Raw genomic sequence first — 144,179 nt, 5'->3', positions numbered from 1 at the left:
AAATTGCTCAATCAAAAGGAAGGTTCAACTTTGTGAGATAAACGCATACATCACAAAGGAGATTCTCAGAACTCTTCTGTCTAGTTTTTATGTGAAGATATTTCCTTTTCCACCATAGGCCTCAAAACGATCCAAATGTCCACTTGCAAGTTCTACAGAAAGAGTGTTTCAAAACTGCTCAGTCAAAAGAAAGGTTGAAATCTGTGAGATGAATGCACACATGCCAAAGAAGTTTCTCAGATTCCTTCTGTCTAGATTTTTTGTGAAGATATTACCTTTTCTACCATAGTCTGCATAGCGCTGCAAATGTCCACTTGCAGAATCTCCAGAAAGAGTGTTTCCAAACTGCTGTATCAAAAGAAAGTTTCAACTCTTTGAGATGAAGGCACACATCACAAAGAAGTTTCTCAGAATTCTTCTGTCTAGTTTTTCTGTGAAGATATTTCCTTTTCCACTGTAGGCCCAAAAGCGCTACAAATGTCCACTTGCGGATTCTACAAAAAGAGAGTTTCAAAACTTCTCAGTCAAAAGAAAGTTTTAACTCTGTGAGATGAATACACACATCACAAAGAAGTTTCTTAGATTGCTTCTGACTGGATTTTATGTGAAGATATTTCCTTTTCTACTATTGGCTGCAAAGCGCTCCAAATGTCCATTTGATGATTCTACAAAAAGAGTGTTTCTAAACTGCTGAAGCAAAAGAAAGGTTCAAATCTGTGAGATAAACACACACATCACGAAGAAGTTTCTCAGAATTCTTGTCTAGTTTTTATGTGGAGTTATTTCCTTTTCCACCATAAGCCTCTAAGCGCTCCAAATTTCCACTACCACATTCTACAAAAAGAGAGTTTGAAAACTGATCAATCAAAAGAAAGGTTTAACTCTGTGAGATGAATGCACAAAACACAAAGAAGTTTCTCAAATTGCTTCTGTCTAGATTTTATGTGAAGATATTTCCTTTTCTACCAAAGGCCGCAAAGTGCTCAAAATGTCCCCTTGCAGATTCTACGAAAAGATTGTTTCCAAACTGCTCAAACAAAACAAAGGTTCAACTCGGTGAGATGAACACGTGCATCACAAAGAAGTTTCTCAGAATTCTTCTGTCTAGTTATTATGTGAACATATTTCCTTTTCCACCATAGGCCACTAAGCACTCCAAACGTCCACTTGCAGATTCTACAAAAAGAGTGTTTCGTAACTGCTCAGTCAAAACAAAGGTTCAACTCTGTGAGATGAACGCACACCTCACAAAGAAGTTTCTCAGAATTCTTCCGTCTACTTTTCATGTGAAGATATTTCCTTTTCCACTGTAGGCCCCAAAGTGCTCCAAAAGTCCACTTGAAGATGCTACAAAAAGAGAGTTTCAAAACTGCTCAATCAAAAGAAAGGTGTCACTCTTTGGGGTGAATGCACACGTCACAAAGAAGTTTCTGAGAATGCTTCTGTCTAGATTTTATGTGAAGATATTTCCTTTCCTGCCATAGGCCACAAAGCACTCCAAATGTCCATTTGCAGATTCTACAAAAAGTGTTTCCATAATGCTCAATCAAAAGATAGTTTCAATTTTGTGAGATGAATGCACACATCAGAAAGAAGTTGCTCAAAATTCTTCTATCTAGTTTTTATGTGAAGTTATTTCATTTTCCAGCATAGGCCTCAAGGCACTCGAAATGTCCACTTCCAGATTCTACAAAAACAGCATTTCAAAACTGGTCCATCAAAAGAAAATTTCAACTTTGTGAGATGAATGCACACATCACAGAGAAGTTTCTCAGAGTGCTTCTATCTAGTTTTTATGTGCAGATATTTCTTTTTCCACCATTGGCCTCAAGGCGCTTGAAATGACCACTTGCAGATTCTACAAAAAGAGTATTTCAAAACTGGTCCATCAAAAGAAAGGCTCAACTCTTGAGATGAATGCACACATCACAAAGAAGTTTCTAAGAATGCTTCTATCTAGTTTTTATGTGAAGATATTTCCTTTTCCACCATAGGCCCCAAAGTGCTCCAAAAGTCCACTTGAAGATGCTACAAAAAGAGAGTTTCAAAACTGCTCAATCAAAAGAAAGGTTCAACACTGCGAGATGAATGCACACATCACAAAGAAGTTTCCTGATTGCTTCTGTCTAGATTTTATGTGAAGGTATTTCCTTTCCTAGCATTGGCAGCAAAGTGATCCAAATGTCCACTTGCAGATTCTACAAAAAGATTGTTTCAAAACTCCTCAATCAAAAGAAAGTTTCAGCTCTGTGAGATGTATGCCTGCATCACAATGAAGTTTCTCAAAATTCTTCTGTCTAGTTTTTATATGAAGATATTTCCTTTTCCACCTTAGGCCTCATGGCACTCGAAATGTACACTTGTAGATTCTACAAAAAGCGTATTTCAAAACTGGTCCTTCAAAAGAAACATTCAACTCTAGGAGATGAATGTGCACATCACACAGAACATTCTGAGATTGTTTCTGTCTAGATTTTATGTGAAGATATTTCCTTTTCTACCGTAGGCTGCAAAGGGCTCCAAATTTCCACTTGCAGATTCTACAAAAAGAGTGGTTCCAAATTGTTCAATCAAAAGAAATATGTAACTCTATGAGATGATCGCATGCATCAAAAAGAAGTTTCTCAGAATTCTTCTGTCTAGTTTTTATGTGAATATATTTCCTTTTCCAACACAGGCCTCAAAGTGCTGCAAATGTCCACTTGCAGATTTTACAAAAAGAGAGTTTCAAAACTTCTCAATCAAAAGAAAGTTTAACTCTGTGAGATGAATGCACATATCACAAAGAAGTTTCACAGATTGCTTCTGTGTAGATTTTATGTGAAGATATTTCCTTTTCTACCATAGGCCGCAAAGCACTCCAAATGTCCACTTGTAGTTTCTACAAACAGAGTGTTTCCAAACTGCTGAATTAAAAGAAAGGTTCAACTCTGTGAGATGAATGCAAGCATCACAAAGAAGTTTCTCAGAATACTTCTGTCTAATTTTTATGTGAAGATATTTCATTTTCCATCATTGGCCTCAAGGAACTTGAAATGTCCACTTGAAGATTCTACGAAAAAAGGATTTCAAAACTGCTCCAACAAAAGAATGGTTTATCTCTGGGAGATGAATGCACACACAACAAAGAAGTTTCTCAGAATGCTTCTATCTAGTTTTTATGTGAAGATATTTCCTTTTCCACCATAGGAGTTAAAGCACTACAAATGTCCACCTGCAGATTATATAAAAAGAGAGTTTCAAAACTGCACAATCAGAAGGAAGGTTTAACTCTGTGAGATGAATACACACATCACAAGGAAGTTTCTCTGATTGCTTCTGTCTAGATTTTATGTGAATATATTTCCTTTTCAACCGTAAGCCGCAAAGCACTATGAATGTCCACTTGCAGATTCTACAAAAACAGTGTTTCCATACTGCTTGATCAAAAGAAAGGTTCAACTCTGTGAGATGAAAGAAGTTTCTCAGAATTCTTCTGTCTAGTTTTCATGTGAAGGTATTTCCTTTTCCACCATAGGCCTCAAGATGCTCCATGTGTCCACTTGCAGATTCTACAAAAGGAGAGTTTCAAAACTGCTCAAACAAAAAAAAGTTCAACTCTGTGAGATGAAAGCACACATCACAAAGAAGTTTGTCAGATTGCTTCTGTCTACATTTTATGTGAAGATATTTCTTTTTCTACAATAGGCTGCAAAGCGCTCAAAATGTCCACCAGCAGATTCTACAAAAAAATTGTTTCCAAACTGCTCAGTCAAAGAAAGTTTCAAATCTGTGAGATGAATGCACACATTACAAAGAAGTTTCTCAGAATTCTTCTGCTTAATTTTTATGTGAAGATATTTCCTTTTCCACCATAGGCCTCAAAGCACTCCAAATGTCCACTTGCACATTTTACAAAAAGAGAGTTTTGAAACTCCTCAATCAAAAGAAAGTTTTAGCACTTTGATGAGAATGCATACATCAAAAAGAAGTTTCTCAGATTGCTTCCATCTAGATTTCATGTGAAGATATTTCCTTTTCTGCCAAAGGCCAGAAAGCGCTCCAAATGTCCACTTGCAGATTCTACAAAAAGAGTGTTTCCATACTGCTCAATCAAAAGAAAGGTTCAACTCTGTGAGATGAATGCACACATCACAAAGAAGTTTCTCAGAATTATTCTCTCTAATTTTTATGTGAAGGTATTTCCTTTTTCAACATAGGCCCCAAACTGCTCCAAATGTCCACTTGCAGATTCTACATAAAGAGAGTTTCAAGACTGCTCAATCAAAAGAAAGATCTAACTCTGGGAGATGAATGCACACATCACAAAGAAGTTTCTCAGAAATCTTCTGTCTAGTTTTTTTTGGGAAGATATTTCCTTTTCTGCTATAGGCAGCAAAGCGCTCCAAATGTCCCCTGTCAGATTCTACAAAAACAGTGTTTCCATATTACTAAATAAAAAGAAAAGTTCAACTCTGTGAGATGAATGCACACATCACAAAGAAGTTTCTCAGAAATCTTCTGTCTAGTTTTTTTGTGAAGATATTTCCTTTTCCACCATAGGCCTCAAAGCACTCCAAAATTCCACTTGCTGATTCTACAAAAAGAGTATTTCAAAACTAGTCCTTCAAAAGAGAGTTTCAACTCTAGGAGATAAATGCACAAATCACAAAGTTGTTTCTCAGAATTCTCCTGTCTAGTTTTAATGTGAAGATATTTCCTTTTCTACCATTGTCCGCAAAGTGCTCCAAATGTCCACTTGCAGATTCTACAAAAAGAGTGTTTCCTAACTGCTCAATCAAAAGAAAGTTTCAACTCTGTGAGATCAATGCTCACATCACAAAGAAGTTTCTCAGAATTCTTCTATCTAGTTTTTAGGTAAAGATATTTCCTTTTCCACCATAGGCCTCAAAGCGCTCCAAATATTCACTTGCAGATTCTAAAAAAAACAGACTTTCAAAACTGCTCAATCAAAAGAAAGGTTTAACTCTGTGAGATGAATGAAGACATCACAAAGAAGTTTCTCAGATTGCTACTGTCTAGATTTTATGTGAAGATATTTCCTTTTCTACCATAGGTCTCAAAGCACTGCAAATGTTCACTTACAGACTCTACAAAGGAGTGTTTCCAAACTGCTCATTCAAAAGAAATTTTCAACTCTGTGAGATGAATGCATACATCACAAAGAAGTTTCTCAGATTATTTCTGCCTTGATTTTATGTGAAGATATTTCCTTTTCTACCATAGGCCACGAAGCACTCCAAATGTCCACTTTCAGATTCTACAAAAGGAGTGTTTCCAAACTGCTCAATCAAAAGAAAGGTTCAACTCTGTGAGATGAATGCACCTATCACAAAGAAGTTTCCCAGAATTCTTCTGTCTAATTTTTGTGTGAAGATATTTCCTTTTCTACTCTAGGCCTCAAAGCGCTCCAAATGTCCACTTGCAGATTCTACAAAAAGAGAGATTCAAAACTGCTCAATCAAAAGAAAAGTTTAAGTGTGTAAGATGAATGCACACATCACAAAGATGTTCCTCAGATTGCTTCTGTCTAGATTTTATGTGAAGATACTTCCTTTTCAACCATCGGCCTCAAAGCGCTCTAAATGTCCACTTGAAGATACTACAAAAAGATAGTTTCAATACTGCTCAATCAAAAGAAAGGCTTAATTCTGTGAGATAAAGTCACACATCTCAAAGAAGTTTCTCAGAATTCTTCTGTCTAGTTTTTATGTGAAGATATTTCATTTTCCACCGTAGGCATCAAGTCTCTTTAGATGTCCAATTGCAGATTCTACAAAACAGAGTATTTCAAAGCTGGTCCATCAAAAGAAAGATTCAACTCTGGGAGATGAATGCACACATCACAAAGAAGTTTTTCGTAATGCTTCTATCCAATTTTTATGTGAAGATATTTCCTTTTCCACCATAGTTCTCAAAGTGCTCCAAATATCCACTTGCAGATTCTACAAAAAGAGAGTTTCAAAACTGCTCTATCAAAAGAAATGTTTAACTCTGTGAGATGAATGCACACATCACAAAGAAGTATCTCAGACTGCTTCTGTCTAGATATTATGTAAAGATGTTTCCTTTTCTACCATAGGACACAAAGCACTCCAAATGTTCCCTTGCAGATTCTGGAAAAAGAGTGTTTCCAAACTGCTCAATCAAAAGAAAGTTTCAACTCTGTGGGATGAATGCACACATCACCAAGAAGTTCCTCAGAAATCTTCTGTCTAGTTTTTATGTGAAGATATTTCCTTTTCCACTATAGGCCTCAAAGCACTTCAAATGTCCACTTGCATATTCTACAAAAACAGTTTCAAAACTGCTCATTCAAAAGAAAGGTTTAACTCTCTGAGATGAATGCAGACATAACAAAGATGTTTCTCAGGCTGATTCTGCCTAGATTTTATGTGAAGGTATTTCCTTTTCTACCATAGGCCGCAAAGCTCTTCGAATGTCCAATTGCAGCTTCTAAAAAAAGGGTGTTTCCAAACTGCTCAGTCAAAAGAAATGTTCAGTTCTGTGAAATGAACGCAGGCATCACAAAGAAGTTTCTCAGATAGCTGCTGTCTAGATTTTATGTGAAGAAACTTCCTTTTCTACCACAGGCAGTGAAGCCTTCCAAATGTCCACTTGAAGATTCTTCAAAAAGAGAGTTTCAAAACTGCTCAATCAAAAGAAATGTTTAACTCTGAGAGATGAACACACACATCACAAAGAAGTTTCTCAGAATGCTTTTGTCCAGTTATTATGTAAAGATATTTCATTAACCACCATATGCCTCAAAGCACTTCAAATGTCCACTTGCAGATTTTACAAAAGAGAGTTTCAAAACTGCTCTATGAAAAGAAAGATTCAACTCTGTGAGATGAATGCACACATCACAAAGAAGTTTGTCAGGTTGCTTCTGTCTAGATTTTATATGAAGATATTTCCTTTTCTACCATAGCCCACAAAGCGCTCCAAATGTCCACTTGCAGAGTCTACAAAAAGAGTGTTCCCAAACAGCTCAATCAAAAGTAAGATTCAACTCTGTGAGAAGAACGCACACATCACAAAGGAGTTTCTCAGAATTCTTCCGTCTAGTTTTTATGTGAAGATATTTCCTTTTCCACCACAGGCCTCAAAGCGCCCCAAATGTCCACTTGCAGTTTGTACAAAAAGAGAGATTCAAAATTGCTCCATTAAAAGGAAGGTTTTACTCTGTGAGATGAATGCACACATCACAAAGATGTTTCTCAGATTGCTTCTGTCTAGATTTTATGTGAAGATATTTTCTTTTCTACCATAGGCTGCAAAGCACTCCAAATGTCCACTTGAAGATTCTACAAAAAGAGTGTTTCCAAACTGCTCAATTAGGAGAAAGGTTCAACTCTGTGAGATGAACACACACATCACAAAGAAGTTTCTCAGAATTCTTCTGTCTGGTTTTTATGTGAAGATATTTCATTTTCCACCATAGGCCTCAAGGCACTCGAAATGTCCACTTGCAGATTCTACAAAAAGAGTATTTCAAAACTTGTCCATCAAAGAAAGTTTCAACTCTGGGACATGAATGCAAGCATCACAAAGAAGTTTCTGAGAATGCTTCTATCTCGTTTTCTTTGTGAAGATATTTCCTTTTCCAACATAGGCCTCAAATTCCTCCAAATGTCCACTTGCAGATTCTACAAAAAGAGAGTTTCAAAATTCCTCAATCAGTAGAAAGGTTTAACTCTGTGAGATGAATGCACACATCAGAAAGAAGTTTCTCAGATTTATTCTGTCTAGATTTTATGTGAAGTTATTTCCTTTTCTACCATAGGCCACGAAGCGCTCCATATGTCCACTTGCAGATTGTACAGAAAGCTTGTTTTGCAAACTGCTCAATCAAAAGAAAGATTCAACTCTGTGAGATGAAACCACACATCACAAAGAAATTTCACGTTATTGTTCTGTCTAGATTTTATGTGAAGTTATTTCCTTTTACACCATAGGCCTCAAGGTGCTCGAAATGTCCACTTGCAGATTATACAAAAAGAGTATTTCAAAACTGGTCCATTAAAAGAAAGGTTTAACTGTGTGAGATGAATGCACGCATCACAAAGAAGTTTCTCAGGTTGCTTCTGTCTATATTTTATATGAAGATATTTCCTTTTCTAACATAGGCTGCAAAGCGCTCCAAATATCCACTTGCAGAATCTACAAAAGAGTGTTTCCAAACTGCTCAATCAAAAGAAATCTTCAACTCCATGAGATGAATGCACGCATCAGAAAGAAGTTTCTCAGAATTCTCTCTAGTTTTTATGTGAAGATATTAAGTTTTCCACCATAGGCCTCAAAGCGATCCAAATGTCCACTTGCAGATACTACAAAAAGAAAGTTTCAAAATTGCTCAATCAAAAGAAAGGGTTAACTCTGTGAGATGAATGCACACATCAGAAAGTAGTTTCTCCGATTGCTTCTGTCTAGATTTTATGTGAAGATATTTTCTTTTCTATCATAGGCTGCAAAGTGCTCCAAGTGTCCACTTGCAGATTCTACAATGAGGGTTTCCAAACTGCTCAATCAAAAGAAAGGTTCAACTCTGTGAGATGAACACACTCATCACAAGGAGTTTCTCAGAAATCTTCTGTCTAGTTTTTATGTGAAGATATTTCCTTTTCCACCATAGGCTTCAAAGTGCTCCAATGTCCACTTGCAGATTCTCCAAAAAGAGTGTTTCTAAACAGCTCAATCAAAAGAAAGGTTCAACACTGTGAAATAAATGGACACATCACAAAGAAGTTTCTCAGAATTCTTCTGTCTAGTTTTTATGTGAAGATATTTCCTTTTCCACCACAGGCCTCAAAGGGCTCCAAATGTCCACTTGCAGATTCTACAAAAGAGAGTCTCAAAAATGCTCAATCAAAAGAAAGTTTTAATACTGTGAGATGAATGCACACATCACAAAGAAGTTTCTCAGATTGCTTTTGTCTAGATTTTATGTGAAGATATTTCCTTTTCTACCATAGGCCGCAAAGCGCTCCAAATGTCCAGTTGCAGATTCTACAAAAATCATGTTTCCAAACTGCTCAATCAAAAGAAAGTTTCAACTCTGTGAGATGAACCCACATATCACAAAGACGTTTCTCAGAATTTTTCTGTCTAGTTTTTATATGAAGATATTTCATTTTCCACCATAGGTCTCAAGGCACTCAAAATCTCCACTTGCAGATTCTACAAAAAGCTTATGTCAAAACTGATCCATGAATAGAAATGTTCAACTCTGGGAGATAAACGTACACATCACAAAGAAGTTTCTCAGATTGCTTCTGTCTAGATTTTATGTGAAGATATTTCATTTTCTACCAAAGGCCACAAAGTGCTCCAAATGTCCACTTGCAGATTCTACAAAAAGGCTGTTTCCAACCTGGTCAAACAAAAGAAAAGTTCAATTCTCTGAGATGAACGCACGCATCACAAAAAAGTTTCTCAGAATTTTTCTGTCTCGTTTTTATGTGAAGATATTTCCTTTTCCACCATAGGCCACAAAGTGCTCAAAATGTCCACTTGCAGATTCTACAAAAATAGAGTTTCCAAACCGCCCCATCAAAAGAAAGCTCTCACTCTGTGAGTTGAATGCATACATCAAAAAGACGTTTCTCAGATTGCTTCTATTAGATTTTATGTGAAGATATTTACTTTTCTACCATAGGCCACAACGTGCTCCAAATGTCAACTTGCAGATTCTACAAAAAGTGTGTTTCCAAACTGCTCTATCAAAATAAAGGTTCAACTCTGGGAGATGAACGCACACATCACAAAGGAGTTTCTCAGAATTCTTCTGTCTAGTTTTTATATGCAGATATTTTCTTTTCCACCATAGGCCTCAAGCGCTCTAGGTGTCCACTTGCAGATTCTTCAAAAAGAGTTTCAAAACGACTCAATCAAAAGAAAGCTTTACCTCTATTAGATGAATGTACACATCACAAAGTAGTCTCTCAGATTGCTTCTGTCTACATTTTATATGAAGATATTTTCTTTTCTACCATCGGCCACAAACTGCTCCAAATATCCACTTGCAGATTCTACTAAAAGAGTGTTTCCAAACTGCTTAATCAAAACAAAGTTCAACTCTGTGAGATGAACGCACACATCACAAAGAAGTTTCTCAGAATTCTTCTGTCTGGTTTTTATATGAAGATATTTCCTTTTCCTCCATAGGCTTCAAAGCATTCCAAATGTCCACTTGCAGATTATACAAAATGAGAATTTCAAAACTGCTCAATCAAAAGAAAGGTTTAACTCTGTGAGACGAATGCACACATCATAAAATAGTCTCTCAGATTCCTTCTGTCCAGATTTCGTATGAAGTTATTTCCTTTCCTACCATAATCTGCAAAGCGTTCCAAATGTCCCCTTGCAGATGATACAAAAAGAGTGTTTCCAAACTGCTCAATCAAAAGAAAGGTTTAACTCTGTGAGATGAACACACGCATCTCGAAGAAGTTTGTCAGAATTCTTCTGTCTAGTCTTAATGTGAAGATATTTCCTTTTCCACCATACGCCTCAAAGCGCTCCAAATGTCCACTTGCAGATTCTACAAAAAGAGAGTTTCAAAACTGCTCAATCAAAAGAAAGGTTTAACTCTCTGAGATGGGTGCAAACATCAGAAAGAAGTTTCTCAGATTGCTTCTGTCTAGATTTTATGAGAGGATAATTCCTTTTCTGCCATAGGCCGCAAAGCGCTCCAAATGTCCACATGTATATTCCACAGAGTGTTTCCAAACTGCTCAAACAAAAGAAAGTTTCCACTCTGTGAGATGAACGCACACATCACAAAGAAGTTTCTCAGAATTACTCTGTCTAGTTTTATGTAAAGATATTTCCTTTTCCACCATAGGTCTCAAAGTGCTCCAAATGTCCACTTGCAGATTCTACAAAAAGAGAGTTTCAAAACTTCTCAATCAAAATAAAAATTTAACTCTGTGAGATGAGTTCACACATCATGAAGAAGTTTCTCAGTTTGCTTCTGTCTAGATTTTATGTGAAGATATTTCATTTTCTACCATAGGCCACAAAGCGCACCAAATGTCCACTAACTGATTCTACAAAAAGAGTGTTTCCAAACTGCTCAATCAAAAGAAAGATTCAACTCTGTGAGAGGAACTCACGCATCTCAAAGAAGTTTCTCAGAATTCTTCTGTTTAGTTTTTATATGAAGATATTTGCTTTTCCACCATAGGTCTCAAAGTGCTCCAAATATCACTTGGAGATTCTACAAAAATAGAGTTTCCAAACCGCCCCATCAAAAGAAAGCTCTCACTCTGAGTTGAATGCACACATCAAAAAGAAGTTTCTCAGATTTCTTCTGTCTAGATTTTATGTGAAGATATTTCATTTTCTACCATAGGACACAAAGCGCACCAAATGTCCATTTGCAGATTCTACAAAAAGGGTGTTTCCAACCTGGTCAACCAAAGTTCAATTCTCTGAGATAAACGCACGCATCACAAAAAAGTTTCTCAGAATTTTTCTGTCTCGTTTTTATGTGAAGATATTTCCTTTTCCACCACAGGCTTCAAAGCACTCCAAAGGTCCACTTGCAGATTCTACAAAAAGAGAGTCTCAAAACTGCTCAATCAAAATAAAGGTTTAACTCTGTGAGATGAATGCACAAATCACAAACAAGTTTCTGAGACTGTTTCTGTCTAGATTTTATGTGAAGATATTTCCTTTTATACTTTAGGCTGCAAAGGACACCAAATATCCACTTGCAGATTCTACAAAAAGAGTGTTTCAAAACTGCTCAATCATAAGAAAAGTTCAACTCTGTGAGCTGAACGCACACATCACAAAACCTTTCTCAGAATTCTTCTGTCTAGTTTTTGTGTGAAGATATTTCCTTTCCACCATAGGCCTCAAAGCGCTCCAAAATTCCACTTGCACATTTTACAAAAAGAGAGTTTCAAAAGTGCTCAATGAAAGGAATGGTTCAACTCTGTGAGATGAATGCGCACATCACAATGAAGTTTCTCAGATTGCTTCTGTTAGATTTTATGTGAAGATATTTCCTTTTCCACCATAGGCCTCAAAGCGCTCCAAATGTCCACTTCCAGATTCTAAAAAAAGAGTGTTTCCAAACTCCTCAATTGAAAGAACGGTTCAACTCTGTCAGATGAACTCATGCATCACAAAGAAGTTTATCGGAATTCTTCTGTCTAGTTTTTATGTGAAGATAGTTTCTTTTCCACCATAGGCCTAAAAGTGCTCCAAATGTCCACTTGCAGATTCTACTAAAAGAGAGTTTCAAAACTCCTCAGTCAAAAGAAATGTTTAACTCTGTTAGATGAAAGCACACATCACAAAGAAGTTTCTCAGATTGCTTCTGTCTAGATTTTATGTGAAGTTATTTCCTTTTCATAGGCTGCAAAGCGCTGCAAATGTCTACTTACAGATTCTACAAAAAGAGTGCTTCCAAACTGCTCAATCAAAAGAAAGGTTCAACTTTGAGAGATGAATGCATGCATCTCAAAGAAGTTTGTCGGAATTCTTCTGTCTACTTTTAATGTGAAGATATTTCCTTTTCCACCATACGCCTCAAGGCTCTCCAAATGTGCACTTGCAGATTCTACAAAAAGATAGTTTCAAAACTTCTTAAGCAAAAGAAAAGTTTAACTTTGTGAGATGAATGCACGCATCAGAAAGAAGTTTCTCAGATTGCGTCTGTCGAGATTTTATGTGAAGATATATCATTTTCTACCACAGGTCACAAAGCGGAACACACGTCCACTTGCCAATTCTACAAAAAAAGTGTTTTCAAACTGCTCAATCAAAAGAAAGGTTCAACTCTGTGAGACGAGTGCACGCATTTCAAAGAAGTTTGTCAGAATTCTTCTGTCTAGTTTTTATGTGAAGATATTTCCTTTTTCACCATAGGCCTCAAAGTGCTCCAAATGTCCACTTGAAGATTCTACAAAAAGAGAGTTTCAAAACGGCTCAATCAAACGAAAGGTTTAACTCTGTGAGATGAATGCACGCATCACAAAGAAGTTTCTCAGATTGCTTCTGTCTAGATATTATGTGAAGATACCTCATTTTCTACCATAGGCCAAAGAGCACACCAAATATTCACTTGCAGACACTACAAAAACAGAGTATCAAAACTGCTCAATCAAAAGAAAGGTTCAAATCTGTAAGATGAACGCATACATCACAAAATAGTTTCTCAGAATTCTTCTGTCTAGTTTTGTGCGAAGGTATTTCCTTTTCCACCATAGGCCACAAAATGCTCCATATGTCCCCTTGCAAATTCCTCAAAAAGAGAGTTTCAAAACTGCTCAATCAAAAGAAAGGTTTAACTCTGTGAGACAAAGGCACACTTCACAAAGAAGTTTCACAGACTGCTTCTGTCTATATTTTATGTGAAGATATTTCCTTTCCTACCATAGGCCGCAAAGCACTCCAAATGTCCACTTGCAGACCCTTCAAAAAGAGTCTTTACAAACTGCTCAAACAAAAGAAAGATTCAACTCTGTGAGATGAAAGCACAAATAACAAAAAGTTTCTCAAAGTTCTTCTGTCTACTTTTTATGTGAAGATATTTCATTTTCCACCATAGACCTTAATGCGCTCGAAATGTCCACTTGCAGATTCCACGAAAAGAGTACTTCAAAAGTAGTCCATCAAAAGAAAGGTTCAAACTTGGGAGATGAATGCACACATCACAAAGAAGTTTCACAGAATGCTTCCATCTATTTTTTATGTGAAGATATTTCCTATTCCACCATAGGCCTCAAAGCGCACCACATGTCCACTTGCAGATATTACAAAAAGAGAGTTTCAAAACTGCTGAATCAAAAGAAAGGTTAAACTCTATGAGATCAATGCACACATCAGAAAGAAGTTTCTCAGATTACTTCTGTCTAGATTTTATATGAAGATATTTCCTTTTCAACCACAGGCTGCAAAGCACACCAAATGTTCACTTGCAGATTCTGCAAAAAGACTGTTTCCAGACTACTCAATCATAAGGAAAGTTCAAATGAGATGAAAACACACTTCAAAAAGAAGTTTCTCAGAATTCTTCGGTCTAGATTTTATATGAAGATTTTCCATTTCCACCATAGGCTTCAAAGCGCTCCAAAAGTCCACTTGCAGATTTTACAAAAAGAGAGTTTCAAAACTGCTCAATGAAAAGGAAAGTTCAATTCTCTGAGATGAATGCACATATCACAATGAAGTTTCTCAGATTGCTTCTGTTAGATTTTATGTGAAGATATTTCCTTTTACACCATAGGCCTCAAAGCACTCCAAATGTCCACTTGCAGATTCTACAAAAAGAGTGTTTCCAAGCTGCTCAATCAAAAGAAAGGTTCAACTCTCTCAGATGAATGCATTCATCAAAAAGAAGTTTCTCAGAATTTTTCTGTCTTTTTTTATGTGAAGATATTTCCTTTTCCACCATAGGCCTAAAAGTGCTCCAAATGTCCACTGGCACATTCTATAAAAAGAGAGTTTCGAAACTGCTCTATCAAAAGAAAGGTTCCACTCTGTGAGATGAACGCAAACATCACAAAGAAGTCTGTCAGAATTCTTCTGTCTAGTTTTTATGTGAAGATATTTCCTTTTCCACCGTACACCTCAAAGCACTCCAAATGTCCACTGGCAGATTCTACAAAAAGAGAGTATCAAAACTGCTCAATCAAAAGAAAGGTTTAACTCTGTGAGATAAATGCATACATCAGAAAGAAGTTTCTCAGATTGCTTCTGTCTAGATTTTATGTGAAGGTATGTCCTTTTCTACCATAGGCCGCATAGTGCTCCAAATGTCCACTTGCAGATTCTACAAAAAGAGTGTTTGCAAACTACTCAATCAAAATAAAGATTCAACTCAGTGAGATGAACACACATATCACAAGGAAGTTTGTCAGAATTCTTCTGTCTAGTTTTTATGTGAAGATATTTCCTTTTCCACCATAGACCTCAAAGCGCTCCAAATGTCCACTTGCAGATTCTACAAAAAGAGAGTTTCAAAACTGCTCAATCAAACTGAAGTTTTAACTGTCTGAGTTGAATGCACACATTACAAAGAAGTTTCTCAGATTGCTACTGTCTAGATTTTATATGAAGATATTTCGTTTTCATCCATAGGCCAAAAAGCACTCCAAATGTCCACTTGCAGATTCTACAAAAAGACTCTTTCCAAGCTGCTCAATCAAAAGAAAGTTTCAACTCTGTGAGATGAATGCACACATCATAAAGAAGTTTGTCAGAATTCTTCTCTCTAGTTTTTATGTGAAGATAAATTCCTTTTCCACCGTAGGCCTCAAAGCACTCCAAATGACAATTTGCAGATTCTACAAAAAGAGGGTTTCAACACTGCTCAATCAAAAGAAAGGCTCAATTCTGTGAGATGAATGCACACATCACAAAGAAGTTTGTCCAAATTCTTCTGTCTAGTTTTTATGTGAAGATATTTCCTTTTCCACCGTAGGCCTGAAAGCACTCCAAATGGCCACTTGCAGATTCTACAAAAAGAGAGTTTCAATACTGCTCTATCAAAAGGAAGGTTTAACTCTGTGAGACGAATGCACACATCCCAAAGAAATTTCTCAGATTGCTTCTGTCTAGATTTAATGTGAAGATATTTCCTTTTCTACCATAGTCCGCAAAGCGCTCCAAATGTCCACTTGCACGTTCTACAAAAAGAGTGATTCCAAACTGCTCAATGAAAAGGAAGGTTCAACTCTGTGAGATGAATGCACACATCACAAAGAAGTTTCTCAGATTGCTTCTGCCTAGGTTTTATGTGAAGATATTTCCTTTTCCACCATAGGCCTCAAAGTGCTCCAAATGTCCACATGCAGATTCTACAAAAAGAGTGTTTCCAAACTGCTCAATAAAAAAAAAAAGTTCAGCTCTGTGGGATGAATGCACACATCACAAAGAAGTTTCTCAGAAATCTTCTGGCTAGTTTTTATGTGACGATACTTCCTTTTCCACCATCGGCCTGAAACAGCTCCAAATGTCTACTTGCAGATTCTAAAAAAAGAGAGTTTCAAAACTGCTCAATTGAAAGAATGGTTTAACTTGGTGAGATGCATGCATACATCACAAAGAAGTTTCTCAGATTGCTTCTGTCTAGATTTTATGTGAAGATATTTCCTTTTCTAGCATAGGCCACAAATTCCTCCAAATATCCACTTGCAGTTTCCACAAAAAGAGGGTTTCCAAACTGCTCAATCAAAAGGAAGGTTCAACTCTGTGAGGTGAATGCACCCATCACAAAGAAGTTTCTCAGAATTCTTCTGTGTAGCTTTTATGTGAAGATACATCCTTTTCCAACATTGGCCTCAAAGCATTCCAAATGTCCACTTGCAGATTCTACAAAAAGGTAGTTTAAAAACTGCTCAATCAAAAGAAAGGCTTAAATCTGTGAGACGAATGCACTCATCACAAAGACGTTTCTCAGATTGCTTCTGTCTACATTTTATGTGAAGAAATTTCCTTTTCTACCATAGGATGCAAAGCACTCCAAATATCCACGTGCAGATTACACAAAAAGAGTGTTTCCGAACTGGTCAATCAAAAGAAAGTTTCAACTCTGTGATATGAACCCAAACATCACAAAGAGGTTTCTCAGAATGCTTCTATCTAGTTTTTATGTGAAGATATTTCCTTTACCACCATAGGCCTCAAAGCGCTCCAAATGTCCACATGCAGATTCTAAAAAAAGAGAGTTTCAAAACTGCTCAATAAAGAGAAAGTTTTAACTCTGTTAGATGAATGCACACATCACAAACAAGTTTCTCAGATTTCTTCTGTCTAGATTTTATGTGAAGATATTTCCTTTTCTATCATAGGCCTCAAAGTGCTCCAAATATCCACTTACACATTCTACAAAAGAATGTTTCCAAACTGCTCAATCAAAAGAAAGCTTCAACTCTGTAACATGAACGCACACATCATGAAGAAGTTTCTCAGAATTCTTCTGTCTAGTTTTTATGTGAAGGTATTTCCTTTTCCACCAGAGGCCGCAAAGCGCTCCAAATGTCCACTTGCAGATTCAATGAAAAGAGAGTTCCAAAACTGCTCAATCAAATAAAATGTTTTACTCTGTGAGATGAATGCACACCTCACAAAGAAATTTCTCAGAATTCTTCTGTCTAGTTTTTATGTGAAGATATTTCCTTTTCAAAGATAGGCCTTAAAACTCTCCAAATGTCTAGTTGCAGATTCTACAAAAACAGTGTTTCCAACCTGCTCAATAAAAAGAAAGGTCCAACTCTGTGATATGAGTGCACACATCACAAAGAAGTTTCTCAGAATTCTTCTGTCTAGTTTTTATGTGAAGATATTTCCTTTTCCAGAATAGGCCTCAAAGCGCTCCGAATGTCTACTTGCAGATTCTATAAAAAGAGAGTTTCAAAACTGCTCAATCAAAAGAAATGTTTAACTCTATGAGATGAATGCAGACAACACAAAGAAGTTTCTCAGATTGCTTCTGTCTAGAATTTATGTGAAGATATTTCCTTGTCTACCATAGGCTTCAAAGTACTCCAAATGGTCCCTTGCAGATTCTACAAAAAGAGTGTTTCCAAACTGCTCAATCAAAAGGATTGATTGTTCACACGCAATACAAAGAAGTTTCTCAGAATTCTTCTGTCTAGTTTTTATGTGAAGATATTTCCTTTTCCAACATAGGCCACAAAGTGATCCAAATGTCCACTTGCACATTCTACAAAAAGAGAGTTTCAAAACTGCTCTATCAAAAGAAAGATTCCACTCTGTGAGATGAATGCAAACATCACAAAGAAGTCTGTCAGAATTCTTCTGTCTAGTTTTTATGTGAAGATATTTCCTTTTCTAGCATAGCCCGCAAAGCTCTCCAAATGTAAACTTGCAGTTTCTACAAAAATTGTGTTTCCAAACTGCTCAATCATAAATAAGGTTTAACTCTGTGAGATGAACACACACATCGGAAAGATGTTTCTCAGAATTCTTCTATCTAGGTTTAATGTGAAGATATTTCCTTTTCCAGCATAGGTTGCAAAGCGCTCCAAATGTCCACTTACAGATTCTATAAAAAGAGAGTTTCAAAACTGCTCAATTAAAATAAAGGTTTAACTCTGTGAGATGAATACACACATCACAAAATGTTTCTCAGATTGCTTCTGTCTAGATTTTATATGAACATATTATCTTATCTACCATAGGCCAAAAAGCGCTCCAAATCTCCACTTGCAGGTTCTACAAAAGAGTGTTTCCAAACTGCTCAATCAAAAGAAAGTTTCAACTCTATGGCATGAATATACACATCACAAAGAAGTTTCTCAGAATTTTTCTGTCTATTTTTTATGTGAAGATGTTTCCTTTTCCAACATAGGACTAAAAGCACTACAAATGTCCAGTTGCAGATTCTACAAAAACAGTGTTTAAACTGCTCAATCAAAAGAAAGTTTCAACTGTGTGATATGAACCCACACATTACAAAGAAGTTTCTCAGAATTCTACTGTCTAGTTTTTATGTGAAGATATTTCCTTTTCCACCATAGGCCTCAAAGCGCTCCAAATGTCCACTTGCAGATCCTACAAAAAGAGAGTTTCAAAACTGATCAATCAAAAGAAAGGCTTAACTCTTTGAAATGAATGCACACATCACAAAAAGTTTCTCATAATGCTTCTGTCTAGATTTTATGTGAAGATATTTCCTTTTCAACCATAAGGCTCAATGCGCTCCAAATGTCCACTTGCAGATTCTACAAAAAGAGTGTTTCCAAACTGCCCAATCAAAAGAAAGTTTCAACTCTGTGAGATAAACGCACATATAATGCAGAAGTTTCCCAGAATTCTTCTGTCTAGTTTTTATGTCAAGATGTTTCCTTTTCCACCATAGGCCTCAAAGCGCTCCAAATGTCCACTTGCAGATTATACATAAAGAGAGTTTCACAACTGCTCAAAGGAAATATTTACCTCTGTGAGATGAATGCACACATCACAAAAAAGTTTCTCTGATTGCTTCTGTCTAGATTTTATGTGAAGGTATTTCCTTTTCTAACATAGGCCACAGAGCGCTCCAAATGTCCACTTGCAGATTCTACAAAAAAAGTGTTTCCAAACTGCTCAATCGAAAGGTTCAACTCTGTGAGATGAATGCACATATCAGAAAGAAGTTTCTCAGAATTCTTCTGTCTAGTTTTTTTTGTGAAGATATTCCTTTTCCATCACAGTTCTCAAAGTGCTATAAATGTCCACTTGCAGATTCTACAAAAACAGAGTTTCGAAACTGCTGAATCAAAAGAAAGGTTTAACTCTGTGAGATGAATGCACACGTCACAAAGAAGTTTCTCAGGTTGCTTCTGTCTAGGTTTTATGTGAAGATATTTCCTTTTCTACCATAGGCCGTAAAGCGCTCTAAATGTCCACTTGCAGATTCTACAAAAAGATTGTTCCAAACTGCTCAATCAAAAGAAAGTTTCAACTTTGTGAGATGAACGCACAGATCACCAAGAAGTTTATCAGAATTCTTCTGTCTAGTTTTTATGGGAAGATATTTCCTTTTCCACCATAGGCCTAAAAGTGCTCCAAATGTCCACTTGCAGATTCTACAAAAAGAGAGTTTCAAAACTGCTCAATCAAAAAAAAGTTTTAACTCTGTGAGATGAATGCACACATCACAAAGAAGTTTCTCAGTATTCTTCTTTCTAGTTTTTATGTGAAGATATTTCCATTTCCACATTGGCCTCAAACCGCTCCAAATGTACACTTCCAGATGCTACAAAACAGAGTTTCAAAAATGCTCAATCAAAAGCAATGTTTAACACTGTGAGAAGAATGCACATATCACAAAGGATTTTCTCATATTGCTTCTGTCTACATTTTATGTGAAGGTATTTCCTTTTCTACCATAGGCCGCAAAGTGCTCTAAATCTCCACTTGCAGATTCTACAAAAAGAGTGTTTCCAAACTACTCAATCAAAATAAAGTTTCAACTCAGTGAGATGAACACACACATCACAAAGAAGTTTGTCAGAAATCTTCTGTCTAGTTTTTATATGAAGATATTTCCTTTTCCACCATAGACCTCAAAGCGCTCCAAATGTCCACTTGCAGATTCTACAAAAAGAGAGTTTCAAAACTGCTCAATCAAATGAAGTTTTAACTCTGTGAGTTGAATGCATACATTACAAAGAAGTTTCTCAGATTGCTACTGTCTAGATTTTATATGAAGATATTTCGTTTTCTTCCGTAGGCCAAAAAGCACTCTGAATGTCCACTTGCAGATTCTACAAAAAGACTGTTTCCAAGCTGCTCAATCAAAAGAAAGCTTCAACTCTGTGAGATGAACGCACACATCACAAAGAAGTTTGTCAGAATTCTTCTCTCTAGTTTTTATGTGAAGATAAGTTCCTTTTCCACCATAGGCCTCAAAGCGCTCCAAATGACAATTTGCAGATTCTACAAAAAGAGGGTTTCAACACTGCTCAATCAAAAGAAAGGCTCAATTCTGTGAGATGAACGCACACATCACAAAGAAGTTTGTCCGAATTCTTCTGTCTAGTTTTTATGGGAAGATATTTCCTTTTCCACCGTAGGCCTGAAAGTACTCCAAATGTCCACTTGCAGATTCTACAAAAAGAGAGTTTCAATACTGCTCTATCAAAAGGAAGGTTTAAATCTGTGAGACGAATGCACACGTCACAAAGAAATTTCTCAGATTGCTTCTGTCTAGATTTAATGTGAAGATATTCCCTTTTCTACCATAGTCTGCAAAGCGCTCCAAATGTCCACTTGCACATTTTACAAAAAGAGTGATTCCAAACTGCTCAATCAAAAGGAAGGTTCAACTCTGTGAGATGAATGCACACGTCACAAGTTTCTCAGATTGCTTCTGTCTGAATTCTATATGAAGATATTTCCTTTTCTACCTTAGGCCCCAAAGCGCTCCAAGTGTCCACTTGTAGATTTTACAAAAAGAGTGTTTCCAAACAGCTCAATCAAAAGAAAGGTTCCACTCTGTGAGATGAACGCACACATCACAAAGAAGTTTCTCAGTATTCTTCAATCTGGTTTTTATGTGAAGATATTTTCTTTTCCACATTGTCCTCAAACCACTCCCAATGTACACTTCCAGATTCTACAAAAACAGAGTTTAAAAAATGCTCCATCAGAAGAAATGTTTAAGTCTCTGAGATGAATGCACACATCACAAAGAATTTTCTCATATTAATTCTGTCTAGATTTTATGTGCAGGTATTTCCTTTTCTACCACTGGCCGCAAAGCGCTCCAAATGTCCACTTGCAGATTCTACAAAAAGAGAGTTTCAAAACTGCTCAACCAAACTAAAGTTTTAACTCTGTGAAATGAATGCACACATCACAAAGTAATTTCTCAGATTGGCTCTGTCTGAATTTTATGTGAAGATATTTCTTTTTCTATCATAGGCCACAAGTGCTCCAAATGTCCACTTGCAGATTCTACAAAAAGAGTGTTTCCAAACAGCTCAATCAAAAGAAAGTTTCACCTCTGTGAGATGAACGCACACATCACAAAGAAGTTTGTCAGAATTCTTCTCTCTAGTTTTTATGTGAAGATAAATTCCTTTTCCACCGTAGGCTTCAAAGTGCTCCAAATGACCATTTGCAGATTCTACAAAAAGAGGGTTTCAACACTGCTCAATCAAAAGAAAGGCTCAATTCTGCGAGATGAATGCACATATCACAAAGAACTTTCTCAGAATTCTTCTGTCTTGTTTTTATGTGAAGATATTTCCTTTTAAACCATAGACCTCAAGGCGCTTGAAATGTCCACTTGAAGATTGTACAGAGTATTTCAAAACTGGTCCTTCAAAAGAAAGATTCAACTCTGGGTGATGAATGCGAACATCACAAAATCTTTCTCAGAATGCTTCTATGTAGTTTTTATGTGAAGATATTTCCTTTTCCACCATAGGCCTCAAAGTGCTCCAAATGTCCACTTGCAGATTCTACAAAAAGACAGTTTCAAAACTGCTCAATCAAAAGAAATGTTTATCTCTGTGAGATGAATGCACACATCACAAAGTTGTTTCTCAGATTACTTCTGTCTAGATTTTATGTGAACATATTTCCTAGTCTACCATAGGCCGCAAAGTGCTCCAAATGTCCACTTGCAGATTCTATAAAAAGAGGGTTTCCAAACTGCTCAATCAAAAGAAAGTTTCAACTCTGTGAGATGAACGTGCCCATCACAAAGTTTTTCAGAATTCTTCTGTCTACTTTTTATGGGAAGATATTTCCTTTTTCACCGTAAGCCTCAAAGCGCTCGAAATGTCCACTTGCAGAGTCTACAAAAAGAGAGGTTCAAAACTGCTCAATCAAAAGAATGGCTTAACTCTGTGAGATGAATGCACATATCACAAAGAAGTTTCGCAGATTGTTTCTGTCTAGATATTATGTGAAGATAATTCCTTTTCTACCATAGGCCGCAAAGCGCTCCAAATATCCACTTGCAGATTCTAAAAAAGAGTGTTTCCAAACTACTCAATCAACAGAAAGGTTCAAATCTGTGACATGAATGCACACATCACAAAGAAGTTTCTCAGAAATCTTCTGTCTATTTTTATGTGGAGTTATTTCTTTTCCACCATAGGCCTCAAAGTGCTCCAATTGTCCACTTGCAGATTCTACAAAAAGAGAGTTTCAAAACTCCTCAATCAAAAGAAAGGTTTAACTCTGTGAGATGAAAGCACCCATCACAAAGAAGTTTCTCAGATTGCTTCTGTGTAGGTTTTATGTGAAGATATTTCCTTTTCTACCATAGACCACAAAGCGCTCCAAATGTCCACTTGCAGATTCTACAAAAAGAGTGTTTCCAAACTGCTCAATCAAAAGAAAGTTTCAACTCTGTGAGATGAACGCACACATCACCAAGAAGTTTCTCAGAATTCTTCTGTCTAGTTTTTATGTGAAGATATTTCTTTTTCTGCCATAGGCCTAAAAGGGCTCCAAATGTCCACTTGCAGATTCTACAAAAAGAGAGTTTCAAAACTGCTCAATCAAAAAAAATTTTAACTCTGTGAGATGAATGCACACATCACAAAGAAGTTTCTCAGATTGCTTTTGTATAGATTTTATGTGAAGATATTTCCTTTTCTACCATAAGCCTCAAAACGCTCCAAATGTCCACTTGCAGATTCTACAAAATAGAGTTTCAAGACAGCTCAATCAAAAGAAATGTTTAACTCTGTGAGATGAATGCACACATCACAAAGAAGTTTCTCAGAATGCTTCTGTCTAGTTCTTAAATGAAGATATTTCCTATTCCACCATAGGACTCAAAGGGCTCCCAATGTCCACTTGCAGATTCTACAAAAAGAGTGTTTAAACCTGCTCAATCAAAAGAAATGTTCAACCCGGTGAGATGAATGCACAGAACACAAAGGATTTTCTATGAATGATTCTGTCTAGTTTTTATGTGGACATATTTCCTTTTAAACCACAGGCCTCAAAGCGCTTCAAATGTACACTTGCAGATTCCACAAAAAGAGTTTTTCAAAACTGCTCAATGAAAAGAAAGGTTCTAATCTGTGTGAAGAATGTACACATAACAAAGGAGTTTGTCAGAATATTTCTGTATAGTTTTTATGTTAAGGTATTTGCTTTTCCACCATAGGCCTAGAAGAGCTCCAAATGTCCACATGCAGATTCTACAAAAAGAGTGTTTCAAAGCTGCTCATTCAAAAGAAATGTTCAACTCTGTGACATGAATGCGCAAGTCACAAAGAAGTTTGTCAGAATGCTTCTGTCTAGTTTTTATGTGAAGATATTTCCTTTTCCACCATGGGCCGCAAAGCGCACCAAATGTCCAAATTCAGATTCTACAAATAGTGTCTTTCAAAACTACTCAATCAAAAGAAAGGTTCAACTCTGTGAGATGAATCCACACATCTCAGTGAAGTTTTTCAGAATGTTTCTATGTAGTTCTTGTGTGAAGATATTTCTTTTTCCACCATTGCCTCAAAGCGTCAAAAATGTCCACTTGCAGATACTACAGAAAGAGTGTTTCAAAGTTGCTCTTGTCCGATTGCTTCTGTCTAGATTTTATGTGAATGTATTTCCTTTTCTACCATAGGCCACTAAGTGCTCCAATTGTCCACCTGAAGATTCTTCAAAAAGTGTGTTTCCAAACTGCTCAATCAAAAGAAAGGTTCAACTCTGTAACATGAAGGCACACATCTCAAAGAAGTTTCTCAGAATTCTTGTCTAGTTTTTATGTGAAGATATTACATTTTCCACCATTGCCTCAAAGCGCCAAAAATGTCCACTTGCAGATACTACAGAAAGAGTGTTTCAAAGTGGCTCAATCAAAAGAAAGTTTCAACTCTATGAGATGAATGCACACATCACATAGAAGTTTCTCAGAATGCTTCTGTCTAGTTATTATGTGAAGATATTTCGTTTTCCACCATAGGCATCAAAGCACTCCAAATGTCCACTTACAGATTCTACAAAAGAAGTGTTTCAAAACTGCTCAATCGAAATTAAGGTTCCACTCTGCAAGATGAACGCACACATCACAAAAACTTTGTCAGATTGCTTCTGTCTAGTTTTGTGTGAAGATATTTCCTTTTCCACCACAGGCCTCAAAGTTCTCCAAATGTCCACTTGCAGATTCTACAAAAAGAGTGTTTCAAAGCTGCTCTATCGAAAGTTAAGTTCAACTCCATGAGATAAATGGCAACTCCGTGAGATAAATGACAAATAAGCTTGTCAGAATGCTTCTGCCTAGTTTTAATGTGAAGATATTTCCTTTTCCACCATAGGCCGCAAAGCGCTCCAAATGTCCACTTGCAGATTCTACAAAATGAGAGTTTTCAAAACTGCTCAATTAAAATACAGTTTCAGCTCTGTGAGAGGAATGTGCACATCACAAAGCAGTTTCGCAGAATGCTTCCATCTAGTTCTTAAATGAAGATATTTCCTTTTCCACCAGAGGCCAAAAAGCGCTCCAAATGTCCACTTGCAGATATTACAAAAAGAGTTTTTCAAAACTGCTCAATCTCTGTTCATGTCCTTCACCCACTTTTTGATGGGGTTGTTTGTTCTTTTCTTGTAAATTTGTTTGAGTTCATTGTAGATTCTGGATATTAGCCCTTTGTCAGATGAGTAGCTTGTGAAACTTTTCTCCCATTTTGTAGGTTGCCTGTTCACTCTGATGATAGTTTCTTTTGCTGTGCAGAAGCTCTTTAGTTTAATTAGATCCCATTTGTCAATGTTGGCTTTTGTTGCCATTGCTTTTGGTGTTTTAGACCTGAAGTCCTTGCCCATGCCTATGTTCTGAATGGTAATGACTAGGTTTTCTTCTAGGGTTTTTATGGTTTTAGGTTGAACGTTTAAGTCTTTAATCCATCTTGAATAGATTTTTGTGTAAGGTGTAAGGAAGGGATCCAGTTGCAGCTTTGTACATATGGCTAGCCAGTTTTCCCAGAACCATTTATTAAATAGGGAATCCTTTCCCCATTGCTTGTTTTTCTCAGGTTTGTCAAAGATCAGATAGTTGTAGACATGTGGCGTTATTTCTGAGGGCTCTGTTCTGTTCCATTGATCTATATCTCTGTTTTGGTACCAGTACCATGCTGTTTTGGTTACTGTAGCCTTCTAGTATAGTTCGAAGTCAGGTAGTGTGATGCCTCCAGCTTTGTTCTTTTGGCATAGGATTGACTTGGTGATGTGGGCTCTTTTTTGGTTCCATATGAACTTTGAAGTAGTTTTTTCCAATTCTGTGAAGAAAGTCATTGGTAGCTTGATGGGGATGGCATTGAATGTGTAAATTACCTTGGGCAGTATGGCCATTTTCACGATATTGATTCTTCCTACCGAAGAGCATGGAATGTTCTTCCATTTGTTTCTATCCTCTTTTATTTCCTTGAGCAGTGGTTTGTAGTTCTCCTTGAAGAGGTCCTTCACATCCCTTGTAAGTTGGATTCCTAGGTATTTTATTCTCTTTGAAGCAATTGTGAATGGGAGTTCACTCATGATTTGGCTCTCTGTTTGTTGTTGGTGTATGAGAATGCTTGTGATGTTTGTACATTGATTTTTAAGGACATGAACAGACATTTCTCAAAAGAAGACATTTATGCAGCCAAAAAACACATGAAAAAATGCTCACCATCACTGGCCATCAGAGAAATGCAAATCAAAACTACAATGAATTACCATCTCACACCAGTCAGAATGGCAATCATTAAAAAGTCAGGAAACAACAGGTGCTGGAGAGGATGTGGAGAAATAGGAACACTTTTACACTGTTGGTGGGACTGTAAACTAGTTCAACCACTGTGGTAGTCAGTGTGGCAATTCCTCAGGGATCTAGAACTAGAAATACTATTTGACCCAGCCATCCCATTACTGGGTATATACCCAAAGGACTATAAATCATGCTGCTATAAAGACACATGCACACGTATGTTTATTGTGGCATTATTCACAATAGCAAAGACTTGGAACCAACACAAATGTCCAACAATGATAGACTGGATTAAGAAAATGTGGCACATATACACCATGGAATACTATGCAGCCATAAAAAATGATGAGTTCATGTCCTTTGTAGGGACATGGATGAAAGTGGAAATCATCATTCTCAGCAAACTATCGCAAGAACAAAAAACCAAACACCACATATTCTCACTCATAGGTGGGAATTGAACAATGAGAACACATGGACACAGGAAGGTGAACATCACACTCTGGGGACTGTTGTGGGTTGGGGGGAGGGGGGAGGGATAGCATTGGGAGATAGACCTAATGCTAGATGACGAGTTAGTGGGTGCAGTCCACCAGCATGGCACATGTATACATATGTAACTAACCTGCACATTGTGCTCATGTACCCTAAAACTTAAAGTGTAATAATAATAAATAAATAAATAAAAACTGCTCAATGAAATAAAGGTTCAACTCTGTGACATGAATGCACACATTAGAAAGAAGTTTCTCAGAATATTTCTGAATCGTTTTTATGGGAAGATATTTCCTTTTCCACCATTAGCCTCAAAGCGCTCCAAATCTCCACATGCAGATTCTAAAAAAAGAGTGTTTCAAAGCTGCTCAATCAAAAGAAAGGTTCAACACTCTGAGATGAATGCACACATCACAAAGAAGTTTCTCAGAATGCTTCTGTCTAGTTTTTATGTGAAGATATTTCCTTTTCCACCACTGGCCTCAAAGCACTCCAAATGTCCTCTTGCATATTCTACAAAAAGAGTGTTTCAAAGCTGCTGAATCAAAAGAAATGTTCAACTCTGTGAGATGAACGCACCCATCACAAAGAAGTTTCTCAGAATACTTCTGTCTAGTTTTTATTTGAAGATATTTCCTTTTACACCATAGGCCTCAAAACGCTCCAAATGTAAACATCCAGATCGTACAAAAAAAGTTTTTCCAAACTGCTCCATCAAAATCATGGTTAAACTCTGTGAGATGAATGCACACATCACAAAGAATTTTCTCTGAATGATTCTGTCTAGTTTTTACGTGAATATATTTCCTTTTCCACCATAGGACTCTAAGCGCTCCAAATGTCCAATTCTAGATGCTACAAAAAGAGTGTTTCAAAGCTGCTGAATCAAAAGAAAGGTGCAAATCTGTGAGATGAATGCATGTACACATCACAAAGAGTTTCTCAAAACACTTCTCTCTAGTTTTTATATGAAGATATTTCCTTTTCCTCCATAGGACTCTAAGCACTCCAAATGTCCAATTCTAGACTCTACAAAAAGAGTGTTTCAAAACTGCTCAATCAAAAGTAAGTTTCAACCCTGTGAGATGAATGCACACATCACAAAGAGGTTTTTCAGAATGTTTCTGTCTAGTTTTTATGTGAATATATTTCCTTTTCCACCATAGGCCTCAAAGGGCTCCAAATGTCCGCTTGCAGATTCTACGAAAAGAGTGTTACCAAACTGCTCAATCAAAACAAAGGTTCAACTCTGTGAGATGAATGCACACATCACAAAGAAGTTTCTGAGAATGCTTCTGTCTAGTTCTTAAGTGAAGATATTTCCTTTTCCACCATTGGTCCCAAAGCACTCCAAATGTCCACTTCCGGATTCCACAAAAAGAGAGTTTCCAAACTACTCAATCAAAAGAAAGGTTCACCTCAGTGAGATGAATGCACACATCACAAAGAAATTTGCCAGAATGCTTCTGTCTAGTCTTTGTATGAAGATATTTCCTTTTCCACCATAGGCCCCAAAGGGCTGCAAATGTCCACTTGCAGATTCTGCAGAAAGAGTGTTTCAAAACTGCTCAATCAAAAGAAAGGTTCAACTCTGTGAGACGAATGCACATTTCACAAAGAAGTTTCTCAGAATTCTTCTGTCAGGTTCTTAAGTGTAGATATTTCCTTTTCCACCACAGGACTCAAAGCTCTCCAAGTGTCCCCTTGCAGATTCTACAAAAAGAGTTTCCAAACCACTCTATCAAAAGAAAATTTCAACACTGTGAGATAAATGCACATATCACAAAGAAGATTCTCAGAATGCATCTATTTATTATGTGAAGATATTACCTTTTCAACAATAGGCCTCAAAACGCTCCAAATTTCCACATGCAGATTCTACAAAAAGAGTGTTTCAAAGCTGCTCAATCAAAAGAAAGCTTCAACTCTGTGAGATGAATGCTCACATCACAAAGAAATTTCTCAGAATGCTTCTGTCCAGTTTTTATGTGAAGATATTTCCTTTTCCAGCATAGGCGTCAAAATGCTCCAAATGTCCACTTACAGATCCCACAAAAATAGTGTTTCAAAACTGCTCAATCAAAAGAAAGGTTCACCTCTGTGAGATGAATGCACACGTCACAAAGAATATTCTCAGAATAATTCTGTCTAGTGTTTATGTGCAGATATTTCCTTTTCCACCATAGTCCTCAAAGCGCTCCAAATGTCCAATTGCAAATCCTACAAAAAGAGTGTTTCAAAACTGCTCAATCGAAGGTAGGGTTCAACTCTGTGAGGTGAATTCTCACATCAAAAAAAGTCTGTCAGAATGCTTCTGTCTAGTTTTCATATGAAGATGTTTCCTTTTCCACCGTAGGCCTCAAAGCTCTCCAAATATCCACATGCGGGTTCTACAAAAAGAGTGTTTCCAAACTGCTCAAGCAAAAGAAATGTTCAACTCTGTGATATGAAAGCACACATCACAAAGAAGTTTGTCAGAATGCTTCTGTCTAGTTTTCATGTATAGATGTTTCCTTTTCCACCATAGGCCGCAAAGCGCTACAAATGTCTACTTGCAGATTCTACAAAAAGATTATTTCAAAACTGCTCAATGAAAAGAAAGTTTCAACTCTGTGAGATGAACGCACACATCACAAAGAAGTTTCTCAGAATGCTTCTGTCTAGTTCTTAAATGAAGATATTTCCTATTCCACCACAGGACTCAAAGGGCTCCTAATGTCCACTTGCAGATTCTACAAAAAGAGTGTTTAAACCTGCTCAATTAAAAGAAATGTTCAACCCGGTGAGATGAATGCACACAACACAAAGGATTTTCTATGAATGATTCTGTCCAGTTTTTATGTGAACATATTTCCTTTTTTTTTTATTATTATACTTTAAGTTTTAGGGTACATATGCACATTGTGCAGGTTAGTTACATATGTATACATGAGCCATGCTGGTGCGCTGCACCCACTAACTTGTCATCTAGCATTAGGTATATCTCCCAATGCTATCCCTCCCCCCTCCCCCCCCTCCCCACCACAGTCCCCAGAATGTGATATTCCCCTTCCTGTGTCCATGTGATCTCATTGTTCAATTCCCACCTATGAGTGAGAATATGCGGTGTTTGGTTTTTTGTTCTTGCGATAGTTTACTGAGAATGATGGTTTCCAATTTCATCCATGTCCCTACAAAGGACATGAACTCATCATTTTTTATGGCTGCATAGTATTCCATGGTGTATATGTGCCACATTTTCTTAATCCAGACTGGATTAAGAAAACATATTTCCTTTTAAGCCATAGGCTTCAAAGCGCTTCAAATGTACAATTGCAGATCCCACAAAAAGAGTTTTTCAAAACTGCTCAATGAAAAGAAAGGTTCAAATCTGTGAGAAGAATGCACACATAAAAAAGAAGTTTATCGGAATGTTTCTGTATAGTTTTTATGTGAAGGTATTTCGTTTTCCACCACAGGCCTCAAAGAGCTCCAAATGTCCACATGCGGATTCTACAAAAAGAGTGTTTCAAAGCCGCTCAATCAAAAGAAAGGTTCAACTCTGTGAGATGAATGCACAAATCACAAAGAAGTTTGTCAGAATGCTTCTGTCTAGTTTTTATGTGAAGATATTTCCTTTTCTACCATAGGCCGCAAAGCGCACCAAATGTCCAAATTCAGATTCTACAAAAAGAGTCTTTCAAAACTGTTCAATCAAAAGAAAGGTTCAACTCTGTGAGATGAATCCACACATCTCAGTGAAGTTTTTCAGAATGTTTCTGTATAATTTTTATGTGAAGATATTTTCTTTTCCACCATTGCTTCAAAGCGCCAAAAATGTCCACTTGCGGATACTACATGTGTATCTGCATGTATCTGATTTTCATGTAATTCATTATTGTTTCATGGTGCAAAATTATCTTCTCTTATCCCTCAAATATACACTGATTGTTCTTTTGAAGTTTTCTTCTGCCAACATAGTCTCTTTTTTGTCCCTGTTTGTTTTGGCCCCTACCTTCCATTATAGAGGCAGTCCTCTGACGGTCTGGGGATCATTGGTCATCTGCTCAGTAAGAGTGAAGTGTTCAAAAGCTGGCAGGAGGCTCTGCACACATTGGTGGGACTCACGGACTTTGGGTAAACCCTTTGTGGGAGGGTCCCTTGATGTGATGAGTATGTTTAGGTTTTTCCTGAGCTGGTAGGATTCCCCAGAGATTTCCATTTGTCTGCACTGAGGGTAGAGGTTGCACTTTATTTATTTTTTCTACTTTTTTTGTTTGTTTGTTTTTGTTTTTTTGAGACTGAGTCTCACTCTGTTGCCCAGGCTGGAGTGCAGTGGTGAGATCTCGGCTCACTGCAACCTCCACCTCTTGGGTTCAAGCAATTCTCCTGCCTCAGCCTCCAGAGTAGCTGGGATTACAGGTGCCTGCCACCACCCCCGGCTAATTTTTCTATTTTTAGTAGAGACTGGGTTTCGCCATGTTGGCCAGGCTGGTCTCAAACTCCTGACCTCAGGTGATCTGCCTGTCTCAGCCTCCCAAAGTGCTGGGATTACAGGCGTGAGCCACCGTGCCCAGCCTGTTTTTTCTACTTTTATTTTAGCTTCAGAGAGTAGGCGCGCAGTTTTGTTACATGAGTTAATTGCATGTCACTGAGTTTTCTAAAGTGAGACCATTTGTACACAAAGGGTCTCATTTTTAGAGAATGTTGAATGCTGAGTTGGGGGCCTTGCATCTAGCACTTACACATTCCCACAACTCCTTGTTTGTCTGTGGGTTTATTTATTGTTTTTTGGTATGATATTTACACCCCCTGCTGGGCCTGGCACTCCCCCAGTTGGGTGACCTGAACCTGTTTTAGTTTCTCTGTAGAAAAAAAAACCTTTAGATTTCCACCAGGTGGAAGCAGGGGCATTTACCCAGAGTCATGAAATGTGGGCAGGCACTAGGTCAACCTTCTCATCAAGGACCTTCTCTTAGCCCACCTTCCCCATCACCCCAGTTCCAGTGGCTCCTTGTGTTGCCTGTAGCACAGTTGTTGGAAGATTCTGAGGTGTAATCTCATCTGGTTCCCAGCTTTCTCAAGTCTGCCACGCCAGCAACGTCACAGCCATCTGCCTGCCAGCTTCCAAAACGTTATTGCTGTTAGCATCTTTATTTTATGTGATGTCTTTAAAAGCAAATTCTGGTGTCGAAGTTTGGTCCAAGTTTCAGTAAGTATAAAATTATTTACAGATTTCAATCCATCATCTTAACTTACAAATTCATTAGCCTCATTCTTTACTCCTTTCTGTGTATGGCAGGATGAAAATGCAGGGTCCACATTTGATTGTGTGTTCAGTTTTCACAGTGTCTTCTAAAACTAAATCACAACCAAGAAAGGCCTCCCTGGGAGTAAGACAGAGTGTGGACAGCCATTCAGAGACTGTTCCTTTCTTTTTAGAGCAGGAGTCTTCCTTCCTGTTCCCTTCCAGATGTTCCTTTGGTAGGAGAATTTGGGCATCTGTTTCAGCCTACAAACCATCTCCCACAGTAACTGGTGACAAAGAGAACAAAGCATTGTTGTGTCTTTCTTCTTCATGTATATATACAATATGTATCAAAAGCAGTAAACTAGCTCACATTTGCTATTGTAAATGCTTTGTCACATTGTATATTGTCAAACTGTAGAGGCCAAAGGAAACCGTCTCCCGCCTTTTTTTTTTTTTTTTTTTTTTTTTTTTTTTTTTTTTTGAGACAGGGTCTTACTCTGTCACCCAGGTTGGAGTGCAGTGGCGCGATTTTGGCTCACTGCAACCTCCATCTCCCAAGTTCAAGCAATTCTTCTGCCTCAGCCTCCTGAGTAGCTGGGATTACAAGTGTGCACCACCACACTCGACTTATTTTTCTTTATAGTAAAGATAGGGTTTCACCATGTTGGCCAGGCTGGTCTTGAACTCCTGACTTCAAGCGATCTGCCTGCCTCAGCTTCCCACAGTGCTGGGATTACAGGCATGAGACACTGCACTTGGCCAACTTCCCCTTTGCTCTCTGAAGTTAAGCTGAAAAATCCACTGACAAAAGGCAGATCGATAGGAGAAATGGCATAGAAATTTACTAGAGTACATAGGGGGAAAATCACAGTGATTACCCTACCACTCAATGGGGTACAGATGGTTATATGTTCGTCTTCTTGGGGGCAAGAGTGATGGAGCCGTGTGGATTATTTTATGGGGACAGTAAAAGATTTGAGAGGGCGGAATTCTACGGGCTTGAAGAATGTACAATGGCCCGGGACAGAGTATGTTGGACACACAGAGCAGACAATGGTTTCTGACAAAAGTCTGTCCAAGTGTGTTGACAGACTTAATGTTTTTTTCTTTTTAAACTTTGTTTTTCTTTTGCTCTTGAGAGACAGTCTTTCTTCATGTGATATGAGTTCAGTTAATGAAAACTCGGGGACAGGATTTGGAGTTAATTGTTTTCTTTGGCAAATCTGGACTCCAGGCAGGTAAGGGAACTTCAGAGAACAACTTTAGCCTGTGCTTTGTGGGAGGTCATACAGAATTGAGAGACAGCACATGGGAAAGGTCACAGAGGCCTTGAGGCTTCTTCCATTCAGCATGTCAAAGGGCCATATTTTGGGGTATTGGTTTCTGAGCCCCAACAGTACCATATTTATACAATAAGATCTTTGATAAAGCTCTTTGGCCAATAGCTCATTGTATTTTTCTCTAAGAACATACATGATTAACTCTGTAGCCAGGTTTATGATTCTTTACAATAATGTAATATACAATCTGTTTGTATTTCAATAAGTAAGACATTTGAATAATGTGTTGGACATTTTTGTCTTTATTTTATTTAGCAATGAAATCAGTTTTGTCCTAGAAGGTAATTCTTTGTTGTTTTTGTTATGGAGAAACTCTACTGGTTTATTAGAATGCTACTGTGTTTGTTTATTTAATCAATCAGAAGTTTCAGTGGTATCGTAGGAACAAAGGGAAAGCTTCTCCTTTACCCTCAGAAGGGTAGTTGAAAACGAATTGTGAAAAAGGCATACAAATTTTTAATCTTCCTTTTTTATTAAAAGACAGAGTCTTGCTATTTTGACCAGGGTGGAGTGAAGTGGCTATTCACAGATGCAGTCATAGCTCATAGTAGCCTCAAACTCCTGGGCTCAGGCAATCCTCCTGCCTCGCCCTACCAAATAGTTGAGACTACAGGCGTGAGCCACTGCAGCTGGCCAAATGTTTAATAATAATTGTTTTTTAGAACATGTTTACTTAGAAAAGTTTTCTCAAACCTTTTTGGTAATAAAAACTCCTAGAGTTTTGCTAAGCTAAATTAAATAATGGATATTCATTAACTATCTAGATGATATCCAAATATGATATAATGCCAAGACATTAATGAATAAATATGAGTTTAATCTCCTATACTTTTGGCTTCCTATTTTAGAGAAATAAAACTTATTTAGATCTGTTAATAAATACGTCCTGTTTCACACTGAAAAACTTTCGTTAGAAAGTCTATGTTTCTAAAAATAATAAAATGTGTATCATAAATTGTTAGTATGTGACTAACAGTTAAAATTGCTTACTTTCTAGGTTTTTCACTGAAAATTAGGGTTTCTAAGAGTTAACGTTGTAATTAATATATGTATAAACTAAAACCACCAAGTATAAGATAAACAATTTTGTATGCAAAGTGTAATAAGAAAAGTAGAATGTGGTTTTGGGAAAAAATTATACAACATCATGAGAATATGGTTTTTGTTACAGGGAATATAATTTTGTCAGTTTAGAGGTTTTGAAAGTTTTTTTTTAATTAAAGGAATAAAAAATAGATAAAGCTAAATGGAAATAAAAAATTGGAGAAAGAAAGAATAAAAAAATTGTAAGAGGTTATAAAAGGTTTATGGAAACCTTATCGTGTGTGGTCAAAACTGATTACAATTGAATGGATCTGTTTATCAGGTTTTATTAAAGTTAGTTTTAGCATTAATAATAAACTGATGCAAAGGTAAAATTCGTTTTCCTCTTTTAAACAAGATTTCCAGGTAGTATTAACAAGAGATAGTAAAAGGTTTTTCTTTAGCTTTTAGGTAAACTACACACACACACACACACACACACACACACACACACACACACGAGAGAGAGAGAGAGAGAGAGAGGAGAGGGGAGAAGAAAGAAGACGAGACAGATTCTTAGATTCTGTTGGTCTCATGCTGTCGTTATTTGGTCTTTTTTGTTTTGTTTTGTTTTGTTTTGAGATGGAGTCTCACTCTGTTGCCCAGGCTGTGGTGCAGTGGCACCACCTTGGCTCACTGCAACCTCTGCCTCCTGGGTTCAAGTGATCCTCCTGCCTTAGCTTTCCAAGTAGCTGGGATTACAAGTGTGTGCCACCACAACCAGCTAATTTTTGTATTTTTGGTAGAGATGGGGTTTCACCATGTTGGCCAGCTGGTCTCAAACTCCTGACCTCAAATGATCTGCCTGCCTCAGCCTCCCACATTGCTGGGATTACAAGCGTGAGCCCCCACACCTGGCCCTTTATTTGGCCTTTTGATTGTTTGGAAAACTGAGTCTCCTCTCCACCAAAAAGTAAAGATTTTTGCTTTTTGAAATCTTTAAATTATCACTTTGGCTAGACAAATGACTTATTTTACAGTGACCTGTTACCCTATTCTGATCAAGTGTTTTAAACCTTTGATATTTGATAAACTTCCCTAAAACAAATTTTAAATTCTAAATTCAATCTTCTTGACCTCAAATGAACTTTTTTACTATTGGGGCCCCTGGAAGTCCAGGATTGATGTATTAGGCTTAATTGTTGTGTTAAAATCATTCAGGAAGCATTATCAAATAAGAAATGGTGTTTAACATTTTTAAGTTATATTTGTATAAATGTGTTGTTACTAGTATTTGTCCCCAAATTGTATGAGATGCCTAAAATTCAGATATGTGTTGGTAAGTACTCTTGAGCACAGGTTCCTGATAACTTTAGAGATCCCACCACTGGATTCAGTAAAACCTTCCAGAATTCTAAATACAAATCTTACAGATTCATGAAGATTGCTAACCCAACATCAAGCAAAATAAAAGTTAATTACCTGGAGCTGAACTGATAGAGAACTGAAATGCTTTTCTATGACTTTTTGTTTGAAACATTGCTGATACTTTTTAGGTTTTGTCTTCCAGAGTTAAGAAAACTTTTTTTTTTAAGCTATTGGGTAAAGTACACTTTTGTGAGAAAAACTGAAACATTTACCTTTCTCTCCACCTGATTTCTTCAAAATTTGGAAACTATTTGTGAGTATTCTTAATTTATGGCATTACAGTTATTTGCAAAAATTCAATAAGAACCCGTTTTCTTTTGTAATGGACATAATTGAATACACTGGTTATTTTACCAAGACTTTGACCGGAATGACATAATTTTGGATATGAGCAGACTGCTTTGAGGAGTCATGGTTGACTTTATGCAGCTGATAAAAAGCCCTTTGGAAAGACTGGCCTGGTATCTTGTCTACAGTTTCTTTAGAAGGTTCCTGAACTTGCAATAAGTAAAGAATGTTACTTTCTGACAGGTCCAAGAAACTCAAGATATTTTAGGGACTTCTAGAAGAGAGGAATTAACCCAAATCATACAGGTATTACAGGCACAGTTTGATGGTGAATCATTGGCTAAGTGTTCCTAGTTTCAAGAGGCTTTTAAAAGCCTAATATGAAATTCTTTATGAAAAAGCCTCAGAAAAGCCAACTTTAAAAGAACCCATATAACCAACAAACCAATCATTATTCTTGCTACACTTTTTTGTTTTTTAAAGACATGGGATCCTGCTCTGTGTCACTCTGCCTGGAGTGCAGTGGCACGATCATGGCTCACTAAAGCCTTAAACTCTTGCGCTCAAGAGATCTTCCCACTTCAGCCTCTCAAGTAATTGGGATTATAGTACCAAGCCACAGTGCCCAGCTCTTGCTTCACTTTATGCAATAAATCAGCAAGTATAATAAGACTACAATTTGGCCGGGCGTGGTGGCTCATGCCTGTAATCCCAGCCCTTTGGGAGGCCAAGGAGGGCAGATCATGAGGTCAGGAGATAAAGACTATCCTGGCTAACATGATGAAACCCTGTCTGTACTAAAAATACAAAAAGTTAGCTGGGCATGGTGGCATGTGTCTGTAGTCCCAGCTACTCGGGAGGCTGAGGCAGGAGAAAGGCATGAACCTGGGAGGCGGAGGTTGCAGTGAGCGGAGATCGTGCCATTGCACTCCAGCCTGGGAGACAGAGCGAGACTCCATTTCAAAAAAAAAAGACTGCAACTTATTTTGCAAATAAATTGGTCCTACTATATTTTAACCTTGGTAGAAATGGGGAACTGCAGAGAGAAAAATTATGTTTCAGAAGAAAACTGTAGTACACTTGTTAGATTCTTACCTTGTCCATTGTTTTTGCGTTTTTATTATTTGCTTCCAGTTTGGACTGAATGCTGAATTCTTTGCTGGCAACAAGTCTCCAAAGTAATATTTTCAGATTTGCATCTCATTTTGCTGACTTGGAATTATTAGAAATTAAAACTCTGCTCTTCTTAGAGCTCTGCAAACTGATGCTAAACAATCTGGTATAAACTTTGAGAAAAATCACCACAGCAACTTATACAAAAACAGTCTTCATGTCTGCTGCTGTGTAAACTTCTCAGAAAGTTTGCTTGAACACCTGATTTGAACTATAAACCAGAAAAATCTGTCAGATTGCTACTGCAATCTGATGATACTTCAGAAACTCTAGAACAGCTAGTTTATAGATAGACCACTTCAGACATTAATCTGTTTTTCTTCTGTTCCATAGAAATGCCTCTTCTTAAAGATCTGTTTACCTGCATTGTATAGAGAGGCCTAGCCCATCTGCAATGCCATCTTCTGGAATGGGAGAAAATGGTTTAACTGAACTGATATATTTTCAGAACTAAGAGACTTGGCCGGGCACAGTGGCTCACACCTGTAATCCCAGCACTTTGGAAGGCCAACATGGGTGGATCATCTGAGGCCAGGAGTTTGAGACCAGCCAGCCAGCCTGGCAAACATGGTGAAACCCCGTCTCTTCCAAAAATACAAAAATTAGCTGGGTGTGGTGAGGCATGCCTGTAGTCCCAGCTACTGAGGAGGCTTAGGTGGGAGAATGGCTTGAACCCAGGAGGTGGAGGTTGCAGTGAGCCAAGATCACACCACTGCACTCCAGCCTGAAAGACAGAGTGAGACACTGTCTCAGAGAAAAAAAAAGAAATGAGACTAATTCAAGAATATATGGACAATATATTTAAATTTGCTCTTTTTTGCTTGTCCCAAATTTTTCCCACTCCTTTGCCTATCTCTATCTAACAACTTCTAACCCAAATCTCTCCAAAGCCATCAACATGGCTTTTAATATGTGAAAGTTTTTTGAAGTTTCAAAGTAGGACTGACAGAAATAAAAATATTTTACCCCCAAAATATCCTTCTTTGATACATTTTGAGGTGTCTGTTCAGAGAGCCAGCAAACAGAAGTAGCCCTGCAAAGTTGTCTTTCGTGGGGAGATTTGCATCATACAGAATCTGCCTTGATGCAGCCTGGCTTCTTCTGAGCCTTCCCTTGTTTGATGTAGGAAAGATTAACTGAGAGTTTGACACCTTTGAAGGTGGGAAACATTTACCATGTATTCTTTCTGAAGGCTGCTACCTGTGAGGTTTCATCTACATAGCAAGACCACCTTTGCTAGCCAGGCCTCCTCTTCTCTCCCCGCCATAACCTGTCATGCACCATAACCTGATTTACCACCATAACTTGTTTTGGGCCATTCTCTGAGCTCCCATTCTCTTGGTAACCTCAAGATGGTATGTAAGCTTCTGTACCCCACTGGGTGTTTGGAGTAATCATTCTGTGGTTCTTTCCTATGTGCACATAAATAAATTCGTACGCCTTTTCTCCAATGAATCTGCCTTTTGTGAGTTATTTTTTTCAGCAAACCTTCAGAGGGCAAAAAGGACATTTTTCCCTTGGCTCCTACAGGAGTGTTGTTTTCTGAGCCATAATAAGCTCATCTGGCCAGGTCTTATATTTTTCTCAGGGGACTTGGGGAAGGAGAACTTTGATTTAATCTAACACGTTTTTCAGATGTTCATTGTGGCCCTTCTTACTCACTTTCACTTTTCAGCTGCCTCTGTAAGATCATCACACCTGCAGCCTTGCTTGACGCAGTGAGTCCTGGTTGCCATTCTACAGCATTCTGGAATCATGAGCACAATGTGCATTCACAGATGATTCTGATGCGTGAAATATCCACTACTGTCTTCTCACTTCTTACTTTCACTCTTCAGCTGCTTATGTAAGATCATCATACCTGCAGATTTGCTTGACCCAGTGAGTCCTGGTTGCCATCCTACATCATTCTGGAATCGTGAGCACTATGTGCGTTCATAGATGATTCTGATGTGTGGAATATCCACTACTGTCTCCATCATTATTTTAGGTTTCAATGAATACCTTTGAGCCACTGATTCAATCTAATATAACCCAATAGCAATGATAAAGATTGCAGACTTACTAAACAGAAATAAGCAAATGTGAAAAATATATTAACCAGAATGAACTGTATCCTGCTAATTGAATGTTATTTAAGAACATTTGATTAATGTCATCTTCGTGGAAAATGCTCAACATTTAAATATGCAGGAGCTATTAGGAACAAAATGAGATTTCTGGGAAATCATTACTATGTTATTTTCAATTTATGAAGTGTGACTACAACTGTTTCATTTGGGAAAGGAAAGTAGCTCAGAGCAGTCGGAAGAATCTGAGGAATGCAAAATTTATCAGAGAGACAGGAGAGTCTCATTAACCCTATGCCCAGGGTTAATTGTTTAAAGGCATTTTGTATTTTTCTTCTATTGCCTGTAGTTTCCAGACCAGCTGATAAATTACCTAAAATGCTATGAGTTGCACAATGTAACCCTCACCCATATCTTCATTTTTCTGGAATTTGTGATACAAAGAACAACGCATAGCCAGTCAATAGCTTATACTATTTTGAGTGAGTCACTGTGGCATGCACCTGTAATCCCAGCTACACGGGAGGCTGAGGTGAGAGATCACTTGAGTACAGGAGTTCAAGACCAGCCTGGGCAACACAGGGGGAAACCTTGTCTCAACAAGAAGAAGAAGAAAAAAGAAGCTTACGGTATTTTAATGAACCAATGTAAATACTTGGTAAACAACTTTAGAACTACCTCTTCTTTTTTCCCTTTAAAAACCCACTTATAATTGCCGATTGGAGCATATATTCTGGGCAACTTGAATCAATGTCCCCAGGGTTGCAGTCCTCAAACTTGGCTCAAATAAGCTCTCTACTTATATTAATTTTGCCTCGGCTTCTTCCTTTAGGCCAACAGACTGCCTTTTCTTCTGAAACCCCAAAGCACCTGTGGCTCACTGCAGCGATTACTGGGTTCCATGCTTTGGGAGTGCTAGTCTAAGTGAGAAGACTCCTTGGGGAGGAGATGAGAGCCCATAGGAACCTGAAGGTTCCCCTGCAGAACAGCAGGCCTTTTAAGCTCCTCCCTCCTGGCTTTCACTTGTAATCAGTTGGAGGCTCCATCAAGCCAAACAAGACAACATCTGCCCCTTTTTCAGTTCTCTCAGCTGTCACTTTTCATCTAGACTTCATTAGCTCCTGCCTGGTCTTTCCCCAAAATGCCTAATGGACTTCCTGGCTGATTTCCTTGATCCCTCACCCTTGAGTCTGGCTGTCTTCCCAGGGGAGCCGCTTGTCTGACATGGCAGCTGGCACAGAGTAGGCACTCAGTAATTTTAGGCCTTCTGCTTTAGTTGTCAGAGGGTGAATTGACAACACGATTGATTGACAGGGAATGCAATTTGCTACTGCTGATATAACAACCAGAACTGAAAATATGACAATCAATCAGACTTAGCTCCTCAAAGAGAGGGGAAAAGTCTGTGGTCTTGGCCAGGAACAGATCAGTTGAGTGGATTTATATACCAACACAATGGATGACAAAGGTGACAGTGTCCTGTCATGATGGCTTCAGGGAATGAGCAGTGTGGGCAGCTCAAACAACCCATCTGGGGCTAACGTGGAGTGGGAGAGAGCTCATCAATCTTGAGCAGATATTAGATGCGGAGGCCAGATTGCTTTCTTGTGTGGGTTTTATAGCTGTGCACATTCAACTATTAAGGACAACCTTTATTACTAAAATTTTTGTAGGATGGGTGCGGTGGCTCACGCCCATAATCCCAGCACTTTGGGATGCCAAGGGGAGCAGATCATGGGGTCAGGAGATCAAGACCATCCTGGCTAACACGGTGAAACCCTGTCTCTACTAACAATACAAAAATTAGCTGGGCATGGTGGTGGGCGCCGGTAGTCCCAGCTACTTGGGAGGCTGAGGCAGGAGAATCACTTGAACCCGGGAGGCGGAGGTTGCAGTGAGCCGAGATCGCGCCATTGCACTCCAGCCTGGGCGACAGAGTGAGACTTTGTCTCAAAAAAAAAAAAAGGAAAAATTAATTTTGTCATAGAGGATGAAACTCTTAATCCTTCCTTTGAAGTAATTACTTTTAGAGAGCTTGTTTGGAGGTTCTAGCAGGGGAGTGCAGCTACTCATATACCCTTGACCAAAGAACGGCCCTCCTCTGTTGGGGTAGGTTGTCGCAGCGTCTGGAAGGACGCATGTGGAGCGATGAGGGAGGAAGGAGACACCCACCTAGCCCGCCAGATCAGACAAATTAACCCTGGCCATCAGTGGGGTGACAGATGTTGCAGCCAGATCACCCTCACATCCGGAAATAATTGCTTTTAAAACGCAATATTCGAAAACCTGAATTTTCTTGGGTAAGCTAACTATTATATTGCTAATTTAACAAAACTTTTTTTTTAAAAAATTAATATACTTAAATTTTAGAGCAATTTTAGAATTGGTTAAAAGGACAATGTTCCCACAACCCCCCTTCCCTGCACCATACACACAGCTTCCCCCTTTTTTTTTTTTACTACTTATGTTTGTGTGGTACGTTTGTTATACTTGATGAGCCGGTATCAATGCACGGTTACTAACTAAAGCCCATACTTCACAGTTTACATTACGGTCCATTCTTGGTGTTGTGCATTCTATGAGATTTCACAATGTGCAATTACATATATCCACTTTGATAGTATCATACAGAGCAGTTTTTTTTTTTTTTTTCTTTGAGATAGGCTCTCATTCTGTCACCCCAGCTGGAGTGCAGTGGCGTGAACACAGGTCACTGCAGCCTCAGCCTCCCAGGCTCAGGTGATCCTCCCATCAGCCTCCCAAGTGGCAGAGGAAAAAGAAAGGACACTGGGTGTGAGGGACAGGTGCAAAGTCAGGACATAGCATCCATGGGAACATGGGGGAGGATGAAGGCACTGAGGCTGGGGAGAGAGGGCAGGGCTATTAGTGTTGAAGGCCAGAAAGGATGAGGGAGTCTGCAGGCTCGGCCTGATCAACTGGTTCCAGCTTCTGTGACCTGCCTGGAGGAAGATGAAACAGGCTCCTCACCCTTATTGGTAAAGATAAACCCAAATCCCATCTCACCTCCCAGCTCTGGTCTTCCCACCCTAGCCACTGCCCACCTCACTACTCCATCTCTCCTTGCCAAGCCTAGACTGGCTTAGTTTTCACTGCTCTGTGGTCTCACAGTGCCCTGTGGCTATGGCTGTAGCTGCACTTACCACTTGTTTTACAGTTGTCTCTTCACGTGGTCATATCTGTCTTGAGTCTCTGCACTCCCAGGGCAGAGGCTGGGTCTCATTCATCCAGCAGACCCAAGGCCCAGCCCCACTCCTAGCATGTGTCATTGCTTAGTGTTAAGTGACTGTCCATTGTGACATGTGGACATCCTCAAGGTCACATAAGCAACTATATGATGCTAAGCGATGGGGAATTATCTTGCTGCTTGGGGTGTGGGAGATGGTGGAGGATGATGGAAAAGCATTTTTAAAGAGTGAACATTGAGTAGCTGAGTAGCTACTTTTTTTTCTGCCTCAGCTTGTGGCTGGGACCCCAGGCGCACGCCACCACGCCTGGCTGATTTATGTATTTTTCTCTAGAGATGGGGTTTCGCCATGTTGCCCAGGCTGGCGTGAATATAATTTATTTATTTATTTATTTTTGAGACGGAGTCTCGCTCTGTCGCCCAGGCTGGAGTGCAGTGGCGCGATCTCAGCTCACTGCAAGCCCCGCCTCCCGGGTTCACGCCATTCTCCTACCTCAGCCTCTTGAGTAGCTGGGACTACAGGTGCCGTGAATGTAATTTCTAATCAGTCAAGTTTTTCCTTCTATAGACATGGGCAAAGTGCAAATAAGAAATTGAGAGAGATAATAGAAGGTACAGCTATGCTCTTTGCACCTGGCCAGATATGGGTAGAAGTGGACCAGGGGCTACCTGGCCGTGCAAATTCTCTCCATGAGCCATGCAGCCGTGCTCCAGACTCCATTCCCCACCCATGGGAGGTCCTTGTGGCAATCACTGAAAATTTTCCTGAAACAGCCATTTCCCCAGAATGCAATCTACTGGGCATTTAAATAGTCTGATTGAGTTAATAACTTGTGAACACCGTGGCAACATATCCATAACATGAAGTTTACTGTGTTAAGCCGTTTTAGGTACACAGTTCTGTGGCATTCAGTACATTCACATTGTTGTGCCACCTGCACTGCCTTCCATCTCCAGAGCTTTTTCATCTTTTCCAACTGAATCTGTGTCCATGAAATAAATTTCTCACCCCCTGTCCCCTGTCAATGGACACCTGGGTTGTTCCTACCTTTTGGCTATTGTGAATAATGCTGTTATGAACATGGATATACAAGAAAGTTAATAATTTTAAGCAGAATTTAATAAATACAGAAGATTCTTCCAATGAGAAAATATTTCAAAAGCCTGCCATTCAAAGGTGTTCTGCAGAGCAACAGCACTGGCTTCACTTGGGCCTTTGCTACTAATGCAGAATCTCAGGCTCTGCCCTGGACCTTTGTTACAGAATCTTTTTTTTTTTTTTTTTTTTTTTGAGACAGAGTTTTGCTCTGTCACCCAGGCTGGAATGCAGTGGTGCCATCTCATGTCACTGCAACCTCCCCACCTCCCAGGTTCAAGTGATTCTCCTGCCTCAGCCTCCTGAGTAGCTGGGACTACAGGCGCCCACCACCATGCCTGGCTAATTTTTGTGTATTTTTAGTAGAGATGGGGTTTCACTATGTTGGCCAGGCTGGTCTCGAACTCCTGACCTCAAGTGATCCACTCGCCTCAGCCTCCCAAAGTGCTGGATTACAGGTGTGAGCTACCTACTGCGCCCGGCCAAGAATCTGCTTTTTAACAAGACCCCCAGGTGACTTATTTGCACCTTAAAGTTTGAAGACTGCTTCAAGACATAGAATCCATGGAGAACAATAAATGAGTACTTTATTTTTTATTCTTTTTTTTTGAGACAGGGTCTTGCTCTGTCATCCAGGCTGGAGTGCAGTGGCGCTATCTCCACTCACTGCAAGCTCTGCCTCCTGGGCTAAAGTGATCCTCTCACCTTGGTCTCCTGAGTAACGGGGACTACAGGCATGTACCACCATGACCAGCTAATTTTTGTATTTTTTGTAGAGACAGCGTTTTGCCACGTTGCCCAGGCTGGTTGAACTCCTGGGCTCAGGTGATCTGCCCACTTTTGCCTCCCAAAGTGCTGGGATTACAGGCTTGAGCCAAGACACCTGGCCCAGTAAATGGGCACTTCATCATGAAAAGTTTTGGAATCACTAGCTAGTAGAAGTAAAAGCAGTAACCCGTCAAGGCCGTCAAAGTAGGCTAGTTTTAAGCTGAGTACCGCTGGTACAGAGCCCTTGCCCCGCTAAAGGTTGGTGTGAAATGAAGCCTTCCCTGAACACTGCACAGCAGCAAGGGAGGATGGGAGTCCACAGTGATGTAACCACCACATGGCTCTGTATTTCAATAGAGGCTGAGGCTAGGGTGCACCTCCCTCTCTCCTCCCTCTCTTGTCTGATGAGACCCACCTGGGACGAGGAGACTGAGTTCCTACTGGGGAATGAGCTTTCAAAACAGCTCCTCAATTAAGGCAGGTTTGTCTATAGTTAATCAGCTACTAAGAGAATGAAATTTCTCTGAATGTTTATATTTGAAATTTATGGTTCTTTTCAAAGAAGTTACTGTGGTCTTTTATTTGAAGGAAATACAGCAAATTTCCCCCAGATTTGAATATGGGACAATAACTCCCTAAATGTGTTGAAACTCTTTCCCTAAGCTCTTGCTTTGATTGATAATCCATTAACATATTATCCCTTTTTGCACAAGAAAATGGCTAAAAGGGACAAGAATTACAACGTATGAAACGTCTACCCTTAGCAGGATGCCATTTATGTGTAGTTAGCTCATCACATCCCCCCAAATTCTGAGACTGTTTTACAGAAGGTTACATGGCTACAAAATGACAGGAACCATGATTCAAATCCAGGCATATCTCACCCCAAACCTACACCTTTCCAGGCCAGCCTCCCAGCCTGCACTGAGCTCAGGTGATCTGTATTTGGGTTTATTCTGGGTCGATGCTGTGTCTGGCCCATGCCACGTCTGCTCTAAGGCTCAAATGAGACACTGATGTTGCTTACAGCTCAGCTTAGCACAGGCTTTTCCATTTCCTGATTTCTCAGGTATCAAAACATGACAAGAAAGGCCATTTTTTTTTGAGGTATTTCCTGCTGAGTGAAACCTAGGAAATACTGGAAATCTTAGGGACATCTGATCTTGTAGGGATTGTTCCCAACCCTTTCCTGTTTGAGAAAAAAAAATCATTCTGGTGGGTCTGGTGACAGAGGGCTGGGAGGCGCCCTGCAACAATGAAGCACAGCAGGCCTCTGTCTTCATGGCCTGATTCATTCAATTTAGCATCCTGATGTGGAAGAGTGGGCTTATAACTGATCATGAAAAGCCTGAGGTCTGCTGCTATGCAACAGATCTGCTGGCCTACACATCACCCAGGGGCACTACCAAATCGCCTAACACAATGACCAGTGTTTGTGAGTAGAATGTGGATGAATGTGGTGCAACAGACAGAACCTTCCTGGTGAGGGCTAAGGCTTGCATGACATGGTGTGACATGGCCGTAGGATGGAGCCATTTTGCAAAAATAATTCTGACCTGCCCGATGCTAAATGAACATTGAAGAAGCAATTGTGTTCCTGTCTCCAAGAACCTTTCAATATTGTACAAGAGACAAGAACCAAAACCAATGAACAGTACAAGTACTGCCTGTACAAATAGAAATGAGTCACAGAACACTGGCTGATGAGGTTGGGCTACGGATAGAGTACCATCCTTTCTGCCTCCTAAGCCTTTCTCTCACGGGTCCCTGCTCAGGTCCTATTATAGCGGGCTTTGCAGTAGCTTCTTCCTGTCCTCATCAGCCAGCCTAGTCCAGGCCATGGAAACACTTCCAAATGCAATTTTCTAATGAGTGCCCCTAAACACTTTCAGTGGCCCCAAGGCCTACAGAACTTGCAGAAAGCCCAAACGCCCCAGGCATCTACCTCGCCCTCCAGCCTTACTGCTCCTCTCCGGGCCTCATTCTCCGGACTGCTTAGCTTCACTCTGTGTTTTTATTATTACTTTTTATTATACTTTAAGTTCTAGGGTACATGTGCACAACGTGCAGGTTTGTTACATATGTATACATGTGCCGTGTTGGTGTGCTGCACCCATTAACTCATCATTTACATTAGGTATATCTCCTAATGCTATCCCTCCCCCAGCTCCCTACCCCACGACAGGCCCTGGTGTGTGATGTTCCCTGCCCTGTGTCCAAGTGTTCTCATTGTTCAATTCCCACCTATGAGTGAGAACACGCCCTCTGTGTTTTTTCAACCCTCTTTAGTACTGTTCACTGTCTTCCCTCTTCCCCAAATCTCTTTCAACTAGGCGCAGGGGTCATAACCTGTAGGCTACCTTTTTAGAAGCGCACTCCGTTGATCAGGACACGCAGTATGGCCTAACAGCTAGGAGCACAGCATCTGGAGCCATAGACACAGGGTACGATTCTGACTCGGCCACCTTAGCTATTTTATTTAAGCTGTGTTTTGGTTTATCTATGAAAAAGACAGTAGTCAGACCTGCATTCTCGATTGCTGAGATGATGTTTATTAGAACACTTCCTGGCATGCAGTGAGCATGCCATCACCACCAGCTGCTCACAACACTTACCATGGTGATCGATGCTCTTCGCTGGTGTCTCATTTGCCGACTTGAAGCTCTCTGAGGTTGGGACTGTCTTTGATGACCTGTGAAAGCTCAGGGCTAGTGGAGAGTCAGTGCTCACTACTGTGCCTGAGTGGACAGCTGAGAACCTTCTTGGAGGAGGTTCACATAAAAGCTCAGATGACAGAGGGAAAAGCACTCCAGGTAGTGATAATGCTCTCGTCCTAAGGACATGAGGAACCTGGCTTGGGGGGTGGATGACCTCATGGGGAACAAGGAGGAAAAAGAGGCTAGCAAAGCCAGGGAGATGAGAGACACCTGAGATGGTCTCTCCAGGGCTGTGTGGAGAATCAGCAGCTAGGACTCTGGACGAAGCAGTGTCAGGTAGGGAGGACGCCTGGTGACAGGCAGCCTAAGCAAAAAAGACAGTCATTTTATTGGCTTTAGCAGCTGCTGTCCCAAACCCTCTCCCCTCAATAATAAAAGGCAATTTTATGATCACAAAGAGGCCACTTTTTTTTAATTGACAACTCAATCTCTACATACATACAGTATTGCACGAATTATAAGTGGATCAACAATTATATTATTGATACAAACTCATGAGCATTTACATAAAACTACCGCTCTAGGTTTTGGTGTGTTTTGTGTCAGCTACTTTAGTGAATAAACAAAACATAAAGGAACTCAGCTACTTGAATTCATGAGCATCAGCTTTCAAAAAAAGCATATATATCATCTCATAGAATACTTATTATGTCAAACCCAGGAAAATCAGTAATTAAGTGACAAAAGGAACACTTTTAAAGAAAAGTTGGTGATAAATATGTTAGGCTAAAATACTAAGAACTTTAGCAACTGGACCGAGGAACCAGAAAATGTATGCACACTGGGAATTTTAACAAAAGATTATACATTCTCCTGTACAGTGAGGACCACATTCCAAAAGCATAATTCTGGGTTGCTACAATGTCGTCTCTGCTACAAACCATTGTTTCAAAGGTGAAAGAAACAAGATGGTAATTCACATAAAAAGGTTTTAAAATTCTTCCCACTCAAAATAAAATAAAAATAATATAATCTCTATCAAATTATAAAGAAATTCTATCAAAATGTTGACCACATAAAGAAGTCAGACCATTTGCCTTCGCTGACTGCCTCAGAGGGCAGAGCATGTGTCACCTACAAGGAAGGGGAGAGGGGGGTAGAGTCCCTACTCTCCCCCAGCCTGTGGTGTCGGGGTGGAGAGGAGCCCTTTGGCTTCCCTGGGGTTTTGCTTCCTCACATAGGGAATTGAGGGAGGTGGGCTAGATGGCTTTAAGAGACTTCTCAACTAAAAGAATCAAAGTCAGCTTGAGAGCCCATCTCTGAACAGACATATAGGGTGGCAAAAGAAATGGATTTAAAAAAAGGCGGATGACGTCTTTCTCACCTTTTGATACCATCACTCAGAACTAATCTGTACTACAGTTGAAGAAAATCTTTGCCTGGTACTATTAAAGGGTATGCAGTGAGGCAGCTGACAATGAAATTTTTCATAAAAATGTATAAAAAGGCTATGTTAAGTTTGGGTGGAAAAAACAATGCACCACCATATTACTACCAGCAGTCACGATGTCCTGTCTCAGATTTTAGGAGTCACCGATCTGGTTGGGAGAAATGCTGAGGGATGATCAAGCCATTCAATAGCGATCTAAGGAGTGCACACAGTTCAGGAAATGGATCAACAGGTGCCCAGGAAGGCAACTTTAATGAAACTGGTTCTAAAACAAAGGATACAAGAGACCTAAATGATCCAAAAAGAGTGATGGCTTCTCATTTTCTGTCCCCTATAGAGAATATAAATATCATTTCTTCTGGAATCCAACACACTGGATTCATTTTCAAGATGTATCACTTTATTTTCCAGCACGTGACAGTCACATGATTTCTGCAGTGAGCCCCAAAGCTTCCACGAGCTTTCCTGGAACCTACGGCCAGAAGAGTCCTGAGATTTCAAATATTAAAGCTTTCTCCACAGCCACAAGTCCCTTTGATGTTTGGGTTATTGAACACAAACTCACTGGATAATTTGTCTTCAACATAGTCCATTTCTGTTCCTAAAAGTGTTAGCTGTGCTTTCTTTTCGATGAATACTCTGACTCCTTGGAGAAAAGAAAACATGTGTCATGGAAAGCCTGCAGCCTTATGGAACTTGCTGATTCAAAGCACAAGTGAACTTGAAATAGTGACTATCAATGAAAGTCAAACAAGAAGGCTTGAACATTTTAAATTATTTCCTTAAGGAATTAAGCATTCAGTTTCCTGTCTGCCCCTTCTTTCCCATACATGAATTTATGTCACAATCACATTAGGGGAGAATTTTATACAAGTAAATTCCATGACAATTTTATGCAAAATTAGAATTTACCTTTCACTATACTTCACTCATTTTTCCAGTTTGCAACGTGAAGAAAATGTATATTCTCGATGAGTTTTATGAAATAAAAAAAAATTTATGAAAATTCTGCAATACACTAGATACACGGATTCAAGCTTAAAGATATACAAAGGACTGTGATACAATGGGGCTATTTTAATAACATCAATCAGTACAACAATAGTCTTTTCTGGTTACAGGACGGAAAACAGGTACTATTCCCTAGTAATTACACAGGTAGAGGTCAGCATCTTTGTAAATACAATCTTTTTTTTTTGGACAGAGTCTCGCTCTGTCACCCCGGCTGGAGTGCAGTGGCATGATCATGGCTCACCACAAGCTCCACCTCCCAGGCTCAAGCGATCCTCCCACAGGATTACAGGCACATACCACCAGGACCAACTAATTTTTTTAGAGTCAGGGTTTCACCACGTGGCCCAAGCTGGTCTTGCATTCCTGGGCTCAAGTGATGCTCCCACCTCGGCCTCCCAAAGTGCTGGGATTACAGGTGTGAGCCACAGTGCCCAGCCAACAAATACAATCAATTTAAGAAAGCTTTCTAGTCTGGGAAACAGGGCAAAACCCTGGCTCCACTAAAAATACAAAAATTAGCCAGGCATGGTGGTGGGCACCTGTAGTCCCAGCTACTCGGGAGGCTGAGGTGGGAGGATTGCTTGAGCCCGGGAGGCAGAGGCTACAGTGAGCCATGATTGTGCCACTGCACTCCAGCCTGGGTAAGAGAGCAAGACTCTGTCTCAACAAACAAACAAAACAACGAAACAACAAAAAAACTTTCTTCCTTACAAGAAATTGAGCCATTAGCTAAATATAAACAATATATAATTAAGTCACCTCTTCTTTAAGATGAAAATCTTAAGGTTTATAATGTGTTATAATTTTTAAAATAATACATTTTTAAAAGGTCTTTATTGATACTTATAACTTTAGTTTAATAAGAAAGCACACTTAGGAATCTAGGCCTCATTCTCCCATGTAGGTAAGAACTGCAAGCTAAGTGCATACTTCCAATGACAAGATAAATTATTTATTTTAGATAGGTTTTAACAGATTATAGGGTGGAAGAAGGGGGCAGCAGCAAATATAATTAATTTTAATTATAAATTAAATTATAATAAATAGCTTTTAATAAAAATTGGAAATACAGGATTCCTCAACAACATGAGTTGATAATACAGCTCCACTAAAAATACAAAAATGAACCAGGCATGGTGGTGGGTGCCTATAATCCCAGCTACTTGGGAGGCTGAGGTGGGAGGATCGCTTGAACCAGGGAGGTGGAGGTTGCAGCAAGCCGAGATCACACCACTGCACTCCAGCCTGGGCGAGAGAGCGAGACTGTCTCAAATTTAAAAAAAAAAAAAAAAAGGATTATAATGGCGCTGAAAATTCCCATTGCCTAGCAATGCTGTAGCCACCATAATATCACAAGACAACCCATTACTCAGGTGTTTGTGGTGATGCTGGTGTAAACAAACCTACACTGCCAGTCATATAAAAGTCTAAGCATGTTCAATTAAGTACACTACATAATACTTGATAACAATAATAAATGGTTATGTTACTGCTTTATGTATTTACTATACTTTTTATTGTTATTTTAGAGTGTACTTATAAAAAAAAAGTTAACCGTGAAACAGCCTGAGGCAGGTTCTTCAGGAGGTATCCAGAAGAAGGCATCATTATCACAAAAGATGACAACTCCATGAGTGTTACTGCCCCTGACGGCCTTCCAATGGGGATGAGGGGAGGTGGTGGAAAACAGGGATATTGATGACCCTGACCCTGTGGAGGCCTAAGTTAATACGTGTGTTTTTGTCTTAGTTTTTAATTAAAATGTTTATAAAGAAAAAAAATTAAAAATAGAGAAAAGCTTATAGAATAAGAACATAAAAAATTTTTGTATATTTGTACAATGTGCTTCAAGCTAATGTTATCACAAAAGAGTAAAAAAAAAAAAAAAAAACCCCAAAGCTTACAAAGTAAAAAAGTTTCAGTAAACTAAGGTTAATTTATTATTGAAGACTAAGTGTACAAGGTTTATAAGGTCTATAGTACTACAGAGGAACGTCCTAGGCTTTCACATTCACTCATCACTCCCTACTCACTCACTGACTCACGTGGACAACTTCCAGTCCTGCAAGTTCCATGCATGGTAAGTGCCACAAACAGGTGTACCATGTTTTATTTTCTTCTTCTTCTTCCTTTTTTTTTCTTTTTTTTAAGAGATGGAGGTCTCGCTATGTTGCCCAGGCTTAAGGGCAGTGGCTATTCACAGGTAAGAACACAGTGCACTATGATGTCTTTTTCTCTTTTTTGAGACAGAGTCTCACTTTTTCACCCAGGTTGGAGTGCAATGGCATGGTCTCGGCTCACTGCAACCTCCACCTCCTGGGGTTCAAGCGATTCTCCTGCCTCAGCCTCCCAGTAGCTGAGACTACAGGCGTGTGCCACCACACCCAGTTAATTTTTCGTATTTTTAGTAGAGATGGGGTTTCACCATGTTGGCCAGGCTGGTCGTGAACTCCTGACCTCATGATCCACCCACCTCGGCCTCCCAAAGTGCTGGGATTACACGGGTGAGCCACCACGCCTGGCCAGTGCACTACATTCTTGAACTCCTACACTCAAGGAATCCTCCTGCCTCAGTCTCCTGAGTAGCTGGGACAACAGGCTTGTGTTAACACACCCGACCACATTTGATCTTTTACAAAATGCCCTTAAGCTGATAAGCAACTTCAGCAAAGTCTCAGGATACAAAATCAATGCACAAAAATCACAAGCATTCTTATACACCAATAACAGACAGACAGAAAGTCAAATCATGAGTGAACTCCCATTCACAATTGCTTCAAAGAGAATAAAATACTTAGGAATCCAACTTAAAAAGGACGTGAAGGACCTCTTCAAGGAGAACTACAAACCACTGCTCAATGAAATAAAAAAGGATACAAACAAATGGAAGAACATTCCATGCTCATGGGCAGGAAGAATCAATATCGTGAAAATGGCCATACTGCCCAAGGTAATTTACAGATTCAATGCCATCCCCATCAAGCAACCAATGCCTTTCTTCACAGAATTGGAAAAAACTACTTTAAAGTTCATATGGAACCAAAAAAAAAACCCGCATCGCCAAGTCAATCCTAAGCCAAAAGAACAAAGCTGGAGGCATCACGCTACTTGACTTCAAACTATACTACAAGGCTACAGTAACCAAAACAGCATGGTACTGGTACCAAAACAGAGATATAGATCAATGGAACAGAACAGATCCCTCAGAAATAACGCCGCATATCTACAACTATCTGATCTTTGACAAACCTGACAAAAACAAGCAATGGGGAAAGGATTCCCTATTTAATAAATGGTGCTGGGAAAACTGGCTAGCCATATGCAGAAAGCTGAAACTGGATCCCTTCCTTACACCTTATACAAAAATCAATTCAAGATGGATTAAAGACTTAAACGTTAGACCTAAAACCATAAAAACCCTAGAAGAAAACCTAGGCTTTACCATTCAGGACATAGGCATGGGCAAGGACTTCATGTCTAAAACACCAAAAGCAATGGCAACAAAAGCCAAAATTGACAAATGGGATCTAATTAAACTAAAGAGCTTCTGCACAGCAAAAGAAACTACCATCAGAGTGAACAGGCAACCTACAAAATGGGAGAAAATTTTCGCAACCTACTAATCTGACAAAGGGCTAATATCCAGAATCTACAATGAACTCAAACAAATTTACAAGAAAAAAACAACCCCATCAAAAAGTGGGCAAAGGACATGAACAGACACTTCTCCAAAGAAGACATTTATGCAGCCAAAAGACACATGAAAAAATGCTCATCATCACTGGCCATCAGAGAAATGCAAATTAAAACCACAATGAGATACCATCTCACACCAGTCAGAATGGCAATCATTAAAAAGTCAGGAAACAACAGGTGCTGGAGAGGATGTGGAGAAATAGGAATACTTTTACACTGTTGGTGGGACTGTAAACTAGTTCAACCATTGTGGAAGTCAGTGTGGCGATTCCTCAGGGATCTAGAATTAGAAATACCATTTGACCCAGCCATCCCATTACTGGGTATATACCCAAAGGACTACAAATCATGCTGCTATAAAGACACATGCACACGTATGTTTACTGTGGCACTATTCACAATAGCAAAGACTTGGAACCAACCCAAATGTCCAACAATGATAGACTGGATTAAGAAAATGTGGCACATATACACCATGGAATACTATGCAGCCATAAAAAATGATGAGTTCATGTCCTTTGTAGGGACACGGATGAAATTGGAAATCATCATTCTCAGTAAACTATCGCAAGGACAAAAAACCAAACACCACATGTTCTCACTCATAGATGGGAACTGAACAATGAGAACACATGGACACAGGAAGGGAACATCACACTCTGGGGACTGTTGTTGGGGTGGGGGGAGGGGGGAGGGATAGCATTAGGAGATATACCTAATGCTAAATGACGAGTTAATGGGTGCAGCACACCGGCATGGCACACGTATACATATGTAACTAAGCTGCACATTGTGCACATGTACCCTAAAACTTAAAGTATAATAATAATAATAACAAAAGAAATTTCACTATACTTTTTCTTTGTTTAGGTACGTTTACACAAATACTTACCATTGTGTCAGAACTGTGCACAGTATTTAGCACAGTCACATGCAGTACAGGTTTGTAGCCTAGGAGCAATAGGTTATATCATCTAGCTGAGGCATATGGTAGGCTCTATCATCTAGGTTTGTGTAAGTACACCCCAGGATATTTGTCTAGTGTCACATTTCTCAGACCATCTAGGTTTGTCCAAGTACACCCCAGGATATTTGTCTAACGTCACATTTCTCAGAATGTATCTCCAATGTTAAGTGATGTATGACTGTATCTGCATTATACTTACTGCTTGAGCATCCCAAATCCAAAAAGCTCCAATGAGCATTTCCTCTGAGTGTCATGTCAGCACCCACTTTTAAAGTTTTGAATTTGGGAGCATTTCAGATTTCAGATTTTTGGATTGGAATGCTCAACTTGTACTTATTTGACACAGATATAAAACTACTGCTTACACAAAAACTGTTGGTTCACTGTGAGGTTTAAGGCTGGTTCACTTTTTGGACACAACGATGATCTTTCATAGTTAAAACAAGCTTATATAATAATTTATCAATTAGTTACTAAGAGCACAGTCTCTGGAAAGAATTTTACTAGGCCACTTATTATGACCTTAAACTATTTAACCCCTCTGTGCCTCAGTTTCTTCTTCAGAAAAACAGGGATAATATGGTACCACCCACATTCAGCATTGTGTATAAATCAGTTAATACATGAAATTCCATCAAACTACGCCTACACACACAGTGAGCATTATTTACATAATTCCTGCTACTATCCTTATTTTTTACTTTGTGCTGTGCAAGGCTAATAATTTTAGGCAAAACAACGTGCCCAAAAAATGTTAAAAACTCACCATCTTGAATAACTTCTTCATCAGAATCTCCTTTTGTCTTTGTATATTCTAGAGTATAAGAAAGGCCATTACAGCCCCTGGTTCGGACACCAACTTTTACACCTACCTGAAAAAGAAGTGAAAATATAAACTTGGTTTTAAAGTAGTACAGATTAAACAACTATACTAATAAAGTGACAGTAGCCTCCTCGTACCAAAATGGACTTTCTCTTATTTTTTGTAGGACAGGGTCTCACTATGTAGCCCAGACTGGTCTCAAACTCGTGGACTCAAATAACGCTTCCACCTCGGCCTCTCAAAGCATTGGGATTACAAGGCAGGAGCCACCCCGTCCAGCCTGGGACTTTATTTAAAATGTCTTTGCTCTACCTTGTTCTGTGAGATACCCTCTGAATGTTTCCTTATGGTTAGGATTCACCAGGGTTCATTGTCCACCATCTGGCAATCCTATCTCTACATAGGATCTGAATTCTAGTGCAGACTTGCGTACAGTCTCAAATACCAGAAAGCAAAAGACTGCAGTCAATACAGACAAAAGAAGTTTTAAAAAGTGACCAAACAGCACTTTAAAAGTATCAGTGTTTACATTAATGCAATTTTCAAACAGTATCTACCTAAGTTCTCTGTCTTAGAGCTGAGCTGATTTTTCATTTAAATACAGTCATCCCTTAGTATGCATGGGAAATTGGTTCCAGGACTAACTGAGTACACAAAAATCTGCAGATACTCAAGTCCCTTATGCAAATGGCACTGCATTTGTATATAACCTATATACATCTTCCCCTGTACTTTAAATAACTTCTGGAGGACTTGAATACCTGTAACAATGTAATGCTACATAAACAGTTGTTATACTGTCTTGTTTAGAGAATGAAAGTCTGTACATGTTTAATACAGATGCAACCTTCTATTTTTTTCCCAAATATTTCTGACCTATGGTTGATTGAATCCACGTATGCGGAACCCACAGATACGGAGAGGTGACTGTATACGGCAAAAGTATCGTAAGTACTATTTCACCAGCAGTTCCTGATTCTACAAAGCTGAATTCTTGTTTCATTAGGTCAATTTGTAGTCTAGTCATTGGTCTATCCAAATTGAATCAGAACACTGATATCCTTTGAAATTTAATAATTTTAAAAGGTAGGTTTGAGAACTTCCATTACATTGTAATGTAGGTTAACAACAGAAACCAGAAATCACCCCACCGTCTAATTATTAAATATTGCAATCCATTACTTGAAATGATTTACAGCATTCCATCGGCAACTAACAATGTACAATTAAGATGATACACACATCCCTAACTCTACAATTCTGTATCTAGGAATGGATCCTATGTAGGCGGACTAAGCCATGCTTACAGTTCTAGAACAATGAGCCTGGCACACTGCAGACACTAAATAGTTGCTGAATGGTGTTTGCGGCAGCACTGAATGAAAACGACCCTTTAATATGGGGACTGGTTAAAGAACTCAAACTTGTTCAATGGAATATACTCTACATGCAGCCAAGAAAGGGAGGCAGATCATTACATAATGACATGGAAAGATCTTCAAGCCACATTATTAAGGGTAAAAAGCAAAGTGTAACAAAAACATTTATGGTAGGAAGAGATATACACAGGAATAACAAGCCCAGTCTAGGCCAGTGGTTGCCCTCAGGGAGACATTTTTGGTTGTGACAACCAAAGCTTTGTAGAATCAGGAACTGCTGGTGAAATAGTACTCACCATACTTTTACTCTATACAGTCACCTCTCTGTATCGGTGGGTTCCACATATGTGGATTCCTTGGTTGAGGCAAAGAGGGGGTACTACTGGTATCTAACGGACAGAGGCCACAGATGCTGTCAAACATTCTACAATCTGCCCTAAAGTGTCAACTGTGAGGAGGCTGAGAAAATCAGGTCTAGCCGTTTCAAATGTATACATTATCCCTGGAAGGGTATCAAAGAGATTGCTTCTTGGAAGGAAGAATGACGACGAAGAGTCAGGTTGAAAGAATGACTTCCTTTTAGTTAAATACCCTTTTGTATTATTTGAATTTTTTAAAAATCCTGAGTATATTTTACATTTTAAATAAAAACCCCTAAAGGAAATAATACTGTATATCATGGGATAAATTCATTCTGAAAATACAGATTCAGTTTTTTACTGAATAATTAACTGGTTTTACTTACATGCTCAGGCTTATCTTTAAGAAGTTGTTTTATCTTGTTTACTGCTGAAGGTGTCTGAAAAAAGAAAATGATGTTTTTAGCTACAAAACTTGTTATTCAAAGCCTCATATTTATCAGTCTTCGTAAGTCTGTCTTTAGCAAATTCATGTGACAAATTTATGTTCCATTCTTGCCAGGATACCTTATGGACTTTATATAGAAACACATAAACTATACCTAATTCAAAATATCCTCTTTATTTTAAAAAAAAATCTGCTAGCAACATCCTTTTAATCTTGCTCCTCAGTCCAGGTTGGTTCCCTGTCCTTCTCTCTATGGTGCTATTCACTCACATTACAAATGCTATTTTTCTGGGCAGCATCTATTTTGTGCACCAACTCTATGCCCAGGAACCAGCATGTTGCCTACAACAAAGAGCCAATGAAGGAATCAAGTATCTCACTGGGAATGCCAACCTTCAGGTGTTTTTCCTGTTGATTATTAATCCTACTGCTTTTTTTTTTTCTTACTCACAATCCATTTCTAATCCATCAAAATGCACAGCTTGAGGAAACAGTGTTACCAGCATAAAATAACCCAGGGTGTGCTTCTTGCACCAGTCCCACCAAATGCTCACACAGATTTTTTTCAACGTGGATTAAACCAACATCTCAGGAGATCTAGATGAACAAAACTAAGCTAGTCAATGACAGAAATAAGAACAAGGAGGAGCTGTTTCCCAGAGAAATGCTGTTTTAACATAGCTCAGTGGGCCTCAAAATGAGAAAAACATCACAGTTTGTGTGAAGTAGGTCGGTGTTGCCAACCCCACTTCTTTGGGAAGGAGGCTGTTCCCTGACATTCCTGGCCCATTTCCTAGCTGTGCCTCCAGGGCAGTCACCCTAAGTGGCTTCTCTGACTTCTATTCCCTTACTGGTGAAACGGGGATAATAGTTCCTCCTCCTCCTGATTCTTGCGAGGATTAAATATTTACACTCATGGAAAGCATTCAGGACAATGCCAGGCACAAAAAAGCCAAGTATTATTATGATTATGACAGTACATCATAATGAAGACATTACGTGCGTCCTTCCTACTTTATCAGCTCCTCTAGCTGGCAGTGCTCTGCAGGCCCTCCAGTCCCTTGTACTGACATTTTACTGTACAGTAAAGTCTTTGAGACTGCTTGTGAAGTCTCAAAGTCTGGATATTACGACCTAAGACTTGGTAGTAAACTGAGGCCAGGACTGACACCTGGAAGAGCCAGCCCAATGGATGGCCCTAGAGTGTGCTCTCCTGCCCTGTCGGGGTTGGGGCTCAGCTAGATGAGCATGCTTAAACACAGTACAGACCCAGTTTAGAAGGGCATGAAAGCAATTTAGAATGTGAAGACCAACATGTCTTAAACATTTTAAATAGAAAACAATGCACTGCACTTAAAAACGTGAATGTTGTTTAGTAAAACTTTTAATTCAGTTATTAATATATAGTATCTGTGTATATACATTTCTTATTACATGTCACTGTAAAAAAACAAACCACTACTAGTAGGTGGGCCTCTAAAGGCCCATGGTTTCCCATGGTTCTGTCAGAAAAGGAGGCATGCAGTCCTCCAACGCAGGAAGGAGCACACAGGGCGCAAGGAGAAAACAGGGAAGAGCAGGATTATGGTTTTGTTTTTGTTTTTTGAGTCACAGAATACCAACTTTAAATAGTTACAGAAATAGTTATTATTTTTTAAAGTGCTCATTACCCTTCTAAAGCAGTGGTCCCAAATGTTTTTGGCATCAAGGACTGGTTTCGTGGAAGACAATTTTTCCACGGATAAGAGGAATGGTTTCTGAATGATTCAAATGCATTACATTTATTGTGCACTTTATTTCTATTATTACATTGTAATATATAATGAAATAATTATATAACTCATCAAAATGTACAATCAGTGGGAGCCCTGAGCTTGTTTTTCTGCAACTAGATGGTCCCATCTAGGGGTGATGGGAGACAGTGACAGATCATCAGGCATCATTCTCATAAGGAGTGCACAAACTAGCCCCTCACACCTGCAGTTCAGACTAGGGTTTGTGCTCCTATGAGAATCTAATGCCCCTGATGATCTGACAGGAGGTGGAGCTCGCTTAGGTGGTAATGCTTGGCTTGCCTGCTGCTCTCACCTCCTGCTGTGAGGCCCTGTTCCTAACAGGCCATGGACCAGTACCAGTCTGTAGCGCAGGGACTGGGGACCCCTGTTCTAAGTGATTGTCAATAAAAGCTAGCTTTCTTATCAACCACATGTAAATTTTCACCATATTTTCCTATGTGCATGCTGAAGAAATTATTCACTTACTGTCAAATAAAAATAGCTTTCTGTAAGTTTATTTTAAAAAGGCATAGCCTGGCTGGGCCTGGTGCCTCATGCCTATATTCCCAACACTTTGGGAGGCCGAGGTGGAAGTATCACTTGAGGTCAGCCGAGGTGGAAGGATCACTTGAGGTCAGGAGTTTGAGACCAGCCTGGCCAACATGGTGAAACCCCGTCTCTATTAAAAATACAAACATTAGCTGAGGACGGTGGCATGCGCCTGTGATCCCAGCTACTCAGGAGGCTGACGCACGAGAATCGCTTGAACCCGGGAGGCGGAGGTTGCAGTAAGCCGAGATCATGCCACTGCACTCCAGCCTGGGAAACAGAGTGAGACTCTGTCTCAAAAAAAAAAAGGCATAGCCATGGAAAATATCTGAGGGAACTAAAATCTGAAATGTGGTCTTGGTTTAATCTGAGGGGATCAAAGGCACAGATGGGCACACCACTGCATGATCTAAACAAAACAAATGTGTCTGTCACACTACTCCGTTTACCAGCCCCAAATATATAATTTTTTTATCTCCAAGTGGTTTTCTAAATTATCTAATTTGGTTTTACAAAGTCATCTATTTTCTTATTTTCTCAACTTTTAGCAGGAAACACTTAAATACAGTAAATGAAAGCAATTCGTGGGGATTGGTCTACTTATCACAAAGTTGCTGATGTTCACATCTCATACTGAAGGACTCTTTAAGGGAAAAGTAACATTCAACAGGAACCTGTGTGCCTGGGAAGCTGCTGTTACAGGAACTAAACATATGTCTTAATTTTCCTGTGTCAGGCCAAAACCAAACCTACTCCACTGGGAGGGTGTTACTAATGATGGACAACCCAGGTCAGTACTCAACCAAGGGAAAAGGTTCTTAGAACTTTCAAAGTGACTGATCTGATTTTCAGAACAAGGGAGAGTGGTTAAAAGGGAAGAGTTGGGACTTAAAAAAAATCGAGCTATAAGAGGTACTTTTTGTGTCTCAGTACCAGGGAGAGGCTAAGAATCCTACCCTGCTTTAAGTCTACATACTCTGGCAACATTGTGCTTAGGTAAAATTCATGTGAGGAACAGCATAAAATCTTCAACTACACAGCATGCTGCAGGGCCTAGCAGCCTGCCAGTACCAGTGCACTTCCCAGAACAACTAAGAAACATGTAATTCTCAAGAAATTTATGTACTATTAATGAATATAGCCTACCTGAGATTTGGCCCATGCTTTAAAATTTAAGAGCTTCCTGAAGCCCACTAAAATATGATGGTTTTTACTCACATGCAAATCACAGGAATATGACTTTTAAAGTGAGAGGTTATCTTTGAGGTAAGATATTTTGGCCTAATTGAAAAATATATATATTTCCAAGATGTTTCTGCTGTTAAAATTAAGGGAAAAGGCATTGTAGATGAATGTTTTATCACTACTTCATAGCAACACGCTTTCTAATCCTTGTAGGAGAAACTTTTCATTCTCAATCCTGTATTTCTTTAAGTAACTCCCCAGGCAATTTTCATTTTTTGCTGTTTAAGAAAATTAAATTAAATTAAAAGCTAAAGTTAACTCTGTTATTATGCATACTAAACATGTGCCAAGAACTACAACTTAATTTCACTACAAGCATGGCATTTTAATGTCAACATATCAATTTTCTGGGAGAACAAAAGATGGTAAATAGAGCCAGTGAACAAGTACAGTGTATTTTATTAAAATCATTCTTTAACAGCCATGGCTGGCATTAGAGTGTTCTCTTTTGTCTTTTCTTATTTGTGTATATGTGTATATACACACCCAAAATACATATAATATACAAATATATATTTGTAGGCCAGGTGTGGTGGCTCATGCCTGTAATGTCGGCACTTTGGGAGGCCAAGGTGGGAGGATGGCTTGAGGCCAGGAGTTTGAGACCAGCCTGGGCAACAGAGCAAGACCCTGTCTCTACAATAAATTAAAAAAAAAAAAAAATTAGCAGTCATGGTGACATGTGCCTGTAGTCCCAGTTACTTGGGAGGCTGAGGTGAAAGGATTGCTTGAGCCCAGGAGTTTGAAGCTGCAGTAAGCCATGATCATGCCACTGCATATGAGCCTGGGTGACAGAGGAAGATCCTGTCTCTAAAAAGAAAAAGGTTTGTAATCATGGCATATATACATAATTTTGCAGCCTCCATTGAAACAATTTAACAAATTATTTTTTTTTTATTTGATACATGGTAATAAACATATATTCACCATTTACTGAGCACCTTCTAAGTGTTTAATGGTTTAAACGTATCATCTTTTTATTCCTGCCATTGTGATTTAGGTATTAAAGATTAAATAATTTGCACAGCATAAGTCAAAGAATGAAGATTTATAACTCTGAAACTTAAAAAAAACCATAATTTACAATGACTACATCCTTCACCAACAGGATCTACTCTCATGTACTTAACCATTCTTTCACTGTTAGACTGCTAGGCTACTTCCAGTGCTTCTTGTGTAGTATTTCCTAAACTGCCTTCGTATAGAAATCTTAGTGCTTGGTCACTGTTCAAAAGGACTTCTGGTTCTAGTCCAATGAACTAACACACAGTTCCTTACTGAGCATTAAGCATTTCCTAGCTTCTCAACTGGACTCCAATAGAAAGTTAAGCCCTAAGGCACCTTCTGTACACAATGAATTCATCAAGAATGATAGTGGCTGTGCACCATCATTCTCTCATAGAACTTGGCTGAGTTTTAATGCACAGCTGTGATCCACCCCAGTCCTACAAATTAGAGTTGCTCTGACTTGTACAATGATGGAAATAAATCTGCCTGCAAGCAGGGCAGTATTTACTCTTCAGATTCTTTAATCACATCTGGCTCCTGCAAGTTCAATTCCACTTGTCAATTTCTAGATATGGAGGGAAATAGGGAAGATGTAGATAATCTGATAATGACAGCATTGAACTGTGTTATATTATCAGTTACTTTTCCTAGCCTTTTGCTGACATCTGGTAGACTCCACACATATAGCACTTTTCAAATGTTGCAACATGTCAAATTCCTAACATCAAAATTTATATATCCAGGTAACATTTATCCCTTCCAATCAGTTTTACTGAATTAGGTATACTTGTGTTTGCTCTTATCTGTCTCTACTTATTAGACCCAAGTAACATTTACCTCTTCCAATCAGTTTTACTGAATTACGTATACTTTTGTTTGCTCTCTTATCTGTCTCCATTCATTAGGCCTTTGACGGCATCACTACTTTTGCACTTGACGATACATGCTGATGTTAAACTAAGCACAAAGAGCAATACATGCCATAGTGTCCTGACTAGGGCACGAATGCTGGAACTAAAATGACTGCAAGCCCACCAACACAGGCTGTGTGGAAAACAGCATTGATGTGCCTTCTCTCTGGTACAGCTTCTGAGAAGCTTCTAAAGTCAGCTATACTGTAAGTAGGACAACAGAGTACAGACAGTAGACTCCTACAAGTTAATCAGAACAGCTGAGTCAGGCAACATGGATACCTTGAGAACTGCTATGATAACATGTACTGAAGCAGAGGGGAGCAAGTGTGGAGAGAGACCAAGCCTGAGAATGTGCAGTGCTATTACTCCTAGTAAGAGGTGGCAAAGGCTTGGCCTGCGACTGTGCCCCGTAGGCTGGGAACTGTATAACTCATTCATTTGTCTTGAAACACAGCAGATCTCGATAAATGTCTGCTGAATGACTAGGAATGGAGAGAAAGGGACTGACATAGAAATTCTGAAGGAAGGGCAGGGCATGGTGGCTCATGCCTGTGATCCCAGCACTTTGGGAGGCTGAGACGAGTGGATCACGAGGTCAGGAGTCCAAGACCAGCCTGGTGAAGATGGTGAAACCCCATCTCTACTAAAAATACAAAAATAAATAAATAAATAAGCCGGGCATGGTGGTGGGCGTCTGTAATCCCAGCTACTCAGGAGGCTGAGGCAGAGAGTTGCTTGAACTCAGCAGGCGGAGGCTGCAGTGAGCTGAGATCACGCCACTGCACTCCAGCCTGGGCAACCCAGCGAAACCCTGTCTCAAAAAAAAAAAAAAAAAAAAAAAAAAAGAAATTCTGAAGAAGAGGTAACATGTCAAATGGTGATGGAGAAAGACATCAGGGACCAGGCATGGTGGCTCACACCTGTAATCCCTGCACACTGGAAGCCTGAGGCAGTGGACTGCTTGAGCCCAGGAGTTCGAGACCAGCCTGGGCAACCCAGGGAGACCCTAGGTGCATGCATGATGGTGCACACCGGTGGTCCCAGCGACTTGGGAGCCTGAGGTGGGAGGATCGCTTGGGCCCAGGAGGTTGATGCTGCAATATGCCATGACTGCACCACTGAACTACAGCCTGGGAGATAGAGTGAGACCCTGTCTCCAAAAACAAAACAAACAACAAACAAACAAAAAACAAAAAACAAAAAAACCCCAGTTAATAGGGTTGCTAAAAAGCAAAAAACAAAAGGCAAAAACTGTTCCTGAACCTTCTGGCTCTTCCTGGATCTACCATTACCAGTGGAAGAATTCTGAATAATTCTTACTGAGATTGAAAGAGACACAAAGAATGAGTTGTGCCCTCTAGTTCTTAAAACCTTGTTTAATTCTACATCCCACGGTGTATGAAAATAAGCTTGCTCCTACAGAAAAGAGGTAATATAGAATGATACATAATCAGTACACTAGTAGTACCATATATAATCAGGGTAATATCAAAGGCCTAAAAAATTGATTATAAAAATAAATTCTCTCACCTGATCACAATTTTCTTCTACTTTGCTACAAACTTATTTTCTGGTAATAGGCCCTTTTGGCATTAGATGCAACAGAATCGATGAGTCAATTTAAATCGGTTTTTTTTTCCAGTCTCTAAGCGAATGGTTGCATAAAGTCGTCTCCTTCACTAAAAGGGGAGTGTATGTAGGAACGTGATCATAAATTTTTCTTTTGGGGTGAAAATATTTTGGAACTAGATAGAGGTGATGGTTGCACGACACTGTGAATGTCTTAAATGGTACTGAATTGTACCCTTTAAAAGGACTAATTTTATGTTATGTGGATTTTCCTTCCACTAAAAAACTGAACGGTGCGGCCGGAACACTGAGCTCAGTGAATTCTCTAAGTAATCAATGGTTGCACTCTGGTGCCCTCTGAGTGTTTGACCTTTCACCCAGAAAACGCTGTAAACTCACTCTGGGAAATCATCTTTTGTCCTAAGAGCCTAGGCTTGCTGGAGGCACAGAGGGAGTTTCAAAGGCCTCAATCACCCAGGACACCGGCAAGTAACGCTTTGCGCGCCGCGGCCGTGACCTCGGCAGGAGCCGGGGGCTTTGTTGTCGCTGTGCTCGCCCTCGGTCCTTCGGAAAGCCTGGTCCCTCCCCACCCCACGCACCTCCAGGCTAGGACTCCGGGCCACCACCGGGAACCCCCGGCACCGTGCACGTTCAGCCTCTGCTTAACCGGAGCGGCCGAACAGCGCAGGCCGGCGGGAGCGTGGAGGCGATCGGCCCCCGGGGACGCCCACCCCCGGGATCCCCTCCGGCCCGCACGCGGTTGCCGCGCGGCCTGACGGGAAACGTAGTTTCCGGGGGCCAGAGAGCAGCCCCGCCCGGGACTTGTTTATCGTTGCAAAGAGGGGCCGGAGGCGAAGGAGGCGGCGAGGCTGTGCGGCGGGTCGGAGCGACGCCGAGGTCTGACGTGTCCGCGTCCCTGCGGCCCCACTCCCGGCCGCCGTGACCTCCCCTTGCACGGGGCGGACACGAGCAATGTCACGGGCCCCGCCGCGCGCCGCGAGCACTCACCAGGGTGAGGGCTGCCCGGGTGGGCTGCAGCTTCCTCTTGCTCACAGCCCGGACAGTTGCCCGGACTAAGGAAGCCGACATCTTCGCCGTCCCGGCGCCCCGGTGCCTCGGGCCGAAGGTCTGCCGCCTCAGCTTCTCTCCATGGACACGGCGGGCGCATTGACGCCACAAGCTTCGGCGCACGGCGCCCTCAGTCCTAGCCCCGCCCCCCGCCGCCACCATTGGGTGAGTTGCATGAGTGACGAGCCGGGGGCGGGGCAAGCCGCTCTGGGCGGGGTTTTGCCGCTCAACGCCGGGGGTCTAGCAGCTGGGTTGCGCACGGTCTCCGGCAGTGAGGTGACCACGCTGCAGGGCGCAGGGACCGGGAGGAATGTCTTCACCGCCGAGGACGGAGTCGGCGTGACGTCGGGGAGCGGGCGGGAGGGGGCGAGGAATGACCTCAGACCTGCTGACTCCGGATGCACGTAGCTTCACCACCTGCCCCCGGGGCAAGGTGCAGCGTCACCCTATGCTTTAATACTCACCGTGACAAACACCATCATAGGCGGTGACACTTAAGGACGCATAAGTCAACCCTGCACTGGGAGCTTATGCTCTCAAATGCAGAGTGATCGTTCCGATGCCCAGACATCTACATCCATTTTCATTCTTCTTTTGTGGTCCAACTAGGCTGTTCTTAAGAGCATGGCGTTACCGCAGAGTTGTATAATCGCCACCCTCCACCCTTCTCCCCAGCGTGCTGTACTGCTGGGGATGCTGAAGGGTGGTGACTAATGCAGTTTTCATTCTGGTGCTGAACTGGGAACCAACCCTACTTGAAAATGTGACTGGGCAGCAGTGTGAATAGTCACATTTATAGCGAGCAACAATTACTCGATTTAAAACGTGTTGTCAGACCTTGTCCTGGCTGCTCAGGGGCTTAATTCTGCCTTTTGATGCAGTATTCCTGAGCACCAGACACTGTGCACAGGCGCGGTACCCAGGCATACACAGGAAGCCAGGTAAAGAGGGGCCAGGGAAGAATGAGATACTGGCAGGACAGGGCTAGCAGATGAAGAGAGGAGGACATCAAGACAGGTGGCATTTGTCATTGAAGTGCTAGAAGTGAAGGAAAAAGTGCAGGAGGGGTCTATGAAGCAGTCCTGGGGAGGACAGATTCGCAGTGTTTGAATGTGGGAAGAACTAATCAGTGAAACATTTTTTAAAGCCAAGTTTATCTTTGATCTCCGGCAGTTTCTGAAAGGATAGTTCAAAATTCCATCAAGTAGTTCTGACTTCCTGCTACAGAAATGCAATCGCATTGACAATAAGAGGACGCTTTTTTTTTTTTTTCCTAAGCCTTATCTGCACATAAACTGGGGGCCGGGCGCGTGGCTCACGCCTGTAATCCCAGCACTTTGGGAGGCCGAGGCGGGGAGATCACCTGAGGTCAGGAGTTCGAGACCAGGTTGGCCAACATGGTGAGCCCCCATCTCTGCTAAAAATACAAAAATTAGCCGGGTGTGGTGGTGCACACCTGTTATCCTAGCTACTCAGGAGGCTGAGGCAGGAGAATCGCTTGAACCTGGGAGGCGGAGGTTGCAGTGAGCTGAGATCGTGCCACTGCACTCCCAGCCTGGGCAACGGAGTGAGACTCTGTCTCAAAAAAAAAAAAAAAGAAAGAACGGAAGATAGGAAGAGAGAGACAGACAGACAGATAGAAAGAAAGAAAGAAAATAAAAGAAACTGGGGGCCGGGCGCAGTGGCTCACACGTGTAATCCCAGCACTTTGGGAGGCCGGAGGCGGGCAGATTACTTGAGATCAGGAGTTCTAGACCAGTCTGGCCAACATGGTGAAACCCCGTCTCTACTAAAAATACAAAAATTAGCCGGGCGTGTTTGCGGGCACCTGTAATCCCAGCACTTTGGGAGGCCGGAGGCGGGCAGATTACTTAAGATCAGGAGTTCTAGACCAGCCTGGCCAACATGGTGAAACCCCGTCTCTACTAAAAATACAGAAATTAGCCAGGCGTGTTTGCGGGCACCTGTAATCCCAGCTACCCGGGAGGCGGAGGTTGCAGTGAGCCAAGATTGCGCCACTGCACCCCAGCCTGGGTGACAGAGCGAGACTGCATTTCAAAAAGGGATGGGAGGGAGGAAGGGAGGGAGGGAGGGACATAGAGAGGTGGTGGTGTGGTGGGTTTGTTTCTTGGCCTTCATCTTTGACTACCTGGGGGTTTGGGATCTCATATCCTCCCTCCTACAGATATTGTGAAGATTAAATGAGTTAATACAGGAGAAGCCCTTAGAGGGGTGCAAGGCACACAGCCTCACTCAAATGGTAATTGTTAATGAGTATTTAAAGATGCCATGTATTGTGAAACTACTATAATGGTGGATAGATATCATTATGCGTTTGTCAAAACCCACACAATGTACACCACCAAGAGTGAACCCTAAGGTAAACTATGGGCACTGAGAGCTAATGATGTGTCCATGTAGGTTTAAGATTGTAACAAGTGTACCACTGTGGTGCAGAGTGACAGTGGGGCACATGTGGAAACAAGGGATATATGCAGCTCTGTTTTTCTGCTTAACTTTGCTGTGAACCTAAAACAGCCCTAAAATTAAAATTTAATAAAAATAAAAGATGCTGTGTCATTTTTTTCCAGTTATTGACACATTACACAGTTGTGCAGCACTTTACAAGATTCAGAAAACTCCATGAGCATATTATATTATCTCATACTAGCCTCACAACTTTGAACTGAGTAGGGCAGAAGCACTGGCATGGCAGTTTTACAGATGCTGAAACTCAAGGATTTTAGTAGAGAGCATTAGACACTATTGAAAACATCTAGTCCTCAATTTTCTGATTCAGGATCCTGTGTATGTTTAACAGACTTCTTTCCTCTATTTAATACCCACTATTTAACAAAAACAAACAAACAAACAAAAAAGAAAACCCAACTATTCAGTTTTTAACTTGGTTAGTTGTTTTGCACATAAGCATTAAGTCACATAATCTACTTGTTAGTTTCTAATATCACTTGAAACTGGCACAAGTCCCTGAAATAATGTTATGTTAGAATAAATAATTTTCACGATTATTTAAGCAGTATGTGAGCTTATCTCAGAGCAGCAGCTGTCCAGTGGTGTCAAAATGAGGTGGGTATGGGAAGTGTCAAAAGAGTTACAAGCTGTAACCACTTTTAGATTTCCACTAATATGTGACAGAACTTACAATAGGGAACTGTTTCACCCCGCACTTCAGGCATTAGTTTCATAGTTCTAGACATTTAAAGAAGTGTTTTCCTGGTAAGACCTCACTTGATTATCACAACTGTGTGGAAAGCCAAGAATGGTTTCCATTTTATAGGAATGGAAACTGAACTGCCTGAGATTAGGGGACTGCCACACAGCTGGAAAACGAGGTGGGCCAGACCTTGTCTAAGTCTAGAGTTCCATTCAGTGGAAAGTCTATGTAGTTCTTGACTGCTGCTGTCCAAATATGCCTGCTTCCAAAGAAAAAACTACTGAGGGCTTTACAGTTTTACAGGGGTTTGTTAAATTCTGTTTTCAACATGTGTGTGTGTATATTTTTGCTTGTAACACTGAACTCTATTGATGTATTTATCCAGGATCTTTTCCACTCAGGAAAGATTTAAAAGTAGAAGCCATTTGTCAAACATATTTCAAGAAGAAAAATACACTGAAGTTATCTAAGAACATTTAAAAACATTTTTGCACACTGCTGATCCTGCACACATTGAGCAAGAGTTTTGTTGTTGTTGTTGTTGTTTGAGACGGAGTCTTGCTCTGTCGCTGAGGCTGGAGTGCAGTGGTGCAATCTTGGCTCACTGCAACCTCCGTCTCCTGGGTTCAAGTGATTCTCCTGCCTCAGCCTTCTGAGTAGCTGGGATTACAGATGCCCATTACCAAGCCCGGCTAATTTTTGTATTTTTAGTAGAGACGGGGTTTTGCCATGTTGGCCAGGCTGGTCTCGAACTCCTGACCTCAAGTGATCTGCCCACCTCGGCCTCCCAAAGTGCTGGGATTACAGGGGTGAGCCACTGCACCCAGCCGAGCAAGTTTTAAACATCATAGATTGGGGCCACTGGGCCACTGGGCCACTGGACCACTGCTATACAAAAGAGATTTCATATTTTTGTTCCTGAGAGAAGGTGGCAAGGAGAACCTTGGTAATGGGGCATTTGTACAGCTTAAGATAGATAAGCCGGCTGCACTTGAAAGATAGCTAGGCCAATGGACTTAGCAAAGAGCAGACGTTTTGGCATCCCAGCTGGGGCAGCAAGATGGGGCTGTGACCACATCCAAGTAAAGAATCGAGGGCAATCCATTATCCAGGCCTGCTGGCAAATACTGCTCATTGTCCCATGGATCCAGTGTGAGGTATTGAAAATCAAACAAAAGACCCAGTACTTTGGGCAGAAGCTACCCTAAGGATCAGATTAAAATGTAGGAAACTTTTAACATCCTTAAAGGGATACAAGAAAACATGCCTCCTATGAAAAGGAAGAGAATATAAGTAAACTAAAGAAATGAGAGGTAAAGGAAGGTCAGTGAGGTAAATTCCAGAAAATTAGAAGTGCAATGAGAAAATCCGTATTAGAAACAGGAAGCACCAGAATGACAGTAAAAATTAAGCCAGTCATGTAGAGATTAAACTCGAAGTTTTCCTAGCATGAAAAGTCACTGGATAGATGTATTTCTATATTGAGGTAATTTTCTTTCTGAATTACAGGGATAAAATTAAAAAACAGAAGCACCCAGGCAGAAAAACAAAACCTGCAAGAGAACAAAAATCAGCCTGGTCTTAGACTTGTCTTCTGCCATAATGCTAGAAAACAACAGAACAGCATCAATGGGCTTTTCAAAGAAAAGTGTGACAAGCATTGTAAGCCTAGTCGACTTTCATGCATGAGTTAAAGAGAAGAAACCAGAAGGGGGCAGCTGAGGATGGTCACGTAGAGCAGCATCAGCCCAGGTTGCGTCATTCATTAGTTTGCGTTCAAAATGAGTAGGGAATGATCACTAATTCTTTCTACCATGGCCTCCAAATTCTGAAGTCTTTAATTTCGATATGATTCGTCTTTAGCTAGACTGTCTTCAAATAATTGTTTAAAAAAGAAGGGCACAGGGATGTGCGTCTTCTGAGTCCTCAAACATCCAGAATGTTCGTCCAGCAAGCACCCCCTGAGCCTCCCTGCCTACAAATTCCCCGCCCCCCCCCCCCCATCTGTGCCTCTTATAATAACAAGTTTATACGTTCCCAGAGCCTGGAACACACTGGATGTTAACACACACCAATGATTGCAAGGGCACAAGTCAAAGGGAAGTCTGTGTACACTATTTTAGGGGAGTATATTTGTCCTTTCTTCTTTTTTGTTAAACTCCTCTTACTATCATTCCCAATGTTCTCACTCCTTGATCTTTTTTTTTTTCCAGGAAATTTAGGAATCTTTCACTAGAAAATAATGTAGATAAAATTACAGGTTGAAATTTTGATTTTATTTCAAAATGATAAATAAACCGAGGCATAGTTCTGACCAGGTACTATGTCTGCAGGGCTTTTGAAATTAAAGAAACAGTCCAGGAGGGCTCCAGTCAGACCCAGAATGACACCAGCCACACTTGTGACTGGCAGAGATAACCTCTTTGATCTTCAGCAATTTTAAAAGTTCTTCATCCTAATTTCTGAGTATCATAAAAAGTAAAAAGTACTTTCATTTTATTTTTCCTTTGAAAATGTTTTTAGTGGCAAACAGGACTACTTGTTTTCCTTACTTCATTTTTATAAGCATAGTAGTTATATGTCAATTTACTTAAAATTAGAGAGGGAAACCCCAGAGACCTCAGTGGCACTGGCCATCCACTGAAGGCCCACATAAATAGGTACTCATGTTCATGTTATCATGTCTACAAATAGCAATAAAATGATGTCCGTAAATCGGAAGTACAGCAGTCGCAGTTCATACATATCTGATATGCTTTCACACCAGGATTCAGTAAACAACAATAAATATAATTTCCCCTCTTCAAAACAAAAAATGGATTTATATGGAAAAAGGGTTAATTTACTTGGGGTTTATCAGCACACCATTTTTAATGTGCTTTGAAAGAATTAAAAACCATGAAACTGTATTCACTGAATACCGGTCCATAGTTATATTTTTTCTTTTAACGTGGCTTAAATACATACATCATGACTTTCTATTAAAATCCTTAAATCTATGGGGATGTGTGGTAGATAAGACTATATTAAAAAATTTTCCTCATTAACAATTTCATTAATTAAAAAAAAAATCTGACATTTCCCTTAAATGTTAAGTTGAAGCCTGATCTACACTGCTGTGTCCTGTGAAATGAACCTAATTTTCCGAGTGAATAGGAACGCCTGAGTGGCCATTTAGAGTGCTGCATTTTCCTTCCCTCATGATTCCTGCTGGGTCCTCTTCGCTGAGGCTTTTCCCTGAGTCATATATTTACTGGAAAGGCTACCTAGAGGAGGGGAAGAAACAAAACCCAATATAAATGAAACAAGCCTCGCTTTATGACAAAAGCCATAAAATTACTTCTTATTAAGTAGTCACAAAAACTTCATACTAGAATTGGTCACTTGTTTTGAATCAAGTAATAAGACTAGATATTGAAAAGTATATATGCACATGATTAATTAAATATAAGCTTAGTCAAAATTCTTTCTGAATGCAGACAGGTTCCTAGAGTGATCTCATTTTAATACATTTACATATTCACTATTTCCATGTTGGTACAGAGCACCAGACGAACTTAAGGTTCTGCCTTGTATAATTCAGTATCTTCATTTGCAACCAAACATAATAGATTGCAAAGAATTATCTGGCCGGAAATAAATATCTTAGATCATTACTCTGCAGATATGAAGCTGTGGATGGTAATCATTGTAGCAATAACTTATTGATATAAAAGGAAAAAAGGAAATTTATTATATTTACAGGTGGAGGACACAAATGAGGATTACTGATTAAAACCAATACCACAGAATAGTTACTAAATTTTGTTCTGGAGTCTGAACAAATAGATCAACGAAAAAACTGAAGAGACCTGAGAAATTCTTAAGTGATTATATGTAACAAAGTAATACATAATGAAGTTTGCATTTCAAACCAATGGGGGAAAGTATGAATTATTCAATAACTGTATTATGTCAAATAAGTAATTTTGGAGGGGAAGAAAGGAGGTAGTTTCCCTCCTCACACCATATCCTTCTTCTCTACCCATTTCCAAGTGAATACAGAATTAAATGTAACTATAAGAAAGTCAGAGCATAAGAAAGAGTGAGTATGTAGGTAATCCTGGGGTAGGGTAAGAGTTTCCTAAGCACACTACCATACTTAATGAACTTGTAAGTCACCAGAGAAAAGAATGAACACCAATAGATAACTAGGTAATGAAAAGGTAATATATAAAATAGAAAAAAAAATGGCATAAGTATATGAAAAAATTCTATATCAGGGGTAATCAATGAAATGCAAATTAAAACTATCAATTTTTGGTTGCCAAATTATTGGAAGAAGATCAGGAGGTGGTGGGTAGAAATTCTGCTAAATAAATATTCATAAAAACCTTATAATTTAACAATGCAAAGAACTTAAAATCCAAAACTTATGATATGACCAAGTATATGAGGAACTATGCACATAATAGAATATTAGGTATACACAGAAGGATAATAATATGAAAAAACAAGGTATAAAACTATATAAATAGCAGTTTCAAAAAACTAAAATATACCCCACCAATCATGTATTTGGTGCCTCATTTTCTTTATCTGTAAAATGAGGACAATAATACCTGCCCCCTTGAAGTTATTGTGAAGATTAGATGAATACATGTAAAGCAACTGGAATAGTACTTGGTACTAGAAAATGCTTAATAAATGTTAACTATTATTGTATTAATGTAAAAAGACAGGAAAACTTTATCCCCAAAACCTAAATAGTAGTTAATGCTAGAATGGAGGGAGTATAGATGGTTTTTATTTTCTTCATTTTACTTAACATTACTTTCTAAATTTTCCATAAGCAAACATAGTAAGTATGCAAATAAAAACATTCCCTAAACACATACTTTTCAAAGCAGGACATCGAGATAAGCAACTCACAACGAAAAATATCAGCCAGGGAATTCAGTAAGAAATTTCAGTCAGGAAGAAACAAAGTACTCTATTGTTCTACCACTGTATTATTTATGCCACAAAGTGTCTACTAGTCTGTAGGCACCCATCTTCGATATTGTGAACTGCACAAAGTATGGAGATTTGGCTTTTCAGCCAGGCGGTGGCTCATGCCTGTAATCCTAGCACTTTGGGAGACCAAGGCAGGCAGACTGCCTGAGCTCAGGAGTTCAAGACCAGCCTGGGCAACACGGTGAAACCTCGTCTCTACTAAAATACAAAAAAAAAAAAAAAAAAAAAATTAGCTGGGTATGGCAGCGGCACACTAGTAGTCCCAGCTACTCAGAAGGCTGAGGCGGGAGAATTGCTTGAACCCAGGAGTGGAGGTTGCAGTAAGCCAAGATCATGCCATTGCACTCCAGCCTGGGTGACAGAGCAAGACTCCATCTCAAAAAAGAAAAAAAAAAGAGACTACCTCATACTTCATACACATACAAACTCTGGATGGATTAAAGGTCTAAATAGAAAAAACAAAGTTTTAAAGCTGTTAGAAGAAAATACAGATGGATATCTTTATGACCTCAGGTTAGAGAAGAATTTCTTAAAGATGACCCTAAATTATGAACCAAATGATGATGAAAACTAATTATGGAAAACTAATAATTTGATTATCTCAAAATTAAAAACTTTGGAATGGCAATACACACAAAAAGTTTAAACAGAAGATATACTGCAGGTAGACACTTGAAATTTATATAATAATAAAAAAGCGGTATTCAGAATAAATGAAGAATCTTTAAAAATTAATAGGGAAATAATTCAATGGGAAAATGGGCAAATGATTTTGACAGACAATTCACAGAAGAGGAACTCCAAATGGCCAATAAACATGTAAAAAGGGCCTGTAATCCCAGCATTTTGGGATGCTGAGGTGGGCGGATCACTTGAGGTCAGGAGTTCAAGGCCAGCCTGGCCAACATGGTGAAACCCTGTCTCTACTAAAAATACAAAAATTAGCCGGTTGTCATGGTATGTGCTTGTAATCCCAGCCATTCGAGAGACAGGAGGCAGGAGAATCGCTTGAATCCAGGAGGCAGACGTGGGGAGCCGAGATTGTGCCATTGCACTCCAGCCTGGGCAACAAGAGCGAAACTCCATCTCAAAAAAAAAAAAAAAAAAAAAAAGTAAAAGGGCCCCTTGCATCACCAGAGTCATACAAATACACATGAGAACAACACCAAAGTAGTTTTCATCCATCAGACTTGCAAAAATGAAAATTCTGAAAAATAAATAAATTAAGTATTTGGAAGGATACATAGAAATGACCCACACACTGCTGGTGGGAGTTCTAATTATTTCAGCCAATACAAGGGTAATCTGATAGAATCTAACTAAAATGCACATAAGCTATGACCTAACGATTTGACTTGTAGACACACAAACCCTAAAGAATCTCTCATACATGCTCAAGAGGACTTCCACAAGGATGTTCACTATAGCACTGTTAATAACAGCAGAATATTGAATACAACCTAAAACTGGGTAATAAATACATAGAATATTTTTTATTCACAGGGTGGAATACTGTAAAGAAAAAAACCCAAATATAAAAACAGCAACATATAAAAGTTTTAAAATAGATGAGGTCTAGCTTGTTGCCCAGTCTGGAGTGCAGTGCAGTGACTATTCACAGGCACTATCACTGCATACTACAGTGTCAGATCTCCCGGGCTCAAGCCATCCTCCTGCCTCAGCCTCCTGAGTGGCTGAGACTGCATGCCCGTGGCCACCATCCCTGGTTTGTAGGACATTCTTATTATATGCCATGATATGCCATTTTAATTTAAAAATTCACCAAGGAGAAACATATGTTAAGGAATACATATGAAAGAGTACAAAAAATGAACCAGAAGGGGCTGGGCGCAGTGGCTCACACCTGTAATCCCAGCTACTTGGGAGGCTGAGGCAGAAGAATCACTGGAACCTAGGAGGTGAAGGTTGCAGTGAGCAGAGATCACACCACTACACTCCAGCCTGGGTGACAGAGGGAGACTTTGTCTCAAAAAAAAAAAAAAAAGGAGACTTGGAGACTTAACCTCATAATAATGGATGTTTCTAGGGTTGAGAGGGACATGACAGAGGAAACGATGTTGGTGATGGTACTCAAGGCACTTCCACTACCTCAGTGACAGGTCTTTTATTAAAAAAAAGAAAAAAAAAAGGCATTGAGCCAGGCACAGGTGGCTCATGCCTGTGAGCTACTTGGGAGGCTGAGGTGGGAGGATTTCTTGAGCCCAGGAGTTCGAGGTTGCAGTGAGCTATGATTGTGCCACTGCACTCCTACCTGGGTGACAGAGTGAAACCCTTCTCTCTAAAAGAAAAAAAAAATTGAAAAACAATGCCAATTCTCTAGAAGGTAAGTTAGTTATTGTTATACTGCTCCTTGCCCGTTTCTGTTGTTCCCAAAATGTTAAACCCTTTGGTAAGTATAGTACTAGTAGTTTTACTACTGTAGCATTTAAACATGTAATCTACTATATCAGAAAAATCTTCACTATACCTGAATATAAAATATTTGCATGTAAAAAAACAAAAGTACTAGAAATAACACATGAATGAATTTTTATATAATATAGAGGAATAATATGGCATTTATAAAATTTGGTAAGCATGATAAGAAACCATGCAAAAGTTGGCTAGATCACACTATTAAAACAAACATTCATCTGTATGGCAAACACATATAAGTGAGGTTAAAATAATAAACTGGGCCGGGTGGAGTGGCTCATGCCTGTAATCCCAACACTTCTGGAAACTGAGGAGGATCATCTGAGCCCAAGAGTTCAAGACGAGCCTGGGCAACATGGCGAGACCCTGTCTCTACAAAAAATTTTAAAAAATCAGCTGGGTGTGGTGTCACTAGCTTATGGTCCCAGCTACTCGGGAGACTGAGATGGGAGGATCGCTTGAGAGTTCAAGGCTGTAGTGAGCTATAATTGAGCCACTGCACTCCAGCCTGGGCGACAGTGAGACCCTGTCAAGAATACTCCAATACAAAAGTACAAAGAAAGATAGATGAAATCATGTAAAAAAAATGGTAAAGTTCAATGGTAATAATAGGAATTCAAGCAGGTGTAAAATGAAAAAAGACTATCCCAATGAAGTCAGGGTATGGGAAACAATATCACTGACTCTCTGGGATTGTCAACAATCACAATTTGGGAATATTGGCATCACTGTCAAAATGTGCATACTTTTAAACCTATCATTCTTATGAGCGGGAATTTATCCTGATGAAATAACTAGACGAATATGCAACTATTCATTAGAGTGTTTTATATAAATGATGCTCTTCCAACCTGGGCCCATGTGTTCCTGAGCCTACCTGACAGGGCATGTGGCTTGATCTCGGCTCACTGCAGCCTCCACCTCCCAGGTTCAAGTGATTCTCCTGCCCTCAGCCTCCTGAGCAGCTGGGATTATAGGCGCACACCAGTACACCTGACTAAATCTGTCTTTTTAGTAAAGATGGGGTTTCACCATGTTGGCCAGGCTGGTCTCGGAACTCCCAACCTCAGGTGATCCACCCGCCTCGGTGTCTCAAAGTACTAGGATTATAGGCGTGAGCCACGGCGCCCAGCCACAAGGATAGTTTTAAGAGAGTCAATTTCTAGCTCTTCAACTTCCATGTGTACTCTTTCTTAAAAATTATATGCCTGTGAATGCCTTTGTGGTCAAGGCTTAGGCTGGTTTTCAGGAATCACTCCACCTGTCCTTTCTAACTCCCCTTTCACAATTATTCACCTACTTTACAAAAGAAAGGCGTATCTCCTAACCAGCCAAATCCTACTGTGGTGTATTGCCATGAGGCAAAAAAAAAAAAAAAACCCAGAGAAGAGGAGAGGCAAACAAAATGCTGGTGTCTGTGGTGAATGTAAATGCCTCTAATAAAAATCCAAATTTTTAGCTTTCATAAAATTACATTGATAGTGGATGATCATTACAAATAATTTTTCATGATATATCACTGTGATTTTTTGTCATGTAATTAAGAAGGAATCAAAATAATTGAGTGGCACTATTGTAATATATCTTCTATTCCCAAACTCAAAGTATTTCTATTATTTTTAATTTGCTATCATAAAGAATATTGGGGTTTTTCCGTTTTTATCAACTATAAAAACAAAAAAAATTAGGGATAGAAAAGGAACAGTTTCATTCACGCAGTAAATAATGTCGACCCAAAGATACATGAATGTATAGGGAAAAAATCTCATCTTTCTTATTAAATAAAAGTCGTTGTAAGTAAACATAAAAAGTAATTATTATTATTAATATTTATTATTATTATTATATTTTAAGTTTTAGGGTACATGTGCACAACATGCAGGTTTGTTACATATGTATACATGTGCCATGTTGGTGTGCTGCACCCATTAACTCATCATTTAGCATTAGGTATTAAAAAAAAAGTAATTTTTAATTAAAATTTGTAACATTTGTTTTGATCAATTATATATTCTAATAATTGTGAAAACTCAATATAGAAGATATTTTCATCCTTTGAGATTTAATAAAAAGCTTAAAAATTCAATTTATAGAAAATAGGGCCTAGCTTGTCGCCCCTGTCATTTTTGTTGCAGATAAGCATGATAAGCTACTCAATAAAATATTTGAAAATATGTGTAATAAAAATATATCATCTCAGGGAGAAGTTCAAACAAACAAACAAAATATATCATCTTATGCTGAAATTCTGTAGAAGTACAACAAAAGAATTCAAGGAGGAAAGGGAAATGATATATAATTTTTGCCTGTTAAAGAAGAGCTGAGCTGTATATAAATGATGGTGGGTATGAAAAAGCAATAATATTTATACTTCATTTGATACATTTAAGGCTGATTTAAAAGTTTTATTTTAAAATGTCAATATTTACAGCCCCCCTCCCCCAAGAAATTACATGCTTTGCAACTACAATGAAAGATTTAGATATCAACTTTAAAAATGTACAAGGAAATATATGGACTTTCAATATTTTGGGAAAGAATATGCAAGCACAAGTTGTGAAGACACTTGATATATCAAATATGTGAAAACAGCCAGTCCATTAATAAGACATGATTAAATAAACAATGGTATATTAATACACTAGAATATTCAAAGAAGGGTATCAACAAGAATGATCTATATTCACTGACAATGAGCTCTCCCCATACTATTTTAAAAAGTATTTCTATTATTTTAAGCTTATTATCATAAAGAACACTGGTTTTCGTTTTTTAAAATAAGCAGGCTTTAAAATTCTGGTCAATGATAAAAGCTGTAAAAGAATACATCACCATGAGGGCAAAAAGACATCCACCAATCTCTTACAGCAACTCCAATTTTTCAGATTTCAAGCCATGAGATTAAAATGGAATAAATAAATAGACAGAGGTAGTTTTTTTTTTTTTGTTTTTTGTTTTTTCGGTAATTTTCTTTACCAAAAAAAGGGTAGGAAGGTTAAGGAATAGAAAAAAACATTAGTTTTCTGAGATTCTCATACTGAATAAATTGTCATACATAAACCAGAGTCATTAACTTAAGCATAAAAATCAGTTTATCACTGTGGTACCACAATCTCTACATACTTATGTTAAAAATTTCCATTATTTGTTTGTCCTATAAGTTAGAAGAGAGAAATTACAGCAAGTGTTTGTTAACCACAGTAACAAAGGGCAGTGATAATTTATTGAGTGATGAGATGTGTCGGATGCTGTGTTAAGTGCTTTATCTACATGAACTTAATCCTTACAATAGTCCTGTGAGGTGTTAGCACCAATTTGCCAAAAAGGAAACTGAGGCACAGAGAGGTTGCATAACTTGACAGAGGTCACACAACTAGTAAATGGTTGGGCTGGATTTCAAACTCAAGTGTCTCACTCTAAAACTCATGTTCTTGACCATTCTCCTGCTTTGTCTTTTTATTCCTTCCAAATAAGTTCACCTCTAATCAATAAAACCTACTGAATATCTAAGGCATTATGTGTGGGGGATAGAGGGGGAGGGAGGTAACAACGAAGAGCAAGGACATTCATGGGATTTTCTATCTACTGTGATCTCCTTTGGGAGTAAAGAACTATATGCAACCTAGAGGAAAGGATGGGGGTAGGTATCAGGAGAGGAAAGAGAACTTGACTGAGTGCCTACTCTGGGCAGTACTTTAATCTTCTTAGCACCCTATGAGATAAACGGTGTTAACACCAATTTTATAGATGACATATCTGGAGCTCAGAGAAACCACATCTCTTGCCTAAGGTCAATACACCATATATGAGAGTAGGGGCTGTCCGTATCAACATGCTTTCTTGAGAAACTACAAGTGGGCCAAAGACATACTTAGTACTATGGAAAGGAAGAGCTGTGGGGAAATTACCACCACTTACAGGTGAGATACAGTTCACATTTATAACAACATAGATAATTTGGATACATATATCACAGATAAACTAGACAGTTATATCATCTGACATATACTTATTTGGAAGAGTCTGATTTATTGGATAGGATCGATTTTAACCACCTATAAATGTTTTCTTTTTTCTGGTATAAAGTAACATAATTATTGCAATACATTTTTCCTGTAGTAAATTTAAGTTAATCCTTTTTTTCCAGTTGCTCAAAAGATTTATAAATATGTAGGTTTTTTACTCAGAAGATAATTACAGAAATCGTAACTTACTGTCAATGCTATTTCTAGGTGTATGCCTAGCATCTATATTTCTCTCTCAACTGAACAATGCTGGCACTGGAAGACTTGGTGATACCCTGAAGGAATAATAACATCAATGCAATCACCACCATGAACCTTTTCTCCTTTTCTCTGCTCTCACTATATGCAGGCGCTGTTCTAAGTACTTTTACATGGATTTCTCAACATCCCTGTCAGGTATTATTATTACCCCCTTTTTACACATGAGAAAACTGAGGCATATGGAGGATAAGGCAGTCTCTCAGGATCACAAAGCTAGAAATTACACCCACGTAATTGTAAACACTATGCTACGTTATTCTCGGCAAAATGAACACCTTGGCTACGCAAGAATTAGTTTTGTTTCCCTATATAAAGTGTTTAGAAAGTATCTGCTCAAGGCTGAAGCTTATGGCCAGGTGTGGCGGCTCATATCTATCATTTTAGTATTTTGGGAGGCCAAGGTGGGAGGATCACATGAGGCCAGGAGTTCAAGACCAGTCTGGGCAACATAGTGAGACCACATCTCTACAAATCGGGAGGCTGAGATGGCTTGGTTTCTAAGTAGCTACCCTGCCTCCACACAGGAGCCATAATGAACCTTTTAAAACAGAATTCAGATAATATCACTCCTTGGCTCAAAACCCTACAATAGTCTCTCATTTCACTTAGAGGGAGAAAAAAACCAACAAAAACGGTACCTACCACTGCTGAAGGTGCTTCATAACCCAGATCTATCCACCCTCTGACTTCACCTCTACCACTCACTCACCCTTCTGCCTGCTCCACTTTTTTTTTTTTTTTTTTTTTTTTCAAATTTCTTCTGTCTCTCGAGTTTCCAATCCTGTTCCACTCCTGCCACACTGCCTCAGTGATGCTGCAGGACAACACCTGTTTCCATCTCTGAGTTTACCAGTCTAACACCAATTTCCCCCGACTGGCCCCTTTGTTTCATTTGATTCTTTGCTTAAATGTTACTTTACCAGAGAGGCTGCCTCCTTAGCCAACCATTCTCTTTCCCTTTTCTTGTTTTGTTATTTCTTCCTAGCATTTGCCATCACATGACATATTATCTCTGTATCTCTTTATTGTCTACCTCTTCTGAAAAGGATGCAGAGTAAATGAGAGAAGGGGCTTTGCTTGTTCACTGCTGTATCTTCAGTGTTGAGGCTGGTGTCCTGAACTTGGAAAGGGAGGGGAGAGGCTGGATAACTATTTGTTGAAAGAATGAATAAATGAAGTAGCTGAGAGGTAACAGTGGAGTTCAGGCTAGAGATTAGTTTTTTTCCTTACTTTGTGTGTGGCAAATACTCTCCAGGAGGAGAAAACACTGCTGGCAAGACAGCAGCAACAAAAAGCACGGGACTGGAACAAATAATTGAAGACTCTGGTTGCCACTCATGGGTGGTATAAACATCACTTGGAATTTACAAAACACACAGGCCCATGCTTAACCACTGAAGAATTAGCTTTAGGAAATAAAGGTAGAGGATGGGCAACTATATGTTTTAAAGTTCCCCCAAGTGATTCTGATGTCCAATCCCTGTTAAAAGCACATATTCGGAGAAAAAGTCTCAAAAGGCATGTGGTAAAGTATGCAGTAAATAAAATAACACACATTTGTTTTTTTTAAAACCCACATACCTGACTGGGGACTCAAAAATATTGTTGTTTTTTGTTTCTTTTTGTCTTCATGTAAAAGCACTGCCTAAAAAATGAAATAGACTGGTTTACAAAATCGAAAGGAAGAGCATCTGAAACAGCCTTAAAACCGAAACCATATCCAAGGAGAGCTGAAATAAGGCATGTGGGTGGCAGAATTTTGCAAGTTAACTGAAAAGCAAGACCATGGGCAGGAGTTCTGAAACAAGGCCCCGCCATCTGGTGCCCAGTAAGCCTCACCACGCACCACACCCGCGCAGGACAGACAGGAGTGCTGCAGGTCAGCCAGAGGAAGGAGGGCCCGCACTGCCAGCACAGCGCAAGGACATGGTGCAGAGCTGAGAGCACTCAGGGAGCAGCTCCTGAGTGAACAGATGACAGACACGCCTCCTTCTCCGTTTGAGCTAGGTTTACCTGAACAAATAAACCAGTTGGTTTCAATGGGACAGGTGAGGGCGATCCAAACATACAATCTGATTTAGACATTCCTAAAAAAGAAATTAGCACTTTTTGTTCCTACTTTAAATTGAAAGCAGTAGCCCTGTTTTCAAACTTTCACAGAGAGACTGTCTGTTGGTGTGACAGAAGCTCCACTCAGTATATTGTGTGGACAAAGGAGCAATATATCTGAAGAAACAAGAGAGAGCAGCATAATTTTGAGAGAGGAAGAAGCAGCTGATTATTTTTGAACTGCCACCAAAGGAAATTCCCTGTATCTATCCCCATGCCTCCACTGTCATTTCACTTTTAAAATATGATGACTACTAACTTTAATGTGTCAAGACTGCATTCTGAAGGGACCACATTTCTAGATAAGTGCTCTTCCTTATGCTTGATAATTCCCCTGCCACCCGGACTACCCGCCCCGCATCTTTTTGAGTTGCTGCTGTCCCCACAGGCTGCCAAAATCATTGGTCTAACTGTTATGAGAGCTTCCCTAGTACACAACTTAAAACTTGCTGCTAGCGAGAAAAAAGAAATTCATCAAAGCTGGGGCAAATTCTCCACTTTGTTGTACCAAAGAGGAAGACTGTAATAATGTTTCAGTCATGAGTAATCAACACAGGCCTCGAGTAATTTTAGGAATAATTTTGGGAATACTATTTAAAAGTTATCTATACTATTTACAGTTTCCTTACCTGTAAAACAGCAGGTATTAATGTATTTAATGAAGCTGTTGTAAAAATTAAATGAAATTATCCATGTAAAGTACTTAAAATAGTGCCTAACTCATAGTGAATGCTCAATGAATGTTAGCAACTATTATTATTGTAATTTCTTTTAAATACATTTTCCTCTTAAAACAACAAAAGAAAATCACTTTATTCTGGTATATGTCCCATGTGAGCAGCTAAAGCTGTATCTTTCATAAACATTTAAACCCTACTCTAAAAATAATAGATAAAAATTTTTAAGTATTTTTCTTTTCATATAAAGCTCCTTTAAAAAAGAATGGGTATGATCTAAAAATCTCCTGTCTTAAAAAAAGATACACTATATTGCTGAATATGATAAAATAAAATAGAAGAGAGGTATTCTTGTTCCAAGAACTATACACATGGAGTATTTTAAGGAAACTGTAAAGCAGCTGACACTTTATGCTGTCCACAAACATATATATACAACTGAGGATAGTGACAGGATTGACTACTTTAATTAGAAAAAAATTACTTCCCAATATTTCTTTTCTATGCTTATCAAATTTCATCACTTGCACAGTTCTGAGAAGTGAGAATGTAAATTGCTTTGTAAATCATTACTTATTATACACACACAAGGTACCCTTATAGTTAGTAGTCCGTTTAAAAGGTGCCCACAATAGACATTTCACCCATTTAGCAAAAATGGCCAATTTGTATTTAACAACTCAAAGGGGCCAGATTTGTGGATGGTGTTGTTAATGACTGCTAATAGATATTTTCTTCGTCATAAGAATAATCATGCTCACTTGTAGAAAATCAAAATGACAAAATCTACAGAAAAAAATCTTCCATAATTCCCCTCTGCAGATTCACCCACTGCTAACTATGCAGCCTATTTCTTTCTGTTCCCTTTTCTATGCATGTGCCTGTGTGTGGCTCACCTGTGCACAGAGCATGGTGTCCTGAGATAACTCTGGCTACCGCCACCCCTGTGATTTGATTTCACAAGTACATATACCAAGTAGCAAAGCTCAAGTTGCAGCTTCTTTTCTGGTCACTGAGGCTACATTTGCAGGTACCAGGGATGATTACACTTTCACCTCACTGATAATCTTAGAAAAGTTCACCAAATGACTCTCATAAGACTCTAAATAAAGCCAGGAATAAGATATATGGAGGATCAACATTAAAGGAGGGGGAAGGGATTTTACTTTCTTAAAAACAAGATCTTTTTTGAGTAAATATATTGATAAAGAAATAAAGATAACTAAAATAGTAAAGAGCTCTAAAAAGGAGATTTCCCTTGAGATGTTAGAGCAAACATCAAGGTGTGATAGGTGTCCATACCTGAAGAGCCTTTAAACTGTGGGCATTCCTTTTTAATGTGCCCTTCTCTTCCACAAATAAAACAACGTTTTTCTCTTAAGTCTTTGTCATCCTGTCTCTTCCATTTTTCTACTGGTGGCCTGAGGATCTTCTCCCTCCCCAGGTCAGCAGCTGCCCGCATTGGCTTGGCTTTCTGAGGTGTGCACTGTATGGGCTTATCTTCTTTTGTTGACACCTCCCTTTCTGTGTACTTGTTGTGAATTTCTTTGTCCTCTTTGCTTCTTTTTTCCTTGTTCTCAGGGTATCTTTGGTTCAGGGCATCTTCCTGATCTCGCCGCCGTCTTACTCTGTAGAAGATATCATATTAGTAGCAAAAATCTAAACAGAAGCCTAACAAAATATTAAGGCAATTCCCAAAATATTAAGGCAATTCTAGATTTAAGAGATGACCAGGAATAGAAAGTATTAAAAGGAAAAGCAAGAACCTAAATGAAAATCCATCTTCTCTGTTAAGATGCTCCCTCAGGGTTTAAGGGTGCAGTTTTTCTTCTTCATTTTCAAAGTTGCTCTAGTGCTGTAAAACCAATGACTGCAATTAGTGGCACTCCTTGGCTGAATGCCTACTTTGACACTGATGTAATGAAAGGCAAATCATCCATGGAGTGATTTCTTGAACGGCCTTTCTGGCACATTAGCATTCTTTCTTTACTTGGCACTGGAAATTTTAGATGTGAAGGCTTAAATTCACAAAGGAACAATGGTTTTAAGATTTATGCTCTTAAAATGTCAAAATCATTTCTCCCTTATCCTAATAATCACTGATTTTTGAGTAATGAAAAAAAGGACTGAAAAACAAAGCTTCTCAAATTCCAGATGGTAACCTAATTTGAGCACCATGTTTTAAAATATTGCTGTACAGTTAAAAACACCACCACTACCACCCAAAACAACATATCCCAAGGTAAGCAAGCAAAAACATGTCTCTCTTGCCCCCCAATAAACGCCACCAGAAGAAAGCATGGGGACTGAACTGCATGGCTTACCTACTCACAACAATTATTAAGGGTTAAGTGGAATACAAACAAAGAGTGCTAAAATCCAGTGAACTGTTTGTGAATATATATCCCAACGTGCTGAACAGTTACTGTACATTAGAGATGTAACTGAGATCCTGAAGGAACTCATTTGACTGTTTACTGACTGAAATGATTCTGAACTTCTCACTACTGTAAAAAGGAAGAATTTTTGTTTCCTCTTTTCACCATGTTGGCAAGGCTGGTCTTGAACTCCTGGCCTCAAGTGATCCGCCTGCCTTGGCCTCCCAAAGTGCTGGGATTACAGGCATGAGCTACTACACCTGGGCTTTTTTTTTTTTTTTTTTCTGAGACAGAATCTTGCTCTGTTGCCCCGGCTGGAGTGCAATGGCGTGATCTGGGCTCACTGCAATCTCTGCCTCCCGGGTTCAAGCGATTCTGTAGCCTCAGCCTCCCAAGTAGCTGGGACTACAGGTGCCCGCCACCATGCTTGGCTAATTTTTAGTAGAGATGAGGTTTCACCATGTGGGTCAGGCTGGTCTTGAACTCCTGACCTCAGGTGATCCACTCGCCTTGGCCTCCCAAAGTGCTGGGATTACAGGCGTGAACCACTGCACCCGGCCTAAAGTCATGTTTTAAATCACTTCATTTCATTAAAAAATAAAATAAAAAACTTAAATGTATCTGAAAACTGCTGGATTTTACACAAGCGTATTTTCTTTGTTATAATAGTACCTCATTTAAAAATTGGGACATTAAGAAAATAAAAACACAACCAACCCCTTTGAACATTTACTTACTTTCTCCTCATAGGACAGTCCTTCATGAAGTGTCCGATTTTTCCACAAATTCGACAACATCTATCATTTGGGGCCAGCTCTCCTTCAGTTAACACATCTGGATCAAAAAAGTATTCCTAGAAGAACATAAATATATAAAAGCCTGAACTATTCACGTGAGATCGGAACACAAAACTAACCAGATATTAAACAGTTATCTTACAATTCAATGTTGATATAACATTACTTTTAATAAATATTATTTATACTGCTTAATTCCAAACAAAATCTAAGACCATCAAGGTCTAACTCAGGATAGTTTTAACTAAATCCATTTTTGTTTATTCCTTTTAGTCATGCAGAGCACTCGTGAGCCCTAACCCTAAAGGTTTAAGCACACTTCTAAAGAAGCGGATGAGTCAGCTTTTCAGGATGTGGGAGGGAGTTGAGGCCAGGTACACAGGCTTTGTCTCCTCATCAAATGAAAAGGCTAAAACCTAATGAATTGAGAAACATGATTTGCATCATACAGATTATATTGAAGAAAAGAAAAAAAACTATGTGTTTCTACTTTGCTTAGTTGTGGCTGCTGAAGGAAAAATAACAGAACAAAGGAAAGATAATGGTCTAGCCTGTAGCCTCTTTGTACTAAAATTAAGGTGGAGGACAGCAACATGAGCATCCCCAGGGAGCTTGCTGGAAAAGCAGTCTTGAGCCTGATCCTAGACCTGCTGAATCAGAATCTGCACTTTAACAAAATCCTCAGGCGATTTGTTCAAACAAGTTTCAGAAGCACTGGTGTAGAAGCCACATCAATATCTACCATAAATCAGATGTACAGATGTAATCAAACACTGAATGTGCCTATAAAGCAATACACTTATGTTAAATTTTAAAAGTCTTCACTGGGAGTACAGAGGGAATAGGGGGTTGTTGGTCAAAGGGTACAAAGTTTCAGATAGACAGGAGGAATAAGTTTCGAGATCTATTGCACAGCAGGGTGACTATAGTCAATAATAGTGTATATTTCAAGATAACTAAGAGTAAATCTCAAATGTCTCCCCACAAAAAATGGTGAGGTGATATATATATGTTAATTAACTTGATTTCATCATTCCATATACATGTATCAAATCATCACGTTGTGCTCCATAAACTATATGTCAATTAAAAATAAGAATAAAAAGTATAAGGAAATTAATGCAGAAAAACATAATATTATTCTTAGCAAGATCATCTAGTCCCTAGCCATTTTTCTCTCACTGAAATTATTTTTTTGACATAATTTTGCTTTGTTTTCAATAAATGTGGTTCCTTAAAAAGTCGAGTATCAAGTTACATGAGAAGAGATAGCTGTCTGCTACAGGAAGCACTGTTAACCCCCTAGTCCCAGCAAAAGATTTACTACTTTTTGCAAGCAGATTGGAAAATCTAGATTCTAGATATGTACAAACTGGGCTTGGCCAAGGCTGGCATCAAGCCGAATGCTGGCAGAACAGCAATGCACCTATGAAGGCTAGCACAGATAACCAGAAAAAAAAAAGGCATCAAAGAGGAAAACAAGAATTTAACAACCTTAAATCCAACTTCTTACTATTTCTCTCTATTCTGATGGCCTCTACCCGGGGATGTTTAAGAAAAAGGGGGGCTCTGGGAATCATTCTGTACTATAGTCATTTACTTTGGCTAGACTCACAGACTTTCTAAATATTTAAGTTACTACTGAAGTGATGTGTACAAATTAGGCATTTTTTTTTTATTTTTTGGTATTTCCAACACACTTACCATTTTTGAGGGGTAGTCCTTTGGAAATCCCTTGACAGGAATACCAAATACTCTTCTACCATTGATAAAAGCCTTCATTATAAAATTTGTCACTAAAAAGAAGAGTAAGAACTCACTTAGGCGGGTTAAAAGGAAAAGAGATTGTATTACAAATGACAAACTACCTGGGCCTGGTGGCGCCTGTTATTCTAGCACTCTGGGAGGCTGGGGTAGGAGGATCACTTGAGCCCAGGAGTTTGAGACCAGCCTGGGCAATAAAAGCAAGACCCTGTCTCTATTATAAAAGTAAATAAATAAGTAAAATAAAAAATAAAATTGACAAACGAAGTAACTCACTTTTCCTTGATAATCCAGCTCCAAGATTATGATTCAAATCAAAGGGATCTAAGCAAAAAAATTTAAGAGCAAATAAGGTAATCAAATAGAAAATGCCACCATTCATCCAATAAGTAAAGTTCATAAAACAAGACAAGAATATCATCTACTTTGCTTATCATCAATAAGTTTTAAATTCACATGATAGAAAAGAAGTGCAAAAAAAAGTTTAAAATGACACCTGTTAAATGAGCTTAGAAGTTATAATAAAGCTAAGCAATACATATTCCTAAACATAAGGCAAGTTTTTCCACTACACTGTTCATCAGAATAGAGTGTACTACTTTATATTTAAATCATTATAAAGCTCTTTATGTTATGACTGGCTGCCTATTTTTGAACAAAATACTGTTTGCAGAAGACACATTAGCCTGATATTACTTAATGACACTAGTTTTGGATGTATATAGAAGTTATAAATACATTTAAAACATTTTAGCACTAAAGGTTCCCACTATGTAACAAATTTCTTAAAGATCACTTTAGAAAATAATTCATGATGGAGATTACAAAACACACTTATAAAACACACAGATATATACATCTGTCCCAATGGCATGCCATTGGCTACCTGGATCTTGGGATACAATTTCTAGTAAAAGCTTAATATAGATTCTCATTTGATCTTACATGTCTGCATCTCAAACATCTTAGATAGCTGTATATAGGATATGTTTTGGAATACTGTTTGTTAAATAACCCAGAAAATGGTAGGAATGATGAAAACAATGCTAATGTCAAAGATGTATGTGAGGTGTGAATAAACTGTCTCATGAAATAAATGGGGTTAAAAGCACTACTTCTAAATCCAAATACTGTTTTATAAGTGATCTAAAATAACATACACCCATGATTCATAATTTAGACATTATGTGTAGATATCTAACTTCTATTTTTCACATCCCTAAAACAATATTCAAGAAGGCAAAGAGAAAAAAGCGATGACCTTTTTTCGGGAATCCTCTTATTGAGAAAATGAAGGACTGCATGGATATAGCATACACAAGAGAAGTAAAGAAGTAAAAAGTGGCATCTTCCACTTGCCAGGTATGCTTCTAGTGAACGGTAACTGAGGTGTACCATATTGAGATTGAGACTATCAGTTTATCGAAGTATAGGACCCTTCCTTCAGCTCAACCCTGCAATAATTATTGCTATGAGAAGGTTACCTTCATCAGTTTGGTCATTCTTTCTTCAAGTGATTTTTATATGTGTATATGTATTTTTGGTTATTTGCTTGGTGTAGTGGAGATACTACAATATTAGCTACTGTGCAGTTAAAGAAACTACTACTGGCTGGGTGCTGTGGCTCACGCCTGTAATCCCAGCACTTTGGGAGGCTGAGGTGGGCTAATCACCTGAGGTCAGAAGTTCAAGATCAGCCTGGCCAACATGGTGAAACACTCTCTCTACTAAAAATACAAAAATTAGCCAGGCATGGTGGTGTGTGCCTGTAGTCCCAGCTACTCTGGAGGCTGACAACGGGTGAACCCAGGAAGCGGAGGGTGCAGTGACCTGAAATCGCACCATTACACTCCAGCCTGGGCGAGACAGTGAGACTCTGTCCCCGGCAAAAACAAAAGACGACTATCGCCACTGAAATGCCTCAATTCTAAAATAGCTGGTTATATGATTATGAATGAAGCCTTCTTTTTAGTTTAGCCTATTACTAACTGCTTGTCTGAAAGTAATGTAAAAATTAGAAGCAAAAGATAATAAACCTTCAAAACTTAAAAAAGAATACATTAATAGGCCGGGCACAGTGGCTCACGCCTGTAATCCCAGCACTTTGGGAGGCTGAAGTGGGCCGGATCACCTGAGCTGAGGAGTTTGAAACTAGCCTTGCCAACATGGTGAAACCCCGTCTCTACTAAAAATACAAAAAAATTAGCCAGGCGTGGTGGCACGGCACCTGTAATCCCAGCTACTCAGGAGGCTGAGGTACAAGAATCACTTGAACCCGGGAGGTGGAGGTTGCAGTGAGCCAAGATTGCGCCATTGCATTCCAGCCTGGAAGACAAAGTGAGACTGTCTCAAGAAAAAAAAAAAAGGAATACCTTAATAAGTGACAGATGATAAGAACTGCAGTGATAACGAAAAGGCGTAGTAAGTCAAAAATTCTATGTGTTTGACACATGAGATCTTTAAAAAGTCAAAACTATATCTGTAACCCATGGTGATCTGAAATTCATTTTACAAAAGTTCATTGTATTTTAATACTGCCAATTGGCAGAAATAATAATAAAACCACAACTTAGAATAGTACGTATTATTTATGTGATACAAACATATTAAAAAATAAACATTTAAAAATCTTATTAAAATTAAAAAAATATTTCTTAGGTCATTTCTCAGCTAAAGCATTTAAATTCCATTTTGTCTTAAAAAAGAATCCCACAAATTGGAAATAAACAATCAACTATTAGCATCAATGGCTCCAATAGATCACTACATTCAATAGAAAAAGATAAGGTGGCCACGCGCAGTGGCTCACATCTGTAATCCCAGCACTTTGGGAGGCCGAGGTGGGTGATCACCTGAGGTCAGGAGTTCAAGACCAGCCTGGCCAACATGGTGAAACCCCATCTCTACTAAAAGTACAAAAATTTAGCCAGTTGTGGTGGTGGGCCGCTGTAATCCCAGCTACTCAGGTGGCTGAGGCAGGAGAATTGCTTGAACCCAGGAGGCAGAGGTTGCAGTGAGCCGAGATAGCGCTACTGCACTCCAGCCTGGGCAACAAGAGCGAAACTCCATCTCAAAAACTAAAAAACAGAAAAAGAAAAGGCTTCCATATGGTCAAAATAAATGTCAAAATTTATATACAATTACTTATAGGTGAACTCCATCAATAGCGAATGAAGATCTTGAAAATTCACTTAGCGGCACTCTTCAAACCCCCCAACAGGAAGGTTGTAAAAGTACCACTTTCTTGAAGCTGCCTTATCACTACTGCTGCCTTATCCTTCAGCATGTGTCCAACAATAGCAAAAAATTTGTCATGGTGAAATGGCTTCAGTCATTTAAAAACAAATCTTAAGGCTGGAAAGAGAAAAGTTGGCCTGGTATGGACAATGAGACTGGGGCACTGCACACCCCAAGCAGCTGGAAGAGCTCTGCAAGGAGGAAGAACAATGTCCTTATAGTTCAAGCTCTATAGTCTATTCGACTTCAAGTTTAATTTTATTCGTACCTTCAATAACAATGTATTTTGAGGTCCACTGTTTCTTAAAAGTTGTAAGCAGACTTTTTCTCCTGATGCTAATAACATGTTCTTTAAAATCAAATTCCTCTGTGTAGAAACGAAGAAGGCCCAACCATAACTGCCCAACAGATTCTGTATTTTTTCCACATTCTGGCCAATAGGTAGGCTAGAAATAGAAGGGAACAAGGGATACCATGGTCTTTAGTGAAGTGTTAATATCAATATTCATTTGTATTTTAGGGAGTAAATTTGGATTTATTTCTAATTAACTAGAGCTCAATTATGCAACTTTTCTTTCATATTTAAAAACATAATTTACATAAGTTTATTAATCTCTACTCTGTGACTTGGAGTAGGAAGAGCTCAGAGTTTTCAGTGTCAAGTCTCAGAACACGTTAGTCAGAAGATCCAGAAATAGATTCTAAGAGCCTTGGTAATACGTAGGTTATTAGATCTCTTTAGCTCATTGAAAGTCTTTCTAAACTCTGGGTACAAAAACCACAGAACAAATATTCATTCACTTGGAATAAAGTTACTTAACCATTTGGAATTATTAGGCATTAAAGAAATACTGGATATAGGCCCTAGAAATTCACTTGGCTTAGTAAAAATATTTTCACATCAAAGGAAGCATCTGAAAACACTATTTTTTTAACTATCATAAGATATATAAATACAACAAGCAATAAAATAGTTGTTGACCATCTACACTGTAGTATAGCTAATTTTTAGTCAAGGATATAGGAAAATCTTTACTCTTAAAATACGTACCAGTTCATCTATTTGATCAAAAAAATAAATATTCCAGCCATCAACAAATATTTCAGGTTTCTTTTCACCTTTGTATATCTGAAATTAATTTTTAAACTATTAGTATGGATTACAAACTTAATGCATTGATACAAAAACTTCTAGGAAAATAGGTAAAAAATTAACTACAGAACCACGAATTTTAGAGGAGGAGAAAGGCTCAGAGATCACCAGTTTTCCAGATAAGAAATACAATTTCATTCACTAATACCTCTTGAAGGACAGGAATGACTGGTGGATTCCTCTGCTGGAGAAAATATAGCACCATAAGAGTATATGCATACGATGATAAGCTGCCTCTAGATGCATCACCAATATCACACATCTAGACGGAAGGAAAACCAAGAACAAAGGAAAGGTCTGTTTTCTGCTAACTTTGCATCCATTCTGTTATCACTAAAAGTAAAGTGCATATTTTGAGGACTAATATAAAAATCACATTGTCAAAGGCAAAACCAATCCAACCTAGCAAAGCAGTGGACAGCTGGCTACGTGCAAGATCAGGTCATTGTATAAAATTCAGAACAAAATTTTAGCTTTCTTCATAGGGTCTCCCAAATAGCTACATGAAGCATTTCACATGACTACAGTTCATTAAAAAATAGATTTATGTTTTCAACAGTGTTTAAAGATGCAATGAAATTTCCTGATAAGTCACAATAGGAAGCATACTCACCTTTGTAAATACTTTCATGGTATAGCACAAATACTTCACTCTGGGATCAATGGCGGAATAAGCAGATAAAAGCCTTGTGTTATGAAGGGCCTGTTAAAAGGAAAATAACACTATAAGACTAACAATGAAGTGTAAAGGGTCTCTTTTTTTTTTTTTTTTTTTGGTTGTTGTTTTAAATAATGGAGATGAGATCTCACTATGTTGCCCAGGCTGGTCATGAACTCCTGGGCTCAAGTGATCCTCCCCCATCAGCCTCCCAAAGTGCTGGGATTACAAGCATGAGCCACCATGCGAGCCTAGATGAAAAGATTTTAAACTGGAATATTTTAAATAGGTTTACAGTCTGATTCATTTTAGGAAGAAGACATTTCAACTGAAATTAACCTTTTTTTTTTTCCCTAAAGACAATCTTCATTAACTTACTAGATAATAATAAAGAATTATAAGTAACATCTGACCTCATGGCTTTTATACGTCCTTGGTCTGAACATCTAGAAAATAAGGGCTGGTGAAATAAACAATCAGTTCCCTTTCAGTAGATATAAGATCTCTCTGCACAAACACCCCTAAAGGGTCAGAGAGGTCCTATAAATCCCTGAAACATATCTGAATTATCTTAGAATCCTCAGCCTCAGAACACTGCCAGGTTCACAGCAAGTAAGCATAATAACTCTTGAAAGATTCACTAAGATGAAATGAATGACTTCTTTAACTTGAGGTTTTTGCAAGGTGAGACATTTGTTCCCTTAACCTCTCTAAACAAAAAGCCTGAAAAAAATCTTACCAATGTGTTATACAAACTGATATCTACTTCCAGACCACTTCTCAAATGGAAGAACTTCACAATTGGCACCTTTGCTGTTGTAATAGGTAAGATGTTTCTCAGACCTAAGTTGGGAAATAAAATGTTATCATTAAATACAGCAGCTGGGGATATAAGTAACTCTTATGTTAATGTTCCAATATAAAATGGTGTAAACCTAACTTTGGCCTGTTTCATTGCATTCATTAGCACTTGTCAAAGAATTCTGTTATTAACAAACATCTGGGAAGATTAGTCTGGCAAAGTTTACATTTATTAAACATATTGATATTAGAACAACAAGAATCAAACAGTCACTCCCCTCTGGGAACTTACTGGATCGTATGTGCACACGTGTGCATGTGTGTATATGCATGTGTATGTCGTTGTCACTAAGACAAATACCAAAACAGAGGAAACTACTATAGAGTCTGAACTATGTGGTTCCCACCTGTTCTCTCCATGTGACTATATCTAATTTGGAGAACAGCCTAAGGGACGATTATCCTCCAAACAAGTTACTCACCTTAAAGCTAGAAGTTATGAAGTTAATAGGAATTAACTTCAATAGGAGAGAGGAAATTGCCTGAGCTAAGCTTTGAAAAAGAGGGAGAAAAACCAGCAAAAATAGTGGCAGTTGAGCAAATTTACCAGGCAAGGCAAACTGTACACAAAAAGTGTAGATGCCTGAAATAGAATGGTATGTTCAGGGAAGTTCCAGAGAATTGCATAGGTTGCCGAATGAACTTGAGGGAATGGAATATGAGGCATAGGAGATGGTGGAGAAACTGGGAAAGGTCCAACTACAGAACATACACATTTTGCTAAGAATTATCCTTAGAATCAAAGAGGAGCCAATGAACTGGTCTAAGTTGGGAGGAATCACTGACCACATCTAGTTAGACAATACCCCTGGCAGTGGACAGACTGGAGGCACCAGGAACAGAGGCAGGGTGACCACTTATGAAAAACAACTGGGTGTGAACTTTCATGGTGGCATGGGAATACACAGAAGAAGCAAGGCATGTTTGAGAGCATCTGTAACTGGATGGGAAGCTAGGGGTAGTAAGAGAGGATCAGGGCTTTCAGAGTAAGAGCTACCACTTCCTGAGCACCTAATGTGTGATAGGGACATGTGAAGAGTCCTTTACAAACATTACCTCCTTAGGTTTATCACCCTCATCTTACAGATGAGGAAACAGAGACCCGGAAAGATTCACTAGCTTAGGAATATGCAGCTGGTAAATTGCAGAGCTGGAATTCAAATCTAGGTAAGATTGACTCCCAACTTATAGTGAACCTAGTGTGGGTCAGGCTAATTATCATTTCACCCGTTTTGTTGATTCCAAGGATGCCAATATCAACAACCATGAAAAAGGATTCACAAGGAAGGGCAGATTAATGGAGTTGGTTCCTGCAGAAGGGAAGCGGTAAAGTGAAAGATAAGCTCATTCTGAGATGTCAGAGTTTGAGTTTCTCCTGAGAGAGCTAAGTGGTGGTTCCTAAAAAGCAGATACATAGTGATCACATCATAGAACACAGGAGAAAATAAGTAGGTAGAAGACATTTCAGGAAAAAATCTGTGTGGCAGACAGAGGAAATGAAACTTAATCTGATGGGGAAAGGGGGCAAGGAAGCTCACTTTACTGAATACTTAGAATATGCTAGGCTTTGCACTTTACATATTATCTTTCTTAAATGCCATAGAATTGTTATTTCCACTTTAGAGATGAGGAACTGAGTGCTTGTTATGAAGCTGAGTGACTTTTTGGGATTGCACAGCCAGCAAGGGGGAGACAGAATTTAAAATCAGAGTCTGATTCCAGAACCTCCACCTAGTACTTTGCTATCTCGCCTCTAAATTAGACAGAGGCCCTTTTCTTCACATCCTTCCCATTCTGGAATTTGACACTGTTGATCATTACCACACTTCAAAGTCTCGGATTTATTCACAGCATATCTTCCCAGTTCCTTTTCAGTCTCTTTTCTTAATTTCTGTCTAGTCTCTTTCTCTCAATCTCTCTCTTTTTCTTCAAGGCTTTCAATGCAAAAAAAAACTGTTTTATTTTCATCTTCAATTCTGACTGGCAACCCCATATTTCTAATTGCTTTCTGGAATGTTAAGTCTTGGAGATTATATGCTCATGGCAAACTAAACACTTTCACACAGGTGTTCTCTGCAAACATTCCTGGTTCTCAAATACCCAGATAGCGACCTCAATCCTTACTTCCTACTTGCAGGTACGAAATCTAGGAAATTTTCCCACTTGGAATCTCTCATATCTTTTTCCTGTTAGCACCAGTGGCACCCTGGCTGAGGTCCTGCTGCCCTGTCATCTAGATTATACTTTCCCTAAAATACCACACCAGCTGCCTAAAAACCTTATGTTATGCCTTTATTGGGTCCTTTCCCTCCTGAAGAAACTTCAGTGCTTCCAAATATCTATAGACTTCATCTTATCTCCTAGTATTTCCCATTTGAAAATCTCCAAATGTACCAATCTTCTCACTGCTCTCCAAAATATCCCACAGTCTCACATTTATGCACTTAGAAATGATTTCTTTTCCCATCCTTTTCAAATCGTGTTCACCATCATCTGAGATCATAGCAACCTCCATCTCTTCCATCAACCTCCCCTGTGCAACTCTTTCCCACATTCTCTCTTCTTAGAAGTTATTTGATTGAATATTACCTTACATTGTTACATAGTTTGGAAGATTACCTCTTCCAAACTATGGAAGCTCTTAAGATTACCTCTTAAGATATGGAAGCTTTCACAAGAAAAACATACAGATTTTTTTACTTTTCCACCATCCCTAAGTGCCCAACACAGTGCTGTGCACATAGGAGGCACCCAATAAAATACCTGGGGAGACTGTTTTAAAGATATGAAGTTTTAAACACAGCCCTCTAGCTGTTACGAAACTCTTGTTCCAGGCAATCTGCATTCCATTATTATTATAAATCATCTGTGTGCCTAAGTCATTTCTAATCTAAAAATGATCTGTTTTTAACATCGTTCCTTCTTAGGAAATATATACTGAGGTATTTAGGGGAAAGGACATAATGTCTACAGCTTAATCTCAAATGGTACAGGAAGAAATTGAGAGCAAGCAAAAGATGGAATGATGAATCAAATATGGAAAATGTTAATTGGTGGATCTGAATAAAAGCTATATGTGGAACTCTTTATGCAACTTTTGCTGCTTTCCTTTAAAGGTGAAATTAAATTATTTCAAAACACAAAGTTAAAATCTAGCTCAGTACTAAAAAATTAATAGTCACGCTAACTTAGTACTTCAGTTTCTTTGCACGACCTTCAAAACAAAACAAAACAAAACAAAACACATGATCTTTAGAGGTGGAATTCCCAAGTTAAGGGAAATGTTTACTTCAATGACCAAAGAAAAGTATATCAATGCACTTTTTTTTCTTTTTTTTTTTTATATTGTTCTGCCCTCTGTGAACAAATCAATGTACATTTAAAAAAACAAAGCCTAACCCAATTTCTGTATACTTTAGGTTAATTTTTATTGGGAATAAACCAAAATTAAGATTTTTTTTCCTCCTGTTATTTAAACAACATAGTATGTACTTTATTAACTCCTGGGGAAAAAATTTCAAAGAAAAGTGGCACCCAAGGTGTATATATGTGTGTGTCTAGGTGTGTGTGCACGTTCATGCTGTGACTTAAAGTCTGTTCCTAACCGAAATGTACAAAAACTTTTCATGGACAGACCACGGATTTTAAGTTCCTGAGGATAGGGGCCATATATTGTTCACTTTCATTTTCAGCTCCTAGCACAGAAGTTTGCTGAACTACATTTTAAAAGAAGATTTTTCACTGTTAATGGTATCCATAGCTGCCATGACAACAAAAGGATACGTTAACAGCATTTCAATTCTGTGCATGGTTTACAAAATCTATACATTTTATAGCTGTAAATACTCTAGAATAATTATCCAGTCCAGTTGCCTCAATTTATCAATGAAAAAAAGAGATCAGGCCAAGCGTAGTGGCTCACACCTGTAATCCCAGCGCTTTGGGAGGCCAAGGCAGGAGGATCACTTGAGCCCAGGAGTTCAGAGACTAGCCTGGACAACCTAGCAAGATCCCATTTCTTAAAAAAAGAGATCGCTTCAAGTGAAGGACTTGTTCAGGGTCATATACAGCTTGTTGAGCAGAACAGCTGCAAATTCAACCCACAAGCCCAGTCCGGGGTGCTTTCCTTGACACTTCACACCATTAGCAACTCCTACACTTTGACTTATACAACGCCAACAAAGGAAAAGGATTTATAGCCTTTCTTGCCTGTCTGGTGTAGGCTTTATCTTGAAATAAAACTGAGCTAGGCAACAATATGCATATAAATTATCACCAATTCCTCAGTCTTTCATACTTACGCATACAAGATTTTAAAAAGACATTAATATTGCAATTATTCTATGAATGAGCCACTATACTGCTTCATGGCATTAGTAAACTCTAAATACAATTGGCCTTTCATGTCTGTGGGTCCTGCATCCCCATATCCAATCAAACACAAACCAAAAATATTTAAGAGAAAAAAGCAACTAATAAAAAACTAACGATACAACAATAAAAAAATACAAATAAAAAATACAGTATAACAACTATTTACATAGTATTTACACTGTATTAGGTATTATAAGTAACCTAGAGATGACTAAAACTATATGGAAGGATGCATATAGGTTATATGTAAATACTATGCCATTTTATATAAGGAACTTGAGCATCTAAGGATTTTTTTTATCTGCTGGGGAAGGGAGGGTTGAGGGGTGATGGGTGGGCCTGGAACTAATACCCCATGGATACCAAGGGAAGACTATAGAAAACACTAATTAAAAAGTCAGAAATATTTTTAGAAAAAGTTTACAGAGGTACCTGAATGTTTTCTGAGGACTCTTGCTAATTCTTCAATAGTTCTGACACAGTCCAATCCCTGCAACAAAGAAGGCATAAAGAACTTAACCAAAACTGGAAGACAGGTTCTGAAACTGGCTATAGTTTCCATTACCTTCAGAAATAATGTAATTAATTTCAAGTCAGTCTATATATATTTTTTTCCTTTCTAGTTGGGTATTAGAGTCAGTATTCACAGGAAATATCCTGGCGGTACAAAAACCACTAAATACCCTACTTCCTAATTGTTTTTGGGTGTGCAACAAAGGCTAAAATCAGTCAGGAAGCCTATGGACCTAGGGCTTCCAAAAAAGTCTCTGAACCATGGTTGAGGATCTTCATTTCTTCCCCTCCACATAATATCACTCGGATGTACCCCATGTCCCACAATAAATGAGAGGAGGCTTCTGTGCCCCAGCTCATTCATTCTAAGCAGACCTTCTATAGTTTAAGAGTTGATGAATTGCTGTGGAGAGTGATTAAGCTCAAATTATTTCCCTATAGGACTAGCCAGGATTATAATGCATATAACTGAAGTCATACAGCAAATATAAATAGTATTTGATAAATGATTCTTTAAAACATTTGGGCTGACTCAACATACGCCTTTTTGATGGTTATAAAAATCCCAGAACATACTTGGACTGTTACTTTAGAAATGCCCTCAAAACTAGTTTATAAGCCATGTAAAAAAATAAATAAATAAACCTTGAGGATGTATGATAGGGTCATTCCATATGTTGAGCCAATCTTGCTTATATACTTTATTCAAATTCAGGCTAGATCACTTTTGACTATTTTCCCAAATCAGATACATTCTCAAAATAGAAAGACTTGAAACTAAGAAAAGGTACAAAAAGGTCTTCAGCAACAGCAGCATCATTCATTTGGATATTTAGCATTTGGACTGCTGTTAAGGATTTAAAAGAACAGGGACTCAGCACTTCCCAGACTTTATACCTTTATATAGTGTTTTATATTTTATAAATGCCTTCAGATATCCCAGGGGCTGGCAAGTTTGTTTTGCTTTGCACGCCATATGGTCTCTTACAACGACTAAACTCTGTACTTAAGAGTGAAGGCAGCCATAGACATTACATATGTGAATGGGTGTGATTCTGTCCCAATAAAACTTTATTTACAAAAACAGGCAGTGGGGGGCTGAATTGCCCAAGGGCCATCGTTTGCTAACTCCTGACCCACATGATCCATGATAATGTGTACAAAAATCAGCGGAGGCAGGAGGAACAGATATTATACTTTATCGATTATTTACCAAAGACCACATGTTTAGGTACTGATGCAACAAGTTTGTCTCAAATCCAGGCCTCTGGACTCTAAGGTTAGTACTCTTATGATTTACCACACTGCCTGTCTGGTAACAAACTTTACAGATAACCTTATGTGAGTGTGTGATCCAAGTCAGCATAGTAGCCAAGCCAATGGGACACTGAAGAGGCTGGTTTGGCTATGTAGAATTCCCAGGCAACACTTTCCAATCCACTTTTTGCTACAGGGTGAAAGTATAACCTTTCTGCTCCTCACTTTCTTCACAACCTTTCCAAGCCTCTTAATGTATTTGGCCAGAGACTGTGCCAAACAGCACACTCTATATGGTATGCCCTGATAAATTTGGAAAATACCAAGCTGTAATGCCAGTCTAGATTGGTTAAATCACACTGCCACAGCAAATGGAAGTTTTATGTGGTCACTGTACCTCAGCAGTTTCAAGTCCATTAATTGTCATACAGACGTCAAGGTCACTCTGTTTGAACCCAAATCCATTTTTGGAGGAGCCAAACAGGCTCAATTTAGTTCCTGTTAGGGATATATGAAAAGTAATAACTAATTACCTGAGTACATTTAATTTTTGATCAAAATGGCCCTCTCATGAATCAAAAACACCCAGTTGTTTAATTATCCTATATTAATCTCATACTTATGTTCTCTGATTAACTGGTCATTTATGCTAAAGTCTTTTTCTCTCAAAGCTTCCTTTACATACAAGCTGTATATGGCAAGAAAGATTACCAGGTGCTCCTTTATTCTTAAATGCAAAGACATTTCAAGGAAAATGTTAGATCACCTCAACACATTTAATAATGTAAGCTTAACTTTGACTCTAAACATAGTATTAAATGAAATTCACTTATGGCACTTGCTAGAATAAACCCTACACTGTTTCTGTTGGTAAATGAGGATTTGGCAGACCAAGGAACATCCTGGGTATATTGCAAAACGATGGAAATCCTGATTCTCAAAATCAGTGTGCTTGTAACACATGAACTGATTTGGAAGAAAGGTTACACTACTTTTCTTAAAAATAAAAAATAAATCATTTACCTGGAAAGTCCTGTCTTATGAAACTTTCTAGGTTTTGCCGAATATGTTCACGAGCCTGATCTTCTATAATTGTTGGAGAAAAATCCTCTGTTTAAAAATAAATAGACATATTGACAAAATAAGCCTGTTGACACTCTTAGAAAAAGCTGAAAAAAATTTATTTTTTAGAAAATAAAACTTACAAGCTTAAATTTAAAAATTCCTAAATCATTGTGTCTTCTCAGTAGACAGCATTAACAAGGTAAAGTTTGTTTTTTATTTATTTTTGAGATAAGGTCTGGTTCTGTCGGCCAGGCTGCAGTGCAGTAGTGTGATCTTAGCTTACTGCAACCTCTGCCTCCCAGGCTCAAGCCATCTTCCCACCTCAGCCTCCCGAGTAGCTGGGACTATAGGCATGTACCACCATGCCTGGCTAATTTTTGTAACAGTAATGTAAAATTTAAGATGTTCTTTTTTAAAGAATCTAAGAAGTGCTCTTGAAACGGAAAGTAATTTAAACAGGGGATCTCCACCTGGGTTTCCTGAAAGACACCAGGGTTACAGAAAGGGCCTTCAGAGATCACCACCCCGCTAAAGTGTGAATTTAAAAGTTTGTGAGCATTTGCATGTATTTTTTTCCCTAAGGAGAACCTAGTTTTTTTAATAGCTCACAATATAAAAAAAAAAATTTCCAAAAAAAAAAAAAAAAAAAGGACTTGTTAAGAACACCTTATGATGAAGCCATGTGAAACAAGTTCCTTCATTTTAAGCAGCTGAACATCTATCCTTTAAATATTTTCTTTTGTAAAACTTTAAGGCTCTCTACACCAATGCTTCCCCAAATTTGTGTTCCTTAAAGGGCTGTTAAGTAGGCTATTAATTAGCGTTACTCAAAAATTATTCTATGTTCAAATTTTAGAAATAATATTTCTCAGCTACCTTCAATATGCTAATATGTCCTGGAAATAACCCAGGAATTCTAAGAGAGAAGGGAGTGTGTAGTGTTATTCCCTCGCTGGCCTAGGTATACTTCGGGTGATGAAATATTATTAACTGCCATCTAGAAAAACATTTCAAAGGATGCCAGCTGGGAAATGCTACTACTCTAATTTTAAGACTTAATAGAAGATCCTCAGCAAGGCAACTTTCGGCCCCTCACAGAGACAGTACTTTGAAATTCATATTGAGATTTTACCCTCTCTTCCAACGATTTTGGGAAAATTATGAACTGAGACTCTTCAGAAAATATCTTTTTTCTGGAAAAAAAATGTCCCTCCCTTACCCTCATCCTTACTTTGTATCCTGGCTTATAACAGGCCATGCATTTTTGTAGCAAACTTTTCAAAAACAATTATATAACCTGGTCCCTTCTTTCTGGGGCCTGGATCTGCTTACACAGCAGGAAGAATAACACCACCAACCTTTACATAGCCCAGCTAGCCAGGGAAGTGTGTCCAGGCTTCAAGTAACTTGAATTTTAATTTTTGGCCAGGAGCGGTGGCTCACGCCTGTAATCCCAGCACTTTGGGAGGTCAAGGCGAGCGGATCACTGGAGGTCAGGAGTTCGAGACTTGCCTGGCCAATATGGTGAAACCCCATCTCTACTAAAAAAAAAAAAAAAAAAAAATTAGCTGGGCATGGTGGTGCATGACTGTAATTCCAGCTACTCAGGAGGCTGAGGCAGGAGAATTGCTTGAACCCAGGAGGTGGAGGTTGCAGTGAGCTGAGATCGCACCACTGCACTCCAGCCTGGGTGACAGAGCTAGACTTTGTCTCAAAAAAAAAAAAATTTTTTTCTTGGCAGAGTAATGGAAAATTTAAATGGGGAAAGATATTTAATATTTAATACTAAGCTTTAAAAAGAAACCTGCTGGCCAGGCGCCATGGCTCAAGCCTGTAATCCCAGCTCTTTCGGAGACTCAGTTGGATGAATCACTTGAGGTCAGGAGTTTGAGACCAGCCTGGCCAACGTGGTGAAACCCTGTATCTACAAAAAATATAAGAATGAGCTGGGTGTGGTGATGCATGCCTGTAATACCAGCTACTTGGGTGGTTGAGGCAGAAGAATTGTTTGAGTCCAGGAGTTAGAGGCTGTGGAGAGCTGATATCGCGCCACTGCATTCTAGCCTGGGGGACCGAGCAAGACCCTGTCTCTCCATCACCCTCCAAAAAAGGAAACCTGCTATGATTGCTATGTATCTTGATGCAACAACTATGCTGTTAATAAAAGGAAGTACAGAAGACACTTGATATTAAAAGAAAAATAAAAGATCCTCCATTTGCCTGAGCCCAGGAGTTCAAGACTAGCTTGGGTAACACAGGGAAACTGTGTCTCTACAAATAATGAAAAATTTAGTCAGGCATAGTGGCATGCATCTGTGCTCCCAGCTACTTGGGAGGCTGAGGTGAGAGGATTGCTTTAGTCTGGGAGGTCGAGGCTGCAGTGACTCATGATTGCTCTGCTACACTCCAGTCTGGGTGACAGAGTGAGATCCTGTCTCAAAATTTAAAAAAAAAAATTTTTTTTAATAAAAAAGATCCTCCCTGCATCTCTCCTCATCCTTCTTTGACATTTATTGCATGTCCCAAACAGAACAGACATGACATGGAACGCTTGAGGATACAATGGAGAATGGAATAGACTTGGTCCCTAATAATGTTTAGAGACCTAAATAGGATAGTGATTCTAAAGACTCGAGTAAATGTCAATTTAATATTTTGACAAATCAAAAGAAATGTGAATAACTTACTATAACACTGGATACAGACTTGATCTAAGATATTTAAAAACTTGGGTGTTAATGGTGGCAGAGGTTCTAGCTGGATTCTTTTGAAGTCTTCAGGACAGTCCTTCTTTAGATGACCCTCTCGTTTGCATAAGCTGCACACTACCGTAGGAGACTGCAGGAATATGGCAAAGCAAAACAAGACTTAACACTTTATTTGCCAAATAAAGGAGTCTGGAATCATGTTTTAAAAGTACACAGTCACCTATTCACTTTCCAAAGGAAATGAAAATATAACATGCATCCACTCAAATGATCTGAGAGATGGGGACATCCTATAGTATCATTAGGAGAACATAGTGGCTATTTTCACTACTAATAGCATTCCCTTCCTCTGCTAATTCCCATGAGTCTTAAGGAGAAAAGCAGACTGAGCAGTCATATCAGAATGAAAGGCCAACTTGTTCAACACTACCAAAATAGGAAAATTCCTAGTATACAAAAATTGAAATTAAATGCATTCAAAGTCCTTAAAGTCTCCTAGTTCTATGACTAGTGGTGGTACTGATTACCTTGCCTTTGGTGAAGATAAGTTTACTGAATTCATAAAAAAAATCAGACTGATCCACAGGTGAATTTTCTTCACATACATTTTCTTCCTTAAGACTTATTTTATTAAGTTCCACTAGGAGAGCTCTTTCTACATGTTTTCCACATTCTTTCACGTCTTCATACTTAGCAGCTTCGCCTAACTCATCATCCTCTTCAGATAGGGCGTCCTCATCCCCTGACCCAGTGTAGGTGTTGTCTAACTCATCTTCATTAGCCATGCCATCTTCATCTTCCCTTTGGTTAATGGTGAGCCTAGGTTCTTCTTCCTCCTCCTCTTCTTCGTCGTCCTCCTCCTCTTCATCAGAGGGAATCATTTCTGATGTCTGGCCCTGTACTGAGTGGGTAAAGTGGTTTAGAGAGTCTTCTAGTTCCTCAGTACCTTCTGTACTTTCTCCATCAAGATCAGCCTTGTTATCTAAAGTGGCAAGTCCCTCACACTCTTTAGCTGTGGGATTTTGGAAGCCTTCTAAATCCAAAGTGCTCTCTGACTCATTATTACGTGTGCTGCCACAGACAACACGCTCTCCACGTTTCTGATCAACAGTCAACAGATGCTTGCCCTTCCTTCCAACTTTCTCTTTCTCGTTTTTCCTTCCTGTTTCTGGATGGTATACTTTATCATCCTTGTAATCATCAGAGTTAACATCTGCTTGGATACAGTCTGAGTTTTCAGGGTGGACACTGATGTGTTCATTTCCCATTTCTTCTTTTGGTGGGCTTCCAAAACTTTCAGCAGTCTCTTTAAGAGTAAGTGGCTGTACCTTACAGGTATTTGCAGCTGAACTGGTAGCACCAGGACCTTGGGCCAAAACTGAGTTTTTGAGCTTATCATCTTTTGTTTGTACATCTGGATGATGATTTATTACTTCTTTAGAATGCTCTGAAATACATGTAATTGCATTCAGAGGCTTTAGAAGGCTGGATTTTGTAATTTTGTGTGGAAGAGCAAAATACTTGTATGTTGTCCTTAAACAATGAAGTATATATTCAAACACAGGTTGACTATTTAGGGTTCTTGCCACATTTCTTTTAACAGAGTAGGGATCTGTAATAAAAAAAGAAAGAAAGAAAAATCCATCTCTTCATATGTTACTATATTTCATGTTTTAAAAATTAGCCTGCTGCAGATAAAAACAGACAACAAACAATGGTAAAATTTATCTTGCATTTTATAGACTTAAAAAAAAAACTGGGGGTGGGGAGTAAGAAAACAGAGTTTAAGAACAAAAAGCAGTATTTTCTGAAACATCGGCTCTATGAAGGGAACCCATTCTGTTCAGAACCAGTACCCCTTCTCCCTATTGTGCTCTGTGACTGTGGAGGTAGAAAAGATGTTATCAGCGTGGCTCTCAGGCCCTTGGGAAGGAAGATCTTCCCACCAGGCTCTGCTGCTGCTGAGTGCTCTGCCTCCCCACTCAGCCAGGCCCTGTGGTTTATCGAGCTTACCTCCACTCTTCTGCCCTGGGAAGCCCCATCACTGAATTGGCTGGACTGAATTTCAGGGGCGAGAGGGAGGCACCAGGAGGAGACACCACTTCTCTCAATCTTTTCTCCTCCCCTAGAACTCCAGCAGGTTAGGCAATTGGCCAGAAGAGCTGAGCCACAGAAACTGCAGGGGAGGGTTTAAAAATGTGAGATCCCCATGACTGCACACAGAATTTATGCAAAATGCAAAAAACCCTCTTATGCAACATAAAGCTTGAAAAAAAAATCAAGCAAAAATAAGAGAATTCCATTTAGGAGGTTCTTTAAATTATTTAAAGGAGGAGAATTAAGATTTCTAGAGGGGTTTCAACCTCCTGACTTTGCAAAGCTGAGAAGAGCTAGTCCATTTAATGATGTCTACAGGGCACATCAGTGTGTCTTTGATAAAGTGATTTCAGTTAAATGAGGCTTCACTAAAAATGTGTTTTTATGAATAAGTTCTAAATGTTACTGTAGATATGTCAAAAATAACTACTCATTCTCTCTACTGGAGAGGAATCCAATGGAGAATGACATTTTTGATGAGAAAAAGTATTGTCCTCACCTTTGCAAAACTAAACAACTTCAACAATCCACAAAAGGACTGAATTAAAAAATCCAGAGGTGAGAATGGTAAAGAGGAAAGGGGGATTTACACATCACTGTGAAAAACATACTTTAGGCATTTAAGTGGTTAAGCAATCTACAAAGAAAGCAAGGACTCAGCCAGCCATTATTCAAGTTGTTTATACTTTAAAAACCCAGGGTGAACAGTTTGATTCCTTGAAATGACCCACTGTAACACATGCAAGATTCTAACTATTTATTTCCCTTTGAGGGCAGGCCTACCTTACTTGTAGGAGCTGAAAAGAGACTGAAATAAAAAGCATGCTGTTAGACTGGTACCTTTAAAAAAAAGAGTGGGGGGAATAAGATAAACATTTTGAGATACCTTCAATGGCAATGCGCTTTTTGGGCCAATCCTTCAATTCCCGAGATACCAATTCTTTGACACGAATACTTATCACTAAATCAGCCAAATTAAATTCTAAAGCATAGAACCGCAGCAATTCCACCCAGAGCTGCCCAACTGGTACTGAAGGCTGGTGTTTCACATCCAATATTAATGACACCTATTAATAGCAAAGAGAAACATACAGGTTATTTCAGATGTAAGTACAATCTGGAAAATTAAAGATCATTTAAGCATCAAATTAAAAAAATCTGGAAAACCTTAACAAAGATAGAAGCCTGACAATCCATCTAGATAAATCAATTCTAACTTCTATTTTGTTTGTGGTAAAACAGCATTACTTCACTGCACTATTAGGATTAGAGTATGCTATAATCCAGTCATTATCACAGGAATAGACAGGATCAGTTTTATTTAACCAGACAGCGCTCCTAATTTTGAACTGTTAATAACAGGTGGAGAGGACTGTGCATGGGTTGCTAATATTCTCAGCACTGAACTCTTCCTGTTACTGCTGCTGGAGGCACCTTTACAGTCACAGACACACAAAAATGGACAGTAGCTAAAGGCATAGAGAAAAAGGAAAAACACTCCTCTCACTGCCCTGAGAAGCTACATAAGCACATTGACTCTGTCAGTGACAACTGATTTTAAAGTCAAATAACTCTTGCCATCAGAAATTGACACTGGTTTTACAGTTACAGACTTCTGACAAGTTGGAACATAACTGTGATGTAATATATTAGAAAGTACGTATTACTTAGGATAGGGGAAAATATGGGCCCAAATAGAGATTCTGCCACGTCATAGCTCTTAATTGCTCTGTGACTTAGCTTCTTCATTCTCAGACTGGTAGCACAGCACAGTGGCTAAGAGAACAGGCTTTGGAATTGGGACAAGCTTAGATCTGAAATCCAAACTCTGCCATGTACTAGCTGTGTATGATCCGGGTCAAGGTCTATAATCTGTCTAAGTCTGGGTTTCCTCATCTGAAAAATGGGGATAACAGTACCCACCTCATAGGGTTGTTGGGAGGACTGAGTGAGATAGTGTCTGTAAAGTGCTTAGCACAGTGCCTGGCACACAGTGTTCAAAAAATGGTCGCTATCATTATCTGCAGAGTAGGGATGATACCACCTATAACACAGGATAGTGATGAGGATTAAATCAGAAACAAGGGAAAGCATCTGGCAGACTTGGTTGCTCTCTGTATTTTTTCCACGTAGGTATAGCCTTTTTAAGTACAAGAAATCCATATATCACTGAAACACAATGTCACAACTGTAAGATGCTCTTAAGAGGTAATCTAGTTCAACTCCTGTATATTACAAGAGAAGGAACTGAAGCCCCACGAGTGCCCATGGCTTGTCAGAAGGTTGCACTGCCTGGCAGTGGCCGGATGAGAACAATGTCTCAATGTCTCCTGATCTCAGTACAGTGCACACCATATGCAACCCCATAATGTCTGGAGCTCACTTTATTTCAGAAGTGGCAGCATGATTAATCTTTCCAAATAACATAAAAATGTAAAAATAAAGCATTAAACGGATTTACAGCAATAGCTTTTCCTATAATTCACACTGAAAAAAGTAATTTCCTCTAAGGTGCACAAATTTGTTTTCAATCATACTTTATTATATTAAGCTTCAAAATCAGTGGTATATTTTTCTCAATCACAAAGGTTCTGTCAAGTAATACAAAGTCATCTGGTGGCTTTACAAGGCAGAACTGATTAAAAATGGCAGTTGTCTAGGTCCCAAACACTACAGTTTGAGGACACAAATAAACCCCCCAGAAATTTTAAGCATTATTACATTTTACCTCTTTATCCATAGCGGCATTACAAAGGATTTTTAAGCATCTCACTGAAATGACTTGATAATACCATAACATGAAACTGGAGAGACCTTTGAAATATCTAGACTACAGGAACTTAAACTGGTTTTCTTTAAAGCAGAGAACATTTTCTTTTTCAAATAAAATAAGAATAGCAGCTAACATTTACTGAGTGCTCACCACATGCTCGGCACTGAGTTAAGCATTCTGTAAGTGACCCTATGAGAGGGTACCAATATTATCCCCATGAGTAGGGAGGAAACTGGCACACAGAAAGGCTAAGTCACTTGCCCAAGGACACACAGCTGGGAAGTGGGAGAGCTGGGATACAAATTCACATATTCTGGCTCCACAGCCTATACTCTTCTCCACTACAGAGACTCCAAATAAGAAACAGATAAAAGTGGTTCTGGTGGCAGCAGAGGTAGGGTGGTACCACCACTCTCCTCCTCCTCCCAGTGTTCAAGGATTCTAGAAAACACAACTGGAAAATCTGATTCACCACTAACTCCTCATTTTAGGCATGAGTAAAACATGAACTGGAGGAGTGACATGACTTGTTTGTATAGAGCTGGGATTCGAATCCAAGAATTTTGTGGATGTTACTGTCAATTTACCCCAAAAGGTAATGGGAAGATCAGGGGCCTTTCACCTATTTGGGAGAGAATCTTATTCTTATTACTAGGATAATGACATTGCAGAGATTTTTGTTTGAAATTCTAATGGCTATTCTTTCCTTGTGCATAAATTCCCCTGCCCACCCCCAACAGTATGGGACTGGTACATTAAATCATATATGCATTCACTGTTATTTTAGTAACTGAAAGCTAGTTAACCTTTCATACATTTAAACCTCATAATACCACCTAAGACTAAGCTCTTTGAGGATAGATATGGATTTACCTTTGAATTCTGAGTCTCTTTCAAAGGAACCAGCACAAAGAAACTACATAAATAACTGTGGATTTAGTGATCTAATTTTTTTTTAACCTTTTCTCATTAGTTGTCTATTCGAGGTACTAAATAGACTGGCAAATGAAAGAGCCACGAAATAGTAAAGATAGTTAAGGAAAGAAGACAAGACTGACTAATCCACAACTTCACAATTGGCAAGTGAAACTGACAACTAGAAACAAAAGAGAACAGACCTGTCCCCTTTTAATCGGCGTTTCTCTTGGTGCCTCTTCTTTTGTTATGCCTGTGTCCCCTGCAGCACTGTCAGTATGTTCCCAGATCACAACATCTTTTTCAATGTCTTGAAGGTTGAAATTCCCTAGTTTGCTTAATGAGAATCCTTCAATCTAGGAAAAATTAGACACATGCTAAAATAAGATAGAAATAATCTTATATCAAACACAGTCTACTAATCTTGGAATAAAAAAATACTCATAGTTCATTGAAAATACAAAAGATATAATTTATGGACTATCACAGAGACATCTATACATTTAAAAATATTTTTTGAAGTAAAAAACAAGGTTTTGATTTGCAAAAGAAATGGTGACTTTGTGAAATAATTCCTCAGTAAATATTCTAAGAGTAGGCAAAATGGCCTAGTGGCTGACGTCATGGGTTCTGAAGTAAAACTGCCTGGTCCCAAATCTCAGCTCCTTCATATACTAGCTGTACAACCTTGATTAAGGTACTTACTCTCTGTAGGCCTCAGGTTCCTTTAAAAAGGGGTAACACTAGGAATTCCTTCATGGGATGGTTATGATATAAAAAAAATGACCATAAGGCACTCAGATAGAGGTAGTATCTGCTTGTAGCATACAGCACATAGTAACTGCTTAATAAATACAAGACAACAATATTGCTAGAAAATGAAAATTACAAGAACTAGATCCAGCTAATTAGAAAATAATTTTAAATACTATTAATTCTGGGTATGCTGGACATTTTCAAAGTAAATTTTATGTGCTATTAATGAATATTAATGCAAAAGAAAATGGTCTAGTTGAAAAGGCTTGTGAAATGTCAAACGGAGCTGAACAGGTTTCTTCATTGTATGATAGGATTTATCACAGCCTTTAAAACAGGTTAATGAACAGGCCACGCATGGTGGCTCACGCCTGTAATCCCAGCACTTTGGGAGGCCAAGGTGGGCGGATCACCTAAGGTCAGGAGTTCGAGACCAGCCTGACCAACATGGAGAAATCCCGTCTCTACTAAAAATACAAAATTAGCCGGACGTGGTGGCGCATGCCTGTAATTCCAGCTACTCAGGAGGCTGAGGCAGAAGAATTGTTTGACCCTGGGAGGCAGAGGTTGCAGTGAGCCGAGATGGTGCCATTGCACTCCAGCCTGGGCAACAAGAGCGAAACTCCATCTCAAAAAAAAAAAACAAAACAAAAAACAAACAAAAACAGGTTAATGAACAAAATAATATGGGATGGAGTATGGATGTGACATCACATTTCCCAAATGTATTTTTATACCAAATGGGCTACTTCATTGGTTTAGAAGAGAGTGATCCTTCTAAAACAGAAGACACACTCTCCTGTTCATAGTGGTTTCTGTCTCACTCTAGATGAAGTGCAGTCCTTTCCAGGGCCTGAGTAACCTGGCTCTTTTCTACTTCTGTGATCCTTCTATCTTCTTGGCTCAGAGATGACACCTGGTATTCCCTCTGCTTAAAATGCTCTTCCCCCTAACAAAGTGAGGGAGACTATGACTCATTCTCCCTCACTTTATTCAGCTCTGCTCAAATGTTTTCTCTAAGGAGCTCCACATTTATCATTCTCTGTCCTCCTTACCCTGGTTTATTTTTCCTCAGAGAAAGTACCACCACTGCATATGTATTTATTAGTCTCTTGCCCCGATTGGATGTATAAATTTGAGGGCAAGAATTGTGTTTTGTTCACCACTTCTTTTTTTTTCTTTTCTGAGGCAGAGTCTCACTCTGTCGCCCAGGCTGGAGTGCAGTGGCATGATCTCGGCTCACTGCAACCTCTACCTCCTGGGTTGAAGCGATTCTCCTGCCTCAGCCTCCCAAGTAGCTGGGATTACAGGTGCCTGCCACCATGCCCAGCTAATTTTTTAATATTTTTTTAGTAGAGATGGAGTTTCACCACGTTGGCCAGGCTGCTTCAACTCCTGACCTCAGGTGATCCACCCACCTTGGCCTCCCAAAGTGCTGTGATTACAGGCGTGAGCCACCATGCCCGGCCCTGTTCACCACTTCTAACAGTAACACCCAGAATTAGTTGGTGCCTGGCCATGGTAACTGCTCAGTAAAGATTTGTTGACAGACTGAACTAGTCTTCCACAGAAAACACTTTGGAAAATATTAGGCGTAGTGACTTATTTCTTGGTTGGATGTATGTATTCAATATTTTTCTCAACTGGGTAGCTTGAGTTTTTGTTTATTTAGTGATGTTTTCTGAAGAGCTGCAGTTTTAGAATTAGATAAAGTTTGATTTCTTAATGTTTTTCTTTATTGATTTTAGTATGTTAAGAAATCCTTTCTGCAAAGGTTTTTCCCTAGGTTGTCTTCTAGGAGTTTCAGAGTTTTTAACTTTTACATTTAGGTCTTTCACCCATTTTGGTTTCCAGCTTTTTGAGGTGGACCTTTAGGTCACTGATTTTAGACCTTTCTTTTTGAATTTAAGCATTTAAATCTAAAACTTGCCCTATGCACACTATTTTAGCTGCATCTGACAAATTTTATATATCTTGTATTTTTTTCTTTCTTTTTTTTTTTGAGATGGGGTCTTGCTCTGTTTTCTAGACTGGAGTGCAGTGGTGTGATCATAGCTCACCGCAGCCTCGACCTCAACCTCCTGGGCTTAAGCAATCCTCTCACCTCAGCCTCCTGAGTAGCTGGGACTAGGGTGTGTGCCACTATGCCAAGCTATCTTACATTTTTATTATTATTTAGTTCAAAATATGTTTTAATGTCCCACTTGAATTCCTCTTTAATCCATGGAATCCTTTCAAATGTACTATGACTTATTTTAAGAACCAGCATAGGCCCTCCTCTGGGAGGCTGACACAGAAGGATTGCTTGAGCCCAGGAGTTTGAGACCAGCCTGGGCAACATAGTGGAACCTTGTCTCTTAAATTAAAAAAACAAAAAGAACCAGCATGCAGTATATCTTGATGAATGTACCATATGGACTTGTAAAAAATATGTATTCTCCAGTTATTGGGTATAGTGTTTTATAAATATTAATTAGGTCAAGGCGGTTGATATGATGTATCAGTTTATACTATCTATACTGATTTTTTGTTTAGCTAACACAGGTGTCAATTGATGAAGGCTGTTAAAATCTCCTTGTCTGATGGTAGAATATATTCCATCAATTTTTATTTCATGTATTTTGGTGCCCTCTTAATAGTTGCAAACATTTACGATTGTTTTGTCTTCCCAATGAATTGACCCTACCCTAATAAAATGTCCCTTTTGGCTTTGGCATATTTTTTCCGCTTGAAATCAATCTCATCTGATATTAACATAGCCTCTCTCGTTTGGTTACAATTTACATCTTTTGCCATCCATTTACTTTTAACCTATATGTCTTTATATTTAATTTATTTCTTCTAGAATATAGTCTTGCTTTTAGAATTCATTCTGAAGGGGATCTAGTTAAACTGAAGAATTTTTGCACAGCCCTATCAACAGAGTAAACAGACAACCTACAGAATGGGAGGCAATTTTTGCAAACTATACATCAAAGGTCTAATATCCAGTATCTATAAAGAACTTAACAAATTTATAAGGAAAAAATAACCCCATTAAAAAGTTTGGGGAAAGGGCACGATCAGATGCTTTTCTGAAGAAGACATACATGCAGCCAACGAGCATATGAAAAAAGCTCAACATCACCAATCATGAGAGAAATACAAATCAAAACCGCAATGAGATACCATCTTACACCAGTCAGAATACTATTAAAAAGTCAAAAATACCAGATGCTGGCAAGGTTGCAGTGAAAAGGGAACACTTTCCTCAAAGAGCTAAAAGCAGAACTACCATTCAACCCAGCAATCCCATTACTGAGTATATACCCAGAGAAATACAGATCATTCTACCATAAAGACACAGGCATGCGAATGTTGACTGCAGCACTATTCACAATAGCAAAGACGTGGAATCAACCTAAACACCTATCAGTGACACACTGGATAAAGAAAATATGGTACATATACACTGTGGAATACTATGCAGCCATAAAAAAACCCAAGATCATGTCTTTTGCAGGAACATGGATGAAGCTGGAGGCCATTATCCTTAGCAAACTAACGTAGGAACAGAAAATCAAATACCAAATACCACAAGTTCTCACTTATATGTGGGAGCTAAATAATGAGAACTCATGGACACAAAGAAGGGAACAATGGACACTGGGGCCTACTTGAAGGTTAAGGGTAGAAGGAGGGAGAGGAGCAAGAAAAAATAACTATTGGGTACTACGCTTAGTACCTGGGTGATAAAATAATCTGTCCAATAAACCCGTGACATGAGTTTACCTATATAACAAGCCTGTACAGGTACCTTTGAACCTGAAAGTTAAAAATAAATAAACAAATTCTGGTAATCTATGCTTTTTAGTGGGGATATTTAGTCTATCAATATTTAAGTTGATTACTGATATCATTGGTTTTAGGTCTAACATTTGAGTGTTTTCTGTTTGTCCACTCAGACAAAATTTCCATTTGGTTCTTTTGATATTTCCTACTTCTCTAGCTGACATTTCCTATCTCTTCATTTATTCCACATGTATTATTTCCTCTGTCATGAAGCATAGCTATAATAACTGCTTTAATGTCTTTGACAGTTGCATCTGGGTCATCTTGGAGTTTGCCTTTGTTCATTTTCTTTTCCTTTGAGAGTAGGTCTCACTTTCTTGACTCTTTCTGAGTAATTTTGGATTGCATTTTAGAATTGTAAATATTATATTAAAATTTTGAATCATTTATTTTACTCCAAAAAGTGATGTTTTTGTTTTAGCAGCAGGTAATTAACTTGTTTAGGCAAACTGGAAATTATCACACCTCCAGTAGATTGTGGCTCAGCTCTTGCATCAGTTCTTTAAGCCTTGGCTCCTAACTATATTCAATCTGCCCCACACAGGCCTGGTTTAGGAGTCTGGCATTAATTTCGAAAAATTCTCAGTCATTAGTCCTTCTACTATTTCTTCTGTTCTTTTTTCTTTCTTCTCCTCTTGGTATTCCCATTATACATATGTTTCAACCTTGACTAACTGACCCAGTTCTTAGGTATTTTGTTCCTTTTTCCTCTTTACTTTTCAGTTTGAGAATTTTCTGTTGCTATCACTTCATACTCAGATTTTTCCTGGCTATGTCTAGTCTACTAATGAGCCCAAAGGCATTGTTCATTTCTGTTATAATTTTTTGGATTTCTAGCATTTTCTTTTAAATCTTTTGAGAGTTTCTGCTTCTCAGCTTATATTACCCATTTATTCTTGCATGTTGTCCATTTTTTCCATTACAGCTTTTAGTATATTAATCATTATTATTTTAAATTCCTGGTCTGACAATTTCAACATTTGTCATATCCAAGTTAAGTTCTGACACATGCTCTGTCTCTTCAAGCTGTGCTTTTTGCCTTTCAGCATGCTTTGTAATTTTTTGTTGAAAGCTAGACACGATGTACTGGGTAAACAGGCTTTTAGGGTGAGGTTTTATGTTTATCTGGCTAGGAGTTAGGATGTTTATTGTTTTCTGCAGCTGTCGTGGCTGAAAATTCCTCTGGTGTCCTTGTTTTTGTCTCCCTTGTTGCCTTTGTGTTTCCCTAAAGACTTCTTAAAAAAGGTCTGAGACTTGTAGTTCAGACCTTGTGATCCCTGGAGAGGGGAAACACTGTATAGTCCTAAGATTAGGTCTCAGTCTTTTAGTGAGCTTGTGCCCCTAGACGGTGACCTTCATAACTATTTCCCAGTTCTCCTACTACCACCCTTACTTAGATGAGAAAGGAAGGCTGGAGCAGTGGAGTTAGGTACCTCCCTTCCCGTGGCTAGTAAAACCCAAGGTGGTTAGGCTTCAGTAAGAGTACCTCCGAAGGGCAGGCTTTCAATAATTAAAGAATGCTCTGGGCATTATTTCTAAATGGCAACTTTTCCTCTCATCCTGCCAGAAGCACTGGGAGATTTTTCTCAGGTCTTTACCCTCAGAGCTTAGTAGGATTCCTGGAGGTATAACTCACACAAAAGTCTGAGGAAGCCCTCCTAAGAATGGGAGAAATTTTTAACCCTCAAGCTTGTCCAAACTGAGCCTTCGGAAATTTGTCAACTACACTTTAAATTTTTCTACCCTAGTATTGGCTTCAGTGGCAGGATTCCGCTCCTGGCCTTCTGCTCTGGTAAGCTGTGCTTCACTGTATTACCCTGCTCTCTAATTCTGGGGGCAGTGGTTTGCCCATGACATCAATTGTCTGATGGATCCAAAAAGAATTGTTGATTTTCCGTTTGTTCAGTTTTTTTTCTTGTGAGGATGAGAGTGACGACTTCTGGGCTCCTTTCGTGCCAAACTAAACTGGTTCAGGAGTTGGGCAGAGACATCCTGAGTTTTTATACCCAGGGTTCTTTTTAAGGGTTTTAAGGGTTCCACTTATCTGTTATCTTTCCTTTCAGTTCCTCCTCCTGTACACCTTATCTTCTGGTGGCCCTGGTTCCTCTGGCCAGGAAGAGGACTGATTTTTGTCTTAAATCAGAGTTGCCTTTAGGGGTAGAGCTACAGAAAAACAGGAGACTCACTCTGTGTTGGTCATTTGCTCCAAGTTTTGACTCCCCTCTAAAGCCTGTTTGCATTTGTTCAGTCTGCAGGTTTTTCATGCTGTTGTTTCTGTATGTTGCCCAGAGTTTATAGTTGTTATTTGCAGAAGGATCACTTGATTAGGAGTTCACACTTCCACACCGTAAGTGGAACTTGACTTTCTACTGAAGGAGAAAAGGACTATAACATTTGTTCTCCTTCCTTGTTTCAGGAATTTTACATTCATTATCTCATTCAAGGTTCAGAATGACATTGAGGCTCAGAGATTAAATAACCTGCTCAAGGTCACAAGGATGTGAGTGGCAAAACAGAGATGAGTCCCAGTGCTGGTAAACTTGAAAATCACCCTTTTTTCTACTATATTATCTGGCATCTCTAAAGTATGAATATCTGCTAAGGACTAGGTTTTTATAATATAAAATTATTCTTCATTCACAACTCACTATGATTAACTTCAATCATATCAAGATTTAATGACAATAAAATGGGAATTATGATTGGGAATAAAGGTTGGAGAGGGTTGGAGTCTCCAACATGGAAGAGATCTGGGTAGGTCGGGACAGAATGACTAAAAGATTTGTGAAAAGACAGATCAGAGAACACAGGCACAATACACTAAACTTCCTGACAGGGAATTTGGTCTTGTCCATCTTTGTATTTCAGGCACTACTACAATGACTAGTATACACAGTGCTTTAAATATTTTGAAGGAATTAACAGTTAGATACTCTCATGTACATAATTATGAGGACCTCATTGGATTTTCTGCAGAAATAATGTATGTAAAATATCTAGCATAAAGATACTTAGTAAGTATTAGTTCCATTCTCTTCACTTCCTAACTAGTTTAAAATGCTGAAAACCACAGGATCATTTTGGTTCGGGTGGTAGTGTGCCTTAATGGATCCAATGATTTCAATCCAGTGTTTGATCACTGCATACCTGCTTTTGTCATTAAATTTTGAACAAACATGATCCAATCAAAATCAAATTCAGTATCACTTTAGAGAGTTTCCAGTATCACTAACAAGGAAATAATATGCTGGCCATAGGAAAGGGTATCCATACTACCCTGAAGTATCCTTAGGAGAATCTCATCACCAGAAGAGATTTTTCTTTTTCCTGCATTCTCATGTTAATGACAGATGACTACTTAGAGAAGATCAAGACACATGAAAAAGCAGATCTCATTCAGTAAGATGGTAGTGAGCAAGGCAACTTATCCAACTTGTGCCAGGGTTTTTTTAGGTGCAGGAGTCCACCTGATTTAATCCTATCCTAAATTCCTATCTCTCTTAGATCAAGGTGAAAGGAAAACTTCAAAGACTTTCACAGATTCCTACTTGGGTGTGCTGGAAAGAGTTATTTATCAACTAAGGGTTGACTTTGTTCTCTTGCTCTTTTTTCTACCAGGACAGTAGTCTGGTAGAGATACCCTCTCATGGCTCTGAATTCTCTCAATACCACAGGCACGAAGAGAACTACCTTTAGGTTACTAGGATACACAGCATGCAATAATCCCTTATGCCAGGATAGTTTTCTAAGTGAGTTATTCTACTTCAGTCTTTATTCCCACGGCCTGGTAGACAGAAGTCCCTGCTTAATCTCACCTTATTCAGTATAAGGAAAAAATTCTCTTTAAATATATTTTTTGATGTGTACTCATTGTTAAGAACTCCTTAAATGATGAGAGAAACTTGTGTGCATTAAGAAAAGTAGTTACAATAGCCAATGTGTCAAAGTAAGCTTTTCACTAAGGGGTCTTTCTATAAAATTGGAGTTTTTCTACACATAAAAGTATATCAAGGTAATACCAAGGGATTACAAATAAGGTTTCTAAGAGGATGAGCTAATATCATGTTGACTCTTTCAGATGGTCTCTTCTTAAATCTTACTTGAACAAATCAACTCAACATTAATTTATCCAGAAAGAAAGAGTGATCACATGAATTCTAATTCATCTTTAAAATAATGTCAAAATATTATTCAAGAGATGACTATTAGGTTCTGCATCTTGTGGTACAGGTAGCAATTTCAATGTTTATATATTTTTTGTTTTACAGGTTATGGGGAGAAATAGATTAGAAACAGAAAGTAAGTTACAGTGAACCAAATGCTTCCCACAGTCTGTCTGTCTGGAGGTGATATGTAAATTCAAGTATCAATTTAGAAAACTGTACCCAAAGAAAGAATGTACCAAATGGTAAATTTACAGGGTCAGTCTCTTGTTCGTCTCAGGACCATACATATTTCAAAAATTAAGAGATTTTGCCGTCTAGAAAGGTAATAATATCCCTAAGCAGGTTATAGGGCAACATACTGAAATCAAACACATTAGTATTTCAGCAGTGAAAGGTATGAATATTCACATGAGTAGAATAAATAAATCCATGTCAGTTCTGGTTAGGTGTCTAGATTTTGAAATTATGCAAAATTTAATTGTGGACCTGTAATAAAATCTGTTCAGATATATAAGCAAAAAAAATGTTTTATACCCATGATCCTAGATATACAGGCAAAAGGGGTTCTTTCCTCTGCTGAAGAAAGAAAATGGCCATCAGGGCAAACACATACGGTGGCAGACCTCCTTCTTCAGGGTGATCTATACTGCAAAGCTACAAACAAGAGAAAAGAAAGTTAAGCATTCTTTTTGTATGAATTTGTCATTTACACGATTTGGCCTAAAACCTGTAACCTCATTCTTGTTTACTACATGATTTACGGTAATTCTTCAGATGAAAATAGCAGTTATAAAATATACAACTTCCTTATACTTTTGCAGCAACCACATATTGTGGTTTTAAGTGATAGTTTCAGTTTTGAATATTTAATCCTGTTAACCATACTCACTTGTGGATGGCCCTAAAATATTATTTCCTATTTTATTTTTTGATATCCATGGTCAATTCATTCATTTGTTTAGAATACATGTTAATGAATTAAAAATGATCGTTCAGTTACACATTAAGCCAGTTCAATGGTCCTCTTACCCTAACCCATAGTGTCTTGCATATGCATGCTTTGGTCACAAAGATTGGTGTGGGGAGAGAACGTGGACAAACTCATCACCATTAATGGAAATAACAACTAAAAGGGCATGTTCTACTTAGTGATGAAGCAGGCGGTGGTTTTCAAAGGATAGCATATTATAATTATAATTTAGCCAGTGAAGAGTGGGAAATCCGTTGTTCATTCAGGATCCAAGAAACGGGAAGTATCTATTGTTATTGATATACCTGAATCAGTAAAGCTTTTGATTTTCTCTAAAAGCACATACATGGAATCTCTTTTTTTTTTTTTTTTTTTTTGAGACAGAGTCTTGCTCTGTCACCCAGAGTGGAGTGCAGTGGCAAGATCTTGGCTTACTGCAACCTCTACCTCCCAGGTTCAAGCGACAGAATCTCAATTTTATAATCATGACTCAACCTCACATTTTGGGGGAACTTTAAATCTTCTACTGTTTGAGTATTTTAATTGAAATATATTTAAAACATTATGGAAATGTAAACAAGATCAGAAAGCATCTTCTATTTTTTGCCGTCTCTGTGTATGTTATTGGATATGATATGAGAAGCTTTATCTCAACTTTCCTGTGCCTAACAACCACTGTGGTAAACTAGTTAAAATGTAAATTCCTGGGCCTTATCCTCTGAGATTTAACTCACAAATCTGATTTTTCATAAGCCCTATAAATCATTTTGATCTTTTGAGCAATACTGTTAAAGTGAAACAGAAACACTGAATCTTCTGTCTGTACGTTTCTGTTGCAAAAACATTCTGTCTTTCTCTTTTGATGTCTATAAATTTGCATTTAAACACTGAAGATTAAATTAAGTAAAAATCAAAGCATACTGCTTATACATATGTAAAATGTATTCATGCATAAAGACCTCAAGCCTACCTTTGCCCAGTACCTAAATGCAATCACCAAAGGAACCAGCTTTGGTTCTAGTTTTCCAAGGGCAGTTAAATGCTTTGTTGTCAGACAAGCATTTTCATTTCCTGCGCTCACTTTACACAGAAGACCACTGGTGAGAGGTGGGGGAGGAGGATGGGAAAGAAAAAAAAGAAAAAAGTGTTACACAGGTCTCAAAGTGTCTTTTATGCCAACAACTAATATACATGGATAATAAACACTTCAAAAATAAAAAGCTTAAAAGTGAAAAAAACTCACTACATCTTTATGAGTAATTTAATAAATTTTCTTTACAAAAAAGATATCGTGGCTATTTTCTGAGTAAACTTTATTTTTCGGATTAATAATTTTGTTTTCAAATATTAAAATTATTTTTTGGGGGGAAATGCAAATAAGGAAAATATTATCAAATGTTTCGGGCCAGGCGTGGTGGCTCACGCCTGTAATCCCAGCACTTTGGGAGGCCAAGGCGGGCAGACCATGAGGTCAGGAGATCGAGACCATCCTGGGTGAAACCCTGACTCTACTAAAAATATAAAAAATTAGCCAGGCGTGGTGGTGGGCACCTGTAGTCCCAGCTACTCGGAAGGCTGAGGCAGGAGTGAACCCAGGAGGCGGAGGTTGCAATGAGCCGAGATTGCGCCACTCCACTCCAGCCTGGGCAACAGAGCAAGACTCCGTCTCAAAAAAAAAAAAAAGTTTCAAATGGGAGCATGATTCATCTCTGTAACAATAAAAGAGTGTTTTCCCAAGAGTTGGAGGAATGTACCTAATGAAGAATCATTACAGCCTATAAACCACCCATTTACAGTAGTGACAGTAATGCTTTCACACAGAGGCAGAGAGAGATAAACCAGAGAGGTCACACTGTTACTCAGCACTGCCATAAATGCTGCCAAAAAGGGTGGCAAAATACAGGTGATTACAGCAAGTAACTATTTAATAAGGCTGTTTTTTAACGAGTTGAAATGGACCGAAATACTTCCTTGCTATATTTTTTCTTTTAAGTCATTTTATTATTTTTAAAATGAGATTTTCCCCTTTTACATCAAATGCCAAAAGTATAGGGAGAATGTTAGTAGGAACCATGTGTGATAACCAAATAAAAAGCTTTTAATTCTAGAAATTGGACATTAAGATGTAGTAAAGTACTTGTGCTTTTGGCAAGTTGAGAGTTAGTAAATAAACGGTTTAAAGAAATGAGACCTTTGCTTTTCTCTGCACACCACCACTGGCACCCTAGCATGGAAGTCTGCATCAACATCAATAAAGGAGTCTGAGGAAAGAAGAAGAAAAATATTAAGTGGGTTAATTAAAGCTTTGTTTAAAAGCAGAACCAGATAAAGTACAAGTACCAGTTGTCCCTTAGCTGTTGAGTCTTTTGAAAGACCACTACTAAATAATGCTCTGCAATGACTTGAAAAGGAAAAAATATTACATTCAAAAACCAAGTTATCACATTAGTGTAAAACCCTTAGTTTGTAAAGTGAATGTTTCATTATAAGTGACTACATCATTGGATCAGAAAATTCAAATGTTATATGGATAACAATTACAAATATAGGTAATACATTTAAAAACAAAGTTGCTGTAAAAGCTACTAAAATATTCAGTGTCAAAATATGTATTGATTGAAGACAAAATTTAACCAAAACAGGGAGGATGGGGATGACTAATTCAAGAGATGACACAGTTTCATAAGGACTATGTAAAACACAAAGAGCCATAAAGCCCCAAGCTGGACATTGTATTAGACAACTGATAAACCTAAATGGGCACCACTCTGTGGATTCATTAATTAGGGTTGGGTTACACCTATTCACTGTTGGTAAAATACTGATTTTAACCATTGATAAAAGCAGATTATCCTTCAGTTTTACCCTCAAGAGTACATTTTACATATTTTGCATTTCTTAGTCACATCTAGGACTCATTTAATCTTTATAAATAGTGATGATGTCATCAAGCTAAAAGCTTTACTTATGAAATGGTTATTCTGCATAGTAGAACTACTAACAGGACTCTAGTTAATAATTCATGGGCATTTGCTTTGGATATTACCCACATAAATAATTTTAAAAGCATGCCTTGCTATTTTCAAAGTTTGAAAAATAAGATAGATCCAAATTATAGACAACATAAAAATTTTTTAAATGTGGAATTTGGCCTTACCACTGTTCTTTAAACATTCTTGAACAAGTAAGAGGACATCTGGCTGAGACATCTAGGAAATAAATCAATGAATACATGAAATTATTCCTAAGTGATTTTGCTTCACTGATATAAGAGTCATCCGAAGTTCCCCAAATTCCTTTCTAAATGAGAAATGCATATTGCTACCAAAGTAAAGACATTACTCACTATGTTGTTTGCATATGTCAGTCAAAGACAGACAGATCAACACCAAATGAAGACGAATGTGGGCAAGAGACCTACTATACAACTAACTTCTGATTTAACTAATTATTGAGGTTAACCTGCCTCTCAGCAAGTCTCAAAGTGGTAGCTGGAAGTTTGTCAAACTGCTAACAATATTACCTTTCACTCTAATACCATTGCAACAGATAGGTTACTGGTCCCGGAGTCAGTCTTGCACTTCTTTTTAAAATCCTTGTTTCGCATTGGAGCCAGGGCCATTTAAAATCATAAACTGTATCCTTACAACTCTCAATGACTTCTTACTGCCCTTAGGTCAAAACCAAATTCTTTATTTACCATGGTCTACACAATTCGGCCAGTCAAGCCCAGCCTACCTAGCCATCCTAATCTCCTGCTCTTCTTTTTCTTGGTCCCTTCACCATACTTACACAACCTTTCTTTTAGCTCCTTGAATATGCCAAACTCTTTATTGATTTAGGGTATTTGCAAATGCTGCTCCCCCTGCCTGAAACTCTTTTCCCTCCCGTTTCCCCCTCTCCTGCAGGCTCCTTTTCGTCTTTTAGAACTCAGCTTAAATGTTCCCTCTTCAAAGAGGCCTTCATGACTGCTATCTCTCTGCCCAGACCTTGTCATTTTCTATCCCTGAACCTTTATCTGCACAGCTCTCACTATAATTACAAGGTAATTACTAATCTCCTTTACTAGATGAGTTCCATAAAGAGGAACCATCTCTGTTTTGTCCTTTATAACCTAGTATGTCTGCCATACAAATGGGATGAGTGAATATTTACTAAATGAATTAATGACACCGGATCAAAATAACTGCTATGGCTGGTAAATCACTGATCAGAATTTAAGGTTAAAAAAACAGTCTATTGGGTAGCTTACCAGGTAGCTACAGCACTCAGGTTTAGCAAGAAGAGGTTGTAAAATAGAACCTCTGGGGCCCCAGAATCTGGATTTTTTTTGAGAGAGGTGGGGCTGGCCAGGCTGTTCATGAACTCGTGGGCTCAAGTAACCCTCCAACCTCAGTCTCCCGAGTAGCTGGGATTAGAGGGTGAAGCCACTGCACCCAGCTCAGAATATGGATTTTTAACAAGCAACCCAAGTAACTGCAAACACATCATCTATAAACAGGCCTGTGGGAACTAACAGCAGAGAAATGGATAATCTATTAAAGTGCCTTTCGGTTTTTTGTTTTTTTAAGAGATAGGGTCTCACTATGTTGCCCAGGCTGGAATGCAGTGGCAATTCTCAAGTGCAGTCACAGCTAACTACAGCTTTGAACTTCTGGGCTCGTGATCCTCCCGCCTCAACCTCCAGAGTAGCTGGGACTACAGAACTGTGCCGTGTCCAGCTACACTCCAGTTTTAAAATTCTAACTCATCAACATACTTTTAAATCAAGTTTAAACCAGAAATCCAGGCTAGGTGTGATTCTTTAAAAGCCTAATTATTTTAACAAAATAGGTATACAAAAAGAGGAAACTCCAGAGACAATTAAGCTTTCAGATCATAAATGTTTAAATATCTACACTTTAAAATCTGAATTCCCTTTCTGCCACTGGAAAGTTGATTTTATCAAGAAAATTTACTCTTTTTAAGTAACAGAACCTAAACACCCCCATCAGGTGCACATGGTTGAAAAACCAGTGTTGGATGTATAAAAGATCTATAGACTAAAATAAGTATGAAAATTTGCAGAGTATTAAAAAAAAAAAGCTCTGAAACTGAAGGCAAGCGGATGCTGTCATTACACTTAAAATATCTTCAAATATCTAAAATATATTCATAGACAGTTTACATTTGTAAGAAAGAATTTCCATACCACTCTGAAAGTGCCAGCATTTCATTTTGTACTTACAATGGCTGGAAACTGGATGTCAATGTTTACATCCGAATTTTTGAAACCCAATCTGCTACAGGATGACCCATATAATCTTAGGGAACAATCTAAAAAATAAATAAATAAATAAAAGTAATAAATACAGTAGAATTTCTCAAAAGTTATAACAAAACACTGCTATTTCAGAAGCAGAACCATCAATTAAAATTACACACAAAAGCAAACTTGTATTCAAGAGTAGCATAAACAAAGGACAGAAATAGGTGGCTCTTTGCTCTTCACTTAATTTAATAGGGAAGGCTGCATCAACTATGATTTAGCTTAACAGCCACTCTTCATGTCAGTTGTAAAATGTCAAATTGCTACGTTATCATGTATTTTATGAATAAAATACTATTATCTAAATATCACATTTTATGAAGAAAATACTATTTTAAATATTTTTTTAAATGTGCCAGTTGAAAAAGAATGTCTTTGTTTAAATTTATAAACCTGATAGTATATTCAAGAGCTAATGCAAACGTTTCTTTTCACCTTTTAGAATGCACCCATTGGTGTAATTTACTATAAGGAGGTTTTAGTAAAACAATAATAAAAATAATCTTTTGACATATTTAATATGAATTTCTCATTACATTATGAACAAAAAGCGTTTGCTGTAACAAAATCCCAATAAACTTTTGAAAAATAATTACAATATCACTGACATAAGTTAAAACGCTAGGTAGCAGACACTTCACTCTTCAGAGGAAGACGTGTGTGTATATGAGTACTATCTATAGTATAGCATTTATTTTCAGTGTTTTACTGTGATGCCAAAATAGTATCCTTTCTCATCAGGGGTTGGTTTTCTTGTTTGTTTAAGGTTTGCTAAAATTCAAGTGATTTCTTTGGGTTTTAGCAGTTTTCCACAACAAAGTACATTCATTTTTACATGAAATTTTACAGTAAAAATCATCAAAATTACAACTGACTTTTCAGGAAATACATGTATAATAAAATGAGATTATTTTCCCTTATTCTTCTGAAAGTATATACGTTACAAATACTATATGTATGATCTTTCAGTAGAACAAACAGTTTTAAGATTTATAAGGTGACAAATATAAATAATGATTCCAACCCTAGCTGTGGATCAGAATCACTTGTCGAGCTTTGTAAAAATAGTTGTCCATGGCTTCACAGATAATTCTGATGCACAGCAAGAATTGAGAATGATGAAGCTATTCCAACCATTTACCTAAACAGGAATGGCCAGTGGGGGTTGGGGGATGATGTAGGGTGGGGTTTGTTGCTATCAAGGATTGACAGCAGTTGTGTCAGGCATTGAACATACCTGACCTTAAATTTTCATAGTAATACACTCCAAATAGTTGTGTCCCCTCCCCATCATGCCAAAGGTCTAAAGTTAAAAACAGGGAGAAGACAGACATAACTTGGAAAATCAATTCAACAGTGCACAAAATCCAATACAAATTTCTTAAAACTAGTTTTCAAAGTTCATTTTAGATGCTGCAATTCTCTTAAGTACAGTTAAATAAAATCTTTTTTTTTTTTTTTGACATGAATAACCTGAAAAAAACTTCAGGATACTTCTCTTAACTCAAAATATGGTGTCAATTTAGATGAGTGGAAAGGGAAACATACATACACAAGAGTCCCACAGTGCCCCAATAATGCAGGGCATTCAACTTAAAGTTCACACACAGGGTAAAATTTATAATGGAAACAGGTTTATAATGACAATGCATATGAAAGTCCTTGTTACCTTAGGGAAAGCCAGGGAAAACAAAAAACAAAAAAATAGAAAACACAAGAGCTTCATGACATGGTAAATAAATTTTTATTTGGTGAAAATTACTATTGGTAGGAGAAATGAATGAGGTACTTTTAGGTAGTTAAATAGAAAAACAAATCTAGAAAATACCTGGTAACTTGTGTTGGAACACATTTTCCATGATACGTTTAATTTCTAGCCTCTGTTCCAAGTTCTCATTGTGTAAGCCAAATTCCTGTACCACTTTGTCAATGGCAATGCCAACTGCATTTATCTGGGAGGGTGTTGGTGGGGGTAACGTAGTGAGCAACTCTTCCTCTTGCTTCTCCTTTTAAGATCAAATGTTGAGATTAAAAATGACTTACACATAGTTTTGACCTTCTACCACTCATGAAGACAACACCCTATAGAGTTTTCTTTTTCTTAGCCCTCCCTTCTCATTTTAGCTGTGTTAGTTTTCATCCTATCAAACATATACATACTTCCTTATGCACATAATGTGGATCAGTGGTAACAGAGGATAGGCGGGCATAAGGAGAAAGTGTAAGGAAAGAATATTAAAAACAGCACTTACAAACATTGTTTGCTTTAATACTAGTATAAGGACATATACCTGGGTCCTATCAATGACTTCATATATCCTGATGCTGCCCTTAAGGAAATTCACAAGATTAACCAGTAAAATACATCTGACCAGTATTATGTATTTTGGCTCAAATATATTCAATAAATAAAGCAGTAAAGTTATCAATATCATAGCCTTAAGGAGAAGAAAGCCACAAAGATGACAAGTAATAACAACTAACAAGTAAGCAGACTTGTTTGGGTTACATTCAATTTACCTTAATGTTTTTCTTGTGCCTCTTTTCCTTGATATGCTTATGGGCAAATGCAATGGATTCAATTAAAACATCACAGAGTCTGCAGGTGTACTTTGCTGTAGGGTAGTTTCGTGGTCGCTATAATTTGAAGAGATTTATTTAGAGAGAGACATAAGTAAAACCAAACATTCAGATAAACAAAATCAGCCAGGAAATGATTTCCCCTTCAATTTCTTTTCTCTAAAGAGACAGGAGTCTCACTATGTTGCCCTGGCTGGAGTGAACTGGCTATTCACAGATACCATTATAGCATACTACAGCCCCAAACTCCTGAGTTCAAGCAATCCTCCTGCCTCAACCTCACAAGTAACTGGGGCTACAGGCATGCCACTGTGCCTGGCTTCTTCTTCACTTTTAAAATTGCTACTGTTATTGTTCCCTTTATCACTACCCTAACAGTCATTTTAAGTATAATAGTAATGACTCCTAATCCTATTAAATCACACTGGACATCACTTTTAACTTGCAGTGCTTAAATGCTGATAACCAAAGTAGGATATCTAATTGATCAGAGCATGCATACTCAATTAACAACAAAATTGAGGCCAAAACCAGGATTCTAACCAACAAATATATATATAAGGATGTTACCCTTTTTAGCCTGTCAATGCAGTCTCTCTTCAGTCTCTCCTCAGCCTGCTGTAAGCCTAGCAGCTCCTTCGTTGAAAGTACAGACTCATCGATCACAGGGCCTTCCAAGTCTCCATCCTGCTCATTTTCCTCATTTCTAGTCTTCCGTGGCTTCCTAGGTCTGGACCTCTGCTTCTTGTTTTCTTAAGGTGGGGGAAAAATATTATTGGCAATATTAAATAATGCCACTCCTGAGTAAAAAGCAGACCTTACATATGTATTAAATCATGTGAGAGAATAAATCACATCTGAATGCAGAGCAGAAGGAAAGGTAGCTGTCCTATGGACAAAATGCTTTAATACTGTATTCAGTGAGCACATCACCTGCAGACATTAAGCCATAGAAATCATCTTTTTGGAAAATTTAAAAGAATTCTACTTCAATCATATAATTTGATTTTTATTATCTCTTCCTGGTATACTGCTGAGCATAGCAAAGCAACAGAAAAATTATACTCTGAAGGCAAGTATATCTATAATTCTATTATATTAAAATATTACAATACATATTGTAAATATATCTTACATATTCTATAATATCTGTAAGTACACCTGTTATTCTCATTAAAACCACCCACATTTGCTTTCATCTTCTATAAGTGAACAATCTCAATAAGGCAAAATGCAAAATGTACCCCTGGACAACTCAGAAATCAACTATATCCTCATCTGGAGTGAAAAATCATCATTTAGTTGCAAATTTAGCCATCAATAACACCTAAGTCGGGTCCCTCCATTAATATGAAGAAGTCCAAGCCAAAATTTTATTTACTAAGGACAACTATCTCTCATTTTACCTTTACCTTCATTTTAGCTTCTTTGAATGGCCTGTACACTGAGCATATTTCAAAGGAAAAAAACAACTGGCCATTGAAACAAAAGTTTTCTCTAAGTACATTTGTTTATAAACTCTGCTATTAGTTCTATAATCCTTATAATGAATAAAAATCATCCTGTTCCTTTTTAAAACTTATAACTTTTCAACTTGTTAAAGTGATTGTGGGATTAAACCATAAAAAATTATTTTAGATAGCTTTGATAACTTATATCGAGTTTTAAAAAATGAAACTATTAGTAACACATTAGTGCTTGGAAACATAAACCTACTGAAAAGCCCTACATGAAGTAATTCCTCCATCAAGTTTTCAGAGGAACTCATTACTACTAGTATGGCAATTACAATGAACTGGCAGGCTGAAAAGGAAATATAGGACCTCCAATTTTATAAAAAGCTTGCTGAGAGTGCTAAAGGATAAGCAGCAAGCATTGTGCTAAAACTACCTGAGATGACTATCACAAAATTCTGCAAACACCTTCCACAATATGAGAAAATTTAAAAATTTTAAAAAATTAAAGTGTTGGAAAAGTAGTTTTAAAAAATCAATCAAAATACACTGAACAAATAAAATACTAAAAGGTAAGTTGTCATTTCAACAGAAAATCAGGCTACCTTGCGCTACCTTAATACTTCCTTTTTAATACTCCCCCTACTCCCAATTAAATTATCATAATCTTTTAAGGCCAGTATTTCTGGTCTGAACAATTTTTTTTTTTCAGATAAGCACTTCTTTTACTTAGAGATGTATCCATTCTCATTTAGTTTGCTTATCATTATAAACATTATCAAAAAAACTGCATCTAACTTCAGTGTTTATTACAGGTTTCTTAGGCAAAAACTCTTTATAAATTTAAAATAATACTGCAATACCCTTTAGAAAAGCCCCTATTAGTTCACAAGCCAGTAAGTGATAGGGAACCGAATTCCTTTTTTAAACTCTTCCTCTCTTCTGGTCACAAAGGTTTCTCCATATAACCATATTTGCTGTCATTTTCTAGAAAGAGTAACTTCTCTCTTCCTCCAAAGACCTCAATCAACTCCTACTGCTTTTATACAGAAGTGGATGGCTGCAGAAATTCTGTCAGATAACAGCAGCTACCATGATGGTGTATCTTATTATGCAACAGATGTAAAGCACTTTATATGTACTGCCTTATTTAATCCCTACAGCAATCCTGCTAATACTGTCCCCATTGTACAGATGGGGACAATGCTAATCCAAGAGAATAACTTCTCCAAGAACACATGGCTAAATCAAAGTAAAGGGATTGAAAATATAGATTAAAATATGGATGGGGCCAGGTGCAGTGGGTCATGCCTGTAATTCCCAGCACTTTGGGAGGGTAAGGTGGGAGGACTGCTTGAGCTCAGAAGTTCAAGACCAGCCTGGACAACATAGTGAGATGTCATCTCTAGCAAAAATGAAAAAAATCAGCCAGCAAGATGACTCACTCCTGTGGTCCCAGCTACTCGGGAGGCTGAGATGGAAGGACTGCTTAAGCCCAGGAGGTGAGGCTGTGGTGAGTCATGATTGCGCCATTGCACTCCAGCCTGGGTGACAGAGTGAGACTCTGTCTAAAAAACAAACAAACAAAAAAAGGATGAAATCCTGAAATTCAGCCCTCTAACTAACAACATAAAAACTGGAAAGAAATTACTAAAATCCCTTCTTGGAACATACCCATTCACATCTAGAGTGGACTAGCACTGAAAGGCAATATAACCTTCTAAACCTACTTTCACAGGCATGCATGGTAAAAACTGTCAAAATCTCACCGGAGGGACTCTTGGAGGGTAAAGCTAGGTACTGATGAAAAATTCTTGGCCAGGCGTGGCAGCTCATGGCTGTAATCCCAGCACTTTGGGAGGCCGAGGCAGGCGGATCACCTGAGGTCGGGGGTTCGAGACCATCCTGGCCAACACGGTGAAACCCTGTCTCTACTAAAAATACAAAAATTAGCTGGGCGTGGTGGCAGGCACCTGTAATCCCAGCTACTCGGGAGGCTGAGGCAGGAGAATTGCTTGAACTCGGGAGGCAGAGGTTGCAGTGAACCGAGATCATGCCATTGCACTCCAGCCTGGGCGACAAGAGTGAAACTCCATCTCAAAAAAAAAAAGAAAAAAGAAAAATTCTCATAATTACTTGGAGGAAGACTACCTGGCTTACCTGATTTATTGTAATAAGAGTTCTCTATATTCGGCATTCCAAGTTTCCCATATTTTATTTGCATATGGTTCACAAAGGACATGTGTATTTGAGTGGATGCATTCCAGCTAAGATCATTAATGGCAATGTCCCAAATACATTAAACTGGCAATCTAGGACATTTGAGGGCTAAAGTAGGGGCAGTAATGTAGAGCTGAAAAAAACAGAAGGTAGTACCGTATGTGGGGGGGAAAAAAGCAACTCTACCATAATTTCCATTATATCTTCTCACATTGTTGAATAATACCCTTCCTTATTAAGACACAATTTTGATAAAGAAATTTCGATCTCTTTAATGAGATCCTTTTTAGTTTATACTTTCAGTTGAATCTCTCTAAACTAAATAATGTTATACCGAAGCTTAATGCTTCCTATATGAAGATTTTCAAGGAATAGAAACTGAATAATTCTTTACTTAATAACTGTGAAAGCATATACCTGTATGTCATACAGCAAAAACATGCAAACTTTTGAATTACCTCCAATAAAAAAATAGCAAAATGCATTTCCTATTCAAATACACTTAGAAGCAACTTCTTTAGTTGCTTTTATAAGAATACACATAAAATAAGAAAACATATAAAAGTTTTTGTGGTCAGCCAACAGTTCCTTTTAATGTCTAGTTGCAAATTTTTGATCTATAAACTTTCTTTTTAAAATGCTTTTCAGCCGGGTGCAGTGGCTCACACCTGTAATCCCAACACTTTGGGACGTCAGGGCAGGCAGATCATGAGGTCAGGGGATCGAGACTACCCCTGGCCAACATGCTAAAACCCCGACTCTACTAAAAATACAAAAATTAGCTAGGTGTGGTGGCACGTGCCTGTAGTCCCAGCCACTCAGGAGGCTGAGGCAAGAGAATTGCTTGAACCTGGGAGATGGAGGTTACAGTGAACCAAGATCGCACCACTGCACTCCAGCCTGGGCTACAGAGCGAGACTCCATCTCAAAAATGAGAATAATAATAATAAAATGAAATGGTTTTCAAGATCAACTTCTACAAGACTATAGGTAACAAAATTAAATACCCACATCCCACCTGGACAGTAATACAGAAACACTTAAATATACACGATTTTTAATAAAGAAAAACACAAATCAAAAGCCCAGAAATTATCAAGAAATATTCGGCTCCGCCGTCAGGACTTCAGGTCCAGCGAGGCTGAGTTAATGGCCAGAGTAGCAGAGTCCCCAGTTTTAGTTCTACTTCCTCATTTACCGCTCTGCATAAACAGGTCTGTGAAAATTTAACCTCTCTGAGCTGCAGCTGCCTGATTTGTAAAACTGTGATTCCATTTTTGATATATTACAACAGAGTACTGCATCAGATAATTCCTTAAGCTATTTCTAGCTTAAAGATTTAAGTTTTATGTCTCCCTACTACTTAACGCCTTTATAACACTTCATTCTGTTTCTGCTACTTGATATTGATATATACTCTTAATTTTCAAATTTAAAAATATCTGAGGGCCAGGCGCGGTAGTTCACGCCTGTAATCCCAGCACTTTGGGAAGCAGAGGCAGGTGGATCACTTGAGGTCTGGAGTTCAAGACCAGCCTGGCCAACAGGGAGAAACCCTATCTCTATTAAAAAACAGAAAAATTAGCTGGGCATGGTGGTGTGCACCTGTAGTCCCAGCTACTTGGGAGGCTGAGACATGAGAACCGCTTGATCCTGGGAGGCAGAGGCCACAGTGAGAGGAGGTCACATCACTGCACCTCCAGCCTGGGTGACACAGCGAGACTGTCTCAAAAAAAAAAAATCAGGCTGAATGTGGTGGCTCACGCCTGTAATCCCAGCACTTTGGGAGGCCAAGGTGGGTGGATCACTGGAGGTTAGGAGTTTGAGACCAGTCAGGCCAACATGGTGAAACCCTGTCTCTATTAAAAATACAAAAATTAGCCTGATGTGGTGGCATGTGCCTGTAGTCCCAGCTACTTTGGGGGATGAGACAGGAGAATCGCTTGAACCCAGGAGGCAGAGGTTGCAGTGAGCCAAGATCGCGCCACTGTACTCCAGCCTGGGTGACAGAGCGAGACTGCGTCTCAAAAAATAAAATAAAATATAAATAAACAGATCTGACAACTAGAAGTAGCTGTGAAAAAAGAAAAAAAATCAAATAGCACATTTCCCCCCATTTAATATTAATAAGTGCTTGAGACTTTCATTTTTATCCTAAGACCTTGTAAAGATAAAAGACGAGCTTTTGGCTTTTAAGTATTCTATACGCATGGGACACAAATTCAAACACCTTATAGGTAACCTGTGTATGAACTGGCCACTGTGAGATAACATGAAGAGAAAAGGCATCGAGTGATCTAGAAAGTGTCCATATTCCCTGAATGCATTTAAACTAAAAAAATTTATTTAAAAGTGCTGGCCAGTTTGAAACACATTCTATACGACCACTAAAAAACGCTTTCAGCCACTAAACTTACAAGTCCATGTTTCCAACTATGATATTGTTTCATTTTTTCCATCCAATTTGTGACTTTATTTCATTTCAGTATATATCTCCCATTAGATAAAAATAACCTTCCTGTTTGCAGAAATCGTTGCCACATGGATAAAATCTACTTTTTACTTTTAGAAAAACATATTATCTCCTTATTATCCCTTTGGGGCAATTAACCAAGCATGTGAGGGCACTGAGAAATTAGTTTTGGTCTTACTGAAACCAAACAGCAAAGCTTGAATCTATTTCTGACTTTCTAAACTTGTTTCTCAACCTGTTTGTCACGATCCCTTTTGAAAAACAAAGATCTCAGATTATCCATCTCGGGACACTGACACTACACCCAAAAGATATATCTCTTGTGGCAGGAGATATACGCAGTGTATACTGTGTTTTTACATCAACAAATAAGTTTTTTTTTTAAAAAAAAGCTTTATATTCTGTCATTTATATTATGAACACATTAATTATTCAAATACAAAATTATAATCACAATTTTGAAAACACACAAACCACTGAGCAATTACGATATGGTCCCCTGGGGCATACAGCTACCCTCTTCTGTAAAAAACACGTTACAGAAAACATGTTTACTGACGTAAAGTGAGCCTTGGGGCAAAGTAAACTTTTAAAGGGATCAACATATGAAATGTGTTTTAGCTGCTCAAATATCATGATTACTATCCTTAAAATAATCACACTAAGTGACCATTTCTTAAAACAGAAACTGTGAAAAATTGAAACTAAATTGCTGAAAATAACAAAACTCATTTGGATGAAAAAGAATAAAACATTGCTGACTCTGGGGTTGTGATCTGACAAGTTGGAAAACATTACCAGGACTTCCTGCTTCCATTTCTGACGTGGTTTCTAGGCTTGTTAGGTCTTTATGAAACAGTCGTCTTACAGTTCTGCAGCCTCTTGTGTCTTGCCACCTATAACCATCTTCATTTTCTTGAAAGGAGTCTTTTCTTTGTCGGTTTATAACAGGAATTCTAGGTCCAGGTTTGAATTCTCTCCAGTTGTCTGAATTACCAGTATGTTCATCAGACAGCCATCTCTTACTCTGATCTTTGTGGCTGTCATTCATCCAAGCGGGTTGACTGTAGATTGGGTTTTTAAATGCATATGGATTGCTGGAAACAGCACATGGTCCTTTTCTGGGGGTATTCCCATAGTTCCCTGGTGTTATCTTCTTTTTTTGAAGGCCCTTTTCCATTTTACTGCCATGGCCTTTAGCATGGTCATCTATTATTAAATAATCTTGTTGGGGGTGACCCCTTCTGAAGTCATCATCATCCATAGTCCCCCGGTCTTTAGTGCGCTTCACGAAATAAGGTTTTGCTGTATCTCCCATGGTCTTTGACTTCAATTTTCTTACTATGCACCTGAAAGAAGGTATTTTGGGGAAATATCAAACTATATAACAAGATATCATACAAGTATACAAAATAACAATTTATCGTACAGATGCCCCAAAGCCTGTAAGAAAGAAACTCCCTATTTTTTTAAAATAAAAATTCTATCACATTCTTAATAATCAGTGCTTTACCCTAGAGGTTGGGAGGCTTGGTCCTCTAATATTCTTCATGAAAATTAATACTTACTATTTAGCATGAAGATTAAATGTGTGAATAAGAGAAGCTCTATAGGTTCCAGAACTGTAGCATAGTAGAATACTACTCATATCAAGTATGGTCGGCTTTTCCCTCTGTAACAAGGCGTTTCTCTTCAAAGAAAACCTCATCCCAAGCCAATATTATTACTAAACTACCGAAACAGTCTTCTGTTTTTTAAGTTGGCAATTACTTGTAAGTGTTATACACCGAAACTTTACGTGAAAGGAGTACTACATTTCTCAACTCCAATTTTCCGTCCCTTCACCACCACTATTCTGGACAGACCGGCTTTGAGCGCTTAGGTTACGGAGGGGCTGGGCTTCCGACCAAGGTGCAGCTGTAATTAAAGGGGCTGGGTTTCCGATCAAGGGACAACTCCAGCTAACCTCCTCAATCCCCGTTCTCCAACCCCAAACAAGTTTGGTTTTGTCAGGAACAGCAATTCCCTGAGGAATGACACTCCTCTTCAATCCCCATCTGACCGCTCCACCACCGATCTGCCTTAGTTTCCACCCTTTTGAGCCCGACGTGGAGAAAGAGGAGGCGTCCCTGCACTCCTGGCCAAGAAGCCACCGTGGGGACCAGGAAGCAGGAAGTGACCTGCTGTCTCCATGGGGTTCCAGGGTTCCCCCGGCCGACCAGGGGGCCAGAGCCGAATGTCTTGACCCAAATCCCGTCTTCTGCGCCCGCAGTCTGACAAAAAGTGAAAACACGGACTCGAACCCGAGGGCTCAGCCTCTGCCGGCCTGGGGGTTCCTCGGTCACCCAAACTGGTGCGAGGAGGCCGGCGGGGGATGGAACCAACGTACCTCCGGGGCCAGGCCGGCCAGCTACTCTGGAGTCCAGGAAACCAACTGGAGAATCAGCCCGGAGGCGAGTCTGGCAGGGACGTTGGGAGAAGGCGCCCAAGAGCACTCACCACCTTCGCCGCGGTCCCCAGCCTCTTCCTGTCCCGGCCGGGCTCCCTCTCCGTGTTTTCCTTCGGCCCCACTTCCGGCGCTCAGCGCTGTCTCATTGTGCGCGATTGGGAGCCGACTGTGCCCCCGCCCTAGCGCTCCGCCGCGCACACCGGAAACGAGCGACGCGCCCCGCCCCGCGGTGCCCCGCCCACGCTCCGACCCCGCCTCCCGCGCCTTTCCCAGCCTGGCCTCTCCTGTCCGGCGCCCCAGCGCACTCGCTCCAGGTGTCGGGCGCCGGGTCTGGCCACCGGGCGCAACCGTCGGAGCGGGCTAATTACTGGCTCGCCGGATAGCCGGTTCGCCGGCGCTTGGGGGCCAGGCCCGAACTTCTTACCAGAGCGGCGCCCGCCCCTTTTCTCTCCCGGCTTCGACGCTCCTCTGGTTCCCCTCTCTGCTCGGGGGGCTAAATGCTCGGGAGAGGCGCGGGAGCCGAGACTTATGCACCCGGAGAGGGACGCGGAGCCAGCGGTCGGGCAAAGCCGCATTCCCCGCGCTTGGGGCCTCGGCTTTGCCCCTGGGTGCTCCCCGGTTACTTCCAGGGGGAGTAAAGGCTCCGAGGCCTCGTAGCGCTCTTGGTGTTTTTCTGATAATTCGTAGTGATTAATGTTTTCGTGAATTCTTAATTGCCGACCTTGTAGAAATGCCAGCATTTAAACATCCACTGCTCACCCAGATCTCAAAGTGGTCAAGGAAAATGCTCTGCTTTTTTCTTAGGTTGTGTAAGGATTACTTTTACTTGGAAAAAAAAAAAAAATCAGTTCATTTCGAAGAATATGTGTAATGGCAAGGGATGACCAGAGAGCGTTACATTCGAATTTTTGAATTGAAGAATGCACACCTCGAACTCGGGGTTGCTTTTTCTTTCTTTACTGCATGACCTTCCTTGCTGTTTACAGTGTTCTAAATGCTTTGAAAAGCATCAAGCAACTAGTGAAATTAGGGAGCGTTGGGAAAATCGACAGTTTTCATTTCTCTGCTTTTTTAAAGCATGTAAATTGAAAGCTATCAGGTCCTGTGGAGCAATGGTCTTAAAATAATAACACACAAAGTTCTGGCTATGCCAGTAACTGTTTTGAAGGCTTTACAAATATTAACTCCTTTGTTTTATATTTTTGTAGAGACAGGGGTCTCCTATGTTGCCCAGGCTGCTCTCCAATTCCTGACCTCAAGCCATCCTCCCAACTTGGCCTCCCAAAGTGTTGGGATTACAGGGGTGATCCACCATACCCAGCCTTAACTTCTTTAATCCTCACAACTTCATGAAGACTATATCATTATCCCGCTTTTAAAGATGAGGACATTTAGCACTTGCAGTGAAGTAAATGGCACTGCTGCAATCCAGACCCTGAATATGAGGCTGTTATTAACCATGTGGCTATACTAAAAGTGATATAAAACAAATTCCTACAACTTTTATATAATTCCTTACTTAGATATTTTGATTGTGAAAATACGTGAGGATCAAACTGATAGTCTCTTCAACAGGCAGACAGTGGCCTTGAAAATATAGAGTCCAAAAGGGAGTGTGGAGATGCATGATTACATTAATTCTGAGACAGCAGCGTCACCACGCCCCACCCAAACCAGTAATTCCTGTGCAAAAGAACTGGTTTAGAAATCTGCCTCCATCTAGAGTTCTAGAGCAGCAGCAGAGGATACATCTTTCTAAGGATTTAATTTTTTTTTTTTTTGAGACAGAGTCTCACTGTGTTGCCCAGGCTGGAGTGCAGTGGTGCGATCTTAGCTCACTGCATCCTCTGCCTCCCAGGTTCAAGTGATTCTCCTGCCCCAGACTCCCAAGTAGCTGGGATTGCAGACAGGCACCACTATGCCTGGTTAAGTTTTGTATTTTTAGTAGAGACGGGGTTTCACCATGTTGGCCAGGCTGGTCTGGAACTCCTGACCTCAAGTGATCCACCGGCCTCGGCCTCCCAAAGTGCTAGGATTACAGGCGTAAGCCACCAGGCCTGGCCCGATTTAAAATACTTTTGCCAGGCACTTTGGCTCCTGCTTGTAGTCCTAGCAACCCTGGAGACTGAGGTAGGAGGCTACCTTAAGCCCAGGAGTTGGAGGCTGCAGTGAGCTATGATGGTGCCACCACACTCCAGCCTAGGCAACAGGGCAATACCCTGTCTCTCTCAAAAATAAATTTAAAAAATAAAACGTTTTAAATTTGCGTTTTCTTCAACGTCTTTCCCAAAGCCCAACTTCTTTTATTCTAATGGTTGCTTTTAAGATTCATTTTGAGGACAAATCAGGCTCTCTCAAATAAGATGCTGTACTAATCAAAATATATGGACAGCAGAATATACCTTTTTCTGTCCATATTATGCTGTAATGGATATTTAAATTGGTCCTAGGAATTCTTACAATCTGGTTGGAAATTTTGATTTGATTTTTCTTTGGATGTCACTGGAAGGATTAATGAGTTTCTCAGAATCTTTATGGTGATTGCTTCACGGTCTTGACATATTTCCAACAACCTGGAGCAGAAATGTGAGGGCAAAGGCTGCCATATACTGTTAAGCAATGTTCAGAGGACGTTAATACTGCTCCATATGTTACAATATATTTTCTATCTTGAGCTTAACATTGTAATACAACTTGAAATTCTTGTGATTCTATCTTGAAATTAACATTTAATACATGTAATATGTCTTGACATTCTTGTAATTCTATCTTGAAATTAACATTGTAGTACTTGTAATACATCTTGGCATTTTTGTAATTCTATCTTGAAATTTACATTGTAATACATGTAATACATCTTGAAATTTACATTGTAATACATGTAATACATCTTGAAATTAACATTGTAACACATGTAATACATCTTGACATTCTTGTAATTCTATCTTGAAATTAACATTGTAATACATCTTGACAAGTCAACTTTGAACAAACCCAGTGCTTTTTTTCTATACAGCCATGGAGTCAGAAATACAGGAATTATATTCATAGCTTTATCAGCCAAATTCTTTCCCCAGTGTTTTGTTTTGTTTGGTTTGGTTTGGTTTTCGGTTTTTAGCGCTCTAATGCTTAAATGCCAGTGGTTTTTATCCACATTGTTAGCAAGTTATGTTGGTTTGTCCTTCAAATCTGTCTGGAGTCCAGTAACTTATCACTACTTTCTCTGCTTCCATCCAGATGCTCACCACTATCACTTGCTTCCACCTTGTCCTCCAATCTACTCTTGACACAATAGCCAGAAAATGCATATTAAAAGTCAGACTGAGTTACCCCTCAAAACCTTCCTCTGGGTCCCAATTTCTCTGGGAGTAAAAACCAAAGTCCTTCAACGACTCAGGGCCTTTCCCTTTACCTCCCGATCTCAGCCCTTATTCCTCTTACCCCAGTGGTATAATATAAAATATATTTGGCCTTTGTCCCCAGTTTCTGTCATAGAGCTCTTAAAATCCTTGAAATTTCCTGAGTGATAGAAGTGTCTTTCCGTGTTTATAGTGAGCCCCTAAACTCCTGAGTTTATGCTAATGAGATGATTTAGGATGGGGGCCCTACATAGCCTCAGCATGGGGCTAATCACCAGAAAGACCAAGTGATTGGAGGATTAGAGGGTTAGAACTTTGAGCTTCACCAACTGACCTCTGTGAAGGGGAGGAGGGGGCCAGAGATCAAGCTCTCTAAGTAGTCTTGAACAAAAAGATTTGATGAGATTCCCTATAGTTGAACACATGTAGGTGCTGGACGTTGGCTCACCTAGACAGGGCATGGAAGCTCTGTGCCCTTGCCCTATGTACCTCTTCATCTGGCTGTTCATCTGTATACCTTATAATATCATTTATAATAAACCAGTAAATGTGTTTCCCTGAGTTCTCTGGGCCACTGGGGACACAGGAACCTCAGAAACCAGTCAGTCAGAAGTATAGGTGGCTTTGACTTGTGACTGGTATCTGAAGTGGGGGCAAACTCGTAGGGCTGAGCCCTCACCTGTGGGATCTGACACTATTGCCAGGTAGATAGAATTGAAATGGATTATAGGACACCAAGTTGGTATAATTGCTTCTGTAAAGGCAGAAGGAACTTTATACCCTCAGAAGCTTTGATGGTTTGAATCTATAAAACAAACTGACAATAGACAGATTAACAGGAGAAAAAACATATCGATGTATTAACTTGCAAGCTAGCGAGACCCAAACAAAGTATGAAACTCAAAGAAGGGCCAAATGGCTGAAGCTTAAATGGGACCCTGAGCTACAGAAAGAAACCAGGGCCTCTGATGGGGAGGTGGTGACCACAGTCATTGAAAGGTGAGGGTAGAGTAAGTGTGTGTTGAGCAAAAGTTTCTTCTTATACAGATAAAGTCTTTCAGACTAGAAAAATGGTTTTTAAAAAATAGGTGAAAAGTCTGTCCAGTCAGACGTGGTGGCTCACACCTGTAATCCCAATACTTTGGGAGGCTGAGGCCTGAGGATCACTTGAGCCTAGGAATTTGAGACCAGTCTGGGCAACATGACAAAACCCCATCTCTACAATAAATACAAAAGATTAACCAGGCATGGTGGCACACACCTGTAGTCCCAGCTACTCGGCAGACTGAGGTGGGAGGATCACCTGAACTCAGGGAGGTCGAGGCTGCAGTGAGCTGTGATTGCACTACTGTACTCCAGTCTGGGCAACAGAGTGAGACTCTGTCTAGAAAAAAAAAAAAAAAAGCCTCTCCAGGTACATTGTCCTGGGCTCTCCTGAGATACGAGTTCATCTTCTCTAGTTAGTGTAGATTCCAAGGAGGGGGTCTAAGACAATTGCATTTCTTCTGGAGAAACTTCCCTTAATCAGATAAAGGAAGTTTAGAGAAAGTCCCTCCCTTCCTGTAGGTGGGTGAGGGTGGTGGGGTGAGGCAAGGGAAGATCAGACAGTCCTTGGTTCTGAGATTTATTTCTGAGCCCTTTCAATTTCCTTGTTAAAGGCACACAGCATGCCAAAGTGCCACATGTTGGGGCATCATTTTCTAAGCTCCAACACTTGGTATGTGGGGAAATCACCAATCTCCACTTATCTGGTCACAGAAATGTGCTGTATTGAATGTGAGAATAGAGTGGAAACTATTTTTTTCATTACATCCCCTCCCATACACACACATTGCACCCCGACTATGCTAGCCTTGCAATTCTTCCATCACAAAGCCTCAGGGCTTTGCGCTGGGTGTTCCCTCAGCCTAGAACAGTTTCCCTAAGACATCTATATTGGTCACTTCCTCTTTCCCTTCATGTCTTTGCTGAAAGGTCACATTCTCAATGCAGCCTATTCTGACCACCAATTTATTTATGTATTTACTTATTTATTATTTATTTATTTTTGAGATGGAGTCTTGCTCTGTTGCCCAGGCTGGAGTGCAGTGGCACGATCTCAGCTCACTGCAACCTTCACCTCCCAGGTTCAAGCGATTCTCGTGCCTCAGCCTCCTGAGTAGCTGGGATTACAGGTACCCGTCACTACACCCAGCTAAGTTTTTTTAATTTTTAGTAGAGATGGGGTTTCACCATGTTGGCCAGGCTGGTCTTGTACTCCCAACCTCAGGTGATCCACCCACCTCTGCCTCCCAAAGTTCTGGGATTACAAGCATGAGCCACCACACCCAGCCCTGACCACCCATTTAAATTTTAATCTAACATTTTACCTGGTGTATTTTTTTGTCTTGTAAAACGAATTTAAAAATCTAAGCTATTGAAACTTTAAATTTTTTGCACCTTAAAGGAATGTGCTTATGGAGGCTGAGTCACTTGACAGGCAGCTATAACCTAGGCAGCTATAGCCTTTATTTCTCTCATTATAGATTAACCTTCTTCTTTACCTATATTGTTTTGTAAAATGTTGTAAATGACTAATGGGCTCCAGAGAAGACCCCTTTTCTCTTTACTGTTGATCTTCATTATAGATTACCTTTCCTCTTAACTCTCTCACACTAAGGCTTATGACTAGCACATTGTCTAAGAGGGAATGTTAAATACACTCTTCAGTTGAGAAGAAAATGAAAACAAGCTGTATGGAAATGAAAACAAGCCATAACTAATTAAATTGTTGTTATAACCCATAAATCAGCCTTCTATGCAAAATTTTGCCGGCACAGTGGCTTATAGGCTGGGCATGGTTGTTTACCCTATAATCCCAGCACTTTGGGAGGTCAAGGTGGGAGGATTTCTTGAGCCCAGGAATTTGAGACCAGCCTTGGTAACATAGTGATGTTACATATAAAGTTTCAGTGCTGCAAAAGAAATAGCACTTGAATATAAAATTTTCTTTTTGATTCTCAGGAAGGCAAGGTACTTCTGTAGAAGGGTGTGCCCTTACAGATGGAGCAATGGTGAGCACACACTTGGACAAGGGAGGGGAAGGGGTTCTTATCCCTGATGCACGTGGCCACTGCTACTGTGTCCTTCCCTTATTGGCTAGGGTTAGGCAGCACAGGCTAAACTAATTCCGATTGGCTAATTTGAAGAGAGTGATGGAGTCAGTGGTGTGGCAGGAAAAATGGTTATGACAGAGCAGGTGATTGGAAATGAGTCAGGGTGGAGTAGGTAATGGAAAAAGGTTGCTTTATGAGGAAGTTAAGTTTAAAAGTAGAAGGCAAAGAATTGAGAATACTGACATATTGATTCTTTGAAAAGAAATTTAGGACTCATATCTAACAACCCCTCCTCTTCTATTTCCTTACAGCTTTCTTTTCAAACTTTTTAAACATGTCTTGGCTTAGTTGTTTTGCTTGATTTTGCAAAAGAAGAAGCTTCTCTGGATAAGGTGAGGATAGTTAAGGGAGGTTTTAGTGAGTGCCATTTTTATGAGCCTCTGCATCAACCTACAGATGCTTGGTATGACACAGCAGCCAGCAAGAATAAGTACACCTATTATGACTGTGATGGAAGTAAGAATTGTGGCTACTATTGCTTTCCATTTACCGAACCACTTTTCTAGCCATCCTGTAAAAGGGTCATTTACCCCTGAGTTGCGGGCTAACTTGTTGGATAGAGCAGTCAGACCTTGCGATGCTTTTGTTATACTTCCATTAGGGGCAGTGTTGTTTGGGATGAAGGTGCAACATTGAGTTTTAATCATGATGCAAACTCCTAATTCTAGTGTAGTTAATAAATCGCTATTGGTTGTAGTAGATGTAGTTTATCCAATCTACATTTTTATTAATTGTCACCTACCAAAATATTGATGCAAATCCTACAGCTATTTGATTTTAGGCTTTAAATTGATCTGGTATTCCCCATGGGACTCTAATTGTGTCTAAATAGATGTGAGAGTCAAAAGACCCATAAGGGGCTTCTCTCGCTTTACGATGTCTTATTTTTCCTTCCTCTGGTTGATGAAATGCCAGGGTGAAAGGGATAGCCAATTGAACTAAAGCACAAATGCCACTTCAGTTATTTGTCAGAGTGTCCAGTAAAGGTCCACCACAATACCACCACATATCCACTTGGGGATGAACAAGGGCTGACTGATTGATAAGCTCTTGAAAATTCTTAAGCTCACTGCATCCCTTCAGGTCTCCAAGGAACGCTGTTTCCTCCCTGTCGTGAGAGACATGAAGTGAACTTAGTGTTGGGAGATGGAAGCTGGATAGCCCTCGGGGGCTGACCCACAGGGTGCCGGACTTCGGGATATAGCAGAGAGGGAGCTTGGCACAACTTATTACTCTAGGCTGTAGAATCCTGGAAAAGAGCTACCATGCAGCCTATGCCTGGTCAAGTGGAGGGTCACCCTAGTGGAAAGGGGACAGTCTGGGACTCTGGCCTGCTGTGCGTACAAGCATAACAATTGCTTTTGTTTAATGTGCGGACGGAATATTTGATCCATTCCACCAGGCATTTGCATCTTGGTATCCTTGGTATCTTTGGTATCTTAATTGCCAAAGTTTATTTTAAGTCTTTAACTTTTATGATCCTCTAGTAAAATGAATGTATGGTTTAAGGAAATTACAAAAACCGTTTGGGGCAGTCCATCCTTGCTCTTCAGTGGTCCACAGAACGTTGGACCAACTACGGCACAAAAGCTCTACATCGGGGGCAAGACTCCTGGTTGACACTGGAGTTTTATCGACATCTCCTCGGATTAAATGCCCAGTCTGAGGCCCAGTCTGAGGAGAGTCAGGAAGGACAGAGGTACTTTTTTGAAGTAGAGAGCTGTCTTTGACTTGGCAAGTCCCCACAGGGTATAACAAAGCAAGCATCAAATGCAATAGTTTGAGGTGAAATTGACTTTGTTATGTTATAACTAGATGGTCAGCAATAGGGCGAAGAAAGAAGCAAGAGTAATTGAATAGATGAAAGAAAGTTAAATTTTTCTTAGCTTTAGTTTGGTAGGGTTTTCCCCTGGGACCATGGCCCACGACTCTGGGCAGGGTGGGGGGGGGGGGGCGGGGGGGGTGGCCCTTTCTTGACTCAGGTGTGATGAGTCCATCCTCTTTTCGTTGTATGAACA

The 144,179-nt window shown here is 39.0% G+C and overlaps 2 protein-coding genes across 13 annotated transcripts; both read right to left on the bottom strand.

Moving 5' to 3' along the window:
• Window positions 1-48,888: 48,888 nt before the first annotated feature.
• On the bottom strand, window positions 48,889-65,313 carry ISCA1 (iron-sulfur cluster assembly 1). Its single transcript, NM_001242612.1, has 4 exons — window positions 65,153-65,313; window positions 57,023-57,076; window positions 54,842-54,947; window positions 48,889-49,044 (listed from the first exon to the last, which is right to left on the bottom strand). Exons 1-4 carry the CDS (start codon window positions 65,231-65,233, stop codon window positions 48,896-48,898), a joined length of 390 nt encoding a protein of 129 aa, NP_001229541.1. The 5' UTR covers window positions 65,234-65,313; the 3' UTR covers window positions 48,889-48,895.
• Window positions 65,314-70,641: 5,328 nt separating this feature from the next.
• On the bottom strand, window positions 70,642-135,858 carry TUT7 (terminal uridylyl transferase 7). 12 transcript variants are annotated; one of them, XM_009456823.3, is made up of 29 exons: window positions 135,588-135,854; window positions 133,997-134,547; window positions 127,622-127,803; window positions 126,992-127,108; window positions 126,300-126,477; window positions 124,391-124,479; window positions 122,321-122,372; window positions 121,355-121,424; window positions 120,134-120,260; window positions 118,728-118,847; window positions 109,644-109,796; window positions 106,639-106,819; window positions 104,183-105,267; window positions 103,635-103,785; window positions 100,906-100,992; window positions 100,280-100,380; window positions 98,545-98,602; window positions 93,617-93,720; window positions 92,833-92,922; window positions 92,368-92,481; window positions 92,118-92,195; window positions 91,335-91,512; window positions 88,106-88,153; window positions 87,770-87,861; window positions 86,006-86,121; window positions 84,193-84,518; window positions 82,118-82,191; window positions 81,686-81,749; window positions 70,642-71,653 (listed from the first exon to the last, which is right to left on the bottom strand). In XM_009456823.3, the coding sequence occupies exons 2-29, from the start codon at window positions 134,514-134,516 to the stop codon at window positions 71,586-71,588; spliced, it is 4,623 nt and encodes a 1,540-aa protein (XP_009455098.1). In that variant the 5' UTR covers window positions 134,517-134,547; window positions 135,588-135,854; the 3' UTR covers window positions 70,642-71,585. The 12 variants fall into 12 exon arrangements, with proteins under 12 accessions (XP_009455098.1, XP_063643800.1, XP_016816569.1 ...); XM_063787730.1 differs by lacking the exon at window positions 82,118-82,191 and having other exon boundaries at window positions 135,698-135,858; XM_016961080.3 differs by lacking the exon at window positions 82,118-82,191.
• Between the last annotated feature and the right edge of the window lie 8,321 nt (window positions 135,859-144,179).

Source organism: Pan troglodytes, chromosome 11 (assembly GCF_028858775.2).
Source record: "Pan troglodytes isolate AG18354 chromosome 11, NHGRI_mPanTro3-v2.0_pri, whole genome shotgun sequence".
NCBI classification, from domain to species: Eukaryota; Metazoa; Chordata; class Mammalia; order Primates; family Hominidae; genus Pan; species Pan troglodytes.
Note: the sequence above shows the minus strand (reverse complement) of the source record. Positions and strands in the feature narration are given on the sequence as shown.

Coding starts and splice junctions, on each gene's coding strand:
- ISCA1 (NM_001242612.1), bottom strand. CDS start 65,233: ATGTCGGCTTCCTTAGTCCGGGCAACTGTCCGGGCTGTGAGCAAGAGG. Junction 57,077..65,152: donor CCCGGGCAGCCCTCACCCTG/GTGAGTGCTCGC, acceptor TTCTTTTTTCAG/ACACCTTCAGCAGTAAACAA. Junction 54,948..57,022: donor TTAAAGATAAGCCTGAGCAT/GTAAGTAAAACC, acceptor CTTCTTTTTCAG/GTAGGTGTAAAAGTTGGTGT.
- TUT7 (XM_063787725.1), bottom strand. CDS start 134,516: ATGGGAGATACAGCAAAACCTTATTTCGTGAAGCGCACTAAAGACCGG. Junction 103,786..104,182: donor TTATCTTCACCAAAGGCAAG/GTAATCAGTACC, acceptor ATATTCCTGCAG/TCTCCTACGGTAGTGTGCAG. Junction 84,519..86,005: donor GACTGTCCTATGAGGAGAAA/GTAAGTAAATGT, acceptor TATCTTCTACAG/AGTAAGACGGCGGCGAGATC.